Here is a 144,179-nt window from a genome sequence, read left to right on the forward strand (position 1 = left end):
TCATAAATACTCAAAAAAGTTATTATTTAAAAGTCATACCAGTGTATTAAGCTCTGCTACACAGATAGGTCTCAGCTGCTGATCATGGTGATGTTGAGTACCTTGAAAAAATTACCAGGAGCAGTAAAATTTCATCAGGGTAATTTTTCTATGATGTGAAACCTCTGGCTGAATAGACAGAGATTGACCAATTTGCTTTCATACATAAAATTCTAAGCGTTTGGTTACTTCAAAATGGTTATATAATTACATCACAATGTCTACCTGACTTCAATGTTAGCTAGAATGCAGAAGCAGTTCCAGTGCATTGGTTTGGGCGTGGCTGTCACTTCATCCGGTCATCCAGATTCTTAAACCCAGGGTTACAACCTCCTGATGTTTTGTGGTCAGTTGTGAGGTATGTCATGAAGAACCTATCATTATTGATAAGACACTCAGAGTTGAGAATTTTTTTAAAAAATTTGTTGCTTTTATGAATTAAAGCAGATTGAAGGCTATATAGGTAACAATGTCTTTCTAACTCTCTTGTATTCTGGAAGGTTTCTTGAGTGAATGCGGTACGCTGAATTGTAGTTAGTTACCCAAGATGTACAAGTATTATTTTTTAAACTTTTAAAAACCTATATTGAGGTATAACTAATACACAAAAATTGCACATATTGTGCCAGGCACGGTGGCTCACTCCTGTAATCCTAGCAATTTGGGAGACCGAGGCAGGCAGATCATTTGAGGCCAGGAGTTCAAGACTAGCCTGGCCAACATGGCTGAAACCCCATCTCTACTAAAAATAAAAAACTAGCCCAGCGTAGTGGTAGGCACCTGTAATCCCAGCTACTGAAGAGGCTGAGGCAGGAGAATCTCTTGAACCTGGGAGGCGGAGGTTGCAGTGAGCCAAGATCATGCCACTACATTCTAAGCTGGGTGACAGAGTGAGTCTATCTCAAAAAAAAATTGCACATAATTAATGTACACATTTTGATGAGTTTAGATATATACATACAGCCATGATACCATCACCACAACCAAGGTACTATATTCATTACCTACAAAAATGTCCTTGTATTCTTTTTGAGAGTATCTTTTGTGGTAAGAACACTTAATATGAGATCTGAGATCTGTCCTTTTATCAGATTTTAAAGTATGCAACATCATGTTGTGAACTATAGGTACTATGTTATGGAGGAGATCTCTAGAACTTAATCGTCCTTCATAACTGAAACTTTATACCCACTGAACAACAATCCCTCATTCCCCCCTTTCCCCAGCCCCTTTCAACCACCATTCTATTCTCTGCTTCTGTGAGTCTTGCTATTTTAGATACCTCATATAAGTGGAATCATGCAATGTTTGTCCTTTTGTGTGTGGCTTATTTCACTTGGCATAATGTTCTTTAAGTTCATCTATGTTGTTACAAATGGTAGAATTTTCTTTATAAAAGGTGAATAATATTTCATTGTATGTCTATATCACATTTTTATTCATCTGTCAATGGAAATTTTCTTTGTTTTCGTATCTTATACCATGGTCAAAAATCAGCTCAAAATGGGTTAAAGTCTTAATCGTAAGACATGAAATGGTAAAGCCCCTTGAAAAAAGCATAGAGGAAAAGCTTCTTGACATTGATCTGGGTAATGATTCCTTGGATTTGACACCAAAAGAACAGAAAACAAACCTCAATATAGACAAGTGGGGCTTTACCAACTAAACAGCTTTTGCATAGCAAAGGAAACAATCAAAAAGACAAATCAGTAACCTACAGAATAGGAAAAAGTATTTGAAAACCATCTATCTGATAAGAGGCTAATATCCAAAATATATAAGGATCTTGTATAACTCAATAGCAAAAAAGAAAAACCCAAATAACCTGATTAAAAAATGAGCAAACAACTTGACTAGACATTTCTCCAGCAAAGACATACAAATGGCCACCAGGTATATGAATAGGTGCTCAACATCACTAATCATCAGGACAGAGCTCAAAGATCTATCTGCACCCCCATTGTTTACTGCAGCAGCATTCACAATAGCCAAAACCTGTGTGTACTTTTAACACTTGGAGAGCCTGAGAATTTTTGTGGTGCTTTACTTCCTCACTAACTTTTTGGGGATATTTGAATCTGGGTATGAACATTAGATCAAATTGTATATGGTAATTATATAGTAATTATGGTAACACTTGCCATGTGTTTCCCAGTGTAGAAAAGCTTGAGAATTGCTTAGTATGATCTCCCATGTCATTTAGGAAAATTTTCTACAGTAGTGTTTTGTTGTTGTTGTTGTTTTGAGAGAGTCTCATTCTGTCACCCAGGCTGGAATGCAGTGGCATGATCTCGGCTCACTGCAACCTCTGCCTCCTGAGTTCAAGCGATTCTCCTGCCTTAGTCTCCCGAGTAGCTGGGATTACAGGTGCACGCTGCCACACCCAGCTAATGTTTGTATTTTAGTAGAGTGGGGTTTCGCCATGGGCAGACTGGTCTCGAATTCCTGACCTCAAGCGATCTGTCCGCCTCAGCCTCCCAAAGTGTTGTGATTACAGATGTGAGCCACTGTGCCCGGCCAGCAGGGGTTTTTAAACTGTGTTCCCTGGAGTCCTCTAGGATTGCCTGAGGAGCCTTGGAGGATAAAACAATGGGAGTGAACGGAGCTGCAGGTCACAGGTCTTCTGTCTTCCACTTGAACTAGAGCAGTGCTATTTTTATTTGTGTTCTATTCTGGGATTTTACATAAACTTTTGAGAAAAATACGCTAATTTAAAAATATTGTTAGTAGCATCTATAATAGGTAGTCTTTCAGCCTTTGAGTGCCTCTATCATGAAAGTTACCCTATTCATTATATTACTGAACAATTCTGCTAGAAAGTTCTCATGAAGGTTCTAAATCTGCTCTATTGTATTTTTTACCCCTTATCCTAGTATTGTCTCCTCATGCAGCAACATAGAGCAGGTTTCCTCCTGCTGCTGCTTGGCAGTATATGACTGTCAATGCTTACAGAATGAATGCTCCTGGAAAGTGTCCAAAAGGGCCATGAAGTTGTCATTTTTAGCATTGCTGGGGCATGGATTTGGGTTATACACTGTTGGAGGATGGTGATGAGAGCTAGTCATCTGCTAGAAAGTCAACCACCCACCGTCCACAACTTTCTTATTTTCCCTGCATCAGTACGCATGCAACCATTCTCCTGAAATGGTTAAGAAAGAAAATTCCCTTGTTTCCCTGTGAAAAATGGGCCAAAAAAGCCACAGTAATTCCTATCACTGTTGATGAAAGAGAAGAAAAGACAATCATGTTTTACGAAGTGTTGGTAACAAGAGTTGTGGTAGGCCTACTCAAGAAGTTTTAAACCCTGTACTTAATGCAATCATGGGAATATTTGTGTTAACCTGAAATTATAGTTACAGCCAAGCATCTTCTCTTAATGGTCAATAAGAGCAAAGAGAACTCATTATGTTAGCTTTTCTATTATTCAGAAAATGATCTAATTGTATTAATGATTTCCTGAATTTCCATATAATCATATTAACATTAGTTTTTGCTCCTTGGATTTTAAAAAAGGCAATGCTGAAATACTCAAATATTGTTTGGAATTAATGGCATCTTGGTCCAATTAGTGAGCATTATTGTTGCAATATATACTCATACAGCCCACCAGAGACAGCAGAAAACGCTCCTATGTATAAGCAAGCATGAAAAGAATGAAAAAAAAAAAAAAAAAAAAAAAAAAAACCAGAGTTCCAGAATGGTTTTGTTGTTCTACATTGACAAAACTATCATGGTGAGCTTTCCTAGTTTCTACTTGCTTGGCAGTTCTTGGAGCTAACAATGCTGCAAAGAGAAGGGCTGCGGATGGGCTTTCCTCCCCTTTGTAAACAGGATTCTGTTGTTGCTGGCCCCTGTTTGAATACTGAGCAGGCTAACTTGGCTTGCTCCTGCCACTTCTCTTCCAGGCAGAATAGGCCACCTCACCACAGAGGACAGCACTTGCTCTCCACTGCAGGTGATGGAACCTGTTTGTGAAGCACATTTTAAAGAGAGATTCTGTGTTTTAATGGTCAGTTAGTAGCTGGCTACCAACTGTCTGTGCTTTCCGCCTGGGGACAGGAATGCCAGGCTTATTAAATATTGAGAAGTTGTTCATTACTATGAGGATCTATGACAACAGGCTATCTGCATATTGAGAAAACAGCAAGTTTACATTCTTCAGAATAGCTGCTCTAGTTCTGGGGGAGGACTAATGTTTGTCTGGCTAAAGATGCATAAAAATGCAGGCTCTATTTTCGAGATCTGCTTAGTTGCTTATTTTTTCTTTCTTGAAAGGGAAAATTTCAAAAACCAAACTTGCTTATGGGAAGAGAATTAAAAACAAACAAACCTTTTGAAAAATCTAGTTATCTCATACTGGCTGTTTTGGAGAAAATATCAAATGTTTGAAATATTAACTTACATGTTGGTATGTTATAAGAAAATATATTTAATTAGATTACTTCAGATTCCAAAGAACTGAGAAATTTAGTAGAATGCAGATAGGCTGTAAGGTGTAAAATGATGGAATATGAGCTGTCTCCTTGAAGTCTTCTCAATAATTGGAAAACTATAATGAGCAAGGGTTTAGTCAATGCCCGCTGAAAATTAGGAACCCAGGAAATGCAACCCATCTCATCATCAAAGAGAGAATTTACATACACGATTGTAGTTACTAATTACCAATTAATGTCAAGATCTCATGAAGACTATTACATAGGGTTAGACCAGTGATCCATTCAGGCCCATTATTCAATTTTTGACCATGATGCTAATTATGATTACACCTGAAAATGTCTGGGATGTGTCTCAGGTGTGCACAACTTTCCTTCATGAGCAAATATGGCTATATCACTAATGAGTTTCCATGACCACTTGCTGAGTCTGCTTACATTTGTAAGCAATAATTCCATGCTTACATATGAGAGGACCAGTGCCATCTTTCTGTTGACTCTCAACCTGCACTGTGACCATAAACATCTATGTCACGGTACAGCATGGTTTTTTGGGGGTGTGTATGTATAATTATAAATGAGAATGATGAGGCTGTTGATCACAAGGATAGCATATTTGACAGTCTTTCTCTTTTAGACACATTGAATCAGACCATTTTCTGAGACTTTAACAGTGGAAATATCTCTTTCCCAATATCATTTGTAGAGGTTAGAAATGTTCTCTCATTCTTCCTAATTTCTGCTTGTTAGAACAGTCATTGAGAACAAAACTCTTCTTGGAATTTGCATTTCATGTTTCTCAGTGGATGCCCAGTGTGTTTCACATGCTTTCCCACCTAAGACATTTGCCTCATGCCCTAGCTGATAACTTTTGGTTTATTACGTTATTTTGCTGCTTTTGTATAACACAGTGACTAAGAGCTTAGGCTCTGAAGTTTGACCATCTCAGTGTGGGTTTTTTGCTCCACAGCTTATTATAATAGTTCTGGAACACTGGGCAGGTAAGTCAGTTTTCTGTGTCTCTGTTTCTCAGTTGTGCAATGGGGACAATGACAGTATGTCTTATGAGGGTGTCAAGATGAAATATATGATCAATGTCACATGCTTAGCTTTATATTTAACACATAGTAAATGCACAATATATGTTAGTCATTAAAATTATGAGTTCAACATCATGCAATGCTATTTGAGCACCAACTCTAGACTGAGGATGAATAGATAGTAAAACATTGACATTATCTCGGGATACTGCTGAGAATCCAGTGACAGAAACAGACAAGGAATTACAATGCAGTGTGATAAAATACTTTTGAAAGGGCACATTCCTTGATTCTTGTTTGGTTCTTAATACAATTCTGTGAGATATCAATACCATTTTCAAATGAGGAATCTGGGCCCCAGGGAATGGAAATGAAGAGCCTGTAGGACAGAGACAAATCTTTTTCTTAAGTCTCTTGCCTCTGAATCTCACCTCTTGCTTTGTACACCAGGCTGTCCTGCCTCATGACCATACATTCCTGTATTGTTGCTGGTAATTTTGCACAAATACTCTCGCCTCTTTTTGGCTCTTTAACTGCATCATAGTCTAGGTTGATTTCATTAGGGACCATGATGCTGTGGAAAGAGCACGGGGCAGAGGGTCAAGGTTACTGTAGGTGTATTCCAGGTCTGCTATTATGTTGCATGAGTACTTCCCCTGTGTCTTCACCTCTCTGGACCTCAGTTCCTCCAGCTGTTTAATAAAGGCTTTGATGAACACAGTGGTTTTCAGAAAACGGGTTCTGTGGCAGTGCCTCAGCCTCCTCCATCAGAAGGGTCTGCTTTTATCTGTGTCAATATATTGGTTGTATATACAAAGATTGTATTTGGGGGAAAAAAGGGATTTTGCTGCCACAAACAGTTTGAAATGCTCTGGGCAAATGATGTCTAAGATCTTAGTTTAAAATCCCATGGTTTTAGTTCCTAAAAACAATGAGAAACCTCAGAAAGAAGAAACTGTGTTTAATATATCCTCACCTTCCCTACCTCCTAAGAAATGCTAAAAAACAAACGATAAATGACTTTTCATAACTAAATGGGTAGTAATTGGGTTTCTGAAGATTCGGTCTCTTCTACATAAAAAATTAAGAGCTGCTTTAATCAATGTGGTGTGGAGTGGAATTATTATAGAATTCACGGTTGCGGGTTCAAGTTCTGGCTCTGGCTTGTGCTGTGTGTGGCTTCCCCAAATCGTTTTACTGCCCTCAGCCTTGGTGTCCCTTGCTCAGCCTGCCTCCCAGGATTGTGAAGTAGAAATAACTGAACTGAAAGTGCTTGTTAACTCTGGCAGCTGCTAAAATGTTAAATCTCCTTTTATGATTGCTTTTAACATAATGATAAAATTCTGGTTACTTGTAAGATTTTCAAATCTTCGACTTCTGGGTTTTAGACATTTTTCTCCAACATGCTGCCATGGTAGGGATGTTTTGGAGTTTGTTCCAACAGATAGGTCTTTAGTTAACAAAGAGAAGAGGGGTGTGTATGTGTGTGTGCGCACGCGAGCGCGTGTGTGTGCGTGTGCGTGTACATGTGCAGGCGTTGTTATTGTTATTGCTATCCAGGCTGACAAATGGGTTTAGGTCCAGACTTCCCCTGCATTATTAATGAAAAATTTCATATCACCTGAGGCTAGCCTAGTTCCTTTCACGAGTCTTTGGCGACTAACAATCTCGCTGCCATCTGAAAAGAAGTCTGCCAAGCAAAGAATCTCCTCCCTCCTCTATCCCTTAAGAAACGCTTTAGCATGGCTAGCACACGACTGCTACAAATTAGGTTTGAATAAAACACAGTGATAAATAAGTCAGTGTCTCCCTACACAGATTGCCACTTGTTTAGGTATTAAAGTATCGATTTCTGAATGTTGCTGAGATTTAGACATGGGTTAATTAAACATTTACATATATGTGCCGAACAATATATTGCATGGTACAATAATGTGCACTTTAATCAGAAACCGTGGGTGTTTGTGTTTGCTTTTTCCATGTTAATTGGCACCATGCTGGCTCAAGCTTAGGTATTTGGCTAGATGGAAGAAAATAGACATGATGTTTTAAATATTTTAATTAGGACCAGCAGTTCTCAGCTCCCTCATTTCTCATTGGATTGTTTTTCATGCATGAATAAATTAGCTAGCATGGAAGTACTCTGTAGAAAGTGGTTGCCCTCTGGCCATAAAAAGAGTCCTGTTCATTAATACTTTAATGAAATTAGCTGTGAGCAAAATATTATTCCTTTTAACTGTGTTCTAATTTCTTAATTTTAATTAGGCACATAATTGTAGGGTGCTGAAATTATCTTCATGTTCAGCAACTAAAGTTCCATCATCAGGAGCCCGTGGCTGAAACACCACACACTCTCAACACGTTCCAGCAGGAAATGTTCTGTCCAACTTTTTTTTCATTAGCTTCACCAAAGATCCCCTTCACCCCTCCATCTGCGACCATGATGCGATATTTCAAAGCTCCTGCTCCTGACTCAGGCCATTGTAACGAAGCTATTGGACTTTGGATCTGTTTAGGAGTGAAGCAGTGAGGTTTACGAAGAATCTGGTCTGCTGGGTTTCCTTTTTCCTTTCAGTTTTTGTGTCCTCAGGCCCCCATCTATGCATCTGCACATGGGGTTTTATTTTAGAGTTCTCTGTAAGTGCCTCTGTCTACAATTGATGATGTTATTGATTGGTTCAGATGGGATCTGCGAACTCGGCGAGGGCAGGGGATTTTTTTCCCCTCTCCCATCCCGTTTGTGGTACATGGGTTCTACTTTATGCAAATGTAGTTGTTGAATACGTGATATTTAATGGGACTCTGGATTCCATAATGCTGCAAATTCCTGTTATAAGTTGTGGCATTTTAAGAGAGTCCACAGATAAATACCAAAACAGAATTTCTGAGTTTGATAGGAGAGTAATCTGAATTTGCTGAGTTTTGATTTTAGAAGAAATAGTGTGGAATCTGAATTAAAATGTGAGTGAGAAACTAAAAGCCTATATACATTACTTCGCATTATTCCTCAAAATTCAAACTGAGATCTTTCATAACATGTATGAGATATGTATCATTCAATAACTACTGAAAAACTAACAATGGATTCAATAATTGTTTGTAGCATTCTTGACTGACCATTCCCCAACTCTTAACATTACATCATATACCTGGACTACTAGTTTTTGAGTGAATTGAGAAAGGCAACTGTCTTACTAATTAAATATTTTATAGCTATTAATTAAGTATAGGTAAGCATTGTTTAGTTTATCAAATACACTTTTCATTTCCATCAGGAGTTACATATTTGATCTGATATATAAAATGGTAATATCTCTCTCAGTCTTATTGGGATTATTAAATGAGATAAATGTAGATAAGACACATAGAAGTATACCTGACATATATTGAGCATTCAATAAATGTCAGATAATATTGACATTACTAATACTTGCATATAATGTAGATCGCCATTTTGCAAACTACCTAACATTATACACTATTTTATAATGTACAAATCTCTCTTACTATGATTTCACTTAACTGCATCTATTTTGTAAAAATAGAGGTCAGATATCCAATTTTATAGAATGAGGCAAATCTCATCCCACCTAGTCACTTAACAAAACAATTCCATGAATGAGACCATATCTCAGATTTAGCTTGATGCTTATCCACACCAGATTTCAGGGATTGCAATTACGGAGTATGTAAAATGCACTGAACACAGTGGGGGGATGCCAGTGCCCATCACTCAGACCCCTCTTTCCAGTCCTAAGGTAAACAGGATCCCAAAGTTGCTGCATGTTCTTCCCATGTGTATTTTCACCTTTTACTGTTTATAAGTTATAAGGAAATAATATACCGTGATTTGGGCAGATTTCAGTTTTACACACAGAAACTTACAAAATTTTCTCAATATTTTGAGGTGAAAAATATGAGAAATAATAAGAAAAATAAATTACAAATTTTAAAAACTCACAAATGTCACAAAAAATTAGAAAAATAATAGTATTTATGTTAATTAACTATTTGACATACCCCTGTTATATTTTTTTCTCCAGGTTTTTGGCTGCATACTTTATTTTATATGAAATGATTTAATATTTTCTGTATAGTTTTCTTAATTATTTTTTTAAATAGATATTGTTTCCTGAATGTTTAGAAAAATATCGTTACCTAAGTAACAACAATATAAATACAAAGACAATTTTTTCCCTTTAGCATTGTTGATCGAACATTCATATTCTTTTATTTTATTTTTGAAATGTGGTCTTACTATGTTGCCCAAGCTGACCTCAAACTCGTGAGCTCAAGCATTCCTCCTGCCTCAGCCTCCTGAGTAGCTGGGATTATAGGTGTACAATGCAGCATCAGGCTTTTTTGTTGTTGTTGTTCTTAATAGTAGAAATTTGTAAAGGATGAGTCTGTACACAGAAATACTCATTTGTTTTGTAGTGCCGCTATGAGTTTTTGCCCTACAAACATAGGAATAATGAGAAATTCTATTTTGGAAAGTTTTCCCCAAAACAAAATAAAAGCAGTGTGTTTATAATTGTATATGCTATATTGTGAGTCTATTCCTAACAAGAGAGCTTCATTTTCAGTTGGCATCAGTGAAAACTGAATCTCCCATTTGAAATTTTACATGTCTGATGGCTGAGTTTCTCAAAGACCAGCTTCTTCTGATTCCATCCATTTCAAATATGGCCTCTTTTGGACTGTCTCCACACTTCGGGTTCCTGGTGCTGTAGAACACATTTATGTCTTGATCATGCCTTAAGGAATGCACCTTTGATGGGTAGCAGGAATATTTCTGGGGGCAATTCTTGCATTAGATGGGTGATAAAGCACATGGATGTGTCCCACAAAACCTAAACTAAACGTGTCCGTAACTTAACTTCTCCTCAATCAGATCCAAAAAATGCCCCTGGTCACTCCAATGCTACATGATATGAACGGACAGGAAATGTTGAAGTTGGTGTGAGAAGCGACAATTGTCTTAACCAAATGTGGCTAAAATATTTTACTTATAAAAATTACAAAACATATGACTATGTGAACATGTTGCCAGAGCCCCTCCCAGGGCCTTGAAAGGGGGCCTGAAGCTTATGTTTGATTAGATTAGAGCAATTCTGGCTCCAACAGGATGTTGACAAATTCTAGATCAGTTTTACGATACTGTACTTAACTTTCTGCAACTTTCTTTTATCTCCCAGCATTGAGGTTTTCAGATTCATCTTTATTGATACAGGTTAAGTCTAGTTTATTCATTTTAATATTATACACTATTTAATTTAATGAAGATAGCACATTTCATTTTCATTTTCCTCTTGATGGCCTTAGGCCATTTCCAGTGTTTTACCACTACAAATAATTTACTGAGTAAATATCTCAGTACATGTCCCCTTTTGCACATATGTAAAAAGACGTCTAGAGAGGTCGCATATTATAAGAATTAAGAATATGAATTCTGGCATCAGTTTGCTGGGTTTCCTTGTTAGCTGTGCCATTAACTAGTTATGTGACCTTAAATCACTTAACCTCTCTGTGCTGTGAGTACCTTGCTCATGGAATTGTTGTAAGGATTAAATGAGTTAATATATAAAACATTTAGAACAGGGCTTGGAACATAATAAACCTGCGTGAGGGTTTGTTTTCTTATTTACCAAGGAATGACATCATTGGTTTATAAAATATGCACATATTAAACTTTATTAGATGTTGACAAATTACTCTCCAGAATTGTACATCTTTATGCTTCTACTCACACTGAATGAGAGTTCCTGTTATCTTGTGTCATTCTCTACATTTGTATTGTCAGGCTTTTAAAGTTTTTTGACATTCTGATGGTATGAAATGATATCTCATTGTTTTAATTTGCATTTCCCTCATTTTTACTGAAGTTGAACGTCTTTTCCTATGTTTTTGGCCATTTGAGGTTTGTCTTTTGTGAATTACTTGTTCATAGACTTGGCTTATTTTTCTTTTATATTGTTTGTCTTTTTCTTAGTGACTTGTAAAGTTCTTTATATATTCTGGGTATTAATTTCTTATTGGTTCTATGCATTGCAAGATTTTTCTTCTGGTTTGTGGTTTTCCCTTTAAATTTTGTTTGTGATTTTTTGTTAAAAGTTTTAAGTTTAATGTACTAGAATTTATTAATCTCTTCCAATATAATTAGTTCTTTTGTGTCTTTGAAAATTATTTCTATACCATTAGGTCCTAAAAATATTCTGTCTTATGTGTTTTTACTAAATGTTTTAAAATTTTGTTTTTTCACATTTAGTCTTTAATGTTCTTAAAATGAATTTTGTATATACTATTAAATTATGGTATAAATAAATACTACTTTTTCCTTGTAGACAGCTGGTTGTCCTCACGCTATTTGATGACTTCCTTTCCCTCATTGCATGGTTATGCCTCCACGCTCCCATGTACTTGGGTGGGGAGGTGGAGGGTGTACTCAATTTCTGGCTAGCTATTCTGTTTTGCTGATCTCTTTATTCCTGAGCCATAGCATGCTTTTTAATTCCTGTGGATTTATAAGTCTTTAAAGTCTTAACTTATATTAAGTCTTTAAAGCCTTAATTTATAATAAAAGTCTTTCAAGCTGGTAATCTGAGTTCCCCTTCTCCTTATTCTTTAAAACTGTTTCAGCTATTTCATGCTCTTTTACTTCCATATGGATTTTAGAGACAACTTGTCAAATTACATACCCACCCACATCCCTATTGGGAGCTTTGACATTTTATTGTATTTAGAGAGAAATTTGAGTGATAAGTGACATATTTATGATATTGACTTTTCCCTCCATAATCATTATACATCATATATATAAATTATTATACAGCTTTTTACTCATTTAGATTTTATTTTCTGTCTTTTAATAGTTTTACACTTTTATCCACAAAGTTCTTACACATTTTTTTTGTATTTTCCATCTTTGTTTGTTAATCTGTACTTTAGATTGGGTATATATTTTTAAAGACAAGTTTCTAGTTTTCTAATCTTCTTTTTAGCTATGTCTAATCTGCTCTTAATTAATTGAATTTTTCATTTCAGTTATTATATTTTGGTTTTGCAATTTCTATTTGTTATTTTTAAAATTAGCTTTCTAGTTCTCTGCTGAAATGCCCTATCATACCATCTAATTTCTTAAACATATGAGTGCCTTTAAAGGAACATGTTCTATCTCTCTCTCTCTCTCTCCCTCTCTCTCTCTGTGTGTGTGTGTGTGTGTGTGTATGTGTGTTTGTGTAGAAAAGGAGTGTGTGAACTATACAGATATTCCTGAAAGTAGTCATTTACAGATACATTCAACTTCTATTAACTCATCATTAGAGAGCAACAGGTATTTTAGGCTAATCAGAAAGATGAAGTTTAAAAAGGAGAACCCATTGGACTTATGTATTAAAATCTAAGTAAACATTCAAAATGTTAATCAAAGTATATCGTCTTTTTAAAGTTAGGATATTTTACTCAATTAGGGTTTATGAGGTACCTACTAAACTGGACAATTCATGAGGATGGGTTTATGTCTCTTTTTTGAAGTCACCAGTGCCTAGAATAGTGTCTGGCATATGTTTCATGCTCAATAAAAGTTTTAAAATTGAACTGAATTAATATTCCAACAAAGTTACCTTTTTGAAACACATCCTGACTAATTAGGGATAGACATCTGGAAGGGGATTTTGTGGTAAGTCTAGAATGTAAAGATTTTTACATATAAACAAATGTGCTGTTGAATTAATTTAAAAAACTGTATTCATCTCAATAGAAAACATTTAAAGTATTGAGTGTATTTATTTGATAAATAAAGGCAGGATGGAAGGGAGGATGAGAGGAAGAGGAGGAGGAAGAATTCAGGTGGGAAAAGCCCTGGAAGTGAACAGTTTGTCCCTCCTGGTCAATATAGTTCAGACTTGTTTAAACACTTAAATATTCTCTTCTGGTTTGGGGTTGGGGTATGATATAGCTGCCACAAATTTCTATGAGTTTCAGTACAAAATGGCCACATAGATATGACCCAAATGAAACCATGTAGACTATGCTATTAGGTATTTGTATTTTAGGACAGTCTCGACTGATTGTCAGAGGAGAGAGCTGGGCAAGGTTGAACATCTGATTAAAGTGCACATTGCTCACAGTTTTCTACTGCATGAGTTCCAAGTGGCGCCTATTCTAGGTGTTACTGCTACAGCTTGCCTAAGACAACTAGTACAGATGACTGTAGTTCTTGATTATGCCTCCCTTTTGGGAACTGGGTTCAGGTTGGTTCGCAATTAAAAATGAAACAAAACAAAACTAGTCTTGATAAAACTTGGGAGCAATTTTCTGCCTTTTCATAGATTGCCCCTAGAAACAAGAAAGCTAAGAGATTTGTCATTTCCGCTGGCAATCTAGTTTTGCTATATAAACAATTTAAAATATAATGTGCTGTATGGTCTGGGAGCATGTGACATGACCATAGGGAGTGTTTACTTTTTACCTGTGGTCAGTCTTCCATCAACCTGAATACTCTTAGGACTCAAGATGGAAAGACTGGAATCACATAACCTCTAAGTCATCATTCATCACTTGGCCAAGCAATTGTTTCTGATTGAGCAAGCACGAGTATTATTTATTGATAGAAGTAGTTGGGAAGAAACAATTTTGATAATGTCAAAAAACCAGCCTAGGATTTAAATCATCTAGTACTCAAAATGTAGAGAAAATTTTGGTCTATCTATCGCTCTATTTATTTTTTTTCTCTTTATCTTTATATCAATTTCTCTCATTCCAAAATGAACCTAAGAGACTTGTACAAATGCATACACACAAACACATACACACATTCGTTTCTATGGAAAAATTGGAAGGTGATATATAGGTATATAGATAAGCATAGAAATAAGATTGGAAGACTATACACCAAGATGTTAACGAATGCAATCTCCCCAGGGTGGGATTCTAGATTATTCTTATTTTCTTCTTGTTTCTGCAATGACTGTGTATCATATTTTAAATTCATATTTTAAATAAGAGAATAAGTTACTATATAATGAATAATTTTTAAAAATAATTTCTTATAGAATCTTATTCAGTGAGAAATAGCAATGTGTTCAAAATTACATATACCCACTCAATAAAACAAAAAAAAAGAGAAAATAAGAATAGGAAAGGTAAACTGAGAAGAAGGCTGAGTTTAGCCATAAAGAGGCAGGCTGAGAAGTGTGGTAACTTGGTGAAGGTGGGGCCTCAAATGTGTTGTTGACGGTGGGGCACAGTGACTCATGCCTGTAATCCCAGCACTTTGGTAGGCTGAGGTGGGCAGATCACTTGAGGCCAGGAGTTCAAGACCAGCCTGGTCAATATGGTGAAACCCCATCTCTACTAAAAGTACAAAAAAAGTAGCCAGGCATGGTGACACCTGCCTGTAATCCCAGCTACTTAGAAAGCTGAGGCATGAGAGTTGCTTGAACCCGGAAGATGGAGATTGAAGTGAGCCAAGATTGTGCCACTGCCCTCCAGCCTCAAGTGATCCACATACATGTCCCCACGTACACTATGGCTTCCCTCCAACTCCTTCTCCATGTGGTAGCCAACGATCTTAAAAATTACACATCAAGTCGTGTTGCCACTGGGCTTCCTACTGCTGTCCTTACCTCCTTTAATACATGTCAACATGACAGTCAGAGTGATCTGAAGACTCAGTTGGATTATGAATGTCACTATTGACATCCTTTCAAAGACTTCAAGTTTCTCTTTAGACAAAGACCCTAATCTTTACAGTGGCCTAAGAGGCTCTTGGTGACTGGGCCCTGGCCTACCTCTCAGCTGAGTTTCTGCAGTCTTCCCTTTATGTAGCAGGTGTGCTGCCCTGTGTGCCATCCTACTTTAGGTCCTTTGTGCTTGCCACTCCCTGTGCCAGGAGGGTTCCCTCCTTCCTTCCCTTTATTCCTATTCATCTCTCTTTCATTAATAATTCAGCTCAAGGGTGAGAAGGAGAGGATCAGGAAAAATAACTAATGGGTACTAGGCTTAATGCCTGGGTGATGAAACAATCTGTACAACAAACCTCCAAGATACACATTTACCTATGTAAAAAACCTGCACATGTACCCTGAACTTAAAATACTAAAAGTTTAAATAAACAAATTTTTAAACCTTGCCCATCTTTGAAAGCCTTCCTAAATAAATATGCAAAATTAGCTTGGAGAGAAAAAAATAATCAGCTTCAAAATCCAGACAAAGCGTGCTCCCTCTTTTATAATTATGAACAGGAGCCTATACTTTTCCTTCCACGAACTCACCACAATGAGTAGTTGATGTTCATTTGTGTAATTGTTTCATGCATGGTGCTTCCCATCCCAAAACAGGCTTCATGAAGAAGGGAAATCTTTTGTTCACCACCATATCGCTTGTGGCCACAATTCCTAAGTACATGATAAGAGCTCAATAAATGCATGTTGAGTAAATAAATGAATGTCTTAAAGATTTCATTGGAAGATGCTTCATTTATGCCTCTCTCCCTTCTACCTTGAATCACTAGTTTGAAAGCAAGTTCAAGAAGGAAATTAGAAGCCTGCTCATCTCTGGATCTGGAGGTCTGGAGCATCTCTCTGAACAAAGAATGGGGATTGTGGGTTGCTGAGCAACAAAATAAAAAAGTCCCAGATGAACACAGCTAGCAACATCCCCAGGTCAAATTCTTGGATTTTGGATTCAACACTGTGTTTTCTGTTTACGGCTTTAGCTGCTTTTGGAATGGGGACAATTTGCCTCTGCTGTGTCCTCTTCTTGGCACAGTTATTTCAATCTTTAGAGGATTGCTAGGCATTGCTAGCCTGTTTTGAAGGGAGAGAGGCATGAGCTCTAAAATTACATCAAAGTTATACCTGGGGTTTTTAAAGGAAAAGAAACATGGAGTCATTGGATGAAATCATGTAATGGTGAATAAAGAAGGTTGAAAATATATGTAAGAACATTTATCAGTTAATAAAAACAGTGCTCTTCAGAGTATTTAATTTTCAGCATGGGACTTCAATTTCATGATGATCCACTTTTTTTGGTTGCCTGCTCCTCCTCCCCTTCCTCCTCATCTTCCTCCTCCTCCTCCTTGTTAGTATGACTGGAAAAATGTTTATGTACAGGATCAAAATACAAATTTGAACCTCCAAATTTGTCTCTGAATATTAAGTGACAAGATGATGTGCAGTATTTTTAAGAACTACCTGGGGGAACACAACTATTCCGTTGCAGTTAATAATACTTGCAATTCTGTTCAAAACCACTTTTAAAAACCTGGTAGCTGCTTCATGGGGTGGCATTGTCTTCCAGCTTATAGTTTAGAATTCTTGGTTGAGTCCATGCTTGCAAAATAGCTATTTGGCTTATTAATTTAACCATTCGTGCTTACCAAAATCATCTTGAATCCATGGAGGTGTCCACATGATGTCTTTAAAGACATTCTTCTAAAATTTGAAATAAACCTTTCATTGCATGTATACCATATAATGACATTTTATGTTGCAATATGTAGTAGAAATAGACTAGAATGCATATAATTATCATAAGGCATACTTTTTGTTACCAGCCCTTAGTTCCTTTTTCCAAATGAGTGGAGACATGCAAACGTGTGTGGGAAGGGAAAAGGAAGGGGGAGAGATTGGAGTGGAGATTAAGTTAGAGAAGAAGAGGGAAGGCTTGGGGCAATTGTGCAAGTTTGGGAAAGGAAGCTTTAAATATTGAGGTCTGGAGCAGGGTATTTTCAGTCATTTAGTCAAGCAATAATGATTGATTCTATAAGAGGCACTATGCTGGTAAATTTAGAAGTGAAAAAAAAATCATGATGCTTAGCCTTATGAAGTTTGTAGTCTAACAAGAGAAACGGGCATTAAACAAATCCTCATACAAATATGCATTTGTAAATTATAATTTAAAAAACAACAGACATAATAAGATTACATAAGGGAGACCTGATTTAGAATAGGAGAAGCCAGGGAAATTTTTTGTTATTAAAGGCACTTGTCAGCTGAGATGTGAAAAATGTCTTAGAACTGGCCAACCACAGAGAAGGGAAAAGAGTGTTTCAGGCAAAGAAAACATACAAAGACTCTGAGGTGGGAAAGAGTTTGGCACCTTTAAGAAATGGAAAGGAGGTCAGTGTGGCAAATGCAGACAGGAAGAGGAGAGGGAACAGGGCCTCTTCAGGTAGGCTATGGTGGGAAAGGGGCTTAGACTTTCTCCTTAACACCATGGGAAGGCACCCAAGAGTTGAAAGCTGGGAGTGGCATGATCAGATTTGGTTTTCCAGAGCACTCTGGTTAAAGTATGGGGTGCAGAGAAGGAGAACAAGAGAGGTGATGGGAGTGTGCTAAAAGTAACAACACGATGTGAAATACTGAAAGGCCTCTTGCCTAAACTTTCCACATCTTCCTATTGCTGATGCTTAAAACTTACTTCCTTTGGTTTGAAATATTAAAGATTCCCTAATGTGTTATGCAAGGGAGGGGGTCAACCATTATTATGCATTACAATATGAAGAACTAGGTCCTCTTTCAAGCTGCTAACAGAGCATATGGTGCAACCACTGTAGAAAGAATCTGTTGTGACCTTATCTCTACTAGCTCTACTAGTAATATCTGATTTTCTTAAACACAAGAATTTGAGGCAAATATTGCAAAAATAATACTTCTTAGATGTGTGTTGTAGAGAACTATTATATAACTTTATATCAATGGTAAGGATGAAAATATGGAAATATTTTGTAATCAAAAAATGAAATTCTGGCTGGGCACGGTGGCGCATGCCTGTAATCGTGGCACTTTGGGAGGCTGAGGTGCGAGGATTGCTTGAAGTCAGGAGTTTGAGACCAGCCTGGGCAACATGGGGAAACCCCGTCTTTACAAAAAATAGCTGGGCATGGAAGTGTACACCTGTAGTACCAGCTACTCCAGGGGGCTGAGGTGGGAGGATTGCTTGTGCCCGCAAGGTTGAGACTGCAGTGAGCGGTAATCACGCCACTGCATTTCAGCCTGGGTGACAGAGTGAGACCTTGCCTCGAAATAAAATAAAAAGTAAAATAGAGTGAAAAAAGCAGAAAAGGAAGAGACTTTTTTTGTGGACAGTTTTACCTAGAGTCCCTCCTTTCAAAAGCTAACTTCTGGTTTTATCAAAGATTGGCCTCTGTTGAGAATATGACTTCACTTTAGGAAAGTTTAGGCATTTCTAGAATTTGTTTCCCATCTCCTTGCTTGAATGGAGATGAACCTGTGGTGGAAAAAAAAAATGAGGAAAACTAAAAAAGATGCAATCCCAGCATTGAGGCTGCTGGGGGCACAACTCTAGGGGCCAGTGTGATCTATACAACACAGCTGTCTTGACCAGAGTTGATTTTCAATTTTTCTTTTTGGCAGGGGAAATGGGCATTGAATTAGGTTGGGATGCTTGAGGGGCCTCAACTGTATCTGTAATGTCTTATTTCCTTAAGCAAAAGATCTGAAACAACTGTTAAGCTATCTGAAGCAAAATGTTAAGCTATGATAAAAATAAGTGATAAGTTACATGTGTGATTGTTAAATGATTTTTCTATCTAGATATTTCATAATAAAAATAACCTTTGAGATTTCTTAGGAACTTAAGAAATGCTCATTTTATATGATTGCAGCTATAAGGGAGGTATAGTTATGAGGTTATGAGTTTGCCTACAAATGCCATATTTCTTATGTATACTGTCTTCAGCCTAAACAAAATGTAATATATTGTTATTGGTAGAAAGTAATGTGGGTGAGCTAGAAGGTGCACATTTATCTAGTTGCCTGTAAGAGATGAGCAAGTTATCTGCTATGTTTCCCCTTCCCTATATTGGAGAAAGGGCATCTGAGTCCCTTTGCCTTTCAATGTTACTCTCTCTTAGTTGTTTAAAGTTTCAGAAATTATTCTCATATATTTTTTTGAGCACAGAACAGGTTGCACATATGATTAAAATAAAATGCCCTTAAAAAATAAGTCTTGTTTCAGGTTAGCATATTCGTATAATACTACACCAAAGAGACTTTAATCCTTGACAAGACACTTTACATTTACTCCATTTGCTCTTGAAGATCAGCAGATGATATTAAATGTTTGTTCAAATTGCCCACACTAGATGTTTGTCTCAACCTTCAGTGATATTAAAAAGAGAAATGCCAAGCATGGAGTCTTCCAGAAGAGCCTCCAAAGCGCTTCTCACTTCTGCAGCTGCCAGCCACCTCGGTCTCCTCACTTCGGGTTCCCAGTAAAGGTTCAAGCGTTAGCTTTTTTTTTTTTTTTTTTTTTTTTTTAAACAGAGTCTCGCTTTGTCGCCCAGGCTGGAGTGCAGTGGCGCAATCTCGGCTCACTGCAAGCTCCGCCTCCCGGGTTCACGCCATTCTCCTGCCTCAGCCTCTCCGAGTAGCTGGGACTACAGGCGCCCGCCACCACGCCCGGCTAATTTTTTGTATTTTTTAGTAGAGACGGGGTTTCACCGTGGTCTCGATCTCCTGACATCGTGATCCGCCCGCCTCGACCTCCCAAAGTGCTGGGATTACAAGCGTGAGCCACCGCGCCCGGCCAAGCGTTAGCTTTATACATATTGATACCAAGCTGCCTGAAGGTAGCGTCCCTTGTGCTTGGGGAGATTTTGGCATTAAATCAAACATCATCAATTTTTTAAGAACTGGAAATGAGTTACAGATGTGGACTACTGAAAGGGCTCATGTGTGTTGGGCTTCAGTCTGTCTGAAACTGAGGACATTTTAAAAGAAAATCAATTTAAAAACTCTGTTCTCCTGGGAAAAGGGAGGCTTGACTCTTTGGAAACCTGCTCCCCTTTCCAAACCTTCACTCCTCATACCCTGTTGATATAATAACAGATTCAACTTCATCAGTGACAAGATGGGTGGTGGTGGCCTGTTAAAAGGAATACCAAGTTCTTGGATAAGAATTTCATTTATCTGTTTCAACTGAACCCACATATGCTTCCCTTTTACTAGGAGAAACTTTGGATTTTTTTTCATTTGATTCATGGCAAACTGAACACTTACAATAAAGTATCTCTCTCTCCTTTTACTTCCCTCAGCAATATTTAAATCAGAGTGCTGAAAGAAATAAATAGCCATAATTTTTCTTAAATTTCCATTTGACAGTTGACAGTCTCTATTTTACAATTTTACTTTTTTTTTAAAGGAAGATTGTAAATGCCTGTACTATATATGGTATACATCATTGCAAAAAGCAACATCGGTGTTTCTTTTGTGTTTAGAATCATGAATTATAAGTGACTTAAGAACTTATCACCAATGGGCACATTGAGTCAGCCTTTCAATGTCGCTTCAAACACGTTAGTATATTAAACTAAAGTGTTTTCTATCTATTGGCATTTATTCTAACAGGAATCAAGTGGCTTATTTAAAAAGAAAGACCTAAATGTGTGTAACAAGTCCTCAGAAACAGGCAAGACTGTGTTTTGATGCCATTAATTACTTTTGATTACCAAACTGCTGTATCCATACTAATTGCTAAATCCCATGGGATCTCACTAAGATGAGATATAGCCAAGAACAGACAATAAAACCCCTAGTCAGCAGAGGTGGTGATTTTAACATCTTAAAGACCATATTCAAAGGTACGTTATGATGTTAACTTAATATCATAGCCATGATGTTAAGTTAGCAGAGGCAGACACCCTTCATTAATAAGTAGCCGATTTGGGGGTGGGGAGGGCAATCCTGTCATGACGAGGGAAGTTAACTTGTTTGTTTTCCCTTGAGGTTTCTTCTAACTCCAGAACATCACAGATTTCATGTCCAGATTGCTATGGGCAAAATAAGCTGAAAATTGAGTAATTAAGATTTTAAAATGTATTTTCTTTCTATTCACGACATAATAGAAATTATTTGTCTTTAGCCTACCCCCACCCCTCCCAGCATGTGTTGGCTCCTCTAGATGGTTTTGCTGATGGAGACAACTGTTTCCATCATGGCTGAGCTTTGAAGGTGCTGGGTTCTTCCTTCTGAGACAATAATCGTTTGGCCTTTCATCCTACTTTTCCCTGACTTTACTTTTTAAAAATTTATTTTTTTAGAGACAGGATCTTGCTCTGTCATCAGGCTGGAGTACAGAGGTGCAACCATGGTTCACTGTAATCTTGAACTCCCAGGCTCAAGCAGTCCTCCTGCCTCAGGCTTTTAAGTAGCCGGGACTACAGGCGCACACCACCACACCTAGCTAATTTTTTTTTTTTATTATTTAAGTTTTAGGGTACATGTGCACAACGTGCAGGTTTGTTACATATGTATACATGTGCCATGTTGGTGTGCTGCACCCATTAACTCGTCATTTAGCATTAGGTATGTCACCTAGCTAATTTTTAAACAATTATTTTTTGTTGAGGTGGGGTCTTGCTATCTTGTCCAGGCTGTTTCCCTGATTTTAAATCTAGGTTTTGGTTATGTTGTGGATGAAGAATATCTTCGCAGTATTTTTTTCATGGTAATACTAGTTCATGTTTTCTTTGCTTTTGGTTCTCACTATTCTTGCTAAATTTTGTTTTGCTGTGGTTTTTGGTTTTAAACATCATCTTGAGTTGAAAGCCATTGGAAAAACTCCCCCCAACGTGCTTCTCTTTTTCCTAATCAGTGTGTGGGAAGGACTCTTCTTTGTTCTTTTCAATAAAATAGTTTTCTAACAAATCAGTGAAACCTTTTCTACTACTTCCCTTAATGAGGAACTATCTATAGATTACTGAAGAGCAGAGCTCCTAGTGAACACTTCCTTCCCTGGATTAAGTCCTGGGAAGCACAAATGTTTCAGTGCCGAAAGACATAAAGACAGGCACAAAGAGGAACATGGGATGCTTGAGAACCATCCAAATCTCAACCTACACCATTATGTAGATGCCAACATAGGCAAGGGTCTGTTAAGCTCATGCTTTCTGTGAAAGAAGAAGTGGAAAGTGAGCTGAGGATTTCTACACTACAGGACACATTTCCCTGTTGGGCCTGAGAAACTCGGCTGGAGTTTATGGTCAGTAGATGGTTAGAATAAATTCCTTGAAATCACTGCAAAGGCACCAAACTGATATCCTGGTGATGCTTCCTTTAAGATGTAGCCATCATAAGAACCTTTCCAAAGCGGCATTTTAGAAAGCACATTAATGAAATTGGGTGTGATTAAATGGAGGCAATTCTCTGGTTTGGTTTTATGAAAATGAATCTATCTCTTGAAATAGATCCATCTCCCATTTCTCAATATCTTGTCAGAGGATGCCATCACAGTGGGGACCAAGTGCTCCCTTTCCAATTTAATGGGAAATCAAAAGTGCAGAGCCACCTGCACAGACAAAAACCAACAACTCTGAAGGATGACCCTTCAGTGGAAATGCATTATGGAGCAGGCCATGTGTTTTCCTGAAACTCACATTTTAACCCCAGCGTGGATCTCTGTACTAAAGTAAGATCTCAGTAAGAGCCCAGCTTGTGTTTTACCCTACCCGGTGTCAGTGGTGGGCAAACAATAATTGTCAGAGCTCAGGTTTCTCTAAGACCTCATATTCTCAAAGTGGATATCATAGGTGTAAAGACCAGTGAAGTTGATAATGAAATAGCTAGTATTCCTTTAGGATTTTGATGTCAGAGAAAAGGAACTTATCGTCTCTATTGCCAGGAAGCTGTCAAACCTGCCTTAATTATGATTAATAACATACACATACCTGAGAAGATTTTTTTCTCTCTCTCATGCTGACTTTCTTAAAAATGTCTCTGCTAAATATGATCTCAGGGGCCAATGCAGCTGTAGCTTTAGGAACAGACTAGAATGGGTTCTCTCTGTGTGGTGATGTTTATAAAACATTTGTTCTTGGCTAAATAAATCAGGTTCAAAAATCTCTCCGTGTGTATTACCTTTCTTTGCAGTTGCTAGTTTTACAGTGAAAAAAGGTGTTTTGAGTGGACAATTTTAATCTTTTCATAAATGAGCTGATTTTTTTATTATACTTTAAGTTCTAGGGTACATGTGCACAACATGCAGGTTTGTTACTTATGTATACATGTGCCATGTTGGTGTGCTGTACCCATTAATTCGTCATTTACATTAGGTATATCTCCTAATGCTATCCCTCCTCCCTCCCCCCACCCCACGACAGGCCCTAGTGTGTGATATTCCCCACCCTGTGTCCAAGTGTTCTCATTGTTCAATTCCCACCTATGAGTGAGAACATGGGATGTTTGGTTTTCTGTCTTTGCGATAGTTTGCTCAGAATAGTTTCCAGCTTCATCCATGTCCCTACAAAGGACATGAACATTGAGCTCTCTGATTTTAAAGCAAATTAGTAAGTACTTCTTACTCGCCCTCCAAGAGAATGATGATCTCCCTGTTTCTGAAGTGAGCAGTTTTATTTTCTTAAAAGAGGGAAAAATGGGGAGTAATTATGATATTGATGTAAGATTTGAGGAAGCAGCACATATGAATTGTGGCTAAACCAGTGTAATAGAGCTGTCTTGATAGTCATAACGTAGTAAACAACACTGGTCAAAGGTAATTATGAAAAACAAATAAGAATGGAGACCATTTATGGTAGAGTCCTATGTAATGATGCATATTTTACTCTGCTGTTTAGGCAAAGAGTGAATTCAGAAGTTGATGCATTTGAGGAGAGGCTATTTAAAAAGAGGTCGTATATGAATTTTGCACAGGTTTTGACTTTTTTTTTTAGTCTAGACCTGTCTTTTGTTTATTCTTACCAACACTCCCAGAGTGTTTTCTATCTGCAAAGTGCTTTACTCTGATTTTACTAGTTATTCCCAATGATAACACACACCTGACCTCATTCTATTGTTTAGGTAAAGTTAACAGGCCTCAGAATTCAGTGAGTTGATGGCTCCATCTCTGGCTTAATTAGACAGTTTAAGCTCTAATTGGCTGGTGGTAAGTCAATCAGTTAAAGAGTCGCACATTCACTCCCTGGGAATTGTGGGGAACGATTGATCTAGGGGGCACCAGACACTGCGGGAGAAATCACTCAGAGCAGAACCTCCTGTCGTCCCAAAGGGCCCTGGCAGCCGGTGTCCATCAAGGAAGGGTCAAGTGCACGGGAGGCTCAACCTTTTCTGTGTGTAGAGTTTGAGGAAAAGCAGATCACCCTGTCCCCAGTGCTATAGAAGGAAAACATGTTAAACGTGTTGCTCATCAAGATGGAGACAGAAGTGACTGTGAACTAGAACAAAGGCTACCTTGGAAAGGGAGTCAAGGGCAAGTCAGAATACCCAGGTGTGACAATGAGACTGCTGTGGGATCAAGCATCCTGGGATGTGGGCATCGGAGCCAGCATAGACCTGCAAATTCTGAATCTACGGGGCTGTGTGTTCTTTGAGGAAAGAACTGTGTGTCCTTTACTTTTGTATCCCTTATAGCAGCAGTCCCCAAACTTTTTAGCTCCAGGGACCGATTTCATGGAAGACAATTTTTCCATAGATGAGGGGCTGTGGGCGGTGGGGGATGGTTTCAGGATGATTCAAGCACATTTAATTTGCACTTTATTTCTATTATTATTACATTGTAATATATAATGAAATGATACAACTCACCATAATGTAGAATCAGTGGCGGCCCTGAGCTTATTTTCCTGTAACCAGATGGTCCCATCTGGGGATGATGAGAGACAGTGACAGATCATCAGGCATTAGATTCTCATAAGGAGTGCACAACCTAGGTCCCTCCCATGTGCAGATTACAATAGGGTCCATGTTCCTATATGAATCTAATGCCTCCACTGTTCTGACAGGTGGTGGAGCTCAGGTGGTAATGTCAGGGATGGGGAGCAGCTATAAATACAGATGAAGCTTTGCTTGCTCACCCGCCACTCACCTCTTGTTATGGGGTCCAGTTCCTAACAGGTCATAGACCAGTACCAGCCTGTAGCCTGGGGGATTAGGGACCCCTGCCTTATAGTGTCTATCCCTGGGCTTCGTACGCTGTATTTACTGAATAAATACATGAAGACGTGTATTCCAGTAGTGAATAAACCCCTGCTCAAAACCTATTTTTTTAATGTTTAATATTGGTCACATGAATGGTCATCTACTTTATCTTATTCTCTGGCCTTGATTATAAGGTTGTTCCCAAGTCAGCCCGTTCCTGCTGGAATATGCACAAGAATGTGTTGCATCATTCTATCCATGGATGGATTCTCAGGATGCCCATCTTGAAGGGAGCATGAATATTTAGTTGCATAAATTCTGATATGTGTGAAATAAGCCAGCCATGGCACAATGCTGATAAATTTCCACAATCAAAAATGACTACATGCAGTTTCATTATGTATTCTCTCCACGTCTGTGAATGTGTAAAAATGTTCCTATTAAAAACTTAAAATAATCAGTCACATATCTTCTATTTTCACCTTGAACAATTTGATTCATAGACTTGTAGGGCTGCCAAATACTGTGAAGGCCATTTAGTCCCTATTATTGTACTCTGCTGAAGAGGAAACTGAAGGTATGATAGTAAAGGACTTCCAAAAGTTAATTGTAACAGAGCTGATGCAAGAAGCCAACCATCATAAGGGACTTAATTTTTTATGGCTCTGGCTATTTCAGGGATGGCACCTTTGGTGTTATCTCAAATGTGTGAGTGAACACATAGCTGGGAAAGCACTCTAGTCAACATTGCAGCCCCTCTGGTGTATCACACAAAATGAGGCAGCTGTCATAATAAGTAAGTTTAGAAGTGAAAGTGAGCTTAAATATCCGGATAATTGAGGGAAATGGTTTTTAATGTAGTCTTGAGTTTTCTTCTAGTTGATTTTAGGATATTAGATTGAGTTAGTTTATAACACCCAAAAGTCCCTACGTGATCTGGATTTCGCCAGCCTCTCGGAGCTCTTCTGACCTTTTCCTCCTCCTCCACTACAGTGTAGCTTTTCTGACTCTTGAATATGCCATGATTATTCCCAACTCCAGGTCTTTGCACTTGCTATTTCCTCTGCCAGGAACTGTCTTTCTTCCATATCTTTACAAGACTAGGTCTTTCTCATTATTATTAATTTTTTAAATAGACTTTATTATTATTAATTTTTGTTAGAGATGGGGTCTTGCTTATGTTGAACTCCTGGTCTAAACAATTTGCTCCCTTCAGCTTCCCAAAGTGCTGAGATTATAGGCATGAGTCACTGTACGTGGCTTAGACCTGATGTTTTAGAGAAGTTTTAGGTTCACAGCAAAATTGAGGGAAAGTACGGAGAGTTCCCATCCATCTTCTGCCCCCAGACACGCAGAGCCTCCCCACTATCAACATCCTGCACAGAGTGGTACATTTGTTAAAAAGTGGTACATCTGTTAACCTGCATTGACACATCATCATCACCCAAATTCCATAGTTTACATGACAATTCACTCTTGGTTTTGTACGTTCTCTGGGTTTGACCAATGTATAATGACATGTATCCACCATAATGGTATCATACAGAACAGCTTCACTGCACTCTAGATCTTCTGTGCTCTGCCTAATCATCCCTCCCTTTCCCCAGCCCCTGCCCATTAATTTTTTAATCTCTGTTCAGATATTTCCTTCTCAGAAAAGCCTATCCTCAGCAGCATGGCTAAAATAGCAACCTCTCTTCACCCTAGTCATTTTCTACCCCGTATCCTCTTTCATTTTCTCTCTAGCATTTACTAATACCTGAACATACCATGTCAATTTGGCTATATGGGTTTTTCCTACCTCTGTCCATTATACGGTCCCTGAGTAGAATATATTGCTCACTGCTCTAGCCCCTGGCTTCTAGAATAGTGTCTGGCATATGGTGAGTCCTCAATAAATATTTGTGGAATGTATGAATCTAGTGAGTTTCTTTAATATGCCAGGGCCTACACTGGTGATATGACGTGAGTTAGGTACCACTCCTTCCCCAGAGGAACTTATTATTTAGAGGGGAAGTTACAATGTGATCAGGCAAGTGCCATGACTCAGAGTATTGCTGTGAGAATCCAGTCAAGGGCTGCCTAAGTCAGAGTGGCGGAGTCAAGGAAGCTTTCCCAGAGAAAGTCACACTGAGGTTAACTTGAAGGGGAAGGAGGACTTAGGCTGGGGAGTGAATGCTGTCGGTGCCCTACCCTCCCCGCTGTGGCATCCACCATAATGGTGCTCTCAGACTCTGCTACTTGTCTGAGGGCTCTCTCTTGCTGGCAGGCTGGCAGGGCTAGGGAGTTAAGTTATCCTATCAGAGCAGCCCGCAATCCATGACTGATGGGAGAAAGTCAATAAATACCCCAGGTCCCTTGACCTCCCATCCTCCCACTGGGAGGTCCCTCAGGGGATTGTGCCTCAGTTGCCCACAGTGACAACCTCCTCAGTATTGCTCACATTACTGGTTTCCTTATCTTCCCTGTCTCATATCCCCTCCCCCTACCTCTGCTTCTGAGATCACCTCCAAAATAAATTACTTTCCCTGAAATCCTTGTTTCAGGTTCTTCTGGGAGAAACCAACTTAGGATGTCTGACAAAGAAAAACAGAGCAAGGGCATTCTGTACAAAGACAACAGCTTTTATAAAAAGCCCAGACTTGTTTAGCAAGTAATAAGAGATTAATTGTGAACTAATTGTGAGTGGCAGGAAATGATAGGAGATGAAGCTGGAGAAATATTGGACTGGCTCATTTGCCTCTTGAATGGGTTTTTCTAGGAAGAGTCATGGCGGATTTCTAGCCATGGTTCTTGTTATGTGAATAGGAATATATATATATATATATAATATATATATCGTGGGTTTTTATAAGTGATGAGATCTACAGTTTTGGAATAGAGTAAAAACACCTAGTTTGTGCTGGGAATTACACCCATAATCTCATTCACCTTCAGATTCATCTTCTCATCAAATGTACTAATTAGACACACAGTAGTAATACAGGCAAATCACAATTTCATCTGTGAGAATAAAATGAGATTAAAAGAACAGTTGACATGAAATACTTTGTACCTTGATCTGGAGTTTGGGAATCAAGACCTGAACAGTCCGTCAGGAACAAAATGGCTTGTGCTTTGGCCTTCCCCTGCCGCCTGGCAGATCTGATGGAAAGAAACTATCTGTGGCTTCCAAAATGTTTTTGGTCCCCATGTCCCTGAACTCCTGCCTTTTTTGAAGGGGAATCTTCAGAGAAACACATGCTACATTGAACTTTGGGAGCTCTCCTGTGGGCTTGTGTCTAAGCAGACACTGCCGATCTGAATATTTCCTGCATGCTAAGCAGACCATTGTCAGCCGCTTCCTCTAGGCTAGATTGTTATAAATGCTGTTTATGATCCTGCTATGACAACTGTGAAGGACATGGCAAAGAATTTATCACAGGATTATTCATCCACCAGCAGAATACCTAATAAGATTCTAAATGACCCAAGATGATAATAAGATCTAGCTTGTAGCAATAAGGTATTAATAAACTGCTTTTTTCAATAAGGGAGAGTCCTGGCATCATTACCCTGACATATTTGTTTTGCTTATATTTTGCGAACGAAGTAGGGCTGCTGGATTGAATAGTAAATTTATAAAAACTCCTGATGTATGAAAAATACAACCCACATGAAGTGGAACCCATAGGTTAAAGTCAAGAGCACGGCATTTGCCTATGACATCTGAGTGCCAGACTCCCAAGCCATCGATTCTAATTGTTCCGTGCCATTTGCCTTTGTATTTAAAAATTATATAAGAATAATATATTGCCCGCTGTTGACCACAAGGCCATAATTCAAATGAAGAAATTTAGTAAAATCATAAACCAGGAAAGTGCAGTGTGGATGAATAATGGATGAAGCGGGAACACTGAATTCAAAATGAAAGCTGAGATTCTGCCGGATGTTCCTGTTTTGAAAATAAAACTATGTGGTAGTAAGTTAATAAAAAATGAATTCCGTTCATTGTCACTCAACTATTCCTAGAGAGGGCAAGTGGCAGAGATTCGAGAACCTGTTGTTAGTCATTTTGTGAATAGAGGAACCAGAAAAGTTAGCTGCTCTCTCAGAGATGTAACTCCGTGCCACCTTGATTTTTACTTTTCTGCCTTGTAGCTTCTCTCTGCAACAAAAGTGCACAAGGACAAGGCCCCAAAAGCTGAAAATACTTTCACTAGGAAAGTGGCCCTGTGCCTTGGAAGGTGTTTTCTAGTGGATTAAATTTAGCAGAGCAAATATCAGCGTTGAAATCAGCAGTTTTCTTGTTTTTTACTGAGGTATAATTTGCATACAATGAAATGTGCAATTCCTAAGTATAGATAGTAGGAAATTTTTTGACCAGTGAATTTCTGTGTAACTGTCAAAATGTCTGTGGAACCACTCAAAACAAGTTTTGGGGCTGGGCATGGTGGCTCACGCTTGTAATCCCAGCACTTTGGGAGGCCGAGGCAGGTGGATCACCTGAGGTCAGGAGTTCAAGACCAGCCTGGCCAACATGCTGAAACCCTGTCTCTACTAAAAATACAAAAATTAGCTGGGTGTGGTGACAGGCAGCTGTAATCCCTGCTACTTGGGAGGCTGAGGCAGGAGAATCGCTTGAACCCCGGAGGCAGAGGTTGCAGTGAGCCAAGATCACACCACTGCACTCCAGCCTGGATGACAGACTCTGTCTCAAACAAACAAACCCCACAAATTTTGGAACATTGCCATCTCCCTAGAAAGTCTCCTGGTGCTTCATTCCTGTTATTATCACCTTCTTCTCCAGCCCCAGCAACCACTCTTCTGACTGCTATCACCATGGATTAGATTTGCTTGTTGTTGAACTTCAAATAAATGGAAACATACAGAATACTCTTGTGTGTCTACATTTTTTTGCTGAACATAATATTTTTGAGATTCATGTCATTGTGTGTATCAGCTCTTGTTTCAATGTGTATCACTCCTTGTTGTTGCTGTCTGGATATACCACTTTGTATTTATCCATATTCTCTTGTCGATGCACATTTTGTTGTCTTCAGTTTGAGGCCATTATGAATAAAGCTCCCATGAACTTTTGGGTACCAGTCTGTTTTTATTAACTCAGAATGGATTATAGACTAGATATAAATGCTAAAACTACAAAAGTTCTAGAAGAAAAGTCTTCATAACTCCGGGGATGAACAAAATTTCTTAGATAAGACACCAAAAGCGTGAACTGTAATAAACAATTTTTAAATTGTACTTCAAAAAAATTAAGTCTGCCCTTTGTGTACAAGTGCTTTTGTGGACCTGTGTTTTCACTTATTTTATGTAAGTACCTAGAAGTGGGATTACTGGGTCATGCGGTAGATGTATAAGAAGCTGCCAAATGGTTCTTCAGCGTGTTACTCCATTTTATACTCCCACCAGCAGTGTGTGAGCGTTCCAGTTATTTCATGCCCTTGCCAACACTTAGTATTGTACAGTTCTTTTATCTTGGCCATTCTCGTGGGTTTAACCTGGCAGCCCATTGTGGTTTTAATTATCAGCAATGTTTTAAAACTTAAAAATAACCAAACAGGTTAGACTGGCAACTGACTGGATTTGTGTTTAGATTGGAATCACAATTTCCACATGCGCTTTTGTGTGAAGTCCACACATCAATCATTGAGAGCTGCATAGTTTGCTCATTGCACTTAAGACTACCAGGTCATCTTCAAATCGCCTTTGACCACATTCCTTCAGTGTTTACCTCTAACTGCACCTCCTTTGCCCACTGTTTAGTCGTAACTCTTGAAAAAAATGATTTAACATAGTTAAATGTTCCACCTGACTGGTCTAAAAGCCACATAACAAAAATAACACAAACCTTATGGGAAATGACTCAAATTATAAAGAGTATTATTTTGTGCGTAGGACAAGCTATGCAGGGATTCTAAAACTGCCTTTCTGTTGAAGAAGTAGATTGTTCAAAGCCTGCACTGCGGCACTGGTTTAGATGAATGCCTAATGGACATCTCAAGAAATTCTGTACATTCTCAAGAAATTCCATTCTGGACCCACATTTTTCCAACTATTGCTGTCTGCTACCTATAGGTTATGGCACTCACTGTCAGTGAATCTCTTGACAAATACAATAAGAATTTTACCTTTGTCTTTTCTTTTTGACCATCAATTTTTAAAAACAGAAACTTCTAATTTTGGAATAATTTTAGACTTACAGAAAAGTTGCAGAGATAGTACAGAGAGTTCCTATGTATCCTTCACTGTTTCCCCTAATATCGACATCTTATATAATAACCATTTTACCTTTTTAACACAAATTTATATACTTCTAATCCACCTTGTGGGACGTATTTACACATGGATGGATCCTAGTGAGTTGTAACTGGAATACTTACATTCCTTCTTTCTTTTCCTTGTGGACCATAAGAAAATGGCATTGTTTTCCAGTAGGGATACCTTCAATGTTTTTTTTTTTTTTTTTTTTGAGACGGTGTCTTGCTCTGTCACCCAGGCTGGAGTGCAGTGGCGTGATCTCGGCTCACTGCAAGCTCCGCCTCCCAGGTTCACGCCATTCTCCTGCCTCAGCCTCCCGAGTAGCTGGGACTACAGGCGCCCGCCAACACGCCCGGCTAATTTTTTGTATTTTTAGTAGAGACGGGGACCTTCAATGTTCTTTAGGACAGACTTCATATTACTGATCTTCAAAAAGCTGCCATTGCATGATGTACTGAGAAGGCCCGGAAGCCTCCTAGTGTCTGATGGTTACACTGCCCCTCTCTGAAAAAAAAAAAAAGTGGCTGAAGAGTGTTCCCTTAATATAAATTGCCCTCTCTATGTGGTGGGACCTTGTAGCCCTGGCCACAGCTGATGTCCTGGATATTGATACCTGTCACAAAGGCACTTAGCTATAGGCTGAGCGTAACAAAAATGCTGATGACACTGTAGTGATGACAGTGACAACAGCAGACATTGATTGAACATTTACTACAATCAACTTTATGATCTCCAGGAGAATACTTTCTACAGCTTAATACTTTTGTTAGGAAAATGATCCACGGGATATATAACACATACCTTCACTGTCCTGTTGGGGTTGCTGTGCTCTGCCACTAGGGGGTAGTATCATTGCTACTGTCTTGTATCCACCAAATGCAAATTCTGTTTACAGTTTTAAAATTCTTTCTAGGTCCATTTTTTTCCCATTTAAAATGAATATACATGGTCTTCCAATTAGTTTATACAGTAGTTTGAATAATTTAAGAAATGAACCTGGTGTCTCATAAATGCTTCAAAAGAAGTATAGGGACAGTTTTCTTTTTTCTCTTTTGACTCCATTATTTTATGTCTTCATTAATTATTCTACTTGTAATAGTTTTACTTGTTACAAAAAGTGTCTACTATCAGTAATAAATTATTAGTACATACTTTCTGTGCTTTGCACTTGCCTATAGAGCACTGTCTTTTATCCATTTATGTGAACAGGGACATTTATATGTTCAGATACTTTTGGAGGGAGGGGAAATGCATCTCATATATTGGGGGACATGGCATAAGACACCCATTCTGACCTCAAGAACCTTACAGTTTGATTGTGGGGATGAAATGTAGACCTATCAGATTTAAAGCAGCAATGTTAAAATCTCCCAGCACGGTGGAGAATTGATCAATTTCTCCCTGTAATTCAGCTAAATTTTTTGCTTCATATAGTTTGAGGCAATGTTCTTTGGTTCATTCAATCTCATGATTGTTTTATCTTCTTGGTGAATTGGTCCTTTTTTTTTCTCATATACTAATGACGCTTCTTTTAATAAGAATTTTTCCCCTTTTTTTTTTTTTCTAATCTTAGTCTTTAAAAACTTTCTTTGGATTAGATTTGACTCATGTATCTTTTTCCAGTCACTTCCTTTCAACTTATTTGTGTAATTGTATTTCATACTTGTCTCTTACAAACAGCATATAACTAAATTATTATAAATTTAAGAGGCCATATGTGGCTCACACCTGTAATCCTAGCACTTTGGGAGCTCAAGGCAGGGGGATTGGTTGAAGCCAGGAAATAGGAAGGCCTGAGGAGTGGGGAGACAGATGGAGGAAAGCTAGCATGGCCAGCCTGGGCAATATAGTAAGATCTCATTTCTACCAAAAAATAATTATTTAAAAAATTAACCAGGCACTGGCGCTTGTGACTGTGGTCCCAACTACTTGTGAAGCTGAGGTGGGAGGATCACTTGAGCCCAAGAGTTGAAGGCTGCAGCAAGCTATGATTGTACCACTGCACTGCAGCCGAGGTGACAGAGCAAGACCCTGCCTTTAAAAGAAAAAGTTAAGAATATCTGTTCTTAATTGACCAGCTTGGTCCATTCATGATTTAAGCCATAATTTCTTTGGACTTTTTTTTCAACAACTTGTCTTGGCTTTTTTTTTTTTTCCTTCACTGGCTTCCCTTAGATAGACTGAATTTTCTTTATGCCCCACCCCTCTCATACTGGTTTGAAAGTTATATATCTACTTCTTACTTTTTAGTGGCCGTTCAATTTTTAACACATATACTTAAAGTTGAAATTCAATACTTCTTCCCTTCTCTCAAATAATACAAGAAACTTTGTACCCAAAGATCCCTCTACCATCTTGGATACTTTTTCCCTAGGATTTTTATTCTTCCTTGGTTAAAACTTTGTCATCTTTACTATTTTTCAGTGAGTATTTTTTTTAGATTTGCCTCACAATTTCTCGCCTCACTATTGCTCCTTGTAATGCTATTCCTTCATTCTGGGTTCAATTGTCTTCCTCCTACAATACATCCTTTAGTGGTTCTTTCAGCAAAGGTGGTGAACAGTAATGTCTCACAATCTCTATTTGATTGTAATATGTTTACCTTGTCATTCTACCTGAATGATAATTTTGCTGACTTGTTTTCTCCTCAGCACTTTGAAGGCATTATTCCTTTGTCTTCTGGTCTCTTTTAAAAAAACTTCATTGGATTATGGCATTCATATAGAAAAAGCACACCTATGCTGGATACACGTAATGAGCACATGTAATCAATAAGCACATGTAATCAGAACTAGGTCAAGAAACTAAACATGGCCAGCACCCTAGAAGCCCCCTCATGGTCCCTGCCAGCCGCTAGTCCCCCAGCAGTTAAACACTATCCAGACTTCTACCAGCACCGATTACTCTTGTTTTAGTTTCTAATTTTGGTGATGAAAATCTGCCAGCCAGGCACGGTGGCTCGCACCTGTAATCCCAGCATTTTGGGAGGCCAAGGCAGGCGGATTACCTGAGGTCAGGAGTTCAAGACCAGCCTGACCAACATGGTGAAAGCCCCTCTCCACTAAAAATACAAAATTAGCTGGGTGTGGTGGCGGGCACCTGTAATCCCAGCTACTTGGGAGGCTGAGGCAGGAGAATCGCTTGAACCTGGGAGGCAGAGGTGGCAGTGAGCCGAGATTGCGCCATTGCACTCTAACGTGGGCAACAAAGTGAGACTCTGTCTCAAAAAAAAAAAAGAAAAAAAGAAAAATCTGCCACCAACCTAATCTTTATAGTTAATCTTTGTTTAAGATTTTATTTGTGGAGATCTGCAGTTTCATTAGGATGTATATAGCTGTGGATTTTTCTTTGCCCTGCTTTACTTTCTGTGTTTCCTAAATGTAAGGATCTGTTTTCACAAATTCTGGAAAATCTCACCCATGATCTCACTGAATATTGCTTCTCTTTCATCCTTTTTACTCCTTCCTTTTGGAACTGCTAAGAAATGTATATTGAATCTTTTTATTCTATCCTGCATAATTTTTAGCTTTTATATTTCCTATCAATTTTTCTGTGCTGCATTCTGGTTAATTCCCTGATTTATCTTTCCTTTCATCGATTCTCTTCTGTTGTATCTGTTATGTTATGGATTGAATTGTGTCCTCCAAAAAAGTTACATTTAAGTCCAAATGTTAGTACCTCAGAATGTGGCCTTATTTGGAAATAGGGTTGTTGCAGAGGTAATCAAGTTAAAATGAGGTCGTTAAGGTGGCCCTAATCTACTAAGACTTGTGTCCTTATAAAAAGGGGTAATTTGGACACAGAAGCATGCCCAGAGGGAGGACTATGTGAAGAGGCATAGGGAGAATGCCATGTGAAGATTGGAGCTTTGCTGCAACAAACCAAGGAACACCTGGGGCTAGAAGAAGCTGCAAGAGACAAGGAAGGAACTTCCCCTTTCAGGTTTCAGAGGGAGGGAGCATGGCCCTGCTAACAGCTTGATTTTGGGTTTCAAAAAGCATCTAAAAGTACATTTCTGGCAATACATTTCTTTTGTTCTAAGTCACCCAGTTTGTGGCACTTTGTCGTGGCAGCCCTAAGAAACTGATACATTATTTAGTTTTAAATTCACTGTGTTTTATTAATTTCCGAAAGTATGACATGATTTGTTTCCAAATATATTTTTTATTATAGGGTGTCTTATTCTTGTATCGTGGCTTCAAATGTTTTTTTAATATCTTTAGTTACTTTATTTCTAATTTTTTGGAGATAGGACCTTGGTCTTTCACCCGGGCTGGAGTGTAGTGGTTCAGTCACAGCCCACTGCAGCCTCAACCTCCCAGGCTCAAGTGATCCTCCCACCTCATCCTCCCAAGTAGCTGGGACTACAGGCATGTGTCACCACACCAGACTAATTTTTAAAATTTTTTTCTAGAGACAGGGTCTCACTATGTTGACTACGCTGGTCTCAAACTCCTAGACTCAAGCGATCCTCACACCTTGGCCTCCCAGAATGCTGGGATTATGGGTGTGAGCCACCATGCCTGGCCTAGTTATTTTAAATATACTTATTTTTATTGCTGGTTTCAGATTGTTCTATTATCTTATTAGTGTATTACCTTCCTGTTTGTTATATCTGCTTACTCTCTCTTACAAGGAATTATTTTCTTTTGTGATTTGTAATTTTTTTCTTTTAAGTATTAGCAGGAGTTTTCTCCATCTTGGGGATGTTCCATGCTCCTGGGGTTGTGAAGATGTTTCTACAGAGTGGTTTTACATTTCTCATGATGGGCATATCAGTGGTCTTATTGGTATGCAGCCAGTTTTTACTTTAATTTCTTCGCTGAGATTTCCTTACAGGTGGATAATGTGAGTTTAGACCCTACACCTGTATAGTCGAACAGACTATACAGGGTTTGATTTCCCATAACTGACTTTGTTTACCACTTGGATCTGGGAAAAGACAAAGTTCCTTTCTCTTCCCTTTTTGCTGTGCCTTCTAGGATCTTGATTTCATGGCCGGTTGTCAGCTCTAACTCCCCACCTTGCGTAGGCCTTCTCCACCTCTCCTGTTGCTGAATGGGTGTTTCGACCCCAGCCCCTGGTCTTTATGGCCCAAATCTAGACCCACACCTTGCTGAGTCCCCAGAGCATGAGTTCACAAATGATACCACGGCAGCTCTGGCTATCGTTCTTCTTCATTTCTTGTACCTGGGAATTTCTATTTTATTCTCTCTTTCTCATTTTTTCTTACAGGTTTGGTTCTGTTTCAAAAACTTTTTCTTACATTTCCCCCTGTATTTCTCTGCACTTTCAGAAGTAGATTGAAGCTGTGTTTGTGCAGTCTGCCATTTCACTGGAGCAGAAAGCCAGGACCGAATGGCTGACATTGAATGTTTGTGCAGAATGGGCAGTACACGCTGATAGAGGTTTTCAGGAGGGAGAAATTCACTGAGGAATGGGAACAGCTGAGCGCTGAAGAATACTAGGTAGAGTTCAGGTAAGGAAAGGGTTAAATGTTTTAAAAATATTTTTACATTTCAACTAGATTTGGGGTTCTATATAAAGACAAGGCTATGCATCTAATGTCCAGCATGATCATGTGCACATTAAACATTTTTATATTCTGCAGATTGACAACTTTCTCCTTTTTCTGTTCTTCTCTATGCCTTTGCCTTTGCAGAAACAAAACTGTGCTCTGTGAACCACAGGAAGCCAGGTTTTTGTAGGAATCACCACATGGCTTCAAAACCTTACCGTGCTGACTTAGTCCTCAAGGCAGTGGGTGGCTGTGAATAAAGGAATTAGATGGTGTTCCTAGAGTGTTTCAACCTGTAGTGAATGGAGAAAGAAGGCTCAAGTCAGAATTTTGGTTTTTAATTTTTAATTTCATCAACTGTGACTTCGTTGTCTGAAAGACTGTGGGTAGCAAATCTCTCGCTCTACTTGGGAAACGTCCTCAACACCTATTAAACTGGAGATATCTACTCAATCTAACTCCTAGAGTTAGCTTAGGTAGATTAGATTATAATCTAATCTTTGTAACTAGAGGGTAGTTACAAAGATTAAATGAGAAAGCAGAAGTGAACATGCTTTAGAATAAAAACATGTTTTATAGGACAGGCAGCAGACTCTAGAGAGTCAGAGCACAGACTCCAGAGGCACACTGAGTTTGAAGCTCCAGCTCTGCCTCTGACAAGCTGTTATAATTTAAATCTTTGCCTAGTTTCCTCATACGTAAAATGTGGATAATAACAGATGTACCTCTTGGGGTTGTTGTGGGAGTGCAATGAGATAATATTGCCTGATATGTAGTAAGTTCTCAATGAGTAGTAGTTTTAATTACATTCCTTGATATTATCATCTGTATAAGAGGATTAATCTTAGCTCCAGGAACCCCAAGCAAGTCTAGAAATAAGATTGGAGTGTTTGAGAACTCTCTGAAACCGTCCCCCAAATTTTGAGTGTATGTGCATTTGTAGTGGAGTGTTGCATTTTTCTTGAGCAAAAGTCCATTTTTATCATCACATTCTGAAAAAGATATGCCACCCCAAAAGTGTTCAGAAGCACTGTTGTTTGAATCTAGGACTTTGTTTCAATCTAAGGACTATAGAGCTGCATAATCTTATGCATTCCAAATAGGCTCTATGGGCCCTGGTTAGTTCAATAAATATTTTTATTTTTATTTTTTATTATACTTTAAGTTCTAGGGTACACGTGCACAATGTGCAGGTTTGTTACATATGTATACATGTGCCCTGTTGGTGTGCTGCGCCCATTAACTCATTTACATTAGGTATTTCTCCTATTGCTATCCCTCCCCCTTCCCCCCACTCCACAACAGGCCCCAGTGTGTGATGTTCCCCTTCCTGTGTCCAAGTGTTCTCGTTGTTCAATTCCCACCTATGAGTGAGAACATGCAGTGTTTGGTTTTTTGTCCTTGCGATAGTTTGCTGAGAATGATGGTTTCCAGCTTCATCCATGTCCCTACAAAGGACATGAACTCATCATTTTTTATGGCTTCATAGTATTCCATGGTATATATGTGCCACATTTTCTTAATCCAGTCTATCATTGATGGACATTTGGGTTGGCTCCAAGTCTTTGCTATTGTGAATAGTGCCGCAGTAAACATACGTGTGCATGTGTCTTTATAGCAGCATGATTTATAATCCTTTGGGTATATACCCAGTAATGGGATAGCTGGGTCAAATGGTATTTCTAGTTCTAGATCCCTGAGGAATCACCACGCTGTCTTCCACAATGGTTGAACTAGTTTACAGTCCCACCAACAGTGTAAAAGTGTTCCTATTTCTCCACATCCTCTCCAGCACCTGTTGTTTCCTGACCTTTTAATGATCGCCATTCTAACTGGTGTGAGGTGGTATCTCGTTGTGGTTTTGATTTGCATTTCTCTGATGGCCAGTGATGATGAGCATTTTTTCATGTGTCTGTTGGCTGCATAAATGTCTTCTTTTGAGAAGTATCTGTTCATATCCTTCGCCCACTTTTTGATGGGGTTGTTTTTTTCTTGCAAATTTGTTTGAGTTCATTGTAGATTCTGGATATTAGCCCTTTGTCAGATAAGTATATTGCAAAAGTTCAATAAATATTGATGAAGAGCTGGGCCCTGGTCCGTGGTGGTCACTCAGCCATGCAGGAGCAACACCTTTGCCCGGGTAACTCTGTACCTAGAAGGGAAATGGTAACCTCTTGAGGGACTCAAATGAGAATTCAGAAAATCACTGTGATGGTTTTACCATCCCTGTCATATCTTCCTTTATGGGCAATTTTAGTGCCAGCCAAGTCAACTTTATCACTAAGGTGGTCCATGGAAGTATGGAAGATTTACTTCAAGCTTTTCTTTGGGGGAAGTCTAAAAATTTCTCCTTTCCCATGAAGTGACATGAGAGCTTTTTGTTATTTCCAGTGAAAACGTAAGGTCAGGAGATTGGGAGAACTTGGTGAAGTATCCTAACGTACATGATGGAGATCTCCTCAAACTTCATGAATTTTAAGAACCATTGGACTGTTTTCTTCTATTCTTTGAACTTGCGTTTGCGTTGACTCAGATCAGGCATTTAAACAGATTTAGAAAGACTAGCAAACATGTAAATGTCAAATTTTATTTCTTTTTAATGATGTGTGTCATCTAAATAGTGATGCCATCAATAGGGAATGTTGTATTTTTGTTATTTTCTTACCTTTTGCTCTCAGATGCCTTTTAACATATGTAAAAATATTTATATAGTGTTTCAAGTCTGCAGCATTCAGTACAGAAATGCTCTTTTGAGTTCTCCCTTTTGGTAATATCGTATTTAACTCAAAAGAAGTCATAGGCATATTGGGGGCAGATAGTTGGTACAAATCTGACAAAAAAGCTAATGAGCTCTCCTGTGATTATCAGGGAGGACGGTGACTCATTAAATCTCATTTCCTGGGCAAGTCCACATAGGGAGAAGAAATTAACTGAAATAAAGGCCTGAGAACCTAATGCAGTCAGATTTATGGGCATCTGTATAAGCAGCCACATGATAATCAGTGCAAATAGTAAAATGTTTTAATGAGGTTCTGTGAAATATTTAATGGGTTACTCCATGATTTTTTTTTAAAGTTTTGTTGTTTTCTATTGGAAATTGGCTCCTTAGAAGGGATGGTCCTGAAACCAAGTGTGGGGGTGTCTTTTGGTTGAATTCCATCCAAACTCTCGTTTCCCTACATAGACCTTCTTTATGTATCTGTATTAACCACTGCCATTGATATTCACAGCTATGTTGAAAAGAGGGTCAGGACGGTTAGAATCCATAAATACTTCTCCTTTTGGTTCAAAAGTATGTAAGTATCTGCTTAGAATTAATCCTCTTTCAGGTTCCTTAGAGTGCATCATTTTTCATTCTGAGGGTTTTCCGCTGCTTGGAAGAAAATTTTCCAAAAGAGGGCAAACCATAAGCAAAATAAAGAAGAGACTGCAATTTGGTTTTGACTCCTTAACTTCCCTTTAAATGTCCATTTTCACCTACTTGGTATTTCCTTTATATTCCTCAACCTTGGGTACCGGTAGCTTTCAAAGCATGCTTTAGTTAAATGACAATAGCTTAAGTTACTGCTTTTCCTAGTGACTCAAGGGGGACTCGTAAATGCAAATAAATTAATTTATAGTGGGAGAATTTTAGATGTCATAATGGAGGGGGTGGGTTCCTGATATCTGGAAGGTCTCAAATTGTACTCATTCATCAGACCTGCCTTGTTGTTTGACCATCTCATATAGATCGGCCCTTACAACTCTGTTGGAGGAATTGTCAGTTGACTGGTGAAGAGATATTAAGAAGTGGTCTGTGTGATGCCTGTTGCTATATGAGCAGTTATCTCATCACATAACCTCATTTGGGAACCTCATCCTGAAACAAGAGATCACTCTCAGTTTTATGTTCTTTCCCCAACCTTGGTATTTCTAGATTCTATCCATGTCATCAAACTCTAGACTTGCAACTAAGACCCATGCTTTCTGCCATAACCTTGAAAAGAAGGATCCTCTACAGGTATGATTTATTTTTAAAGGGCCATGGGCAGGATTCCTAATGGCAAAATCATCCCAGACAACCTTTTCTTAGCAAAGGTGGGTGTGCCAGTGCAAAATGTCAAGATGATTTAGACTAATTCATGTCCCAACTCATGTTCACATTAGACATCCGGTATTTGAGGCTATTTATCTTTTAACATCACAGTTATCTAAGATAACATATTAGGGCAGACGATGTCAAAAGAAGGGGGAGAGGCATGTAGGGATCTCCGTTCACAATGTAAAAAGCGAATGAGTGAAAGTATCATATCTTCTTGACTCAAAAGTGTACATTAAGAAAATGATGTTAATGTTTAATAGTTCATAACATCATGTTACAGTTCATAAATATGCTTAATATAGTGTTTTGTTATTTTCTTCCATACTCTCCATGATTAAATATTGTAATCAATATTTTCTTAGAGTTTAGGAAATTCCATTCATTCCTTCTAGGCTAGAATGTCTTATTCACAACTCCTTGATTGTATTTTAGCTTATAAAAACACCACCACCAAATCTCTTCTATAGCTGATGAGAGGAAGGCCAGGTAGCTCTTTAAAAAATGAAAGTGTTTAAATTGGGGAAAACGTAGCTTAAACATGGCAAGTGGCTGAACTGAAGCTGTCAAGGCCAAGCTGTTGTGAATGGGAACCTAACTCAAGGTCCTGTGGCAGATATCAAGTTAAGGGTGTATCCGAAGTTAGAGGCCAGGTCAGTAAAAGACAATGGACAAATTCAGAGTAACACAGGTTTCAGAAGCAGAATTTGTAAAGAATGCTGGGAGCAAAAGTATTAACTGTGAAGGAATGGGATGATTGGGGAAAGAAACTTAGACATTCTTACTTTTAGGCTAGGCATGGTGGCTCATGCTATAATCCCAGCACTTTGGGAGGCTGAGGCCAGAGGATTGCTTAAGCCCAGTTCAAGACCAACCTGGACAACATAGGGAGACCCTGTCTCTCCAAAAGATAAATAAAAATAGCCAGGCATGGCACATACCTGTAGTCTCAGCTATGCAGGAGACTGAGGTGGGAGAGTTGCTTGAGCCTGGGAGGTCAAGGCTGCAGTGAGCTGTGAATGTGCCACTGCACACTCCATCTTGGGTGAAAGAGTGAGACCCTGCCTCAAAAATCAAAAAAATTCTTTTAATTTGTGTGCTTCAGTTGCTATTTTATAATGAGCTTATAACTTTTTAGTTTAAGAAACTATAAAAATAATTTAAAAGAAAAAATATACCCCAGAAGTAAAAGTGGCTTGCAACTGCTGAGGTACAGGCCTGGCAAATCCAGAGTAACTTATTAAGACAATTATTGGCACCTGCCCTACTTCTATATGCCCATCATACAACTCTCTGTCTCTTGGGCCTGCCCCTGACAACATGGGACCCAGACAGTCTCTCATCCCAACAAGACTCCTCCTCCAGTGATTTCTCAAGCAGTGATTGAAGGAAGCGGTCTACCTGTAGGCCATATAGACTACTGGATCAAAAAGCACCCAGGAGGAGTCAGTGGTTGAGGTTTGCCTTCTGTAAACCTGGAAGGTTACATGGCTTGTTGCGTGCTAATGGCAGAGAGGAGAATCAAATGCCCTGTTTTATGAAAACAAATATTAATTTTCCCATTGCTGTGTTCTGAGTGTGACCCCAAAATTCATATGTTGAAATTTACTTGCCAATGTGAAGTATTAAGAGGTGGACCTTTAGGGGGTGATTAAGTCATGAGGTCAGAGCCCACATAAATGGGATTAGTGACCTTATAAAAGAGGTGCCAGGGAGCTGTTCATGCTTTCTGCCATGTGAGGATGCAGCGATATGGTGCTATCTATGGAGCAAAGGAGAAGGACTCATCAGACATTGAATCTGCCAGCATGCTGATCTTGGACTTGCCAGGCTCCAGAACTTGACAATTAATTTCTATTATTTGGAAATTACCCGGTTTAAGGTATTTTGTCACAGCAGCCAAAACAAACTGAGACACTCATGCTTTAAGGCCTTTGGTCAGTGTCTACCTGGGAAGGAGCCTTGTTTGCCCTCAAAGGCCAAGAGCTGAGAAAGCTAGACATCACTGATGCTCCTGTTTCCTCGTGCCATGTCAAGGCAAACCAAAGGGGAAAAAAATCTTTCTTTCCCTTCTCTTTCATGTGCATAGCACCAGAAAATGGAGGTATGTGGAGGCCCATTTGTGGTCGAAAGTGGATAAATCGTCTGTAAATCTAGATTCATGATTTAAGTGAAAGTGGGGAGGGGATGCAATTGAAACTACCAATGCTGTTTATTTCTATTCCAGGAGGATGTTGGCCCACAGGCTGTACCTTCAATTCATTTGAATTCCTGGTTTTCAGTCACCTCCATCCATATTGCATCTTCTTTTCTTTTATTGTCAGCTACTGCTTATTCCTAAGCATCCTTTTTACTTGAAATACTTCTGTAGCTTTGAAATCTAAGTCCCGGAAGCAAGTGTGGCTCTTTGGGTGTGTGTACATTTTTTAAAGTAGGCACTGTCTCTGAGTTGAAACTGACCTATACATGAGTAAAGAATGCAGTGATTTAAACAAGGGCCAGTAATTTTGCCTGGGCCTCAGGTGGCAAAAAATTTTGAAAAATAATATCCTCATAGGAATAGCCAGCAGTGACTTGACGGTGGTATTTTTCTCCTGGCTCACATCCCTGCTTTACTGAGAGTTGGAGCCAAATGGGCATGAGGTGGTGGGTGAACATTGATGAAACATTACGAGTCCCTGGCAGCAACCAGCAGAATCACAGAGTTGCTTTACTGTCTGCTGCTGTTCACCTTACATGTCTATTTTTTCCCTTCAAACTTCAATGGTTTTTCCAGTGCTCCCCTTTTGAAAAAGATTGATGTGGCTGGCAATGGCGAGGGGATTAACATGAATAACAAATTATTCTTACATGTTTGAAGTTATAGGCCTATTATACTTGCCCTTTAGGGAAACACTGGGCTTTACCAAGCTATTGTTATTCTCAACAAATTGCAATAATTATTAGTGCTAGGAGTTGGGTTCCTCGGTTTAAGCTTAACGTATACAAATCATCTGTGCCTTTTGGGAAGCTCCTCTCACTACCTGATTCACAGAGAAATGAGCTGCATGGGATAGGGGAGTATTTCCCAACCCTAAAATGTCCAACTAAGCTTTTTTTTTTTTTTTTTTTTTTCTTTTTTTGAGAAGGAGTCTCGGTCTTGTTGCCCAGGCTAGAGTACAATAACGTGATCTTGGCTCACTGCAACCTTCACCTCCCGAGTTCAAGCAATTCTCCTGCCTCAGCCCCCCAAGTAGCTGGGATTACAGGTGTCCAGCACCGTGCCCAGCACCATGCCCAGCTAATTTTTTTGTGTTTTTAGTAGAGATGGGGTTTCACCATGCTGGCCAGGCTGGTCTCCTGACCTCAAGTGATCCGCCCACCTCAGCCTCCCAAAGTGCTGGGATTACAGGCGTGAACCACCGTGCCGTGCCGCAACTAAGCTTTAAACTGTCTAAATATTTTGCATGTTAGACCTCAGGCGTTACAAAGAAGAGATGGGTAAAGAAAACCTACAGAAACTGTGTTTATTCCTGAGGGGGTGGAATAGAGAGTGTGTGCACCAGGTGGAAATAGATTGCCCTGACAACGCACAAGAATGGTGGGTAGGAAACAGAGACTTAGAAATAGCACCAATATTGCTTTGTAAGTGGTGGGTTAAGATCTCCAATCAAGTCCAAATCAATTGTGTGACTATAACAACTATATAATCTCTCAGAGCGATCCTTTGCTCATCTTTAATATAGGTATAATAAAATACTGCAGTTAGAGAAGTAAATAAAATAGCAAAATGTTCTTACTGTGTACATGCTTTTTATAACTATTTTTTTTAATACTACTAATACTGGCTTGCCTGTCTGTTATATTTCAACTTCTGATGATAGTCTTGAAAAAGAGAGCCCTCCAATGGGCTGAATAAAGCCTCTACATGGAAGAATATGGGTCAAATCAACATAATACATTGTATTCAACACTTATTTGTACAGCCGTATTGAAACCACAGCAGCACCAATAACTAGCTGTGTGACTCCAAGAAAGTTACTTACCAGTACAACGCGTCAGTTTCTCTGTCAACCAACAGTACCTATTTCAGGGTTGTTGTGAGAATCAGGTAAGGTAGTTACCTGCAAAGCTCTTAGAAGAGCACTGTGAAGTTATTATCTCAGCATAACAGGTCTCCAAGCCTCCTGGGAAGCTCCACAGGTTCCATGGTGATAGGATGAGAACACACGTGTTTCTGTCTTCCTAGGAGGTGCCACTGTTCTTCCCAGGGGCAGGGTCCATTCCTTTCTTAAGGGCGCCACATTGGCATTATCAAAATGGTTGTGTTGGTCCATTTCTGGGAGGATGCTCATGTGCTCTGTCTTCTTTATGAGCAGGCTGTTCTTCTCTCAGGACAGTGAATATCGTGGACTAGCTGCCTGAGTTACAACACTGTTCAAGATTTTGCCATTAACAAGAAATTCTAAACCTCTATATCTCAGGGGTCATGTCTCCTTCAGTGGGAAAAGAGCAAGATTCATTTCCTTTCCCCATTACCAAATGGGGAAATTTCTGATGGAAAGTAAGTGAACGAATGAGAACGTGGCAGAATTAAGATCAGGTATTAAGATTTTCTGTGTTTTGTTTTTTTTTGTTTGTTTGTTTTTTGAGATGGAGTCTCGCTCTGTCACCCAGGCTAGAGTGCAGTGGCGCCATCTTGGCTCATTGGAAGCTCTGCCTCCCAGGTTCAAGCCATTCTCCTGCCTCAGCCTCCCGAGTAGCTGGGACTACAGGCACCTGCCACCACGCCCGGCTAATTTTTTGTATTTTCAGTAGAGTCAGGGTTTCACCGTATTAGCCAGGATGGTCTCGATCTCCTGACCTCGTGATCCGCCCACCTCAGCCTCCGAAAGTGCTGGGATTATAGGCTTGAGCCACTGCGCCCAGCCAGATATTAAGATTTGCTAGGCAGGGGACTGAATTAAATAATACCCCAAAACTCTTTTCCTTAGGCCCTTGAAGTGATTACTTTTCATATTAGGACAATTACCAGCCTACAATCTCCCGACTGAGATGTACATGGAAGACAGCGCGTGGCCTAAGATGGTTACTATAACGCTATACCAAGACATAGAGGTGCATCTTTCACAAACCTTGGTGTGAAAGCTTGGATTAACAAAAGAGAATACTACTAACAACCGCTGGTTTAAAAAAATCACTGTAAGGTTTTCAGAGTCTTTTACAGGTTATTATAGGTTATTACTCTCCTTTTACAGACAAGGAAATAGAATTCACCATGAAGTCTGGTTTTTTTTTTTTCAATCTAATACAGTGTGTCTCCTGGGATGTCTAAAATATGATTGTGCTTACCAAAATCCTACTTTTCCCTACATGTTCAGGAATATACTTATGATATAAAGAAAGGTACAGAAAGAAAATGCAAAATTGTGATATATGTTATTTTTACATTCAATACATAATTTTTGATGCAAAATTTTGTAATGTAGCCATTATATGAATTATAAGACAAATGAAGGATTCAATTAAAAAATATTAGTTGATAGAGTACAATAGGGAGTGTGGACAGTTCATGGGTCACAGTTTTACATTCGTTGTTGAACATGTACTTTTGATCCTGTGAGTCTGCCTCAGTGCTCCTATGTATCACCTCAAAAGTCTAAAATTTGAGGCTTTCATGGATAGAGGCTCTGACACCACGACCCCCAGCTCTGCCTGTGATAGGCAGATGCTTGGCACAAAAGCACAACCTCAAGTTGGTTGAAAAGGCACAAATCCTAATTTACTCAGTTCCCATCCTCACCTTCTTTGTTCTTCTCACTGACATTTTGGCAAAGTGGCATTTTTCTTCCTGTTCCCCCTTCCTTGCTTCCACTACTGCAAAAGCCAACTGCAGCCCCTTTGGCCAGGGCAGTGTGCTAGCATGTGGGCCAGGACCCCGGCTGGTCTGTGGGCTGTTACCTGTCTGATATGAGGTAAAAACAGACGTCGAGAATAAGCCCTGAGAACATTTTATAAAAAATTGACATGGCTGCAACTGTCAAGTGCAATTATTGGAATATAATTTTATGTCTGTTGAATTGATTTTTTAAAATTGGGCTTGCCTTTTTTGTACTTTTTTTGCATTTCATTTTTCTGGGAATTTATTATTATTTGTTTTACAAAGATATTGGTCTGTGCTTGATAGGAAATAAAGAAAATGGGATCTCATCACAAATAATTAGACAATTTGGGGAACACACACATGGAGTGTAAGTGTGCAGATTTTAGAGCCACGGTACTCAGATATGTGGCCTGGTTATCTTTAGGACTGAATGGCTTTGGGGAGCTTTATCCTCTTCTGCCTTCATTTATCTGTAAAGTTGGGGTGGTGGTAATTGTACCTACTGCACTGGGTTGTGAGGAGTCAAGAGGTTATACCTGCAGGACTTATAGAAAAGTACCTCTTATGGAGTGAGGCTCCATATGTTTTCAGTATTGTCACTTGCATTTCCAGACACTCACTTGTATCTTTGCATACACTGGGGCTGCACTACGATTTTTTAAAATATAAATGTTTAATTGTAGGAGGAAAATGGACTTTTATCCATGACAGCAAAAGACATCTAAGATATGTTTTTTCAACTTATATTGGGAATTACATGTTTTACTTTATTTTTGTTTTTTATTTTTGTGTGTACATAGTAGGCGTATGTATTTATGGGGTATGTGAGATATTTTGTTACAGGCATACAATGCATAATCAACATCAGGGTAAGTGGGGTATCCGTCACCTCAAGCATTTATCATTTATTGTGTTATAAACATTCTAATTATATTTTTGGTTATTTTAACATGTACGATAAATTATTGTTGACTGCTATCACCCTGTTGTGCTATCAAATGCTAGATCTTATTCCTTCTATCTAACTATGTTTTTATATTCATTAACCATCCTCACCTTCTCCCTTCCCCCAACTATCCTTCCCAGCCTCTGGTAATCATCATTCTACTATTTCCATGAGTTTAATTGCTTTAATTTTTAGTTCCCACAAATGAGTGAGAACATGTAAAGTTTATCTTTCTGTGTCTGGCTTATTTCACTTAACATAATGTCCTCCAGTTCTATCCATGTTGTTGCAAATGACAGGATCTCATTCTTTTTTATGGCTGAATAGTACTCCATTGTGTATGTGTACCACATTTTCTTTATTCAGTCACCTGTTGATGGACACTTAGGTCGCTCTCCAAATCTTGGCTGTTGTGAATAGTGCTGCAGTAAGCATGGGAATGCAGATGCATTAGGATCGTTGAGGGCCCTAGGCACTTTTGCCTTCATGGATCTCTTCATCTATTAAAAAAGGACTATCCCATACATTTTATTTTATGACTGTGTTGGTTTAAAGATGAGTCTAGATTCATTATTATATATTCTCTTTTTTCTGACTTTAAATCAGAACTACAATATTTCTGTGGTCTCCTAAGAGAATCATGGCCCCTGGGCATGGCACTTATTGGTGGAGGCTCAGGCAAGTTGGAGCCTGTTGGGTAAGTTGGCCCCAGGTGTAAGCCTGTACTTCCCTTGACGAAATGCTCTTCTCCCAAGCATCTTGGCTCAGCATCATTCCTCTGCCTCTTGAGTGTCTCCTCTTCTTTGAGACTCCACCCAATCTGTTCTGTGGGTCTGGGGGTATTATAATTGCCTATTTACTGTTTCCCAGGCTGGACTCTGAGTTCTTCAAACTCAAGAAACACCCCATGTCTCCTCAGTGCTAAGTGCATTATAGTTAAATTACATTTGCCTAGCCAAAGTGAGTAACTAGTATCATGGTGCGGGGAGCAGTGTGGATGGGGCCTCAGGGCATATTGAAAGAAAGTTTATTCAGAATGTGAGAGAAGTTTAAAGGCAGTCTTTTTATTCACATTCTTGCTGGCATCTGAACACTGGTGGACTTCAAAACAGAAAGAATAGACTAAGATGAGTTGAGGGTCAAGTAGTAACAGCTTTACAAGACAGTTGCCTGAGCAGTGAGAACTCCCAACTGATTAACATTACCGGGAGCTTAACTCATACATCACAGTGAGAACAGACCCCTAAAAGCTGATCTGCTGCCTCATTAGAAGCCAATCAAATGCCTTCAGTGTTGAGTAATATGTTTGGCTGGGCTGGCTCCAGGGAGCAAAACAGCAAGGAGGTCTTATGTTAATTTCAGATTTTGTGGCAAGGCTGGTACTGAGAGTTGCCCTGGCAATAAGGATGTTGTGGGTCAACCCCAGGGTAAAAATCTCTTCAAGAAGATGGTCAGATCTCATGAGATTTCCTGCTACAGCATCTTCTCTATCAGGCGAAACATGCTTTATTTCACAGCATTGCCCAGTTTCACCAGCCGTTGACTTGTAAAGGTTCTCTAATTTCAGGTGCATAAGAAGCACCCAGTAATCCTGATGAGCATGTAGACCCTGGGCCCAATCCCAGAGCTTCTGAGTCGTTTGTCTGAGAGAGAGCCCAGAACCCATAGGTTTAAAAAGCAGCAAGATAAATAATGCTGCAGATGGATTGGATCAGACTTTAAGAACCTAGCTGCTACTGAATAAGCTTTGAACAATAAGAATCATTTCTTCTGTGTTCTGGCATCCATGGTCTATGTTCATAGATCTTAGCTCTCACTTCTTGGATGCCCAGAACATGGCATAATTCTTAAGCATGGAAGGAAGCCAGAAATATTCCCTCTATGCCCCAAGCCATCTCCCTTACAGATCCTGAAGTCCCCAGTTTTTCTGGCTTTTCTGGTTTTAGGGTTGGCATGTGAACATCTGCAATACAGACTATTTTTCTCAGCTCAGAACTGAGCTGTGAAACCAGCTTGCTGGCACTGTGCACTGGGGTTCCATTTGCTATTAAGGGCTCTAATGAGGAGGGACAGGCAATTATTATTATTTATTTCACTAATTAGCCAGATAATCATTCATTCTGAAACTATTCAGGGTTGGAAATCTGTTCATTTGTGCCCTTTGTCTAATGCAGATTCATTTTGTTTTTCCCCTTTTCTTTGCAAAAACAGCTGCTTTGTTAAATGAGGGGCAGAGGTAGTGGGTGAGAAGGAGGAATTAAAAAAAGAGCAAGAGATCATTTCTGAGCTGTGAAGATAATGCAACAAGGAGCCAGAGTCTATAAAAACATCACCTTTCAGTCTCTGAAGACATGATGCTTGATGATAACCATAAAACATGTTAGTGAAAAATAAATTGCCGTTCTATTCAAATCCTGAAACGTACTACTGTGGATGTCACTGGAGATATGCAACTCTTTTTTGCAATCCTGAGGTATATTTTATCATAATTTGTGGGGTGGGTGACAGCCTTGTACACACGATTGCCTTTTCCTGCTCAGTTAGCTTGTCAAGGGCAGAGTCCTTTGGCCTTTTATGAATATAGGACTATTAAGAAATGAACAGGATAACTGAACAGCATGGAGAGGAAAGTTTATTTTTCTTTACTAATAAATACATTAAGTTTTCATGGTGTTTGTTTATAGGAAGCTACTGTTTTCCTCTTCAGGTTATTTTGGGGAGTGGAAGGGGATTGTTGTTGTTGTCATTTTGATGCTCCACATCATATTTTTTGTTGTGGGAAGGAAAGAACTTCTGGGAGGTTGGGATTTATCTTCAATGTCACAAAGTAAAATGTTCAGGAGCACTTCTGCCTTTAGGCAGAATTCTTTTTAAGGTATATAATTACAATGAGAAGTTGGTGCTTAATTAACAATAGTCACTTCTATAAAGTGGGCATGCAGTATGTAGCACTATTTTTGTAAGCCAAATCTCTCAGACAAAACCAGCGTGATCAGGCCGAGAAGCTTTTCCTTTTTTTAAAGACTTTCGTTTTGAGGGTTATAACCAGATCCAAGGGTGATAGAAGCTGTAGCCAGGGATCTTCATCCAAGGAGATAAGAGAGGGTGGCCATTTGTCATGGAAATGGAAATCCTTGGTCAGCACGTGGGGTAGGGATCTTAGCAAATGGTTTCACCTTCCTAAAGGATGACTTAGCTAGTTACCATAACTTACAGTACATTCTTTGCCTTATAATACATACTTCTTAATAGGTTAAAGGATTCAATGTAGTGAACTTCTAGCCTGAATGGCTTTCTCCCCCTCATAGGCTCCTGTGTTGTCAGTAACACTGGAAATTGCTCACACATTTTGATAAACGTCAAAAAGGCCAGGCTGGACAATATGGCGAAACCTCATCCCTACAAAAAATACGAAAAATTAGCCGGTCATGCTGGTGTGCGCCTGTAGTCCCAGTTACTCAGGAGGCTGAGGTGGGAGGATCACCTGAGCCTGGGATGTTGAGGCTGCAGTGAGCTGTGATTACTCCACTGCACTACACCCAGCCTGGACATCAAGTGAGATTTTTGTCTCCAAAAAAAAAAAAAAAAAAAAAAGTTAAAAAGGGATAAACATGTCCTGTGCAGAAAGTTCAAGGAACCATTGTTCCGAGGTCTTCAACTGCACCTACCAAATTTTCAGAAGCTCTATCAGAGGCAATTTTTTATGCCTCAGTATCCTCGACCTAGCAGAGTTCATTCTGGTAGGAGCAGCAGCAGGAACAATGTCCTAGTATCTATTCTACCCACCACCACAGTGTTAACGTATTTACTGAGAGGAATAAAAAGAGCTTTACAAATAAGATGTTCTATACAATGTTGAATGTATAGATCCTAACACATTAATTTACTGGGTATCTTTATATTTTATATAGAAGGAAAGTAGAAGAAAGAAATGTAAATTAAAGAAATGTTTATTCTACTTAAGAGTGAGAGACAATTACTAAATCCAAGAACCTCTTTAATATAGGACTGGCATGTTAAAAGGAATTTGATTATTTTAAATAATTCTGGCCTATTCTTGAAAGCACTTTCAAGAGCTCTAAAGATAGGACAGTTTGAAGGTACTAAAAAACTAGTCAAGCTGCATCTTTCAAAGATTTTAAATAATCTAATCTTCTCCTGAAGGTGATCTCACCAACTTACATGCCCTGCATGATGACTAGGACAAAAGAGGTGCCAGAGGTCGGCTTCTATACTGGCCACTTGAAGGGACAGCATTTTGTGGTGATTATTCAATATAACAAGGCTTAGAAAGCTAAGAAAAGAAAAATAGCTGAATAGAAAGCAAAAATGGAAGTGGGTGTGATGAGCTGGAAGCTGTCTTCCCATTGCAAGGTTCTACGTGTAGTACCACTTCCAGGTGGCTGTGGGAACATTGCCTACTGTATAGATAGTGGCAGCAGCTGGGACAGTGTTTGCTCCCCCTAAGCGTAGGCTTCAAAAGTGTGGCACTTTTTCAGACACATACCAAGGATTCATCAAGCTTTGCAAGCAGGGGTTGCAAATGGGCTGAAGATGAGAGCCTGAGGTCTATATAAGACTAGTCTTTCCAGGTAAACTGGCTTGTTGAGATGGATTTCCTAATCCGTCTCATCAATAATGATTTCCCTCCAGCATATCAACACTTACCTGTATTAGGGCCTTTGCCCTTGCTGTTGCCTCCTTGGATGTTCCTCTCCCAGATATCTGTGTGGTTTGCTGTCTACCTTCATTGAGGATTCTGCTCAAATGTCATTCATCGGTGCTGCCTTTCTTCTCCAACCACCCTACTGAGAATAACTCCCTGTCACTCTCTGTCCCCACCTTCCCTTTTTTCCTTCCATAGCATTAACATCATCTGATATAAAACGTTTTTATTTGTCTCTGCCATTAGAAAGTAAGTTCTATGACAGTAGGGTCTGTGCCATGTGGAACTTCATGACAATGGAAGTTGTTCACTGTGCCTCAAATAGTATCCATGATATAGAAGGAACTCAGTCAATGTTTGTGGAATGGATGAGTGAATAATAACAATTATTTTGCTATTTTGTGCACTTGCCTTGAGCCAAGCTCCACACTGAGTTTCCACGCACTTGAGCACATGCCATCCATGATGCCCTACAGGTAGATCACTGTTGTTACTTTGCATCCTGTTTCATAGATAAAGTTGTATTCCTGGTGGCCCCACATGCACAGAACTCTGCTCTAAGGCATACAGGCTGCCCTGAAGATATTAGCACTATGCACGTTTCTCCTTAATAAAGAATTTGTTATCACACACAATTTTTTTTTTTTCTTTTTTCTTTTCTTTTTTTTTTTTTCCTTTGAGACAGAGTCTCACTCCATCACCTAGGCTGGAGTGCAGTGATGTGATCCTGGCGCACCGCAACCTCTGCCTCCTGCGTTCAAGCGGTTCTCATGTCTCAGCTTCCGCAGTAGCTGGGATTGCAGGTGCACACCACCACACCTGGCTAATTTTTGTATTTATTTATTTATTTTTTTTTGTAGTAGAGTATTTCACCATGTTGGCCAGGCTGGTCTCAAACTATTGGCCTCAAGTGATCCACCTACCTCGGCCTCCCAAAGTGCTGGGATTACAGGCGTGAGCCACTGCACCTGGCCATGCATAATTTGTTTTAAAAGATAAAACATCAAAGTTGTGGAGAAATTAGCAGGGAAGGAGAACTTGACTCAGAAGGATCATAATTTCAACAGATTTCCTGGAGGGGACTTTCTCCCTTAGGGTTGCCATATTTCAGGGAGGGGAGAGGATACAGAATGCCTGGTTAAATTTGAATTTCAGATAAATAACAAATGATTTTTTTTTTTTAGTTTAAGTATGTTCCACATATTGTATGAGACATATGTATGCTAAGAAATTATTCATTGTTTTTCTGAAATTTAAATTTAACTGGGCATCCTGTGTTTTATCTGGCACCCCTAATTTTGTTGGTTTTCATTTCTAACAAAATGGAGGAAAAATAATATTGAAAATATGAGTAATAAAAACAATTTCAGTTACCACGTCTGCTCCTCAGGAACTGTGTGCCCTTGCATAAGTTATCTGTACTTACAAGAGCCTTGAAGCTCAGAGAGGATAATTAATTTGCCCAAAGCCACACAGCCAAAAGCCCATTTTCCTCCCATAACACCCGTCATCGTCTGATGTAAAATATTTTAATTCTTAATCTCCCCCAATAGAAAATAAGCTCTATGAGGGTAGGTCTGTGCCCCTAAATAACTTCCTGATGCCTGGGTCCCTCTGACTTCAAAACCAAAGTTTCCCATGACCCCACTATGTTCTTTCAGGTACAATGTAAGAGCCAATCTAAAAGAGCCACTTCTAGCTGAACCCCCAAATGAGCTGCCAGGGTCTGAGTACCCATCTCTACCTCCTTTGGCCTCCCATTGTTTTTTTTGTTGTTGTTGTTTTCTTTTGTTTTTGAGATGGAGTCTTGCTCTGTTGCCAGGCTGGAGTGCAGTGGTGCGATCTTGGCTCACTGCAATCTCTGCCTCCTGGGTTCAAACGATTCCCTGCCTCAGCCTCCTGAGTAGCTGCGACTACAGGTGCACACCACCATGCCCGGCTAATTTTTTGTATTTTAGTAGAGACAGGGTTTCACCATGTTGGCCAGGATGGTCTCGATCTTCTGACCTGTGATCTGCCCACCTCGGCCTCCCAAATTGCTGAGATTACAGGTGTGAGCCACCGCGCCTGGCGGGGCCTCCCATTCTAAGCAAAGTCTGGTTAATTGTTTGTGGTGTCATTGAACCACAGGACTTTCTTGTTATTACTTTTTCTAAAAATTCACTTGAAAATAACTAAGTATAAAAAGTAAACAGCAACAGCCAGTGTGATTTCTGTTCTACAGTCACATGCGTTTTATTCTAAATGACAATATTTAACAACAAAATTGCTTCATTTCAACTTCATTGCATTCCTTCAAGTGGGTAGTGCTATAATTTAGAAATAATAAATGCAACAGTGAATATATTGCCTTCATTAATCCCCAATACTGCTTATTTTCAGCACTTTTAAATTATTTGGGTGTGCTCAACAGATTTAGTTGAAGTGGAAGAGAAATTATTCAAATTTCAGACCATTTGCAATTATCAATTTATCTGCTGTTTTCCAGCCAAGTAACTGAACTTCATAGTAGCATTTAGTTTGAATGATTTCTTCTTCATCCCCTACTTGGTATGAAACAGTGAATCAGTCAAGTAAAAATGTCTGTGGAACTGAAGGTGCCATAAACAAGGGTATCATAGCCTCTGAATTATCAGCCAACACAGCTGATGTTGATTGCACGTCACGGTGTCCCAAGGACATCCAGAGTGACAGTGGAAACTTTCTGCCTCTGTGCGTAAAGTGAAGAATTAGGGCAATCATCTAAATATTTTACTTCTAACCTTCTCTTTGCTTGATTCCCAAATAATTGAAGAAAAGCATGAAATTTTAAGGTCTGTAAATACCAGAACTTAAGCGCAGAGTTGCCAGATAAGGTATAGAATGCCTTGTTGAATTATCCTACATACTTTACATTTGTGATCATCCAGTCTTCACAACAATCCAGTCAATTAAGCATATTGTTATCCCACTGTAGAAATACTGGAAAATGAGGCTTGGAGAGGTTATGGTGTTTGCCTAAGATCACACAAACGTGGTGGTGGCTGGGGTCTGTACAAAAACCATTCTGATTTCACCCCTACACTATTATGCTTTTCTTTTTTATTTATTTTTATTATTATACTTTAAGTTCTAGGGTACATGTGCACAATGTGCAGGTTTGTTATATATGTATACATGTGCCGTGTTGGTGTGCTGAACCTGTTAACTCGTCATTTACATTAGGTATCACCATTATGCTTTTCTAATTACATGGAAATGACCAGTTGCGGGTAGGATCGTGGGTCTCTCTACTTTTTTTAAAGGATACAATACAGTCTTAAATTCATACGGGTAGGTTCAAGGTTGAGTTTTGCAGCTATAGTATAGATTAAGGCAAACATGTAGGACTCATCTTATTGGCAAATGGGCTGGTGCATCCTCTTACTATTCAAAAGAACCCCCTAACTCTGGGAAAAATATAAATTCAAGGAGTGAAATGCAATGGCAATAATTGGACAAAACTTCAAATGAGTGAAAGCAGCTCCCGAACAATTAGTTGTTTTAAACATCATAAAACTGCTATTTCATTTCATTGTAAACTCATTATGGATTGCCCTAAGGTTTTAAAATCTAACTTTGGAGTTTTTGAATGATGGATTTGCTTAAACTCAGGCTCCATCTCCTTCCTAGATAATGAGCAAGTGTATCTGCAAATGGGCCACAATGAGGGTCTCATCATAAACATTTCTTACCTGATATCTATTGCATCTAATTATTGAAAAGATGATGAAGCAACATTTTGAGAAAATTCAAAAGAAGAAAACAGCGCCCACGACACAGCACAACTGTTTTCATTTTTGCACATTCCTTTCCTGTTACTGATTTCTGAAGTGGCCGAACTGACAGAGATTCCACAGTGCTTGTTAGAAATGAATTCATGGTTTCTGTCAAGAAGAAACTGCCTACATAGAAGAAAAGGCAGATGAGGAAAGAAAATCCATCTTGCAGTTTGAAGCAATTCTATTTTTGTTCTTTAACAAAAATTCCATAAATGGGGCATGCAGAGAAGTGTTAAGTAGCCTTTTCTGCTTTTACCTTAATTATTCTTTCACTTCAAAGGCACTGAGGACCTGAAAACTGATTCCTGGATTCTGAGATTCAAGAGAGACTCCTCAGTCCATCCAGAACTCATTTACTAGCATTGCCAGGCTCCTGGTACTGGGTTAAATCCTAGAAATGAGCAAACCCGTACTGAACTCGAACTTGTGCTGCGACAGAAGTCTGAATTATGTGGATACATAGCGTTGTACTACCAGACTAAAGTGACTCATGTGACAAGAAAGATCAAAGTGTCAGATTCTTTGAAAAGAGATTGTCTCAACCTAGGATAGTTGTCACATGTGTTAGGAAGAACTGTGGCTATTTGGTGACAGCTTTTGCCCTCCATCAGTTAATAGTAATCCCCGAAATAAGAATACTACTAAAACACATAAAGAAAACAATGATTTGCCAGACAATTAAGGGAATCCAACTTCAGCCCCAGTAGAGCTGCCTTGTTATGTAATACTACATACAAATTATTCAACCGTAGGATCAATGCAGGGGCCACGGAGGACTGTCATACACTAGCAAAAGTGAAATGATTTACATTTGGAAGCCACAGCTGGTATGAAAATAAACATTGAATCAGTTCCTTCCTCTAAGTCCATGTTCCATTAGACTAACTATGGTAGGTGACATTTTTCACATTTTAATTGGTGTTTTGCTGATTTTATCAGAATTTCTGCTGATCAAAGCAAATTGGCTATTTATTTATTTTGCAATGAAGCTAACTGTTCACTGCAAGTTTAATGTACTGTAATGAATTTTAAATATCCTCCTAGTCAGATTACAGTGTTTGAATCAAGACATCCTTGTTAACTTAAATTATTAATTACTTGAATGGACAAAAGGTAACTTGCAGATATAATGTCAAGTTTTAAATGGATCTGAATTGGATAAAGTGTTGGGCCTGCATTAGAAGATGTTGGGAAAATAAAGACGTTTTCCCCTTGCAGTCAGCTTAACCCACTCGTACCTGCATAGTTTTTAGACATATGATAAATACTTTCATTATTAGTTTATTTTCTGTAGCTTACAGAACAATACGTTTTTATGTTACTTACACTCCGGTGACTTTGGTTTAATTGGCTTCCTTTATGTTATTTATATAAATATAAATCATACTGGGTTTTAAAGTATTAATGATGCATTTTATGTTATAATGCTGTTTTCATCCAGACTAGCACTCTATAAATTCACACCATCCATGGGTGACAGCTAAGGAACTTTACAAAATCTACTTCAAAAGTTGAAGCAAATGCACTCTGAACCTCAGCAGAACTCATGCATGAGATGAAAAGATCCACTGAATTACATTTCATTTGCAATTGAGTTAGCAAATTAATTTATTCAAATATATCTGGAGGGCAATTCTCAGGTCTGTATGCTTGGGAGACTACATAGATTTTTTTTTTTCAAGGCATTGTAACAATGCTAGGCTTAAAACCCCACTTAAAAACCTAAGTTTTGAGCCCTGCTTCCACTAGTTGCAGAAGCATGGGTGAGTCTACTGAAGCTGTCAGCCATCACATCTCAAGTAAAGAGGTTGATTGAAAGGTCTGGCTCTATTTAAATTTCTGCAGTCCTAGGTTTTTATATACCTATTTGGTGATCTTTGAACATTTTTATCTCAAATCCTAATATAATATGGGTAAACAGAATCCTGTTATGTAGCTCACATTTTTAAATGAACTTTAGATTTTATAGATATTTGGGCTTTTCCAAGCGACTCTGTACATATTGGCCTCTTTGATGAAAAGTATATAAAACATAAAGTCAATAAAAGATATTGTCGCATGTCATTTTGATTATTGGCTAAAAAACGATGTACCCTAGGAGGAGGCAAACAGGTAAACCTTACATGGTAAGTTTAATAATTGTAAAATGTGATTCGAGCAGTAATTTGATTTTGGCTTACTTAGGGAATGTTAGGTGCCCGTCCAAAGCACAGCCTTGATCTTCGTGGTGACAAAAGGTAGTGCCTGGAGAAGGATGAAATGCTTATTGAGCATTCATTTCTGAAATGCCACCTGAACTCTACCCAAATGCAGGTTTTCTTATTGAGAGGCCTGTGATAAGAGCTGGTTCATTTGTCTTTGTTCCCACCTTAGCATGCTGAATTTTCTTTCTTTTTTTTTTAAGCTTTAAAAAATTTTATTTTTAATTATGGGTACATAACAGGCATAAAATTTTATTTTATTTTATTATTATTATACTTTAAGTTTTAGAGTACATGTGCACAATGTGCAGGTTTGTTACATATGTATACATGTGCCATGTTGGTGTGCTGCACCCATTAACTCGTCATTTAGCATTAGGTATATCGTCTAATGCTGTCCCTCCCCCTTCTCCCCATCCCACAACAGTCACCAGAGTGTGATGTTCCCCTTCCTGTGTCCATGTGTTCTCATTGTTCAATTCCCACCTATGAGTGAGAACATGTGGTGTTTGGTTTTTTTGTCCTTGGAATAGTTTACTGAGAATGATGGTTTCCAGTTTCATCCATGTCCCTACAAAAGACATGAACTCATCAGTTTTTATGGCTGCATAGTATTCCATGGTGTATATGTGCCACACTTTCTTAATCCAGTCTATCGTTGTTGGACATTTGGGTTGGTTCCAAGTCTTTGCTATTGTGAATAGTGCATGCTGAATTTTCAAAGTGCCAAAAGCATTCCAGAAAAAGATGATTTTATTCTACAGGGTGTATTCATTTAAAGAACTCTTGGAATCGAAGAGATCTTCCTAGCTGGAAAACATTGGTCAAGTTACTTAACCTCTCAGCCTTGGTTTTCTTATTTGTAAAACAGAAATATTTGGAGTTCTTGCTTTCTTGGTTGTTCTGATAACTAAGTGAAATGAGGTATGTGGAGCCTTGGTACAGTACCTTGTTCCTAATAGTTATTCAATCATTAGGATATATTAGTAATGCATCGTCACCATAGTTGTTCTGTAGCGATATCAACAAATAAGTCATTCTGCTACATATGGCATATTTTCTTTCTTTCTTTTTTTTTTTTTTTGAGATGGAGTCTTACTCTATTTGTAGGCTGGAGTACAGTGGCATGATCTCAGCTCACTGCAACCGCCGCCTCCTGGATTCAAGCAATTCTTCTGCCTCAGGCTCCCGAGTAGCTGGGACTACAGGTGTGTGCCACTACACCCAGCTAAATTTTGCATTTTTAGTAGAGACAGGGTTTCACCGTGTTGGCCAGGATGGTCTCGATCTCTTGACGTCGTGATCCACCCGCCTCGGTCTCCCAAAGTGCTGAGATTACAGGTGTGAGCCACCGTGCCCGGCCTACCTATGGCATATTTTCAACTCAGATGGAGTTAATAATGTCACTGAAAAGGGGGCAGAATGTCTGATATCTAAAGAAACACAACACGAGACAGTAGAAAAAGAACTTGCAGACTGTGGCAGCTGTTCTCAATATGAATTGCCCTAAAAAGAGAGTAGGGTGATCAGCTGGTGGAAAGAAACTGAGAAAGATAGGTCACTGGATTCACACTGTAGCTGTTGAGGGGGAAGGTCATGTAGCCAAGTTGGTGGGTGTGGCATATATTTACTTTGCCTCGAATAGCTCTTTCGGTTTACAAGGCACTGCCGCATTTTCTCACTTTGTCTTCATGCCAGCTCAGTGATACAAGTAGCTCAGATGTAATCCTCCCATTTTACAGATGGAGTTGTTGAGGCTCAGAGGGGTAAAGGTGTTTGCACAAGGCAGAACTCGGATCAGGTCTTCCTTCCCTTAGGAGAAGTCACCTCAACGAGTAGTTTAACCCAATAAAAATAGCTAACAAAAATTAAAACAATCCATTTAATCCTCACAACCATCCAATGGGTAGGTACACTACCTTTAACTTCATTTACAGATAAGTAAACTGAGGCACAGAAGGGTGAAGTAACTTGTGGAACATCACCCAGTTAGTGGGAAACCTAGGGTGAGAAGTTAGAAAGCCTGGCTGCAGGATCCACACTCTACGTGGTTCTCTACCACCTCTGGAAGGACCAGAATTGAGAATAATCTATACTTTTCAAACCTTAGCAAGCATCACAATCACCTGGTAGGCTAGATAGACCACAGATAGCTGGACATAGCCCCAGAGCTTTTGATTTAGTAGGCCTGGAGTGAAGCTGAGAATTTGCACTCCTAACGGGTTCTCAGGCTGATGCTGATAACCTGGAGGCCACAGTTTGAAAACTGATGGTCTAGACCAGAGGCACATGATTTTGATGGTGCAGACACACCGTTCACCTCAGGATTCTTTCCCTATGAAAGAGGGTTCGTAGTTATCTGACTTGGTAAACAAAGAAACCCTAGGGCTCCTGAGTAGGCTCCTTCCTCAAGACTCCTCTAGGATCCACAATGTGCCCAAGTGAAGCCACTTGTTTGAATGCTTATAAAAGACTTCTCTAGAAAAACCAGTTTATTCAGTGAAGGCCATTCTCGGGGATTGTGGGTGAGAATAAGGAGACAGGAAAATCCCCATGGACAGTATTCCCCGCTCCATTAATATACATGTGCCACCAGCTAAAGTGATTATATCTGGAAATGAATTGGGAGGAGAAGATGGTTGGGGGGAAGCATCAACCCTTTGCCTTCTTGTGAGATGGGAGTATGGCCTCTGGGAGCATTGTATGCGTTCAGATCTCCAGAAGTATAGCTGCTTTCCTGGAATTTTTAGCAACATTAGTATATTTTAATGACCAAGGCAGCAGTTTGGTCACATCTGCTTAAAAATGCCCAGACTGCCGAGCGCAGTGGCTCACGCCTGTAATCCCAGCACTTTGGGAGGCCGACGTGGGCAGCTCACTTGAGGCCAGGAGTTTGAGACCAGCCTGGGCAACATGGTGAAACTTTGTCTCTACAAAAAAATATAAAAACTAGCCGAGTGTAATGGCTTACGCCTGTAGTCCCAGCTACTCGGGAGGCTGAGGTGGGAGAATCACCTGAGCCTGGGGAGGTCCAGGCTGCAGTGAGTCATGATCATGCCTCTATACTCCAGCTTGGGCAACAGAGACTCTGTCTCCAAAAAAAAAGAAAAAACCCCAAAACCCAGACTGTGGTGAACTCGTTTACTCACTTGCTGATGGGCTGCGATGAAAAAACCCAGCAATAAAGAATACAGTAGGACTTTGCTCTATTATGTTCTGGTGTTTAATATTTAATATAGTTGCCCAAACTGCTCCCTTATTTTATGCATTTATTAAACTTCATACACAAAATACTAATCAAACAATTATGTTTGAATGAATTGTTCATTTGAAATAAAAATGAAAGAGTAGCGATCTGACTCTGCATTGAAATCTGGTGCTTTGCCACATACCTGCCTGGAGTTCAGGCAAGATCTGCCCACTGGGACCCTCAGTGTTGCTTGCTGGGGGTGCCTTATATTCAGGCACTTGTATTTGTCAAGTTCCACATCCCTTGAGGGCATCTGTTCTAAGTCTGCTTGGTTGAATATTCAAGCTACTGAACTTAACAGAAGACGTAAGTACCTGTCAGGGAATAGAACTTTGAACCCAGGGCTTCTGCTTATCAAATGCCAACTGGAGAGACACATATCTGTGGAGGGTTTCCTGAAGCAAAGGATCTTCATCCCCTCATTCAACATGGTCCAATCCACTCCAGGAGCTGGACAGACCACAGGAGAGCCAGCTACCCCTTTGGTGTCATTTTGACAACCTCCCTGTCTTGCTGAATTGCTTACAGTGAATTGCGTTTCTTTCAGCCAGAATTCACCATTGGCTTTCATTGAGCAGTGCTTAAATGAAAGAGGGCTGAAAGACCTCGTATTTACTTTAAGGATGTTGAAATCCATTGCTCATTATATTCAATATGTAAATGTTTAAATATTTTTCTCTATGAAAAATTTCAAACTTACAGAAAATAATAAACCATGACTGGGTGCAGTGGCTCACACCTTATAATCCCAGCATTTTGGAAGGCTGAGGCAGGCAGATCATTTGAGCTCAGGAGTTCAAGACCACCCTGGGCAACATGTTGAAACTCCATCTCTACAAAAAATACAAAAATTAGCTGGGTGTTGTGGCACATGCCTGTAGTCGTAGCTACTGGGGAGGCTGAGGCACGAGAATTGCTTGAAGCCACTAGGTAGACATTGCAGTGAGCTGAGATTGCACCACTACATTCTAGCCTGGGTGACAGAGCGAGAATCCATCGAAGAAAAAAAAAAGAAAAAATAACAGATCCCAAGTAGTTGTGAAAAGTTTACTTTTTGCTGTATCTGACTTATTTTGAAAAGGAAAGAAGATGTTATGTAGTTTAATGCCCCTCCCCAATCAATTCCCACTCCCTAGAGGCAACCACTATTCTAGAGTTGATATGTTATCTTTCCTGTCCACATTTTGTATAATATTAGTGCATGCCCAAGTGTTTACAAACAACATGTAATATTGCTTTGAAGGTTGTTAAAGGTTTACATGAGAATCACACAGTGCATCTCCTTTCACACACAGTGGGCTCTTTATGAAGATATGAGAAACTTTTATTGGATCTTATATTGAGCATCTAATTCATTTTTCTCATGGACACTATGGAACATACAAATGGTGTACTTCTCTGTGCAGTGGTGGTTGGGAATGTGGACTCCAATTTGTCACCTACCTTCATTAATTGTAGAACCTTGCAAGGACTTTTTATTTTATTTCATTAGAATAGTCCCTTAGCTTATTTTCACTTTGCATGCATTTCTTCATTTAATTTCTTGAAGCTTGTTACCTTTACATTCTTGTAACAAGATCCTTTTTTGCTATTTTTTTGAGCTCCATCTTTATCTCCCCCATTCAATGCCTCTTCCAGATGTTTACTAGTTACCAGCAGGTGCCACCTGCCACAGCCTTTTTCCCCTCCCTCCCCATCCCCACCCCCACAAGCATTGAATGCAGGACAATTGGCAGAATTTACTGTATGTTAAGTATGACATTGTGTTTAGCAAAATAAGTTTTATACAGCCAAAATCTGGATGCATTATCTGTCAATATCCAAGAAAATGGATACAAAATGTGCAATGGATTCCCACGTTAAAATACTTCCTTCCCAGAAGTGGACCCCTGTCATTTACTCCCCAGTCTAAAAGTTGTTTACAAGGATAGGAAGAGCCTAGGATTGCAGGCTGATGAGCACATATCACAATATTTTTATATTTTGGAGCCAAAGCAATTGCATGGCAAGAGAGCGGAAACCTGGGGAAGCTATTAACAATTTAAGAACTTATCATTTACCATTTCCACTAGTATAAGAATGTTAATTTCAGATCCAAAGAGAAGCATAGAAATGATGTGTTTTATGAATAAGGTCTTACAGCTACAACTAAGATACTTAGAGACACATTTTATGTAGTATAATACTAAAATGTCTGAGTTTGGTGTTTTACCCTTGAGCCTTTGCTCAGTTTCCCTCCAATTTACAGTTAAGCACAACTCGGGACAATTCCTAAAAGCAGTCATTCTAAACATACCTGAACTCATCTTCCTGGGATATAATGGCCACCTTGACTGACTGTGTTACCTCAAAGATAACCAAGCAATCCCCCAACTTCAGGCAGGAGACAAAAGGAATTATGTACGAATTTTAGTATAAAACAACATTTTCAAATGTTATTGGAAATAATGAAAATAGTTGAATGGGGCAAATGTGTCTATAAGACGTGCAGAAAAGTGAGTATCTAAAATGTGTTATTTAAAGGTTAATCTTAATACCTTATTGATGTTCATTTATGTGTTCAATTAAGACTTTTTTCATACTTATAACTAATATCCATACAAATTATTATGTTAATAATATAGCTTTATTCTCTAATCTTAATGTATGCCTTACCTCTTTCATTCATATATGTATACATTTATGTATCAAAAAATATTCAGTGAGTTTATATTGTATTCTTGGGTACTGGAAATACAAAGATGAATAAGAGCTGTATCATGTTCTCAAGAAAGTTACAACTTGATGGAGAGAATGCTAAATAACTATAGCAAAGTGTGATAACTGATACGGTTGATGAATTTTGATGAACATATAAAGTGAAAACACGGATAAAATAGTAATTAATCCATTCTGAAAGCATCAAGGAAAGTAAGAAACAGGAAGTTACATTTGAATAAGACTGGCTTAAGTAAGTATTTCCTAACTCCCGCAGGGTGGAGTTAATCTTCCTTCATCTCTTTCCCTAGAATAATATATACTCATCTTCATCATGTATTTATTACATTTTGTTATAGTTAGTGTTCTCATATCCTTCTACTTTACTAGATAGAACTCCTTGGGGACAAAAGTATGTCTTATTTAACATTGTATGCTGAGTACTTAGCACAGAGTAGGAGCTCAATGAAACGTTTGTTGAATGAATAAACACTAAACGATTTGGATTGTCCTTTTTCAGATTTGAGGAAGTATTGCATTTTAAGTATGGCAAATTCACATGTAGATTTTGTCAACTATGATTTGAGTTTATCTCATTCTTTTGGAATTGTCCCATTTCACACAAAATAATACCCAATTTGAGAATCTGGAATAGATACTCTCTTAGACAGTTGGTATTCTGCTCTTTACACAAAGTTATAGGAAGAGAGTCAGTGAAGGAAAAAGAAAAAGCTATAAAATATTAGAATGTATCTGGAACACCAAGGCTGGAAACGTCTTTCAAATTCTAAACAAAGCTGTTTGCTATTTCAACCACGGTCACTGGAAGGTCAAGGAAGCATTCAAGACCTGAACTAAAGTCTTGGTCTTGAAGCATAATGTCAGTTCTTGGCACTAAGTCTCTAGCCTCTACTTTCACCTGAACTTAAAACGGAGTAGCAGCTCACCTGCAGCACAGCTAGTCTCAGCAGGAATGGAGAGATCTCTTGATTCTCTTTACTCAATTTTCTTCTCTTACTACTTTTAAATAAGGAATCAGTCCCACAATAGCTACAGAGGACCACCAGGAAACTTTTAGAGAAATACTAACTTATAAAACTTAGTTCACACATCCCAGTCCCTCTCTCTTTACACATGCTTGTAAAAAGAAAATGTGTATATACACAGATAGACATATATATGTTTAATGGAAAAGAATCATTTGTCCACAGTCATAAATTTGTTTACACTTCTGAAATAATATTGTTTTAGGTAGGAACAAATTAGAACTGGCTTCTGATTCTGCAGAGTCAACTAAATATATTACAGGAAGCCAAATTCTTTTGCATCCTTAAGTCATATAAAAATGACAAAATAAAAATCCAGAAGCCACAAAAGCACTGAAGAATCATGGGGCCTGTAATTTGGGGCCTGCTTTCCTTTAAAAGGCTTTGGTCCTGCCTAGAAGAGACAAGTGACAAGGGGGAAACTGAGCAAAGTCTTGAGAGGTTTAAGGGTCCACAGGACAAGAACTAGATTTTAGGATTTGAGAAAGAGAGACCAGACTTTTAAAACTTCCAAGCATGTAGTTAGGATCATAATGGACTATAACGTAAAAATAGACCAGACAAGAATGGAAGCCCTGCTTTGAAGCATCTCAATCCCCAACTAACTTGATCTACAAATGCAAGTGCCCTTAGCCTAAATGCCTGCAAGAAGCAAATGAAAATTCTCTCTGGAGGAAGATAATGTCTCCACATGTCTCAAGTTACCGTTATAATTTTTAACATCCAATATCTGACACTTGATTAAAAAGTAACCAGACACATAAGGAGGCAAGATAACAAGACTGAAACCAAGAGAAATAACAGAAAATAGAAACAGAGGCTCTCGACAACAGAATATAAAACAAGGACTTTAAAATAACTGTGCTCAGAATATTCAAGGAAATTAAAAAGCAAGATTAAAAAATTTGGAAAGGGCCGGGGATGGTGGGTCATGCCTGTAATCCCACCATTTTGGGAGGTCAAGGCAGGTGGATCACCTGAGGGTCAGGAATTTGAGACCAGTCTGGCCAACATGGCAAAACCCTGCCTCTACTAAAAAGACAAAAATTAGGGCTTGGTGCACACCTGTAATCCCAGCACTTTGGGAGGCCAAGGTCGGTGGATCACTTGAGGTCAGGAGTTCAAGAACAGCCTGGCCAACATGGTGAAACCCCATCTCTACTAAAAATACAAAAATTAGCCAGGCACTGTGATGAGCACCTGTAGTCCCAGCTACTAGAGAGGCTGAGGCAGGAGAATCGCTTAAACCTGGGAGGTAGAGGTTGCAGTGAGTCGAGATTGTGCCATTGCACTCCAGCCTGGGTGACAGAGTGAGACTCCATAAAATAAATAAATAAATAAATAAATAAATAAATAAATAAATAAAATCAAAGACAAAGACTTAAGAGCAAAAGAAAAGATAATCTTCAAAAACACTGACAGACTCTCAACAGAACAAAATCAGGCCAGGTGCGGTGGCTTATGCCTGTAATCCCAACATTTTAGGAGGCCGAGGTGGGCAGATCACCTAAGGTCAGGAGTTCGAAACCAGCCTGGCCAACATGGCAAAACCCTGTCTCTACGAAAAATGTAAAAATTAGCAGGGCGTGGTGTCATGCACCTGTAGTCCCAACTACACGGAGGCTGAAGCACGAGAATGGCTTGAACCCACAAGGCGGAGTTGCAGTGAGCCAAAATTGTACCACTGCATTGCAGCCTGGGCAATAGAGCAAGACTCTGTCTCAAAAAAAGAAAAAAAAATTGGAACCTGGAAGATAAATTAATATTCTTATGAAAGTGCCTAGACATTTATACCCAGGAAAAAGACCCTCCTAAAAGAAGGCGAAACAAAAATATTTTCAGCCGGGAAATAAACTGGAAATTTAGGCCTATACTAAAGGAAATAATAGAAGATCTTCTTCATGCAGGAAGCAATGACACCAAATAGGAGACTGCAAATGGACAAAGAATGAAGAACAGAAATGGTAAACATGTAACTAAATCTAAATAGATATTGATAGTATAAAACAATTATAACAATAGTACTATTCGATGAAATTTATGTATAGAGAGAAGTAAAATACATAATAGCCATACCATACAAGTTATAAAGCCTTGCCTAGTCAAGGAAGTGGTAAAAATACTGATTTATATTCGACTTTGATAAATTAAGAATACATTTTATAATCTCAGGGGAACCACTGAGAGAACAGTAAAAGAATTTATAAAAATAATTTATAACTACAAAGAATAGTAATAGAATGTATAACTTTCCCAAGCTAAAGGAGGAGAAAATGGAATAATAATAACCAAGTCAATCCAATAGAAGGCAAGAAGAAAGGGAAAAAGAGAGATGAATAGGTTCAAATAGAAAAAAAATAGAAAGGTGGTGTATTTAATCCCAAATATATCAGAAATTGCATTATAGAAAAATGAAACAAATATCCCAATTAAAATACAAAAATTTTCAGACTCAATACAAAGACCAAACCCAACTGCATGCTGCTGAAACAAGGCATATCTCAAATATAAGGATATGGAAAAGTTAAAAGTGAAAAGTCTGAGAAAAAAATATAGCATGCCAACCTAAACTGGAGAGGAGCATTTTATGATGATAAAAGCTTCAACTCGCCTGGAAAACATAACAATATGAACTCTGTCAGAACATTGGCAGGTCTAAGAAACCAATAAATCCACCATCATGGTGGCTGACCTCAACACACCTCTCTCCATAACGGAAAGAACAAGCAGACCAAAAATCATTAAGAACGTAGATGTTTAGAGTAACATGATTAACAAACTTGACTGAATTGAGAGATATTATACAAAACTCAATGCTGAAGACTAGACATTCTTTTTAATTGCAAGTGAGAATTTCCCAAAATTGACGACTTTTGGCCATAAAGCAAAGATGAATACATTTCAATGTATTAAAATGATATAAAGTATGTTCTCTGACCCTAGTGGTACTAAGCTAGGAAGAAATAACCACAAAGAAAATGAGCTAATCATCATATGTTTGGAAATTAAGCAATACATATCCAAATATGATAGGAATTAAAGAAGAAATCACACAGGAAATTAGAGAATATTCTGAACTGAATGATAATGAAAACACTACATATCAAAACTTGTGAGAGGCAGCTACAGCCTTCTTAGAGGGAAAGTATAGTCCTAAAAACAGATGTTAAAAAGGAAGGAAGGATGAAAGCCAATAATCTAAGCACCTATCTCCAGAAGTAAGAAAGAGTCGGAAACTAAAACTAGATAGCATAAAAGGAAGGAAGTTATTCATAAGAGCAAAAATTAATAAGAACAAAATGCATGAGGAAATCAACACAGCCCGAAGTTTCTTTTAGAAAACCTATGAAAATGGATAAATCCATGGTGAGTCTGGTCAAGGAAAAAATAAAGATTGCTTAAATAAACAATATGAAGAATACAAATAAATAAGTTACAAAAAATCCTTTGACCATTAAAAAGATTATAGTGGAATATTACCACCAACTTTATGCTAAGAAGTTAGAAAATTTAGATGAAGTAGAAAAATTCCTAGAAAAACACAACTTTCCAAAATGTATACAAGAAGAAATAGAAAAACCTGTATAATACCAAACATTTAAATACATTTATAATGAAAAACTTTCTACCTACAAAACTCCAGGCCCAGCTGTCTTCAATAGTGGGGTTTACTTAATATTTAGGGAAGAAGTAAAACCAATCTTACACAAAATATTTCAAAGAATAAGAAAAAGGAACATTCCAACTATTTTTATAAAGTCAGAATGATCCGATACCAAAACCTGGCATGATAAAAACATAAGAAAGGAAAATGACAGACAAATATTTCCCATAAGTAAAGATTTAAAAATCCTCATGAAAATATTAGCAAGCCAAATCCAAGGATAAATAACAAGTATAATATGACCAAGTGCAGCAATTACAAAGTGTTGGCTAATTGAAAAACATGAGATTCCAAAGGTATATACACGACACGTAAAGCTTTAATGAAGGTGAAGGATACGATACAACAGGAAAAAGAATGCATGGGCAAAACATGAGAGAAGTCTCAGATTTCTAGACATAGCTTCCAATATCCTTTTTCAGTCTTACAGAATCTGGAACCTCTTTGATTTATCAACAACCAATACATGTGGGATGCTTTGGTCTCAGGAATTCCAAGATGCAAATTAACTTGAGGGACTTTTATATCCTACAAGTCACATAGTTAAAATCAGCCTGAGTAACGAGGTAAACCAGTTGTAAAGCATCAATATGTACATTTTCAATAAACAATATAGACAAGCTGGTAGAGGGTGCCTCTGGGAAATTTTGGACTTTAAGCAACACATTACAAGCTAGTGCATTTCATCTACTTCTTGGTTAAGGGTTGTGCCAGATTTCTTGTCTTCCCTAGGGCTAAGACTAGAACCTAGAACTTACTAGCTACCATTGACTATTTGCAACTTAACCCCATCCTTACACACCAACTTTGGTTATTCCAAGAATGTAAGGTTGGTTTAGCATTCAAAAATTAATATAATTCATTGTATTCCCTTAAGGAGAAAAATCTCATGATCATCTTAACAGATGCAGCAAAAACGCTTGATAAAATTAAACATTCATTCATTTATTAAAAACCCTTAGCAAAGTAGAAATGGAAGGAGATGTCCTTAATTTGATAAAGATTATTTATGAAACACCTGCAGCAAACATTACCACAAAATATTAAAAGCTTTCACTCAGCAGAAATAAGCCACAGAATACCTCTATCACCACTTCTATCCAACATTATACTGGGTGTTGCAGCCAGGGCAATAAAACAAAGAAATATAGAGCTGGAAAAGAAGAAATAAAAAATGTCATTATTTGTAAATGACGTGATTATGTATGTAGAAAATACAAAACATACATATATTTGCAAAAAAACACTGAAAAATAACCATTTTTATTAGTTTTTGACTAATCTATGGGGAAGGGACATTAACAGGTAAAGGAAATAGGAATAGAAGCAAGAAAATTTCTCTGAATATGCCTTATTATAAATAACTTTCAATTATAGCTTCATATAATGTTTTAAATATTAAAAAATCAAATACAAAAGAAAAAATCAATGCTTAAGAAACTAAAAAACCAGTGGACATTAATGAAACTAACGCATCAATTTGGTGATATGATCACATGGAGAACATAGTTATTTCAAGTGTTACATGTTTTGACTGTACATTCTTAGTGGAATATAGTCTGAAGACAAAAAGTGCTGTAAAATTGTAAATTTTACTCTGTTAGATTGCTAGTGGTAATATGTGTATTTTTATTTCAATACATATATGTACATATATAGGGAATAGAATAATGTACTTAAGTATATCAACATTGTTAAGAACCAAGATTTTGAGTGTAGGAGATAAGAAATCATTATCGAGCCTCAAAAATTACATTAAAATCTTGTGATGTTAGATTTGAATTAGAAATATCAGCATAAACTCATTATTTTTCTTTTTAAAAACTACACGTTTTCCTAGTTTTGTCCACTGAAAGTATGAAAAGTCCAGGAAGTCCAATGACAACAAGCCTATCTAGCACCGCAGTTGTGCTTTCTAAATATCAAAAGAAATCAAGACTCCTTGGAGAAATAACGTATTCCAGGTCGGGGACAAGAAATCTACAATTCTGGGCTGTTTTGTGCTTGAAAACAAGGGAGCTATGAAAAACTAATGAGTCACGATCAAAGGGACACAAGAGCCAACATGAAGGAAACTCCTTGGCTAGAGATGGGAAAGTTTTAGCACCAAAAATACCAGTGAATTCTGTTTATTGAAGTACATTAAATATATAAAAACCCATGACTCTGTGATACACAAAAAATGAAAAAACCCTCAAAAGCCAACAAACAAAAACACGTCATTAGACACCATTGGAATGAAGTAGGACAATAGCTCTTTAACAGCTGTCGATTATAAGGAAAGATTAACGATGTACTTGTATTTCCTGTATGAAGTATACATTGGGGTTATCAAATAGCTTAGGTGATGTATGAAAGTTTTTCATTATGTAAAAATTTCATATAATAAGTGTGTAAGGAATAATGCAATTAGAAAGTCACCATTTTCAACCTCTAATAAGATTAGGTAATCATTAATGGATAATACCATTAGATGAAATTTCAATGGGAAACTTTACAAAGGAGGCATCAGACTATTATCTCTCAAACCACTGAGCAGTCTTAGAATCAGACTGTGTGCCTCCTGACATGATACAAAGTACTGGCTAAAATCTATAAAGTATTATTGTCAAATAGTTAAACCAGAATCTAAACCTTAAAACTAACTTCGACGTGGAGGAAATATGAGGGATGAATGAACAGGCAATTGACACTACAAGAAAGTAAACAGACATATCCCCAATATTGGATCTTTCACAGGACAATAGATGAAAAAGAAAGAGGGAGAGAAAGAGAAGGAGTAGAAGGACAAAATAGGACAAGGTAGAGGGAGAAAAGGAGAGAGAGAGACAGGGAAATAATCAAAGCTATAGTAAAAGAAAATTTTTCCTAAACTGAAGAAAAGCTCAAGTGCACACATCCCTCAGGAGTCAACACATCAAGTAAACCAAGCAAAAAAAGTGAATTTTTTGGTGTGTGTGTGAACTCAGCAAGCCTGGTTATAGATATATATAGCTCATTTATTAGCCAACAAAGAGGGAATCCACATTTCTTTCAGATAGCCCTTAAAAGTTTACTATTACATAACTGACCATTGGTCACAAAGAATATGTTGACTTGACTGATTGATTTTCTTAGTGGTAATGTTTTTTGATTTGCAAATTTATCTTACATTGAATTTTGATCTCTCTCTCCCTATGTCCTCCCCCACAGCCCCCTGCCAATCCCAGGTGTCCATTCCAAAAACATGGCTTATACTGGTGACTCTGGGCTCCTAACTTGTGTTGATATTGGAGATAAATCAAATCCACTCACCAAAACTGATGGTATCTTGGCTGTGTTTTCTTTCTCCTCCCCAAATTTACTTGGCTATTCCTCACACTACTCTAGAAGAATTCTATACTGATTTTCAAATTGCATAAACTATCCCACTGGCAATTCTCTGGAATTGCTTTGATTTTTATAAAGATAATTGAGATAACTAATATGCTTACAATATTAAATAGTCTCATCTAGGAGCAAGGGATATATCTAAATAATTTGGTCTTCTTTCCTGTCAATCAATAAAGTTAGATTTTTTTCCCCATACTCTTCTTTCACATTTCTTCTTTTGTTACTGTGAATGAGCTTTTTGAAAATGACATCTTCTATATAAATTAATTATTGACAATGTATGGGGAACCTCATGGTTTTCATATATCACTCTTATATCTGGCCATCTTGGAACTCTAATTCCTTAAAAATAGACTGGACATAATCTAAATAGGCATCAACAGAGAATGATTAAGTCAATCAGGGTTAATCTATTATATAGAATATTATGCAGCTATTTTAAAATTACATAGATTAAGTGGGAAAATGGAAGTAAAATTAAAAAAATAAGTTGCAGAATAATATAGTATAATTCAAGTATACAAAACTACCACAGGTTGATGTGCGCATATACAATGTAAATTCAAAGGATAAAACCTGAAGAAATGCAATCCAATGTTAACAGTGATTACCTTTGGATACGAGAGTAAAGGGGAAGTTTCACGTCTTTTTTTTTGAGACATGGTTTTGCCCTGTCACCCAGGCTGCTGGAATACAGTGGCGATCACAGCTCACTGCAGCCTTGAACCCCTGGGCTCAAGTGATCTTCCTACCTCAGCCTCTTGAGTAGCTAGGACTATGAGCATGTGACACCACACCCAGCTGATTTATTTATTTTTATTTTGTAGAGACAGGATCTCACTATATTGAACTCCTGGTCTCAAGTGATCCTCCCACCTCAGTCTCCCAAATTGCTGAGATTACAGGCATGAGCCACCCTGCCCAGTCAATTTTTCACTTTTTAAACTCTATATGTTTTTGTATTGTTTGGTGAATTTTTTCTAAGACACAAATTTATTCATTGCTTTTGTAATTTAATTCTCTTAACATAGAAATAAGGTGCTGGGAAACAGACAAGTTGATAAAGATTGACCTGGAGGAAGCTCCAGAGAGAGTAGGTATACGTCCCTAGAAAATCCTCCCAGGTCATTAATTTCTACAATGTCTTTAAAGTCACTTCCATTTGGCTTTGGAAAATCTGTGGCTCCACACAACCTGTCAAGGAATATTACCAGCATCTATTAGAGCAGAAAATGAAGATAAAATATAACACAACTGTCCGATGAAATCAGTGGACACATCCCCAGTGTTTATCTATCTCTCATGACTTCTCCTATGCAAGGGCCATGGACTAGTGAAGGACCTAAATAAATTAGCTAGCTAAATGAATCGGATAATTTTCCTTCTATTCTTCTCTCATTGCCAGCTGGATACCAGAAGAGACCAGCCTGTATTTCCTAGGTTTCTCTAGCGTCTAGAGTTGTTGCATAGGAAGCCCTTCCGACCTGAATTTAGAAATAGAGTAGCTGAGGACGGGCGCGGTGGCTCACGCTTGTAATCCCAGCACTTTGGGAGGCCGAGGCGGGCGGATCACGAGGTCAGGAGATCGAGACCATCCTGGCTAACCTGGTGGAACCCCGTCTCTACTAAAAATACAAAAAAAATTAGCCGGGCGTGGTGGCGGGCGCCTGTAGTCCCAGCTACTCGGAGAGGCTGAGGCAGGAGAATGGCGTGAACCCGGCAGGGTGGAGCTTGCAGTGAGCCGAGATTGCGCCACTGCACTCCAGCCTGGGCGACAGAGCGAGACTCTGTCTCAAAAAAAAAAAAAAAAAAAAAAAAGAAATAGAGTAGCTGTTGGTTTAATTGCATCAGGTAGATCAAGCATGCTTGTCTGCCTTGAAGCCAGGCTCTTCCTTGGCTTGGTGTACAAGGTCTCTATGGAAATGGCTCCTGATGACCTCATGTCACTGTGCATGCCTAGGCCATGTCCTTTGCAATGAGTTAGAGTTATATCTTAAGTTAAATCATAAATAACTTTTGGTAAATATGTGTCCTGGATTTTTATTTTTGTAACTCATGGTGAGCACCTAACAGTGTTTAGCAGCTCTTCTCAAACTTCAATGGAAGTGTCACCTCCAGATGCTATTCAGTAGGTCAGGGGTAGACCCTTGAAGTTGCATTTCTAAGAAGCTCCCAGGTTATGTGGATGTGGCTGGGTCAGGAATCACACCAAGTGGCAAGAGCGTACAGCACATGCTGTGTACTTAATAAATATCTGTTGAATGAGTCCTCTTCTGTCCTAACCCCCAGAAATTGGAAAACTCCTGTGAAGTCACATCCTTCCTCTTTGTTCTTCTCTAGGTGAGACTGTCAGGAACTTTTACTTTCTTGGAAATTAAAAAACAAAACAAAACAAAAACCACAAAAAAAAAAAAAAACTTTCTAGCTTTCTGAAAAGCAAACTCTAGCAAGCGATTGTATTTTGCATATTTCCATCCCTCCTGATATTCTGCTACATGGAGGCAGAACTCATGGCTGTTTTTCCATGTAGAAAACATCAGTCTGTGCACCCTGCTCTGCTTACTCTTTCCCAGCACAGTCTGGCAGATTTAACAGCTTCTGCTCACAGAGATGTCCCACTGGGGCTGCAAACCAGCACCACAGGCCAAGCCATGGGGGGAAATGGTGGCCTCTCCTGCAAGACCACATTCTCCTCAGAGCCATCAGCTCCTTTCCCACTCTGGGTTAGTGACTTGCTTGAGCACTAAATTGGTTCACAAAATTTAACGACAACAACAAAAAAAAATTCAAGCAGCTCTTGCACTCTAACATAGAAGTGTCCTAAACTGAACAAGGATTAAAAGTTAACTGAACTCGCGTCTTGAAAGTGCATTGCCTAATTCATTTTCCCTTTCACTGGAGAAAAAAAAAACAAAAACAAAACACAGTGTTTGCCTTTTGAGCTATGGTGAAAATACCTCGTAAATTAAAGATAGTAAGCCTGGTTCTGGATATTTCCCTTAGAGTAGGATCAAAAGCCAAGTCAGAAAATGATGGAAATATGTTGAAATATTCTTTTTTTTTTTTTTTCTTTTTTTTTTTTTTTTCTTTTTTTTTTTTTTTATTATACTTTAAGGTTTTAGGGTACATGTGCACAATGTGCAGGTTTGTTACATATGTATCCATGTGCCATGTTGATTTCTTGCACCCATTAACTCGTCATTTAGCATTAGGTGTATCTCCTAATGCTGTCCCTCCCCCCTCCCCCCACCCCACAACAGTCCCCGGAGCGTGATGTTCCCCTTCCTGTGTCCATGAGTTCTCATTGTTCAATTCCCACCTATGAGTGAGAACATGCGGTGTTTGGTTTTTTGTCCTTGCGATAGCTTACTGAGAATGATGGTTTCCGGTTTCATCCATGTCCCTACAAAGGACACGAACTCATCATTTTTTATGGCTGCATAGTATTCCATGGTGTATATGTGCCACATTTTCTTAATCCAGTCTATCGTTGTTGGACATTTGGGTTGGTTCCAACTCTTTGCTATTGTGAATAGTGCCGCAATAAACATACGTGTGCATGTGTCTTTATAGCAGCATGATTTATAGTCCTTTGGGTATATACCCAGTAATGGGATGGCTGGGTCAAATGGTATTTCTAGTTCTAGATCCCTGAGGAATCGCCACACTGACTTCCACAATGGTTGAACTAGTTTACAAAGGCTACAGTAACCAAAACAGCATGGTACTGGTACCACAACAGAGACATAGATCAATGGAACAGAACAGAGCCCTCAGAAATGATGCCGCATAGCTACAACTATCTGATCTTTGACAAACCTGACAAAAACAAGCAATGGGGAAAGGATTCCCTATTTAATAAATGGTGCTGGGAAAACTGGCTAGCCATATGTAGAAAGCTGCAACTGGATCCCTTCCTTACACCTTATACAAAAATTAATTCAAGATGGATTAAAGACTTATATGTTAGACCTAAAACCATTAAAATCCTACAAGAAAACCTAGGCAATACCATTCAGGACATAGGCGTGGGCAAGGACTTCATGTCTAAAACACCAAAAGCAATGGCAACAAAAGCCAAAATCGACAAATGGGATCTCATTAAACTAAAGAGCTTCTGCACAGCAAAAGAAACTATCATCAGAGTGAACAGGCAACCTACACAATGGGAGAAAATTTTTGCAACCTACTCATCTGACAAAGGGCTAATATCCAGAATCTACAATGAACTCAAACAAATTTACAAGAAAAAAACAAACAACCCCATCAAAAAGTGGGCAGAGGACATGAACAGACACTTCTCAAAAGAAGACATTTATGCAGCCAAAAAACACATGAAGAAATGCTCCTCATCACTGGCCATCAGAGAAATGCAAATCAAAACCACAGTGAGATACCATCTCACACCAGTTAGAATGGCCATCATTAAAAAATCAGGAAACAACAGGTGCTGGAGAGGATGTGGAGAAATAGGAACACTTTTACACTGTTGGTGGGACTGAAATATTCTTTTGTAATGAACAGGCCATGTTGTAGATGGATGGAGATGTTAGTTTTATCTTATAAAACTATGTTTAAAATTTTAAGAGTCGTCTTGTTCAAGATTATTGGATTGTGTAGACAGAAAAATACTATTGTGATCAATTTAACAGTTATTCTCACTTACTGGCTGCTCAGCCAGAGGTTCTGGTCGGTACAATGTTAACAGAACTCACTTGGGGGTTATAGCATGTGCACATTAGCAGAATAGATTGGGCTGTGATTTGTAGCATGGGGCTAGTTTTGCAGAGAGCATTTTCTACCCACCCGCAGCTTCGTGGTGATGTTGGGATCTGTCTAGTCAGTGGAGGATCAGTAGCTTAAGAAGCTAATGAATATTCATTTCTTTTCCCTGGGCACAAAGTAAAATAACCAGTAATTAGTATAATATTTAATACTTCTATTCAAAATAAATAAATCTTTTGTAAAAAAAAAACCCTAATTACTATAATGCAGCAAATTCCACATATGTAACTGAAATTGGATGCAGTGTTTTGAAAATGCTCCTATGCCCTCATTTACATGTTTTGAGATTTGTTAATTATTCCCCTTTTATGCATTAAACAAAACTCTAAATTTCCACCTGCATTTATTATTCATTTTTCTATCTCCCAAGTTTAGCTGATTCTAATATTTAAATTTTATATTTTTTAGATACTGAAGATGTTTGTATTTCAAAGAAATCTTCTGGATTTGGACATCTTCTTGTTCTTTTCTTCTCTTGTTCCAGAGATCTATAGGATGCAGACGGCTTACGAAATTCCCAGGTGGAGTTTCTTATTTGACCCTAGGTTTATGTGGCAGGGTTTAGCTATTCCAATTTTTTTAAATATACATTTTTGAGCACTTAATACATGATAAGCGCCGTACAAAGTGCTTTCATATATGACATCACATTTTTATTCTACAACAATCCCGTGAGATTTGTTTTCTCTACCACCATCAGTAGATAAGGAAACTGAGCTCAAACAGGTTTACTCCCTTGATGCAAAGTGTGGGATTCTAAATTATTCATCCATCTAAGTCGAAATCCAGTTTATGTCACAACTGCAAGCTTCTGAAGCCCACTCTTCCCCATTGCTGAGGGCGAAAGGTTTGGAGGAGGTGAGGAAATGCTTGTATATAAATCAGAACTCACAGGGTGTTGTCATGGGCTTGGGTACTTGTGGGTGCCAACCTCTACCGAGTGGAGGGGACAGCCTGGGGTCAGGGGCCTTCTGTGCAAAACCATCTGAGCCTGTGATAAACAAGGAACCTTCTGGACTTTGGCCCAGTGGTTTCTCAGTGATGATGGCTAGTGCCTTCCAGGGAGAATTCACATTCTTGCTCAAATGGAAATGGGTAGACACACAGTATGGCAAATAGAGTCACTATCTTGAAGACCTAGGTAATTTGTAGTGCTGCAATTCCTTAATTCTACTGAAAAAAACGCAAATGTCAACATGCAGGGAGCTTGTGTGAATCATCTGGTGTGGATAGCACAGGCAAGAGTCTCCATTTAGATTCTTTTGAGACATTCCCATGAAAACTACAATAAAATTCAGACCTTTTTTTTTTGAGACGAAGTCTCACTCTGTCACCCAGACTGGAGTGCAGTGGCGCAATCTTGGCTCACTGCAACCTTTGCCTCCGAGTTCAAGCAATTCTCCTGCTTCAGCCTCTTGAGTAGCTGGAATTACAGGTGTAGGCCACCATACCTGGCTGATTTTTGTATTTTTAGTAGACATGGGGTTTCACCATGTTGGCCAGGCTGCTCCTGAACTCCTGATCTACCCACTTCAGCCTCCCAAAGTGTTGGGATTACAGGTGTGAGCTACCACATCCAGCCAAAATTCAGACTTCTTACCAAGGCCTGCAGGCCCCATGTGGTCCAGTTACTGCCTGCCTCTCCCAGCTCCTCATATGCCTCCTCCTCCCCTGTGCTCCACATCTTCTGGCTGCACTAGCTTCCTTTCTGTTCCTCCTCACAAGTTTACAAAGCAGCACCTCCTCCTCTTCTATGGAGTGGCAGTGTGGGACTGTGCCAATCAAATGAAACTCTCCTTAATTCAAATCCACATCTGTGGCGAACTGGCTATGGACCTTGGCTGGGTCAGTTAATCTTGCTGTGTTCTGTTTCCTCATCTGAAAAGGGGGTGACAATATCCATCTGGACAAACTGTTGTGACAAATAAATGAAGCGATGTGTACAAAGTGTCATGCATATTTATATACACAGGATATAGATGTTAATTAAATGTGAATTTTCTTCTTCCCATTCTGTTCTCCGTGTCAGTCCATCCTGTTCTGTGCATCTCATACACATTCACACTTAATCCTACACATGGGGTAGGTATCAGCCTCAATCCTATTTTACAGATGAGGAAACTTAGGACATTGCTGCTAAGTGATTTGCTCAAAATTCCCCTCCTAGAAAATGGTCCAGCCAATGGATGATAAAATGGTCTTTCCATCCCATCAAAGCTACCTCTTTCCTCTGCCTGCAACACCAAACAGCAGGTAGATGAAATGGAAAGAAATGAATCTACTGGCCAATTGAGCTCTCGGGATGGCAGAGAGCATCTGCTTCAATCCCAGGGGCAGTGCCACCTGCTGGAGCTAAAGGGCCTGTGCTGAGGAGAGGAGCAACTGTGGGCAGAAAAGGATGTGCCAACCTTATGTTAGGGCCCCAGCCCCTGCCTTCAGAGCACCATGGTTTCTCTACCTGTTAATTCAGGCTTTGGCTCTGAAATGAATAAAATAGCATGCAAGTTATTATATTTACATGGCACCATTATTGCATGCCAAGGAGCTCTCGAAAATTGCCACTGGGCACTGTGATACTTGGGCTGTGGTTGCTGGATGTCAGGTGAGTTAATTAGCATATACAGCAAGTGTTCATTTGGGCAGCAGCAGAGCAGTAAAGAACATGGATTTAGAGTCAGACTACAGTTCAAACTCCTAGTCCATTATGTATCAGCTGTGACTTTGGGCAAGTTATTTTCTGGATTTTCTTTTCCCTCTCCCCTCCCCTCCCCTCCCCTCTTTTCTCCTCTCCTCTTCTCTTTTGATGGAGTTTCACTCTTGTTGCCCAGGCTGGAGTGGAATGGCACAATCTCAGCTCACCACAACCTCTACCTCCCGGGTTCAAGCGACTCTCCTGCCTCAGGCTTCCAGTAGCTGGGATTACAGGCATGCACCACCATGCCTGACTAATTTTGTATTTTTAGCAGAGATGGGGTTTCTCCATGTTGGTCAGGTTGGTCTCGAACTCCTGACTCAGGTGATCCACCCGCTTTGGCCTCCCAAAGTGCTGGTATTATAGGCATGAGCCACTGCGCCTGGCATTTTCTGGATTTTCTATTTGTTCCTTCTATGTAATAAAATTAATTCCATCTACCTCACAAGGTTTATTTGGAGAATTAAATATGCCTGCACGTGACAGCTTGCAATGCATGATAGCTACTATCACCATCCTCTTTTCCTATAGGTAGCATTATCCTCTAAGTAGAAAATCTACAGAAATAGTTGGAAATATCTAAGTGTTCCCCATGACCCCACTGTAACAGAGCCAAAGTATGGAGGCACTCTTCGCTTCCAACTTGTGTTTTGTTCTCCAAGTATGATAAGTGAATTCTGGGGGAATTAGACACTTTGCTTCTGAACACTTCTTCGATAGGGTGGAAGTAATATGAGTAATAAATTACCCTTGCATCCTCAAGATCTTTCTGGTCATTATTCTCTAATGTAATTAGAATGCCAGATGCAGATCCATCCATCTTCATCCAGAAGCAATGGTAAACTGGGGAAAATGCTTACTGCAAAGGAATGTTGGTATAAGGGAGGATGGATTTTCTATGGAGTGGCAGAGATTCAAACGTAAAAACTTGAGCTGACATCCATAATCAGAAGTGAGGGCTTTTTGGGGGCTTTCTTCTCAAATATGCATGTCTAGGTACTTGTTTTCCTCTTAATAGACAATCAAAAGTCTATGTTAGAAACCTTCCTAAGGGGCTGGGCGATGTGGCTTACACCTGTAATTCCAGCACTTCGGGAGGCTGTGGTGGGTGGATCACCTGAGGTTAGGAGTTTGAGACCAGCCTGGCCAACATGGTGAAACCTTGTCTTTACTAAAAGTACAAAAATTAGCCAGGTGTGGTGGTGCATGTCTGTGTCCCAGCTACTAGGGAGGCTGAGACAGGAGAATTGCTTGAACCCAGGAGGCAGAGGTTGCAGTGAGCCAAGATTGCACCACTGCACTCCAGCCTGGGCAGTGTAGCAAGATTCTGTCTCAAAAATAAATAAATAAATAAGAAACCCTCCTAAGGCTTCTGGAGCATATTCTTGCTTATGTGGATTTCCTCCCTTTGGAGCGGCGGGAAAGCATCCAAGCTTCCTTGGGTCCCCTCTTGCCACATCCCTCAAAGTTTCTAGGGCCTAGAATCTAGATAAGTGTCATTCATGGTCATTCTGTGGCACCTGTGGCTTTCTGGGACGTTCGTGTATCTAAGGCATCCAGATAACATGACAGTCAAAATGTCTAACAAGTGAACCCTGATATTGCTAGAAGAAAACACACCAGTGGAGAAAGATGTCTGTGGAATCTCCAGAGGACAGTGAGCAAAATCAATCGTTCTGTATGCTGCTTTCCACGGAAAGCATAAGCAGGTAATTTGAGGACACATTAGAGAATACCTGGCTCTAAACTTAGTTCTCCTTGCTCTTATACATTCATTACAATTCCTGTATTTGGATGTTCCTTTTCTTTCTTCCTTCCTTCCTTTCCTTCCTTCCTTCCTTCCTTCCTTTCTCCCTCCCTCCCTCCCTCGCTTCTCTTCCCTTCCCCACCTTTTCCTTCCCTTCTCTTCCCTCTCTTCTTCCCTCCCTCCTTTCCTTCTCCCTCCCTCCCTTTCTTCCTCTCTCTATTCCTTCTTTCCTCTATTCCTTTCTTCTTTTCTCCTCTGTCCCTCTTTCCCTCCCTTCCTCCCTTCCTTCTCCCCCTCTTCCTCCCTTCCTTCTCCCCCTCTTCCTCCCTTCCTTCTCCCCCTCTTCCTCCCTTCCTTCTCCCCCTCTTCCTCCCTTCCTTCTCCCCCTCTTCCTCCCTTCCTTCTCCCTCTCTTCCTCCCTTCCTTCTCCCTCTCTTCTTTTCTTCCTCTCTCTTTTCCTTCTTTCTTCCCTCCCTCTTTCCTTCCCTCCCTCCCTCCCTTCCTTCCATTCTTCCTCATAATTCATTTATTAATTTTTCTGTTCCTTCATGTGAATGGCTGTAGCTTGGTTAGGGCAAGGATTCTATCTAGCTGTCTTGGTCACCATTGTTTCTCTAGCTCCTAGTAAATATAGTAGGAGCTCAACATATTTTTTGTAATAAATGGATAAATAGACACTTACTGAGTACTTACTATGTTCCTAGTTTTTCGATCCTTAGGGTTAAAACTGTGTTTCCCAAACTTCAGTTCTTTACGTACTACCTTTCCAATATTCGCCAGATCTATGAACTACTTTTTCTTCTATTTTTTACATTTTTTAAAAAAATTGACTTTTCTTTATACTTAGCCTCATCCAAAGCAATAACATCTGTGAAATTACACATTAGGTGTCTATGTGCATTTTTCAATAATTCACATCAAAGTAAATTTATAACTATATTTTAAAAGACTATTGTATCACCTAAAATTACCTCAAGGGCCCACAGCCCAAGTATCACAGTGCCCAGTGGCAATTTTCTAGAGCTCCTTGGCATGCAATAATGGTGCCATGTAAATACAATAACTTGCATGCTATTTTATTCATTTCAGAGCCAAAGCCTGAATTAACAGGTAGAGAAACTATGGTGCTCAAGGGCCTCTATGAAAATACAAATCTTATCTGGAACGCAATTAAAACATTATTGATTATACCGATTTGAACCTCTACAATAAAGAAGGCCCAGAAACAGAAGTTCTGCAAAGAAGGACTTTGGGGTGGGGACTGCTGCTCATGGAAGCAGATGAGCCTTGTCCCTCAACTCTGGTATGGATGTAACAACAACACCACCTCATCACCTCCATGTTGAAAAGCACATGAAAAGTGTGAAGAACCATTTATATCCAATAATAACTGTATAGCAGTTGCACAATAAATATTTATATTATCGTGAGGTCGCTAGGCAATTAATGTGAAGCCAAATACCAAAAGGCAGAAAGAGGTTACAGCAAAGGGCTGGAGAAGTATTTCTTTCATTCTTTCTTTCGTTTATTCAATAAATAGTTAACTATATATATTCTAGTCTCAGAACTAGATGTTGAAAATATTACAGCAAAAAGACCATAGTCTGGTGGGAGAAACAGGCAATTACACAAACAATTACACACATAATTACATTATTATAGCAGTGATAGATGCCAACATAAAAATACAAAGCGCAGACCAGGCTTGGTGGCTCACACCTGTAATCCCAGCACTTTGAGAGGCTGAGGTGGGCGGATCACTTGAGGTCAGGAGTTTGAGACCAGCCTGGGAAACATGATGAAACTCCATCTCTACTGAAAATACAAAAATTAGCCAAGTGTGGTGGCCTGTAATCCCAGCTACTCGGGAGCCTGAGGCAGGAGAATTGCTTGAACTTGGGAGGCGGAGACTGCAGTGTGCCGTGATTGTGCCACTGCATTCCAACCTGGACGACAGAGCAAGACTCTGTCTCAAAAAAAAAAAAATAATAAAAACCTAAAAAACAAAGTGCAAAGATAAAGTATAATAGGAGGACCAGCTAATATGAGGAGTCAAGGAGGGCATTCTTGCAGAAGTGACATTTAAGCCAAGGTCTAAAACATCATTAAAAATTAAGTATGTATATAAAGGGGGAACTAAAACCCAGTTTCCAAGTTTTTATGAAACCAGGTGCTTATCTCTTCCCTACTGCTTAGTCTGTTTCTGAACAACCAGCTGGAGTGTGCAGTTCTGGTAGGTTTCTCTTCTTACTCCCTCACTAGTTGATGGAGCGCATTGGCTGATACTGTCTTAAAAAAGAAAGTGTGGCTTGAGAAAAGATCACAGAACCCAGAGAATTACATACTGCAAAGCACTACTGAAACCATGTCTCCATTCCTAATTATGAAAAAGTCACTGTTAAATAGTGAGTGTTTCCACTTCCTGTGGGAGTTTTCTTTGCCAAAGAAAAGAACAAATGTGGTAGGCATGGATTCATAATTTGTAAATGTAGGAAGGTTAGATTTTGAAATCTATTATAGCAGGCATGTTTAGTGTAACATATAAAGATCACTACCCAGCTCATTAGGCCTCCAAGTGCTAATGGAGTTTTTCTTGCTAGGGCAGCTAAGAGAAGGGGCCATTGGCAGGCAGCAATGAAAACAAGGCATTCTGCCCGGAGTCGCACAGCCTGCCCCATACTTTATGATCCTCAGTAGGCTTTCCATCTGTTTATTTTTATTTAGTTGAGTTTTTCAACAAGAAATATTTATTACAGACAAAAGTAGTAAATACAGATTGATAAAAGTTAAATGAAAATTAGCCATTATGTCACTATGCAGAAAATATTAACAGCCATAAGCATTTTATGGTATAGCTGTATAGAGATATGGATTAAAAAATTAACTCATGACTGGACATGGTGGCTCACCCCTGTAATCCCAGCACTTTGGGAGGCTGAGACGGGCAGATCATGAGGTCAGGAGTTTGAGACCAGCCTGGCCAACATGGTGAAACTTCATCTCTACTAAAAATACAAAAATTAGCCGGGCGTAGTGGCACACACCTGTAATCCCAGCTACTTGGGAGGCTGAGGCAGGAGAATCACTTGAACCCAGGAGGTGGAGGTTGCAGTAAGCCAAGATTGCGCCATTGCCTTCCAGCCTGGGTGACAAAAACAAAACTCCATCTCAAAAAATAGATTAATTAATTAAAAATTAACTTGTGATTTTATTGACCTCACCTTGTTGGTAATTAGTCTTTTACGATTGCTGCTTCTTTTAACTTTCAATGATGATTTACTTTTTAGAGTAAGCCTTAAGCCTTCTAAGAAACCAAGACTCCTCCTGAAAACTCATTTGAGAAGTTACTTATGCTAATAATCCGCAATTCACAACCTTTTCCAGCAGTTTGTTCACCTCAGGGCTTCACAATAGATCCTTGTTGCAATGCCATGCAAGTAGCTGCTCATGTGGAGGCTTGCGGATGGCTGGGGTTGGGCGGCAGTTTTGCAAATTTGTGCAGAAAAGTGACATTCAGGCTTCCCTTCCTTTCTCTTCGGTTTTTAGAACCAGAAAACTAGCAATACCCTCAGGCAGAAAAATGACTTCAACTGTAGGTGGTAGAAGCGCAGTATTTTGGAGGAAGGCAAGAAAAAAAAATCATTTTACCAAAAAAATACATTTGTAGTTTAATGAAGATGAATCCCAACTCTTAGTGACAGAGGTAACGATATGCTGGAATTAAGCATAGGGCTTACCTCTGTGAGCTGCAGGTGTTTCTCTTGTTCATATTTCTAAGGTGGTTTGCAATGCTACTGTGCTATAAACATGCTTAAATTAGGTGGTTGTACTTCCTGGTTCTACCACCAAAGGCTTCCAAAGTCATCCGGTCCTCCCTTATCCTGGGAACCCCCTCGATATTATGGGACCATTAGGCTTTAACCTTCCAGACAAAGACCCCTCAGAGAGGACAGCTGGCTATGGAAGGGACTATCCACAAATTCCAAGGACTCACGCTGGTGAAGGATGAGTTTGTTATGGAAATGATGCAATTAGTATACCTGTTGGGGACAGAGGTGATTGCTACACTGTTCACACAGTGCCCCACGTTGGCTGATTAAAGCAGAAAAAGAATGCAACATTGATAAGCACATCCAAGATGACATGCTACAGGGAGAGCAGAGTAACGGCCCCTCGGAGGTGACTAACTAGGATTGAACTTTACTTGAAGCTGTAAGATTTTTAAAAAGAGAAAAAAAAGATTTGTGTTGGGAAATTTTCTGCTTAATAATCTTTGTCCGAAATTTCTGTTAGGACTTCAATATCTAAATGACTTGTGAAAGGTAATTATGATTGTCTGGTCTTTCCAAAACAGAAATAACTAAGAGCAGTCCAAGTGAATAATGCATTTGTTTACCTAGTTATAACTATAGTAACTGATTTCTTTTTGGTACTTACCTTGGGCATTTTCTTATTTATCATGTCATTTAATTTCAACAACAACAGTATGAAATAGGTACTATAGTTTATTTGGTGTTAAAGAGGAGGAAACTGGCCAAAGAAAAGCTTTTCCCAACTCCAGTTTGGTTCCAAGTTCATGTTCGTAACATTGAACTCTACTGATCATCCCGAGTTCCTTTGTTTTGTACTTGTGACATTCCTGCAGGAGCAGTCACTCTCTTGTGACATGAGAAAGATGAGTTTGGGGCTCTGAAGTGCTTCTTAGCAAACCAGAGAAGCTTTGCAGAGCATGCTGCCAATGAGCCAACTCTTGGGGGCTCACTTTTCTGGGCTTCTCATGCCAGGACAGAATGAAAGATTTCACTTAGATAATTAACTAGCAGGGGAAACCGTGTAAAAAGTCGTGGTGCTCAAAGATGATTAAAAAGCATGATTTAATAGAAGTTGCAGTTTCACTTTCACTCGAGGTTGAGGCATCTTAAAGGAGAGGGAAGAAAACAGGGCAGAGTCAGGAGAGCGAGTTGGGCCTGTTTCGGTTCAGCTGTCTGGCTTAGGGCAAGCTCTGGGCTTCTCTGAGGCTTGATTTCTTCATGTATTAAATAAGGAGTGAGCCAGATAATCCCCAGCCTGTCTCAGTGCTTACAGTGTGAGATTTGTCTGTCTCTGCTGCAGCTGGGAAGTTACAGAAAGGGGGCACCCTCTCCTCGTCTTCCTCTATTCCCTTCCCCCAACCCTTCATATTAGGAAACAACTTTCCAAAGGACCTTTCTGAGAGGCCAGGTACAGACAAACTTATCTTTTAGTCTAGAGTGAAGTGCCACAAACCCAACATCTGTTGTGGTCAGATGGGGTATACAAAAACAAACACACGCACATGCACACACGCACACACACACAAACACAAAAAACAAAAAAGGGTAGAGCCCACTGCATAGTCAATACAATTTTTCTGAAAAGATCTCTTGTTCTTAATCCTATTCTGATTTTCCCACTTTTGATAAAGTCGGTGGTCTAGAGAAATCTCTATTAGGAGAAAAACAGCTGTGTGGGTACACCATGCAAGCCTAACTGAGCACAGCTGTGGGCTGGCCTGGCCAGGGCCACCAGTTCACTTTTTCTGCCCTGGAAGCTGTCCATCCTCCAACAACAAGTTGTCACGATGTCAGTTTTAAAATCCTGGGAGAATGACTATGTTGTTTTTGTGCTGATCATTTGTATTTACCCAGAAGTTTCCTTTAGCTTTAGCTGAAAGCCACCCTTCTCAAAAGTGCCTATAGTCACAATGACTTGTGCAAAAAAAGAAAAAAAAAAAAGGGTAAAGGGGAAGTGGAGCCTGACAAAGATAATCCAGGAGTAATGTACACTGCTTTAGGAAATCTGTCATTTTCTGGAGGCAGACATGCCTGCCTACTGCCTAGTGTAGTACCTGGCACATACTGGGCACTCAAACTATTCATGGAATGAGGATGGATGGATGGATGGACAGATGGATGGATGGATGAAAAAACAGAATAGACGGACAGATGGATAGATAGATATATAGATAGATAGATATTCAATAGATGAGGTCACACAGCCCTAGAAGGCTAGGTCCTGTGTTAATGATGGGTAGCCAGCTGGAGGCAAACCTGGGACTGACAGGTCTGCCAATTTCACACACAGGGCTCATTCTACAATCTACTCCCTGCTTTCGTTTTTGTTTTTTTCATGTACAACTTAGTTCCTTAAGCACATGCAACTGTAAACCAATGATCTCCTTAATGCTTTCTCATGTTCAAATGTGTGATCACATCTCACAATTTAGGGAGTACCCCGCACTAAGCAGCTGGGGTGCGATGGCTGCAACCACACAGCAGATGCTTCCCCTTCTGTGAGCAAACTTGGAGGTGTGCACAGGGTAGACTAGGCAGGAAGGCAAGAAGAGGTGTCTCTCTCCATCTCTGGAGTAGTCTAATAGCTGGATTCTTCAGCGCCGTGTTAAGCAGAAGCCAAGCTGCTAGCCCTCTCTGTGGCATCTTAGAATTACTACTCAAATGCGCTGCAAAATGCTGTAACTGAGGGCCACCAGCTTCTCCTAGATTGTTTGGAATGTGTTGTTTTTTCTTTTATTGATACAGAATATTTTACATATGTGTGGGGTACACGTGTTTGTTACATGCATAGACTGTGTAATGATCAAGCCAGGATATCTGGGGTATCCATCACCCTCAGTGTTTATCATTATTTTTGTGTTGGTATCATTTCAAGTCTTCTCATCTAGTTACTTTGAAATGTACGTAATATTGTTGCTAAGTATAGTCACCCTAGTCTGCTATCAAACATTAAAGCTTATTTCTTCTAACTATTTTGTACCTATAACCAACCTCTCTCTGTCTCTTTTTTTTTTTTTTTTTTTTTTTGAGACAGAGTGTCACTCTGTCACCCAGGCTGGCGGGCAGTGGAGTGATCTCAGCTCACTGAATCCTCCACCTCCTGTGTTCAAGCAATTCTCCTACCTCAGCTCCCTGAGTAGCTGGGACTACAGGCACACGCCAGCATGCCTGGCTAATTTTTGCATTTTTTAGTAGAGACAAGGTTTCACCATGTTGGTCAGGCTGGTCTCGAACTCCTGACCTCAAATGATCCACGCACCTCGGCCTCCCATAGATGAACCTCTCTTCATCTCCCTCCCCCGCATCCACCCTTCCCCATTTCTGTCTTCTCAGATTTTTCATCAGCACAGAGCTAAAGACTGCTCTAGCAGGGGATTTACTAAACTCACTTGGCCTTGGCACCCTCTCCCCCTAGTTTATCTTAATGAAACATTGTGAGGAATAGCATTTCCTGCACGCTGTTTGAGAAACACATTCTCAAACACTTTGGTGGTTTCTAAGCTCTTTATTCGATACAACACGTGCTGTGTAAATGCATGTGATTTGAAGGTGTTCAAGAATAAAGTTGTTTCTCTTAATAAGAATTAAGTCAATGTCAAAGTTAACATTCCTAGAAAATAGCTGTTTCAGAAAAATTTTTAATATCATTCCTATGCTACTTAGGCAAAATTGACCATTTCATTGAGACATGAAGGAATTCCAGAATTTTTCTGGCTGGGTAGCTGGGTGTCTATCTATCCACCTACCTGCCTACCCACCCATCTCATTATGTACATTTCACATAGAACAAAGAGAAACCTAATCAGTGCTCATGTCTCCATTTCCTAGATTTAATAGTTACTAACATGTTACTGGAAATGGTTCACCAAGTTCTTTATGTTGCAATGTTTTAAAGAAAATTGCCAATATCATGACTTTTCCCTCTAAAAATTTTAGTATGTTTCCAGAAAACAATAACTGACTGTTTCCTGTGTAACCACAGTACCCATGTCTCACCTGGCAGCATTCTCAGAGATGTGTTAATGTCATCTTATAGCCAGTTCCTGTTCAGTTTCTCAGCTGGGTTTATTCAAACCAGGATCCAACTAGGAACCACCCATTACATCTGGTTGTTATGTCTCTTAAGGCTTTTAAAATCTAGAACTAAATTATATATGAAAAAGCAAAAATAAACAGTTAACTACGGAACAAGCACCAGGTTAGGGATTGATAGATCAAGCGTCAGTCCAATCTCTGCCACCAACCTGCTGCCCCCATTGAGCACAGCACATAGCGCTCTGAGCTTCTTTGTCTCATCAATACATTTCATTCACTTACTTTTCCATTCTTACTTTTAACAGATATGTATTGAGAGGCTGGATATGTATTGAGCGTTCAATATGGCCTCGTTCTTGCTTTGGGCTCTGTTCTAGGAAGAAATTCGGCTTCCAGAAGATGATAGAATTTCATAATTCCAATTCTTGTGGATTATTCACGCAAGAATTCATCTTTCTTTCCTCTCCATTTCCATGACCTTCATTTATTGAGGATACAAGTCAGTTGTCCCGTAGAACTGAATAATTCTTCAGTCATCTGAGTTTTTCTTCTTGTGATATCATTTCTCCTGTTCCTTTACCTCCTGTATCTCCTATAACCTGGAAGTAATATCTGAAAATTTGACTAGATTTGGGTAGATTTTGTTTTTGTTTGAGACGGAGTCTCACTCTGTCACCCAGGCTGGAGTGCAGTGGCACAATCTCGGCTTACTGCAACCTCTGCCTCCTGGGTTCAAGCGATTCTCTTGCCTCAGCCTCCTGAATAGCTGGGACTACAGGTGTGCACAACCACATCTGGCTAATTTTTGTATTTTTAGTAGAGATGAGCTTTCACTGTGTTGGCCAGGCTGGTCTCAAACTCCTGACCTTGGGTGATCCACCTGCCTTGGGTTCCCAGAGTGCTAGAATTACAGGCATGAGCCACTGTGCCTGGCCTAGAATATTTTTTATGAGAATATTTTATACGTGGTACTGTGTACTTTGTATTGTATCTCATCAAGAAGTACAGAATGTCTGGCTATCACATTTTGGAAGTGCTAAGACCAATCATGGGTTTAGATCATTACAGCCAGATGCCCCACTATAGAAACAGTGACTTGTGACTAGCAAGAAATCTGTTTGGGAAGGGAGACATGCAGCGGAGTTAGCACATTTATACCATGTGAATCTAATCTAATCTAATCTAATTTATTTATTTATTATTTTTTGAGACAGGGTCTTACTCTGTTGCCCAGGCTGGAATGCAGTGGTGCAATAACAGCTCACTGCAGCGTCGACCTTCTGGGCTCAAGCCATCCTCCTGCCTCAGCCTCCTGAGTAGCTGGGACCACAGGCACATGCCACTATGCCCAGCTAATTTTTAATTTTTTTTTATAGATACGAGGTCTCAGTTTATTGCCCAAGTTAGTCTTGAACTTCTGGGCTCAAATGATCTTCCTGCCTCAGCCTCCCAAAGTGCTAGGATTACAGGCATGAGCCACTGCGCCTGGCCTGAATCTAATTATTTATCAACCTTTTTCCTGTTGTCCATGGATATTTGCTTGAATCTCTTGGTTCTTCAGGGATTGCAAAATGGTAATTTTCTAATTTCATCATTCTGTAGGGGAGAAAAGGTAATATCTTTTCCTTACCGTTTGCAAAGTTCATGGCTGACACCCCTATAACAAAAGACAGATTAACAAGGGAAAAGCATAACAAATTTATTTAACTGAAGTTTTATGTGACATGGGAACCTTCAGAAATGAAGACCTCAAAGACCCAGAGAAATCTGTATATTTTTATGTTTAGGTTGAGGAAGAATGGGCAGTCATGTAGAAGTATGGTTGGACATAGTACCATTATGACCTAATGGTAATGAACTGGGGGGAACTTAGCACGACCTGTTTGTTAGGATTCTTCGTGGCTTCTCTGTATCTTCATTTCTTTCCTCCTGGCATAAGTAAGGACACCTGTCACATGAGGATCTTGTGACCTACTTTCAGGGGAGGTAGGTCAGAGAATTATTTTATGGCCAGCTCTTACACAGAAAGACAAGAGAAAGTCAGAGAATGACCTTTCTGCTTCTGCAGTTTTCTCAGTTTTCAAGGTGTCATATTTTGGGGTAGCATGTTCTGACCCCTGACAATTCCTTCTACATTTAGTAACCAGTATTCAACCATAAAAAAGGCCTTGCCTCATCAACAGGGGCTTAATGGTCAACCTAAAATAGAGTTCTAACTGGAAAGAACATAATTCTTACCTTTTATTTACCAATTTCCAGAGTAAGGAGTTGGTGTAATGGCCTTCTCCAAGATAACAAATGAGGATTTGTTTGCTGGCTTGCTTTCTCTTCACTGATCCTCATTTCAACACAGGGATTTTTACACGTTCAATGTGCCGCAATCCACTACCATCAATTATTCATTCTGATGCTGAAATTGTCCCAACTTTGTGGGAGTCCCTTCAAGCTGGGTCAATATTTTCAGGTGAAAAATGATGGAAAGATATCCTTAGCCAAAAACACGTCTAAGAACCTGGCTGTGTCTGGTACTGGGCTAGATGCTGGGTGCAGAGGGCTACATTCACAGGCTTGGGTTCTTCCGTTAACCCTGAAGAAATAAGTCCTGAAAGTCTTAGTGAATAATCAAGCGCAAGCTGCTGACTGTGCCAGTTCACCTTTGAATGTGCCCTTCTTCACCAGGCAAATGTGGCAAATTGAGTCAGCTGTGGCCTCCCAAGGATGCAGCCAGGTAGCTAGTTCAGCAGATGGTAGCCAGTGACTCAAATCGACAAAAGGTAAATCAGAACCGAGAGGTTAGGAGGGTTTCAGTTTTTCTGTGTTTGTTCTGTTTCAGCTGTCTCCTAACTGCAGTTACAAAAGCCAAATCAAAATGATCTGAGTATTTGAGGCACAGTAGTTGGGGGGCAGGGGGTGGAGGTGAAGGGCTCTTGAGAAAAACAGGTGTTGGGGAAAGAATGTTGTGATCCTCCCTCAGTCCTTATTAGCTGTGTAGCCAAGGCAAGGCAGCTAGCTATCTTCAGTGGGCAAAACACCAACTCCTTATCCACACAGTGGGCCTGAGGCCTGCCCTGCGGAGGCTTGTGGTGATGGCCAGTGGTGACATAGGATATGTGGAAATATAAAACTAATTGGAAGATTCACTATTACTGGATAATAATTGGTAGGAATATATTGGCTAGTTGTCCTGTAGAATGTATGACAATTCTGGAATTGTCTGATGTTTGTCCTGCGCAGTATCATTTATCTTGTTCTTCTACCCCTTGTATGTTCTGACATCTGGAAGTAAGAGCAAAGGCTTGATTAAATTCTGGTGAAATATTTTTGACAATATTTTGGATACCTAATTACCTTTCAACTTAAAATGATAAGAATAGGTAATACTTATTCAGTGCTTAACTTATTCAGGGATTTTTACACACTCAACGTGCTGCCATCCATAATGCTTTCAACTATCTCTGAGTTAGGTACTAGTGGTGTTATTCCCATTTTACAGAAGCAGCTGAGGTGCAGAAAAGATAAATAACTTGCTCAAAATTGCACAGCTAATAAATGACAGACATGGGATTTGAACCTGAGTTATCTCCAAGACTGTGGTCCTTAACCATTCTGCCGAGAATGAATACTTCCTGGAGAAATCTATAATAGATGTCTACATCATTTGATTTCCATAGCACACATTTGAGTTTTTAATTTGGACTTCTAGAAAGCAGAAAAACACTGGAAGTGATATTTTAGGCAACAAGATGACTACGACAAATGTTTCCATCCAAGAAAGAGGCTATTCCTATCTGTGTGTGTGTGTGTGTGTGTGTGTGCTATAGTCACCATCTCTAGTGAGGAGTACCTGGAGAGATGGGACTACCTGCCTAGAAAAGCAGAGCTGATGCTTTCTGTCATATGCTGTGACTTGGAAGACCCAAATGTGGCCTACCCATCACAGGGAAGAACTCTCACTTGGGGCAGTATAGCCCAGTGTTACACACACACACGCTCTCTACTGAAGGCATGGAGTTGAATGGGGCTCTGCAGATTGACTTGAATTTTATGTTAAGAGAATTTTTCTAGGGTAGTGTTAAGTGTGTGAACTTGAGAGCAAGGCTGCCTGTATTTGTGACACACACAAAGCTTGGTGCATGGCAATCACTCAATAAAGGCCAGCTATTGTTATTGGGATGAATAGCTTTCTTAGCTCAAAAGTGGGTTACGAAGAGAATCTTTGGGCTCTTCTCTGGAGATTAATAAAACCAAGAAACACTGGGCCAGAGTTCTCAATGAGTGTTCTAACACCACCTGCTGGGTGCAACCTAGTCTAGGTGGGATGAGGGGTATTCATAACAATGACTAGAAATTCCCCTCCCTCAGCTCCCCCACACGTGTTACACCTGTGTCTTGGGACAAGCTGGTGTTAATCCCCACTCTCCCTGCCAAACAACAAGGGTCTTTGAAGTACCACTTCCTGTGGATCCTTCCTGCTGTGCAGCTCAGTGTCTTGAAAAGAGCTTTGAAGTCCCACTGACCCAGCTTGAATCCCAATCTCCCCATAGAGGAGCTGTGTTACTTTGGGCAAATTACCCAGCTTTTCTGAGCTTCATTTTACCATCTGTAAAAGAAAGAGACAATACCTATCTCATGGGTCATTGTGAGCTCTTAGAACCAATAATATATGAAACACAGTGCCTAGACCACCGGACGCTCGCCCCTGTGGCCACCCTGCCAAGACCACTGAGAGCATCTGGGAGTTACCTGGGGGCAAGGAAGTCATCTTTAGCGCTGTCTTTATCAGGTGGAATTGGGACCTCAAAACAGTGAATTTTAAAATCTACTTTCTTCAATCTGCTAAATGCCCCCCGCCAACCCCAAATAGAAATAAGCAAAATAACGGGAGCATTGTGAATTACTGAACTAGATGATTCCAGTAAAGGCATAATTTATTCTTAGAGTAAAATGTTTATCCTTTTAACCCTAAAACATGTAAGATTGATCTTTTCAAAAAACAATCCATCTAGAGTAGTCAAATTTATAGAGACATAAAGTAGAATGGTGGTTGCCAGGGTCTGACTGGAGAGGGGAATGGGGAGTTATGGCTTAATGGTTATGGAGTTTCAGTTTTGCAAAATGAAAAGAGATGTATGGATGGACAGTGGTGATGGCAGCACAGCTGTCTGAATGCGCTTAATGCCATTGAACTGTACACTTAAAGCTGTTTAAAATGGTAAGTTTTAGGTTGTGTGTATTTTACTGCAATTAAAAAAAAATCTTAAATGTTCAAAATGTGAATGCATGCAATCTTAGTTTCCTCAAGCCTCTGAGTCCTGACAAGGAGGCTAGAATGAAGGCACATCTGGCACCGTGTTCTAGATTCTAAAAGCGAGAGTCCTTTTCAGAGGCAGCATCCCTGTGTGTGGTCCTCAGCCGCCCACTGTGGCCAGTGATGGGGCATTCCCAGGATCTGGACACTTTTGTTTCATTTCTAAACCTGAGCCCCCTGAAAGGAAGGAACCTGTGTTTGTTGAGGACTCTGTTAAAATCAGGTTGGGGAGCGTTTTCCAGGAAATAGCTTCATAAATTGTGTGTAGATACAAAACTAACAGGCACATGAAAGATTTGTATTTTGAAAACAAAACCCCAGTGGGATTCTCTCAGCAGAAAATGAAAAGGTCTTCTTAACATTCAATTGAACTATTAGAGCCATTTTTGCTGTTGCAAGCACTAATGCAGGTATGGCCACTGCCACAGCCCCAGACTGCAGCACAGCAAATTAGCAAGGTTTTAACTTGGCTGCAAACATCAAGCTGGCTGCTTGTCATTATGCAAAAAGGAATGGGGCTGGGAGGGGGACCGGCACCTAGTGGCAAAGCACATTATAATTGTTTAAGCAGGCCCCACAAGTCATGCATTTCAATTATTTGTTCAAAGCAGCCTGCAATTAGGAGTTGCAAACAAGGCTTTTGAATGCAAAGTCAGACAATTAAAATGTTTCATGAGTGCATTAGAGAAAGAAGTTCTGAATTAGCACTTTGAATACACAAGACCTCTTTTTCTAATCTCTAGTCCCTTTCACTCTTTGAAAAAAAGAGAGAGTGAGAGAAAGACATTTTGGGCTGTGGTGGAGGTGATTTGGGTGTTTACTTATTTATATCAAATGCCTGACTAATCCAGGGAAGATTGAACCATCCTAATCGGCCCCTCGTACATTTCAATGTCTCTTGTTACTTGCCAGATAGTCCTTGTCGAAGCATAATGGCCCAGGTGCCGAACCCATCACCCAAGGGGGTCGTAAATCACTTTAAGCATCTCTCCTCCTTCTTCCCTCACCACTCCCCATTCTTTCCTTTGAAGAAGCGGGTCTATTTGAACCAGTGATTTGTGACTTTCCAGTATTTAGGGCACAACCCCGAGCTGGTTGCACTAACACACAGGCTGGGGGAAACGAGTACACTGGCCAGTGTTGGGATCAGGGAGGAGAGATTCTGTGTGTTCTGGGGTGCCGATGAGCAGAAGCTGGCTGCTCTGGGTAAGCATGAAAAAGACACTAACCTGCCTTATTTCTTTGAAGGAAGATCTGCTGTTAAACTCCTTCCCCTCCCCCACCTACCTCCCCACCCACACATTCCCTTCCCCAATCCACAAATGCCCTACTGATATTAAATTTTATTTTATGATGTATTCTATTTTAGGAACCCTTTAAAATTTTGATCAGAGGAGACACTTTGAGGAGAGGGGGGTGTATCAAACATAGGGGGAAAAGTAAACATTCCTCCTTCAACCTTTTTTCCCTGTTAAACTGTGAGGCTTCCTAAAAAAGCATTATTTGTACGAGGCATCAACCATTATTACAAAATTAGTGACTGCAACCCAAAGCACTTTATGTTATTCAATGTGTGAGATTAACCAGGACAATCCTTACAATTTAAGGTGAAAATTGCTAACTTATCAGTTAATGTGTGCCTGTGTGCATGCATGCCTAATTTGAGAGCCTGGTGGCTAGTAGCCTTAATTTATCATTTCCTGACTGTAGCTAATTTATGAAAGATGATTTAAGTAATCCTATTTATCCTCTTTTATAAAGAAAACACATTTTAAAAATTATCTAGTTCAGGTAGGGAAAAGTTCTTTGAAAAACCCTCTAATATGGAAAATAAATATTCAAAATATGGATATTATGAATCATATGCAATTCTTTTCTAATTACTTTGCCTCCAAGCAATCATTCAGGGTTCAGAACACTGTTAAAATACCAAGTGTCTGATAGGATTGATGAGTCTTTATGTGATCAGTACATTTTATCAGTTGGAAATTTTAATGTTTTTCTGTGGGAAACATTTCTATAGGCCTACCTAAAAATAAGTTGTTTTTCAAATTAGCCCATGCATAACTAAGGATGCTGTCATTATAAGCATTAAAATCATATCATTTTAATGCTTGAGATATATAAGTACAACAAAATATTTTTTTTTACTTGGCACAGTTTTTAATATCTTGCTTTTTTTTTTTTTTTTTTTTTTTACAACTCTGACATTTTAAATCTTTTGAAAGGCCCGAAGTGATAAACTGAATCATTCTAGATTGATTAGGTTTTTGTAACCTACTACATTAGTTTTGCCGATCTGTTTTTGAAAGTGGTAAGTGCCATATAAAAAAAGACTTTATTTAAAAATCAAAATAGCTGTACATTCTTTACCATAGGCTTGTCCAAGGTAATTTACAATAGAAAGGGGAGGGGAAGGAAGGCAGCTGTGAGGGAAGCTCTGCATAAAATCCCACTTAGGTGCAACCTGAGTCTCCTCCCCAGAACAACCTTTAAAAACATCTGTCCTGATTGGGGAGCTGTAATCTGCAGGAGAGACTCAATAAAATAAATGATAACCAAGCCTCAGGTCAAACCACTGGAAACTGACAAATAATAAATTGTATTTGATTTGGTGATTTCTGGATTGCTTCACAACTTTTGGGTCTGCTCATTTATTTACTTATTAGTTTTATGAGTGTTAGTTCTACAGCTGGCTTCTTTTTCTCTAAAGAGGTAATTTAATCAGAGGGTGTGCCTACAAGTTGTACCAACATACCAGGTGTTAAACCCTAAACAGCCTGAAAACTAGCTCTCAGATCTTCTCAAGTTGACTCAGGGAAAGGAAAAAAGAAACAAGAAAAAGAAAAATACCACGAAAATGTTTCTCTCCCAGGCTACTGTCACAAGTAGGTATTCCTCCCGAGGGTGACTAAAAGCAGTTGCTCCTGTAGTAAGAAAGAGAGAGAGAAAAGACTGTCCAAGCTCTGCTCTTCGAGAACTGGGAGACTTAGGGTCTCCAATGTCTGACAGGTAACCTGGAAGATGCAGCCAACCTTTTCAGGAGGCAGCCAAGGAGAATCGAAGCTGCTTATCCCCATGTTACTCCCGTTCACATTGCACATTTTATTCCAATCCATTTCACAATCAAGAGGTAGTGGGAATCTTGCCACTGAAATGCCACCATTTCTGGAACCCAGGGCTGGAAGCCAACCAGCCCTTTGGATATCTCAGTAGGAGGCAGAGAGAAGTTTCTGCTGAAGGACACCAGTACAAATGCCTTTTATGCGAGGGGACATGGTAATACTTCAAATTATCTACCTTCAAAAGCTGAGTGTTTGAGTCGCTACCCAAGAACGGATTCCTGAGTCTGTGAAATGGAAAAACAAAGGTGTTCAGGGCTGGGTAACAGGACGGAGGCTTTTCCCAGCTGTAGAATTCAAGGATGATGAAAGGGAGATGCAATAGAATGTAAAACAAATTGTTCACTGGAGAGTGGAAAATCCAGATTTGAAAGTTAAGTGTCTGGAACAAGAGAGATATGAGTCACTGGAATTTACAAGTTACTATAGGAAACAAAGATAAAGAGATCATGAGAGAAGCAGTAACACCAGTAGCAAAATGGCATTTCGTTAACTGCAAAACTAGATGATGGCAGAAGCCATTCATCAACTGGGGAAAGAGGTAGTAATTATGGAAGACAACAGCAGATAATAGCATTGACATAGGGACCTACAGGAACAAAATTGGGTGTTTGGCAATTACGTCAAATGGGAGCACAGATTTTTCTTCCCCTTCAACATGGTAAATCAGAGAAAATTAGGTCTGGAGGACACTCAGTTTCCAGTAGGGAAGAGAGGAAAGCTTGGTTTTCCAAGGGGCAGTGGTATTCCAGCTAGAGGGAAATTGCTTTTCTCTGTGCCAGATAGCAGGGCTTCTTATGTGAAGGTCAAAAACACATTTGGCATTTTGAATTTGTGCGTGTGGATGCAAAATATGTGTGAGGAAAAGTGCATAAACACCCCAACAGCTGCCACCATCAGGCCAAGAACTAGGAGACTGCCAGCCCTCCTGTGTATCCTTCCCAACCACAAATCCTGCATCCCCTAGAGATACTATCCCAACTTTAATTCTAACAATTCCCTTGCTTTTCCCTATTCTTTTGTGATCTCTGTATACTTCTCTAAACAATATAGCTTAGTTTTGTCTGTTTTTGAGTTGTATATGTTTATGTACATGTAGATAGAAATGTAGCCACAGTCTTCTTTCAGGTCTGGCTTCTTCTCAACATTATTTTTGTTACATTGATCCTTGTCGGTGTAGGTGTAGTTTGTTCACTTCCATTGCCAAATCACATCCCGTTGTATGCGTGTATCACAACATATCCATTCTTTTGTTTCTGGGCATTTTGGCTTGTGCCAGAGATTAATAGTGAATCACCATCCCTGTGTTCTGCCAGGCACCTTTTTCCTGGGCACATCTGGATGGCTTTGCCAGCCTTCTTTCAGTAAGGTATGACCATGGGGTCTGGCCTGCCCACACACACCTCCCACGTATGATTTTCCATTATCTTCCCTACCCCCCTCCCCAGTGTGTGGACTAGAGGTGACCTCTAGGTGACCTTGGAAACCATGTATAGAAGACTGGAAAGCCACAAGATAGAAGAAACCTGGGTTCCTGAATCACCAGTAGGATGAGAGCTGCCCAGGAGAACACCCTGATTGGGAACATCCACATTGGCCTAATATGGGAGTAGGAAATAAATGATTTTATCGTGTCAGATGAATCAGCCAGCTTCACCTTAACTAATATGGAGTTGTTCTAGTGTGGGCTATTAAGAACGATGCTGCTATGAAGTCTTGAATATGTATCTTCCTGCACATAAGTCCGTGACTCTAAACGGTATAAACTCAGGAGTGGAGCTGCTGGATCAAAGACTCTGGGTATCTTCAACTTGATGAGATGATGGTGGTCTGCTTCCAAAATGTACTGCTTCCAGTTTATACTCTCACAGCAGGGATAAGAGTTCTGTGCTCATTAATACTTGGTATTGTCTGAATTGTTTACTTGTGCCAATAGGAAGGGAGTGGTTTGTCACAGTGGCATACCGTTTGCATTTCCTTGACAACTGAGATTGCTTACACTTTCATGTGTTTATTAATCATTTGGATTTCCCCTTATATGAGGCCCCCGCCCAAGTCTTTTGCCAAGTTTTTTCTTGAGTTATCTTTCTCCTGGTGTGTAAGATTTTAAAAAATATATTCTGAACACTATGCCCTCATTAATTATATGTGTTGGCTATTCACCCATTCTATGGCAAAAATTGTCTTTTTGCTTTTCAAATGCTGTCTTTGGCAAATATAGTTTATATGTAAAATTTATCAATTTTTAATATAAGATTAGTATTTTTTTACTGTCTCGATTAAGAAATTCTCATAAATATTTTCTTATATTCTAAAATCTTTATAGCTCTGTTTTTTACATTTAGTTTTAAAATCCATTCACAACTATTATTTGCATATTATATGACATAGGGGTTTAATTTCAGTTTCTTCCAAGTAATTCCTAATTTTTCCAGCATCATTAGTTGAAAAATATGTCCTTTTCCCACTACTCTGCTTTGCTACCTTTGTCAAATATCACGTGTTTATATATATAAGAGTCTGTTTTAGGGCTTTCTGTTTTGTTCCAGTGGTCTATTTGTTTATCTCTGCACCAATCCCACAATATCTTGATTGTCATAGCTTTATAATGTCTTAGAATCTGATATAGCAAGACCTCCCAAGATTTCTTGTTCAAAAATGTCTCAGGCCTCGTAAGCTTTTTGCATTTCCACATGAATTTTATGATCATCTTGAATTATTCCAAAACAAACTATTGAGATTTGAACTGTGATTTCATTAAATCTATAAGTAAATTTGGGAGAAATTTATTGAATTGGCATATTCCTCCAAACGTGTAAATTTTTATTAATATCAGTTGATTTTTATTCATTGATTTTGGATCTAGAAACACCCTAAATTCATGTTAATTCTAATAATTTATCTGTAGATTTTTTTAAATTTCTGTTTATACAACCATGTTATACGTGAATAATGACAGATTCATTTCTTCCTTTTCAATTCTTATAACGTTTATTTTTTTTTTTTTGTGCTATGTCGTCTAAGACCTCCAGAACAAAGTTGAATGAAAATAGTCATGGTAAGCATCCTCATCTAGTTCTTATCTTAAAAGGAATGCTTTTAATATTTTACCATTAAGTATGTTATTTGCTGTAGGGTTTTAATATATATTCCTTTTCAGATTAAGGAATTTCACTTCTAATTCTGGTTTACTAAAAATTACTTTAATTATTAAATGCTAAGCTTATATACTGGTATAATCCCCAATTGATCATAATATATTATTACCCTCTTCAATTATTACTGGATTTTGCTCTCAAATAGTTTTTTAAGGATTTTTTGCATTGATATCATGTGTGAAATTGGCGTATGACTTACCTTTCTTATCTATGGTCCTCGTGAAGTTTTAGAATCTAAGTTATACTAGTTCCTTATGAGCTGGGGATGTCCTCTCTTTTCCTATTCTCTGGAGGCTTGTGTAAAAAATAAAAATGACTGTATCTTATGTTTATCAGATACTAGTGTTTTCTTTATTGAATTTTTTTTTTTTTTTTTTTTTTTTTTTTTTTTTTTTTTTGGTGGAGCCTCACTGTCGCCCAGGCTGGAGTGCAGTGGGGCGCTCTCTGCTCACTGCAACCTCCACCTCCTGGGTTCAGGCAATTCTCTTGCCTCAGCCTCCCAATACTGGATGATTTTTTAAACAATTTAATTTATGATTTTATGACCATTCAAGTTTTCTATTTCGTTTTGAGTCACACTTTTCCAAGAATGTCTCCATTTAATGTAAATCATTAAAATATATAGACAGAAAGTAGTTTATAATATCCTCATTCTCTGTTAATCTTTTTTTCTTTTTTAAAGTCTTGCTCTTTCTCCCAGGCTGGAGGGCAGTAGCACAATCTTGGCTCACTGCAACCTCTGCCTCCTGGGTTCAAGCGATTCTCCTGCATCAGCCTCTTGAATATCTGGGCTTACAGGTGACCGTCACCATACCTGGCTAATTTTTATACTTTTAGTAGAGACGAGGTTTTGCCATTTTGGCCAGGTTGGTCTCAAACTCCTGACTTCAAGCGATCCACCCACCTCAGCCTCCCAAAGTGCTGGGATTACAGGTGTAAGCCACCGCACCCGGCTATATGTCCCATTTTTTCATTCCTCATTTTACTTATTTGTGCCTTTCTTTTTCTTGATCAGTCTCAGCTGTGGCTTGTCAATTTTTTTTTTTTTTTTTGAGATGAAGTTTTGCTCTTGCTGCCTAGGCTGAAGTGCAATGGCACTATCTGAGCTCACTGCAACCTCCGCCTCCCGGGTTCAAGCGATTCTCCTGCCTCCGCCTCCAGAGTAGCTGGGACTACAGGCGCCTGCCAACATGCCTGTCTAATCTTTGTATATTTAGTAGAGACGGGGTTTCACCATGTTGACCAGGCTGGTCTTGAACTTCTGACCTCAGGTGATCCACCCGCCCCGGCCTCCCAAAGTGCTGGGATTACAGGCGTGAGGCACCGCTCCCGGCCCTGTCAATTTTTTTAACCTTCTCAAACAAACAACTCTTGTTTTTTGTTAATCTTCTAGATTGTATATGTATTTTCTATTTCATAAATTGTCACTTATCTTTATTAATTCCTTCCTGTTGCTTTCTTTGAATTTGATTTGCTATTGTTTTACATTTTTAGGGCTATTAGAAGGAAATAATAGTGGCATAATCTGTTCTCTTGTGGGTTGAGAAGAGATGAAGTCTTGCCCAGCATGAACTCTCATTAGAAGTTGTACTAATGGAAGAATCATAAGTGCCAGCATTGGATAATTCAGATGACATTTATTTTTAGGCTTAGAACAGAATACAGTTCTCCCACTACAGTTTAGGAGTCTGGTTGTTGATAACTGCTAATGTAAGAAAATTTTGAAATTAAGAATTAAGAAACTTGGGACTTAAGGGGGAAATATGACTAGAGAGCCACGAGAGAAAGCACCTCTATAAAAGCCCACTAAATAGTCACGTATTCACTAAACTAAAACAACAGATACGACATCTTCGACAATGGCAATCTCAATGACGTCTTACATTTTTCAACTAGTAATAGTGAAATTGTATCACTGGTTTCCAGTGATCATTTCTTGTTCTATAGAAACCTTTTCAGTTTCAGTAGAAGACTTGTAAATTCATTGTGTGTGTGTGTGTGTGTGTGTGTGTGTGTATTCATAGGTATGCATACTAAGCAGTCTTTTTGTTTGAGTCTCATACTTCTCTTAATGCCCTAAGATTTTCTGAATTTAATGTTCAGGAATTGTTGAGTTCACCTTTGGACAATTGTTCTTATATTTATCACTCCAGAGATATTATTGGAATACATTTATAAGCTCCTCCTGCCTGCCTGCCCGCCTCTTCTCCCTTTCTTCTTTCCTCGCTTTCTTCCTTCTTTCCTCCCACAAAGACCTATTCAATGCCTGCTGCTTACTCTTCAGGCATTGTTCAAGGAATACAGCAATGAACAAAACAGAAAAAAATTCCAGCTCTTAGGTGGCTTATAAATCTGGTGGGAGTAAACAAACAGTAACCAAGATAAATAAATAAAATATAAATGTCAGATGGTAGTAAGTGCTATGGAGAAACATAAATCAGGTAAAGGGGGCAGAAAGTGCCAGGGATTGGAAAATGGAATTTAGGGAAGTTTGCAATTTAGATAGTGTAACCAAGGAAGATCTCACTGAGAAGGTCACATTTGAATAAAGACTTGAAGGAGAATGAGGAACGAGCCATGAGGCTCTGGAGAAGCCAAGGTGAAGAACATTCCAGGCAAAGAGAACAAAAAGTACCAATGCCAGGCCCTAAGTCCTTGTAGGCCGTGGTAAAGTTTTTAGTTTAAGGAAAATGGGAAGCCAAGGGAAGATTATAAGCAGCCAAGTGACGTGATATGGCTTATCCTCCAAAAGTTTTACTCTGACTGTTGTGTTGATAATTTTTGTATTTTAGTAGATGGGGTTTTACCGTATTGGCCAGGCTGGTTCCAAACTCCTGCCCTCAACTGATCTGCTAGCCTTGACCTCCCAAAGTGCTGGGATTACAGGTATGAGCCACCGTACCTAGCCTTTTTTATTTTTTTGAGACAAGGTCTCTCTCTGTCACCCAGGCTGGAATGCAATGGCACAATCACAGCTCACTGAAGCCCCGACCTCCCAGGGCCAAATCGATCCTCCCACCTCAGCCTCCCAAGTATCTGGAACTACAGCTGTGTGCCACCACACCTGGCTAATTTTCATATTTTTTGTAGTGATGGGGTTTTGACATATTGCCCAAGCTGGTTTTGGACTCCTGGGCTCAAGCCCTGCACCCACCTTGGCCCCCCAAAGTGCTGGGATTACAGGTGTGAGTCACTGTGCCCCGCTGAGATACATGTTTTGAAAAGAGAAGGGACAAGATTCGATGGATCAGATGAGAAACAATGGAGCAAAGTATGAGGTCCAGGATTGCTCCATAATTTTTGGCCTGAAAAACTACGAGTGAAGTGCTATTTATAGAAAGGGGGGAAGATGCAGAAAGAGCAGGTTTGGAAGAGCAGATCGGGAGTTCAATATTGGATATACTAAATTTGAGAAATGTGTAAGGCAACCAAATGAGGAAACTGGATATTTAAGTCCAAATTGAGGTGCAAGGTAGGCTGTTGTTGTTAATTTGGGTATTATAAGCATATAGATATTTTGTAAGACTTTATCGTGAAAAATATTCTTTCCTTATTCATCACTGACTTTATCTCACAATTTTCTCTCTTTTTCAAATTATCCTAAAAAAGAATGACTTTGCTCTCCCGAAAATAAAATTCTTCCACTTTGACTAATAAGAAATAGTTCAAACATTCACACTGAACTAGGATTTATTATTTATTTATTTATTTATTTATTTATTTATTTATTTATTTATGTTTTTTGAGACGGAGTCTCGCTCTGTCGCCCAGGCTGGAGTGCGGTGGCGTGATCTCGGCTCACGGCAAGCTCCGCCTCCTGTGTTCATGCTATTCTCCTGCCTCAGCCTCCCCAGCAGCTGGGACTACAGGCACCCGCTACCACACCTGGCTAATTTTTTGTATTTTTAGTAGATACAGGGTTTCACCATGTTAGCCAGGATGGTCTCGATCTCCTGACCTCGTGATCCACCAGCCTCGGCCTCCCAGAGTGCTGGGATCACAGGCGTGAGCCACCACTCCCAGTGGATTTTTTTTTTTTAAATAAAATTCCCAATAAAAATAGAAATATAAATTTAAAGAGTAAAACATAGCAAGACAGACATGTAATTGTTAATCATCTACAGAGTCATTACAAACTTAAGTCAATAACATCTGGAACAAGAAGGTAGAAACACTAAACCCTTAGGCTCATTTGGTGCCATCTCTCTAATTTCAGCTTAATGTCAAGTCCTGCTAAAACTAAATGATGCTTTTCTTTTGTTTCTTTCTTTCTTTTCTTTCTTTTTTTTTTTTTTTTTTTTTGAGACGGAGTCTCGCTCTGTTGCCCAGGCTGGAGTGCAGTGGCGTGATCTCGGCTCACTGCAGCCTCTGCCTCCTGGGTTCAAGCAATTCTCCTGCCTCAGCCTCCCAAGTAGCTGAGACTACAGGCACGCACTGCCACACCTGGCTAATTTTTTGCATTTTCAGTAAATATGGGGTTTCACCATGTTGGCCAGGATGGTCTTGATCTCCTGATGTTGTGATCCACCCGCCTCACCCTCCCAAAGTGCTGGGATTACAGGTGTGAGCCACTGCTCCCGGTCAATGATGCTTTTCTATTTTACTTCAAGAGAAGCCTTTACAGTCTCTCATGGAAGTTACTCACAGCTTTTGTGCCAATTCCCTTTCTATGGTCTGTAATGGCCAAGGCTACCTGATTCAACTGTGGGGTTTAAAAAGCCTTTGGTTCTTCTCCCTCACTATTTGCACTGTAACTCCTGCTTTTAGCTTCCTCTAAATAAACACTTTCAGACAAAACTCCCCTTGCCATTCTCTAATACTCTTTCCTGATATTGGCCAAATTAGAAAGTCAGAGAAAAGACTGAAGTACTTCCCACTTTCCTCACCTACTTAATGATATAGCACTGATCGCCGGGCGTGGTGGCTCACGCCTGTAATCCCAGCACTTTGGGAGGCCGAGGCAGGCGGATCACGAGGTTAGGAGATCGAGACCATCCTGGCTAACGTGGTGAAACCCAGTCTCTACTAAAAATACAAAACATTAGCCAGGTGTGGTGGTGGGCGCCTGTAGTCCCAGCTACTCGGGAGGCTGAGGCAGGAGAATGGTGTGAACCCGGGAGGCGGCGCTTGCAGTGAGCCGAGATCGCACCACTGCACTCCAGCCTGGGTGACAAAGCGAGACTCTGTCTCAAAAAAAAAAAAAAAATGATATAGCACTGATAGTCTTTCATCAGGAGTCAAATTTGAAAAATGTCAATAAAATATGTTTTTATTCTTCTCTATCTCAGTATTGTATTTGCCTTTCTACCCATCTCTCTACCTTTCCATTTATCCATCTATTCATGCATCCCTCTATCTACTCACTCATCTATTTCATAACAACCCAAGGTTCTGTATAGTTTTCAAACTGCTTTTATTGTGGTCATCTCACAGCAATGCAATGGATAAAGGAAGAAAAATTCCATATTTATGTAGCCTAGGCCCAATGGACATAAACAGAAAACTTACATATTTCTACCCATTCTCCCTCTAATGTACCCCTCTGTCCTTTCAAATGCCCCTGATTCTTAGCATAGCCAATCCGGTTTTTATTCTGTGTAACATAGAATGTTTTTGCATTCTAGTCATGGCCACTGGCAGTTTCATAGAATTTACTACTTTCTCTCTTCACCCAAAATTGTAACCCCAAACCCACTTCTTAGGACTTATGACTTTGCAGTTACTAAAGTCTTTCAGGCAATCTTTAGTAAAGAAATTGAGAAAAACTGGAATCCTTTTTTAATGTTGGGGATTCCAATTTCCTCTATCTCAAAACCTTTCCATGATAAGTCTCCCCTTTCTTCCTTTTGTCCCATTTATGAGTAAGTGTGTCATTCATCATGCCAAGGTTAGTTCCTCCCCTTGTGTTTTTGAGATCTCTCCTGAGATCTTACCTCCTACCTCTCCTGAGACTTGCCTTTCTTGTATCTTGTATGTCTCCTTCTCTGCTAGCTCCTTTCCTCTGGTCTTCAACACATTCAGGCATCTGAAACTGTAAAATAGTTTAGCTTCTCTGTGGTTTCCTGCCAGGATGCCCATTGCTGCCACACACATTCCCTGTTTCTTCAACTTGCCCACCATCTTCTCACTCCTTAGCATTTTGCAGTTTGACTCATATCCTCACCACTGTCCTGACTGCTCTTTTACAGATTATCTGGGACCAAGTGCAATGGCCTTTTCTTGAGCTATATTATTTTCAACTGTTCTCTGTAGCATTTTAACACAAAGCAAAGTTTGACAAAGGAGCTGTTGACGATTGAAGTGGGTTTTTGGTAAAGAATAGCTACTACTTGGAGAAGACTTGGTTTACTTACCTTGATCTTGTCCTAGTCTTATAGGTCAAGAAACTGGAGTTTTCCCATACATCCAGAGATGAAAATACCCTTGTGATATGGCTTGGCTCTGTGTCTCCACCCAAATCTCATCTCAAATTGTAACCCCCATGTGTCAAGTGAGGGATTTAGAGGGAAGTGATTGGATCATGGGGGTGGTCTCCTCCTATGCTGTTCTCGTGATAGTGAGTTCTCACAAGATCTGATGGTTTTATAAGTGGTGGTTTCCACTCCTCTCTCTTGCCTGCCACCATGTAAGATGTGCCTGTTTCCCATTCCACCATGACTGTAAGTTTCCTGAGACCTCCCAAGCCATGCAGAACTGCAAGTCAATTAAACCTCTTTCCTTTATAAATTACCCAGTCTCGAATATTTCTTTATAGCAGCGTGAGAATGGACTCATATATCTTCAGTATATGATGACACTCATTGAACTCCCAAGTGGCATGGAAAGCCAAATTTTTAACACAATGGTAGGCAAAATTTCTTTCTTTCCTGGTCTTAAGCAGGAAAAGCATCCAGCAAAGCTTGATTATTATCACTATGTGCCATGTGAGTGTTAGCTGCAATGTGCTGCAGTGGAATCGAAAGGCTATGAAATTAACCAGATCCAGACTTGAATTTGACTCCATATCAATTGGCTAGTTGTTTAATTTTGGAAACTTGTTTAGCCTCTCTAGCCCTCAGTTTCTGTATCTGTAAAAAGTAAGTATATTACCTATTTGTGGGTATTGTTGTAAAATTTATCAATATGTCATAGTAATATCACATAAAATGTGCCTAGTGTCATCACCATCATCACCAACAGACATCTGAACACTCAGATGTGCCACACATAGTAGCTGATTAGGTTACAAACTGTGACCAGTGCACTGTCCCTGTGCATATGAAGTCTTCAGTGTTGTGGGGGTGGCAGAGATAAACAGCCAAATGCACCATAGGAATTTGCATGAAGGTATGTCAAAGGTATTGTGCATGCACAGAAGAAGTACTGCTCATCTACTTACAGTTTCCGTCTCATCTTTGTTGGATTGGACCAACTCATGGCATTCTCCACATCTCAGGTTCAATGCTACAGTTTCCCTGACACATTTTGCCATGTGCCCTTGCACTTACCATTTTGTGGCATTCATCACAGAGGTAATTACTTACTAATGTGTGTTTCAGACTCATAACCTCATGGAGCTAAGGACTATCTCTGCCATGTTCCTTGCTGTATCCTCACGCCTAGTGCAGTGCCTGGCACATTGCAGGGGTTTGGTGGGGTTGCATGAGGGAGTAGTTGAGAAAGTGAAAAGACTCTAGGGGTGAGATAATGAAGAGCCTTTTTTGATAAAAAGAGTTTGGACTTCAAATAGCAGAGAATGGTGAACCATTGAAAGATTTTATTTTATTTTTATTTTTTTGAGACAGGCTCTGGCTCTGTCATCCAGCTCACCATAGCCTCAACCTACTTGGCTCAAGCAATCCTCCCACATCAGCCTCTGGAGTAGCTGGGGCTATAGGCTGGTACCACCACACCCAGCTAATTTTTTTAAAAGTTTTTGTAGAAATAAGGTCTCACTTTGTTGCCCAGGCTGGTCTTGAACTCCTGGGCTCAAGCGATTCTCCCTTGGCCTCCCAAAGTGTTGGGATTACAAGCACAAGCCACTCCCTCAGCCTATTGAGAGATGTTAAACAAGGGATATAATCAGGTTGGAGCTTAGAAAGTTCATTCTGGCAGCAGTGTAGTATATTATGGGGTACATGTGATGGGGTTGGGGGATGAGAGACGTTCAAGAGTTTAGTGAGGAGGCTCTTGCTCAAGACCAGGTGAGAAATCACAAGGACTCAAATGAAAGCAATAGCAGTGGGGATGGAGCAAGCTGTTTGAGGGTCAGAATGATGTGACGTAGTGAACAAGTAGATGTCAGAAGTAAGGACGAAGAATAATTCTAGATTGATTTCCAAGTTTCTACCTTGTGTGATGGATGTTGGAACACATTGTACTTGAAAGATGAGCTTTGGCATCAGACAGCTAGGATGTGACATCAGGCATCATTTGCCTTAGTTTTTCCATCTGTAATGAAAATTTCAATAGCTTCTTTGGGGGTTGGTGTGGTATGAATTGTCTGTCACTGAGCAGAGACAGCACTTCAGTTTGTCCATGTGTTCCCACCCCTGTAATTGAGCCTTGGCTGAAAGAATAAAAATAGATTCAATGGGGAAGACAGAGAACTTGGATTTGCAAACTTTAAGTTTTAGACATCTTTGTGGTACTCACCTTTTGAATACACAATAAAAGATCTTAAAACTAAAACAGAGGCTAACAACATTGTAAACTACATTTCTGGTAAGAGATTTTTCATATAAGAAGCCATGCATTCCCCCCCAACCCCCCAACCCCATAGACTTTTGGAACCTATTATAGACCGAACAAGTTGAAACATGTTTGCCCTGTGGACCATTAGAAAGAGCACAGACTTTGGAATCAAATCTGACAGAGGGGGAATGTCTACTTCTGACCCAGATTTCTCATTAAAGAGGGGAATTGATGGTTAGTGTCACTCAGGATGGTGTGTGATTAAGATACCTCCCAGTGGAAAACCTACCAGTGTGCTTGAATCATATAGTCACTCAGTAAATATACATTTCTTTCCCTCAAAGTTCCAAATCACAACAAAAATATTATTTAAGGGCCGGGCGCGGTGGCTCACGCTTGTAATCCCAGCACTTTGGGAGGCTGAGGCGGGCGGATCACGAAGTCACGAGGTCGAGACCACGGTGAAACCCCGTCTCTACTAAAAATACAAAAAAAAATTAGCCAGGCATGGTGGCGGGCGCCTGTAGTCCCAGCTATTCGGAGAGGCTGAGGCAGGACAATGGCGTGAACCCAGGAGGCGGAGCTTGCAGTGAGCCGAGATTGCGCCACTGCACTCCAGCCTGGGCGACAGAGCGAGACTCCGTCTCAAAAAAAAAAAAAAAAATTATTTAAGAAAAATTTTTAAGAGCCACTTAAACTCCAATGGACTGACCTGCAGTCAGTACACCTGCTTTCAGCCAAAGCTCCACTTCCTACAACTATGCTACTTGACAAAAAGTGTTTATAATTATTATACATGTTGGCCAAAGATAATATAAGATATGGAATCAATGGCCAACTCAGTAACATTTGGGACAAATTAGAATACTAAAATAAAAATGCGTGTTATACTTTAAAGTCAATATGAAGAGTTAAGATAAAAAATGTAATTCAGTTATTTTTCAGTTATCTGGAAAATAATTTGTCATGGTTCCTCACAGTTCCCCAGCACTTTGCCTAGTTAAGATTAGAGAGAAAAATCTGTATTAATTTGCTTTGGTACTAGTTTTGTTTGGTGACATTATCTCTAATGTCATCCTTATCACAAGGGTGGACAACTTTGCAGGAGACACTGCTTTTCTAGCAGGGCAAGAGGAGAATAAGTGTCTTTTAAGAGCCTCCAACCTTTTAATTTATAAAGTTGAGAACTATTACCAATATTTAATCTTTAGCAATCAGTTCCTGTTTTAATCCACAGTAAAAAAGGGGTTGGCTGTTTGTTCATGAACTTTTTACAAGCTTAAATTCCTGTGATAAAAGTCAAATTAAACAATAGATGCTACTCAAAGATACAGTTTTTTAAAAAGAGACAAAAACGTAAACATTTTTATAATGAGAACTCTAGTATTTTCACTGACGTCCACTATAAGGAAACATTTTGGAGCATATCACAAATAATTTAGGTTATGGTGAGAATTACAATTCTTTTCTTTAGAAGAGGAATTCCAGGCAGAATTTGGCATTTCCTCTGTCAAATTAGTCTGACTCCAAAGCCCATGCTCTTTCTATCACAGGTTAAATCTGCTTAAACAAGTTCTCTTCAAAAAAGGTTTCAAAACTCTGCACAAATGTGTGTGTGTCTGTGTAATGGGATGGAAGCCCACGAAATCAAAATAGATCTTTTTATGAACAGATGAAATTCAGTAACCTTGCGGAAAAGAAAGTGTTTTTCAAAAGTTTAAACTAAGCTTTAAAAATAGATGTAGATTATGATTTCTGTGAAAAGGCATTCTTGGTTTGCAATGGGATAAATGGCCTAATTTTCTTGCTCTTGTTAGTAACGTGATATTTTTGTTGCCACTCCATGAACTGACATGATCCTGACATAAGAGAACAGATGTGAGTTAATGAAAGATTCTCTAAAACTAAAGTTGGCAATTTTATTACAAGTGATTGATTTAGAGGGAGTGTCAGAAATGGATGATATAATTTGACTTTATTTGTGATATTAACAATTATAGTTGAACAACTTTTGTGTAATCAGAAAAGCCAATATATTATTACATCACTATGATCTCACTCCTTCTACATCACTAGAGTTTACTTTATAACCAGATGACTACTTTTGGTTGGCCTGAGACTATCCTGGTTTTAACACTACAGGTTTCCCTCAGTCTCAGCCAAATAGGGATGACTTGTCACCCTATACATAACTCTAGATATAAAGTAATCAATGGCTGGACATGGTGGCTCATGCTTGTAATCCCAGCACTATGGGAGGCTGAAGAGGGAGGATCGCTTGAGCCCACAGTGTGAGACCAGCCTAGGCAACATAGAGAGACTCTGTCTCTACAAAAAATGAAAAATTAGCCAAGCATGGTGATGTGCACCTGTTATCCCAGCTACTCAGGAGGCTGAAGTGGGAGAATTGTTTGAACCCAGAAGCCTGAGGATGCAGTGAGCGATGATAGTGCTACTGAACTCTAGCCTGGGTGACAGAGGGAGACCTGTCTCTAAATAAATAAATAAATAAATAAATAAATAAATAAATAAAGTAGTCAGTGCCTCCTTAAAAGCATTTAGAATATTACCCCAAAACCTTTTTTTGTAAAGAATGACGTGCAGTTTCTTTTTTTTAGTGAGGGAGAGGTATTAAAATATTTGTCATTTGAATTTAGTGGTGTATATCAAAATAGATGACATAACATTTTCTTTACAAATCTAAATATTCCTGATTTTGAATCGGGCAACACTGTATTTATCTGCCTCCATGAGTCTCCCTCCCCCAACCATTGTTTTTATGACCTCAGTTTCTCGTGAGGCATAGCCCCAGGATGTAGACTGAACAAAGCAACCAATATGGGCAGGTCCTTGAACTGCTTTGTTCACAGAAGAAGAAAACCAACATCATAGGCAGTTGGTCTTTAATTCTCTGCAAGGCTTGCTGCACCTCATTAAAGCTGAGACCCCGTAAGCAACAAGCTTAGACTAGGCACTAAAGGGATCTCAATTTGGCAAGAAAGTGGCCAAATCACTCTTGCTGGTGAATTCCAACTTCTCAAATTAAGACCCTTGCTCTCCTACATGTTTACTCTGAGTTCCAGTAGCAATTCCCTCTCCAACTGTGGGTTACTTTGCTACGGAGCAAGTCCTTGGTAGGCATTCTATTCAATGCAGTAGCCACTGGAAGTCACAGTGAGGTTTATGGTTCAGTACTGCTGGTTTGCCCTGTTCTTCCCAGCTGTTGGAGCAGCCGCAAGGGGCAAAAGGTGACCAGGTCACTTCTACTCCACCTGCTTCTGTTGTTGTTTCTTTTAAATCCTCTTAAGTGGACTTTTAAGTGTGAACTTTGCAACCATGTCCTGGCTAAAGAACAACCTCAGAGGCAGCTGCAGCTTGTTCAAAGAGATGGGCTGGTGGGAATCCCAGACTCTCCTGATTTCTGTTCACAAACTCTCACTAATCTGGCAACCAGGTGGTTAATGCCAGTGTTGACTGCATGGACACGCAAGTGTCTTTCTTTGCCCAAAGTCTGCAGGAGGTCAGCAGCTGGAAACACTGAAGTCTGAATTTCTCACATCCAGGTATAAATGAGGAAGTCAGAAATTTCTCCTTGTTTTCCACTTAAAATGCTGAAGAAGAGATAAACTTCAGAAATCAGCGAGCCAGAATTGCAGTAGTTGCCTGTGAGCCTAAAGAGTTTGCATGAATTGTCTGTTGGTGTGTCACAAATGACCCTTTTGCAGTGAAAACTGGAATCATGTGGTAGCAATAAGCAAGGACAGTGGAGCCAGTCCGCCTGGGTTCAGTCCCTAGCTCCCTTCACTTAATGTGGCCTTAGATGAGGTATTGATCTCTCTCTGTACTTCAGTTTTTCCATCGATAAAACGGAACAACAAGAGTACATACCTCAGAGGGTTATTTTGAAGACTAAATGAATTAATATTTGTAAAGTAAATAGAACAGCACCTGACACAAAATAGGAGCTGTGTATTTTTTAGTTAGTATTACAGTGACCAACCTAGCAGTTTATCAAATAACTTGATATGGGTCTCAGTTCTTGAGATAACATCTGTAAGGTTGACCATTATTATTATTATTTGAGACATAGTCTCACTCTGTTACCCAAGCTGGAGTGCAGTGGTGCAATCACGGCTCACTGCAGCCTCAACCTCCTGGAATCAGTTGATCCTCCAAGCTCGGTCTCCTGGGTAGCTGGGACTACAGGCCCATGCTGCTACACCCAGATAATTTTTTTTTTTTTTGAGACAGAGTTTCGCTCTTGTTGCTCAGGCTGGAGTGCAATGGTGCGATCTTGGCTCACCGCAACCTCAGCCTCCGCCTCCTGGGTTGAAGTGATTCTCCTGCCTCAGCCTCCCGACTAGCTGGGATTACAGGCATGTGCCACCACGCCCAGCTAATTTTTTGTATTTTTTGTAGAGACAGGGTTTCTCCATGTTGGTCAGGCTGATCTTGAACTCCTGACCTCAGGTGATCCGCCTGCCTCTGCCTTCCAGAGTGCTGGGATTACAGGCGTGAGCCATCGCACCCGGCTACACCCAGATAATTTTTTGTATTTTTTATAGAGATGAGGTCTTGCTGTGTTGTCCAGGCTGGTCTTCAACTCCTGGGCTCAAATGATCCTCCTGTCTCTGCCTCCCAAAGTGCTGAAATTACAGGCATGAGCCATGCTGCCAGTCTTGATCATCACTGCTAATATTTTTGGTCTGCCTACTATGGGCCCAGTGCTAAATAAGCATTTTACACATATTGTCTCATTTAAATTTTATAAAAAATTTTATAGGCCAGGCACAGTGGCTCACGCTTGTAATCCCAGCACTTTGGGAGGCCGAGGCGGGCGGATCACATGGTCAGGAGATTGAGACCACGGTGAAACCCCGTCTCTACTAAAAATACAAAAAAATTAGCCAGGCGTAGTGGCGGGCGCCTGTAGTCCCAGCTACTCGGAGAGGCTGAGGCAGGAGAATGGCGTAAACCCGGGAGGCGGAGCTTGCAGTGAGCCGAGATTGTGCCACTGCACTCCAGCCTGGGCGACAGAGCGAGACTCCGTCTCAAAAAAAAAAAAAAAAAAAAAAATTTTATAAAAACCAGTGGAGTTGATGTTATCATTATCCCTATTCTACAGAGAAGAAAACTGAGGCTCAGCCAGGCTGAATATGATGTCCAGCATCACAAGCTGGTAAACAACAGGGCTTGGACTCACACCTAGGAGTTTCTTACTCCAGAGCCCATAGATTTGAGCCCTCTGCTTTCTGTTATTTGTTTGTTTTTTTTTTTGAGATGGAGTCTCGCTTTGTTGCCCAGGCCTGAGTGCAGTGGCGTGATCTCACCTCACTGCAAACTCTGCCTCCCGGGGTCATGCCATTCTCCTGCCTCAGCCTCCCGAGTAGCTGGGATACAGGCGCCCGCCACCATGCCCGGCTAATTTTTTTTTTTTTTTTGTATTTTTAGTAGAGACAGGGTTTCACTGTGTTAGCCAGGATGGTCTCGATCTGCTGACCTCGTGATCCACCTGCCTCGGCCTCCCAAAGTGCTGGGATTACAGATGTGAGCCACCGCACCCGGCCACCCTCTGCTTTCTGACTCATGTAAGCCAGCTTTCTCTCATGTAGGTGACTGGTTCTTGCATCAAAGTTACGCCTGAAGACCAGTTACCTGATTGTGAGCACCAGTAGGTTGGGTCATGTTGTTCAAGGACTCCCAAGTTGTGCAAGCTCTGCATTTGTACTTGGGACATTTTTTCATGACTAGCACACACTTCTTTGGGAAGGGATGGCCGGAGCTGCTTCTGCTACAGAAAGAACCCAGCATGGACCAGCTTCTTCTCACTCAAGCCCTGCAGGTCTGAAACGGGCATCCAGTCTACCTCCAAGAGAACCAGAGAGGCCAGCAAGATAAGCCCTAAGGAGCCCTTGTCCTTCAGAGGCAGTGGGGCACAGTGGAAAGAGTATAGGTTGAGAGCCTGAGAGAGCCTAGCTCTTAGTAGTTGTGGGGCCTTCTGTTATCAGTCCACCTTCTGTAAGCCCCAGGTTCCTCCCTTGTAAAATGGAGGTCATGGTGTCCATTTTAAGGGGTTGTGTGAGCATTACATAAGTAAATGGAGCTGCACTTTCAGGGTCCGAATTTTGGCTCCCCTACTTATTATATGTGTGACCTTGGGCAAGCTACATCAGCTGTTTGAGCCTATTACCTCATTGGCAAATAGGGTTAAAGAACTCCAACTCCATCAGTTCTTCTGGGCACTCCGTTTTTGTTCTCTTCTTTTAACTCGGTTACATGTGGGCTATGATGGGGAACTCAGGTATTTTTGGCTTTAATATAGAAGAAGGAAGTTCTTCAGGAGTAACGTCTTTGTGGTGTGGTGAAAGCATATTTTGCTCTGGGACATGGGAGCAGAGATTGTACCTGAATTATTCATTTTTGGATCCTAGGATCCAGCAGAGTATCCCACACAGATATCAACAAACATTTTAGGAGTGAGTGAATACTAGGATATGTAACCATTTTCATTTTTCATCTATCTTAAATTATGACCTTCCTTCAGTTTTTTTTTTCCAAAAAGGTAAATATGTGGGCCCAAGATTTTAGTGGTTTTTAAAAAGGAAAGAAAATTAATTTTCCCTAGTAGGTAGTTCGTAATCTAAGCCAATATCACGCATGCCACAAACTTGCTATGTGATTATGTGTAAATAACATAATGTCCCTGGTCATCACATGATCTGGAATCACTCACAGAAACTGAAGCTAACTTTTGTGTACAGTGACACTCAAATGTCTGCTGCAGGAATAAATGATGTTTTTGCTAACAACCAGAACTTGATTTAGTCATGGGTAGAACAATATTTCATAGACAGAATAATTTAATATTATTATAAATAATAATTATGAGGATATGTAGGGCTGAAGAATGCCCCCCGCCAAAGATATCCATGTTCTAATGCAAAATTTGGTAACTGGAAGTTAGTTGCTCATGTAATAAATACTTAAAAATGTAGAAGTGATTTTGGAGTTGGATCATGGCTACAGGATGGAAGAATTTTGAGGCACATGACAGAAAAAAACAGGTTGCTTTAGACAGGCTGTGGATAGAAACATGGACAGTTAAGGAACTGCTAGTGAGGTCTCAGAAGGAAATGAGGAGCGAGTTAGGGAAAGCCTGTGTTGTCTTAGAGGATACACATATCATCTTAAACAGAATATTGGTAGAAATATAAAGGTTAAATGCATTGCTAGTACTGGGTGCAATGGCTTATGCCTTTAATCCCAGTGCTTGGGGGGTTGATCAGCCCCAGGAATTTAAGAGCAGCCTGGGCAACATGGCAAAACCCTGTCTCTACAAAAAAATAGGAAAATTAGCCTAGTGTGGTGGTGTATGCCTATAGTCCCAGCTACTTGGGCGGCTGAGGCAGGAGGATCACTTGAGCCCAGGAGGTCAAGGCTGCAATGAGCTCTAATTGTGCCACTGCACTCTAGCCTGGGGAAGAGAGTGAGACTCTGTCTCAAAAAAGAAAAGTGTTACTGGTGAAGGCTAAGAAGAAAACAGAAACATGTTATTGGAAACTGGAGGAAAGGAGTCCTTGTTAGTGGCAGAACTTATAAAAGATGAAATTAGACATTTAGTTGAGGAGACTTCTAAGAAAAGTGTTGAAAGTACAGCCTGGTCTTTTCTCACTGTATATAGTAAAATAAGAAAGGGAGGAGATAAATTGAGGGTAGAACTGTTAAGCAAAAACTAACCAGAATTAGATGGCTTAGGAAATTCTCAGCCTATCCAGATTGCAAAAGATGCTAAAATTTGGAGATCCACTGTTCAGGAAATTGTGTTCTGGAGAGAAAGCCAAGGTTGTAGCTGGACAACCTTTTGCTAGTGCTTTAGAACTTACCAAAATATCAAAATATTTATTTATAGAGAGGACCCTTTAAAGAGATTAAGGTGTGACTTATGGATCCATGGATCCCCACAACCATCTTAGGAGAAGCTGGGCCTAGAGATGGAATTATCTGGAAAAGACTTGTGGAGAATCATCTTATCTAATGGCGTGAATACTCATGATATACATGGGAGACCCACAACGTTTTTGAGACTGTTGTATCAGCAGGAACACTGCCAGGTTTGACTGAAAAACATAGGAGGAAATGAGGGAAGCCTGTCTGACTTGCAAAATTCTACAAGCAGGAAACAGGCTGATAAAACTACTCAGCAGAAAACATGTGCTGCCCTTCAAGAAAAAGAAAGAATGACCTTGAAGGTGAAGACTTGGGCCACCTTTCATTTTTTCTTTTTTGAGGTGGAACATCTGTAACTGTTATCCTATGCCTATCTCACCACTGTATTTTAGAATCAGGCAACTTAATGGAGGGAAATTTTGCCCCAGGATGAATGATACCCAGAGTTCCAACCATGCTTAACTTAGATGACCTAGATGATGAGTTTTGGGACTTTTGAGCTGATAATGTTTGGATGAGGTTTTGAACATGAGTTGGTGCTTTAATGGGTTAAGACTCGGGAGATGTTAAGATGGGGATAAATTTATTTTGCATGTGAGATGAACATGAACTTTCAGGAATGTCTATGGTAGACTGAAAAGAGTTGCTCAAAGATATCAGGTCTTAATCCCTGGAACCTGTGAAGGTTACTTTTTGTGGCAAAAGAAAAGGAAAGGAAAGGACGTTGCAGATACACTTCAACTAAAGATCTTGATACGGTGAGATTTTCCTGAGCCCTCAAGGTGGGCCCTAAATGCAATTGTATATAATATTATAAGACAAAGGCAGAGGGGGATTTGCACACAGATAAAGAGGGGACAGTAACATGATCACAGAAGCAGAGATTGGAAAGATGTGATGACAAGGAAGCCAAAGAATGCTGGCAGCCACCAGAAGCTGGAAGGGGCAAGGAACTGATTCACCTCTAAAGCCTCCAGAAGGAGCATGGCCCTGCTGACACTGTAATTTCAGTCCAGTTATACTGATTCCATTCTGGCCTTCGGAACTGTGAGAAAATAAATTTCTGTTGTTTTAAGCCATCAAGTTTGTAATAATCTGTTATAGCAATCATGGGAAACAAATACTAATTACTAATAATGGCAATTAACTTGTGGATTGCTGCCTTTTTCATGTAATTCCAGTAGTGTGGATATTAAGTAAAGCTTCCTACATCTGCACAGTTGTATCTACATAGGAAACTTGACTCAATATGAGAGACAAATCTTTTATTGTATACTAAGAACAGTGGTTCCCAGACTTAGCTGAATTCTGCAATCACTGGGGGAGATTAAAAATGCCAGTGCCCAGCCACAATCCAAACCAATTACATCAGAATCTCTGGAGGTAGAACCCAGGCATCTGTACATTTTAAAACTCCCAGGTAATCCCAAAGCGCAGCCATGTGTGGGAACCACTGACTGAAGAGAAAGCATGAATATCTCTATTTGTGCTTGGACCTCTGCCTATAATCCTGGGTGTGAATTTTCAACAGCCTGCTAAGTGTCCATACCTGGTTGCCTCTATGGCACCTAAACTGAATGCATCAGAAACTCAACTCATTCCTTTCTCCCTGCAAACTTGCTCCTCCTCCTGTGCATCAGCACACACAGTGGCACCTTCAGCTTCTCCGTCACATTGGGGGTCATCTTGTGACCACCTTACTCCCTGTTTCCCACTCTGCCCCATCCCCAGACACAGACACTTCTTTTGTCCATTCTGTGGACCATGGTGCCCCACAGAGGGACCTTTGCTGAAAGCTTTGGGGAGGCTTCAGAGGGGTAGTGTGGAGGGGAATAAGTGGATTCAAAGTTGGAGCCTCCCCCACCTTTACATACAACTGCTGTTTTGTTTGTTTGTTTGTTTGTTTTTAAGTATCTAGGCCAGGTGTGGTAGCTCATGCCTATAATCCCAGCACTTTGGGAGGCCAAAGTGGTAGAATCACTTGAGCCCAGGGGTTCAAGACCAGCCTGGGCAATGTAGTGAGGCCCCATCTCTACTAAAAATTTGAAAATTAGCCAGGTGTTGTGGCACATGCCTGTAGTCCCAATTACTCCAGAGGCTGAGGTAGGAGGATCACCTGAGCCTGGGAGGTTGAGGCTGCAGTGAGCTGTGATCGTGCCACTGCATTCCAGCCTGGGCAACAGAGCGAGACTGTCTCCCCACAAAGAAACAAAAACTAATTAATATATTAAGGATCTAAGAAAGATTTCGTTTGAAAAATGATTTCAGCTGTTTAAAAAACAGAAAAAACAATATAGCAGTACAGCTACACTAAACACCCTGAGTTTCAAACAGAAGACAGAGATATTTTCATGGGGGCAGGAACACAGGGAGCTGCTAAGAGAAAGCAGCTTTATTGCTTGCTGTGTCTGCTCAAAATGGCAGCATGGAAGCTGTGGGTGGAGGCCCAAGCACAGAAACAATTGCTGCGAGAACTCTGAAGAGGGAGGCAGGTCAATTTTCAGAACCAGAAGCTACTCCTCGCTGCAAAAATAGGAGGTATTTCTTTTCACGCATGGGTAAACCAAGATTCTGAGAGTTTAAGACAATTGTCCAAGGCACACAGCTAGTAAATGGGGGCTTCTAGATTTCATTCAGGATCTTGCTCATCCCCAAAGCCCTCAGGCTTCAAGTCCTGGTTTTGCTTTTCTATTTTCATCCTATCCAGTGTTCTTTCAAACTTTGGTGTGTGTAAGAATCACCTGGATTGTCTGTTAAAGATTCTAATTCTTAGGTCTAGCTTCTGGGAGTTAATAGAGCAGGTCTGGACGGGGGTGTGTTTTTATAACAAGCATCCCAGGTGATTCTTAGGCAAGCAGGCTACAGACCACACTCTGGAAAACCTGGTCTAGGATTTATGTGGGATTCATATGTGTGGAGGAAGATGCCCTTGCCTCCAAGAATTTGGTGAAATAGTTGGAGACACCAAAGCGCTTATTCCCACTCCCCAACCTCCTACTTTCCAGAGAGAGACTTTTGGGCTTACGGTGGTTACAGGGTTGGGGGAGTGGGCTTCTCTGGGGGAATGGGCTTCTGTGGCACCTGAGCAAGACTCTATCAGGAACAGGAGCAACTGACCTTCCCATGGGGAACACCTGGTTCCTTGCCAACCCTTCCAAAATTCCACCGATGCCAATTTCTGTAGAGAGTGAGTGAAAAGGACTGACTTCCAGGGTTGAATTTTGCAACCAGAATGGCCAAATGTTGCAGTGGCTGTTGGCTTTGCCCCCTTTTTGGCCTGCCTGAAAGAGATCGTTAAAAACTCACTTATCTGTTGATCTGGCTCTCAGCTGCAGGATGCCTTCTGCTACCAGGCTCATAATGGCAGCTTTGAAGTCCAGCACAAGTGTGAATTTATTGTTTTGTAAAGACCAGATTCCTGAACAGGTCATAAATTACCTTGTTAGACAAAGGCTTCTGGGGAAATGTAATGTGTTGAAATCCTTCAGTGGGTGATTATCCTAACACATTGCTGGCAGAGCAAATAACTGGCACACAGACACCAAAATCCAACAGCTGCCAAACTCCAGAGCAGTGCAGCCAGGCTAGGCTTTGAAATCTTAGTTAAACATTTCTCCTAGGTGAGAAAGACAGCGAGAATAGCATTAAAAAAAAAAATTGACTTCCCATTCCTGAACTTGTTTAGGAGAATTCTGTTTTTAGATTCCATTGAAATATAGCTAATTACCATTATATGGATTTTGGTGGCATAATTCTCTTTGGTTGCAAGAAGATTCCTTCTCACTGCAGATTCACCATCTTTCCTGGGCTCACACCTTTCCTACCTGTCTAGGTGACCTTCTCAGAGTTACAACTGGCACAATTAGCTCTTTGACACTAATCACTGATTGGTCGTTAGCTGATGATACTTGGAGCCCCTCTCTTCTCTCCAGACCTGGTATGAAATATCAGCCTCTGTTATGAATTGTCTTCCTCTTCTCTATCCTTTAATAAGTTTATGCTACCTACAGCTAAATGAAAGGACTTGAATAGAATCAAAATGCCAACTGAAAATAAAATTATGTCAAAACCTGAATGATAATATTTCTTATATAACAATATTTTAAAATGTGGTTAGAAAAGTAATATGCGCTCATTGTACAGAATTTAGAAAGCACAGAAAATGCAAAAAAGGAAAGTAAAACCTATCCAAGAGTTCATCAACCAAAAAGAGCTACTGTTTACATTTTGGCTAAAAAAATGTGCTTATACTAGAACACAGTATTTTGTAAACCGCGTTTCCACATAGCTAAATACCACAGACATTTGTTTGTGTCATTAAGAATTCATCTACAATATCTTTTTCAACATTTGCAAAGTAGACATACTCTTAAGTTTGTTGGTCAGAAGAAAGTGTCAGGTATTTCTACAGCACTTACTTGGTTAAAGGTTGGTCCCTCTCTGTGGGTAAAGGGCATAATCAATTCGTTCAACAAATGTTTATTGAGCACCTACCCCTGCCAGACTCTGTTCAAGGTGCTAGAAATACAGCCCAATGAGACAAATGTCTCTGTCCTCATAGAACTTTGTGAGAGTGTAAGAGCATACTTCTAAAAAAATGGTGAACTACCTTTTAAAACTGATAACATTAGTTGTCTACACATATTCCAATGAAATTAAGGCCACTGATGTCATATAAAATCCTCTGGAATGAAGGTTAATTACCATATAATACTGGGCCTGATTTTTCTTTTTCTTTTTCTTTTTTATACTCCATCTACCACAGGACCTGGACCACAGTAAGTGCTTAGCAAATATTGGTTGGATGAATGGTTGGTGAATAGGTATGTCAAATGTAACTGAAGTTGGTTTGCTTATCAAAAATTAGGTCTTCTTTCTGGAATTCAGGAAGGGAAGTGAAACCTAAATGCCGTGGTAGCTCTTCTCTTCTTGGATAATTGTTCAGACGGGAGAGCATGAACTGAGTCAGATAGCACTGTGAGGAGTCCCTTCCAAGCCCGAGTTTTCTCCTTGTAGGTAGAGAGTGCTGTGCTGAAGTTCAAGACACATTCATGTCATGACATCACAATATACCCTCTGGAAAGGAAGGGGCCAGGTCAGCTCCATACTGTTCAGACAAGTGCATTGGCTTATTAATCTCTGCAGCAAAAGAAACAGTTCTTTGCAGAGAGTTGTGGGCTTTGAGGAATACATTAAAGTCTGTGCTGTCCCAGAGCAAGACATAAGCTTGATGTATGTGGTATTCAGAGACTCTGAAACTGGAAAAAGCTGAGATTAGATCAATTTTTTTTTCACCTGTTTGATTTGTGTCTGATGCCTACATCTTGACAGATAATTAGCAGGTCACATAGAGTACCTGGAAGGCACTGAAATATTACAACTTATGGGTACCTGGCTCTGGACGGTATATGTTAAGAATCATTCTGAAGTTGGCTTGCTAGATCTCTGACACTTGCGAAAAAATGATCATAGAAAATGTTTGAATTTGCTTTAAGGCAGGACCTGATAAACACGTGTGCATTATGGGAACTGAAACGGCAAATCTGTTATTTTTGCTAAGGACTGGAAAACTCTTTGAGAACAGAATGGGGTGAGAGGGAGGGTTTGCTGAATTAGAGAGGGTGAGGTAAAATATGTAAATGTCATTAAAGAAAGGTTAATAAAATAGAGCGGGTTTTTGCAAGGGAGGGGATTTTGACCTCCAGAAGAAATGCAAAAGAACTGGCTTGATGGTCAAGTTTTCCTTCACAGAAGAGAGAGACCCAGTGAGGCTTCATTTCTGGTCAGTTCTATGTCAGCTCTCTTCCTGACTCTTGTGCAGTGTTGGGCAATAACCATCAGCTTCTCTGGAGAAATGAGAGCATTACAGCCAGTGAGTCACAGGACTGGAATTCAGGCTCCAAACCGTTTATTCTTTAGTCAGCTGTCAGAGAGCAGACCCTGGCAGCACAAGCCCAGGTTTCAGCCTGGGGCTCTGCCACTTCATAGCGCTGTTACTTGGGCAACTTACTTACCTTTCAGTTAGATAGAAAAAAACTTCAAAGGAAAAGTTCGCTTCTGAGTAGAAACTCACACAAAATGATTAGGAAAGCAGATTTTCTTCAGATCAAATCAGCTTTAGAACCTCTATTTTTATATTTAAACTTGTGGGACTGCATATGACTCTAGGCTCCTTGTACCTTTCCATTTGGCTATTTCACAGACATCTCAATCTCACCATGTGAGCTTGCGAAAACGTTTCCATGCACTTCATAAATCCAGCTGGGACTGTCAGTACCATCCACTGTCATCCCTATGTTCCATTAGACTGCAAGTTCCAAGAGGGTAGTAACTGTGTTGGCTTCACTCATCAGCACAGGCTCAGTGCCTGGCAGAATGCAAAACACATTGCAGACGCTCAATGTTTGCCTTGTCTGTCCTTCTAGCTCTAGTTTATCCCCTTTCCAGGACCTTCACACAGTATCAGCAGATTAGAATACCAATCTGATGTTTTACCTACTTAAATATCTTAAATATTCCCCACTGCAGGAAGAAAAATGCATAGAGGCCCTCCTGATGTGAACTCTGCCAAGCTTTCTGCCCATGTCTTTTCTGCTCCCTAGGCCCTGCTCTGAGCCCCAGCTGGATAGAAATACCCCACCCAGTGTTTCCAGGCATGCAAACACTGAGCATCTGCAATGTGTTTCAGGCTGGAGACAGACCCATGAGAAGCACAAGACCCCCAGCCCACCCCCTACAACCACCATCTGCAAAAAATCTGTGGGTTTCCCAGTGCTGGTTAAGCATCAAAATCATGCTACTGAAGATCAGGTTATAACCTCCCCAAATATGCCACTTCAGTGTAAGGATTGTTTTGAGCTGAAAGCAGTGAGCTCTCTGCTCTCCTTCTTTCTGTCTAAAAGCTGGATATGAATCTCCCTTTGTAAAGGTGACATAAATTTCATTTGTAAAGATGTTCCCATGTCCTGTGCCAGGAAGTGGAGTACAACTCTTAGCTGCATAACAAACCTTATTAAACAATGCTTGTTTGCCATACATTTCATAGTAGCCTTCCCAGAACCCCCAGGCCATTTTTATTTATCTAGTCCCTTCTTCACACTTTATTGCCTTTTGTAAAGATGGTATATAAGACCCTGATTCTAACTACTCCTTTGAGAATCATCTCCCACATCATTGAGTTCTTCCACATGTATGAACATTGCATATATAAACAAACTCTGGGATTTTTTTATTCTATTAATCTGTCTTCTGTCAGTTAAATTTACAGGCCCCAATTACTAAACATAAGACTGTAGAGAAAAGATAGGGTTTTCCCCCTGTATGTTTTTCAGAGGAGGCGTTATACAGATTAGTCCTTGCATTCCATTAAAAAGTTGTTGCTGGGAAATGTATTTTCAAGAGGGAAATAATTCCTTTTTTGAGTACATCTGTCAAGATCACTTTAAAGATAAGTAAAGTTTTTGCTTCTAGGAAATACACCCCACATACCACTGACCAGCCACAGTCACCGTGCTGGAACATCCTTCCTTCACATCTGTGGGAAGCTCATATTCTGCTGCCTTCACTTATGTCTCATCTGGGGACAGAAACAGATGAAGCTGGAACCAGATGAAGCTCTGTCCCCCCAAAAGGGGCACAGGCTGAGGTGACTTGAGGGTGGAACTAGTATGGTTAAGAGAATGCCTGGGAGAGATTCTTCAGGAAGTTTCTGGAAGAGAGTTGGAGAACACCAGAAGGAAGAGTGAGTGGGGACAAGGGGAAGAGTGACCTCTGCTCAAACCTTAGTCTTCTGCCCTGTGATCCACCTCAGAACATGAGTTCAAGTCCATGCACATTCTTTGGGAATACCCAGGGCTGCAGAATTTGTTTCCTCTGACACTGGAACATCTACTTTCCAATTTCTGGTTGGCCCTTATCCCCAACGGAAGAAAAAAACTAACAACCCTTTCTCTTCCCGTCCCAACCTGCTCCCTTCCTTCTCCTCTCCTCCCTGCTCCATTCAGGAACTTTTTGCTAGTTCACTAAATGCATTGCTGAGCTTTCAGGTGAACAGACTTGTGTTCTATTTCTCCTACAGATAGGTTGTCTCTGGTCACTGCATTTATACCCATTGTTATGCCAGTACCATGAGACCATTATGTTATCCCTGTTTCAAATGAGGGATCCTTTTCCTAAACTCTAGGAAGTGGACTTTTGTGGGTGTGCAATTACAGGGAAAAGCTGAGTCCCCCAAAGAGGCTAACTACTATTAACCAGTTGATGGTCAGTGGCTACATTCTTGAGGGATTTTAGACTTATCCATCATCACGAAGAATATATTTTTTACAGGTTCTGAGTGAATTAGTCCTGTCTATATGTTCCTGCCCTTGAAAGTTAATTTTGAATCTTCTAGCTCCTCAGTGTTGTTCATAACCCTTCCTGTGATTGGCCTTTATCTCTCTTGTTCTCCCTTGGGCCACTGGATGTCAGTGAGAAAAGTCTAACGATGACTCCTCCTTTGACGATGTGAGTCCCTGTGGGTATCCAGCAGGTAAAGAGAGTAGCAGCGGCACCACTGTTCAGTCAATATTTCCTTTTGAAGGTGTGGAAGCCCTGGATCGTCAGCCTGCTTTTGCTTGACAAATGCTGAAGATAATGAAAGTGAAGATGTGGAGTGGAACAACCAAGACAGTCCAGGCACGTCTCTCATCACCACCTGTTTGGCGAGCTCATGTTTATTCCTCTCCTTTGAAGGGGTGGCAGGCTGTGTGAACCAGGCTTCAGCCGCCGAATGCCCAAATCCTGGAGCAAGGCGAGGCTGGAAGACAGATAAAGGGAATGCTTTGAAACAATATTGCTTTCTCTAATTAGTGCAGACAGAGAGCCCCCTGAGGAGCTTCAGGTGACCTCAGCCTCGCAAGGCTCAGGTATTCTCAGAAGTGGCAGGGGCTGGAAACCTATTGCCTTTGTGCTGACTGGTCTGAGAATCTTGAAAGAATCTGTTTTCTTTCCATCCATGATGCTTCTGGGTGTGCATGTGGTGAGCTGGGGATGGAGTGGAAGATTCTCTGAGATAGTCATTCTCATTGTTCTTTTGGTTCTGATCTATTATATGCACAGAAAATACAATGGTTCTTTTAAACCACAGGACTGACAGCTTGGCAGGGCAATACTAGACTAAAAGTCGGATGAATCAGATCCTAGTTGGACTCTACTACCCCCTGACCACAAGAGCTCAAAAAAATCTCCTGAACTTTCTGAGCTGATTTCCTCATTTGGATAATGGAGCAAATAATACCTGCCCTTTCCACTTTACAAGATGGTTTTGAATGAGTTTTATGGACTGAAAAGTACTTTGGGAATGTAAGGACTTCCTAGACAAGACATTTTCACAAAAGAGCTATGATTATAGAAGTACTTTCAGCATATTTTATTTTCTTAGGATAGATCAAGGATGGGTCTTTAGATATTTTAAATCTTTACAGATTCTTACCTTTGAAAATATAGGACTGTAAGATCCTAAGCTGCTTTATGTCTGCATCATAACAAAATAAGAAACACTGGCCCTCTGTATTGGTTAGAAATGCAACTTCCTTGAAAGCCTGTTCTTCCTGGGTATTCTTAGCTCAGATGCTTCCCAGTCTGGTTAGATAAAAAATTTAGTATGACCTTCTTTTGTGTTGTTTATTGGCCAATATGTTTCATGCCTCATTTGCCCTCAAATTCACATTTTTACTCATCAGAGTATTTGCTCTGCCTCTGTATGTGTGTGTGTGTGTGCATGTGTGCACTTGCTGCACAGCCAAAGAAAAACCTTTGCATGTTAAACACTGGCCACGTGATAGAGTTTTTATTTTTTATTTTGCCACACTACGTGATTTCTATACATTGTTGTAAAACCAAGAGCAAAGGAAAAACAATTATGAACTGTGCTTCAAACGAGCAGCCTCTGACATGCCTAAGATGGTGAGGGTCAGTTTCTATTCCATGTAAACCTTTTAATTACATGCAGTCTGAATCCGGGCAGCTGTCTCTGACCTGGAGTCTCATACCGGCTATCATGCACGCTGATGGGTGCCGTCCGCCAGTCCCCATCCTTCATGTGAGTCAGTAATTCTGTCATGCCCTCCCAGCAGGCAAGAGGGCCGGAGCGAGGCTGGTTTCCTTGCAATTAATGAACAGCAATAGCACATAATTATGAAATTCCTAAGGAGGTCTCCACTTTTAGCAAAAGGAGAGTTCATCTTCTCTCCCTTCTCTTGCCAATTCTCTTACCTAAGTCACAACTTGTCGGGCTAAGGGATTCTATAATTTTTATTGAGTCATCTTCATTGACTATTTTTATTTATTTATTTTTATTTTTAAGGCAGAGTCTTGCTCTGTCACCCAGACTGAAGTGGGATGATCACGGCTTACTGCAACCTCCACCTCTCAGGTTCAAGTGAGCCTCCCACCTCAGCCTCCCGAGTAGTTGAGACTACAGGTATGCACTACCATGCCCAGCTAATTTTTGTATTTTATTTTATTTTTGTAGAGATGGGGTTTTGTTATGTTGCACAGGCTGGTCTTGAACTCTAGAGCTCAAGTGATCCTCCTACCTTAGCCTCCCAAAGTGTTGGGATTACAGGCATGAGCTACCATGCCTGGCTGACTACTTATTTGTAAACTGTCACAGACTTAGCTTAAAATTTTTAACCCCAGGAGCAGACGGTTAAGTTAATGACACTTGTCATCTTATTTGTTCCTTTGTTCCTCACTCCTCTTCCCTTGCATGCCCTCACAGGTAACCATTTCAATGTGTTTACTGTAGACCGTGTGTGTGTGTGTGTGTGTGTGTGTGTGTAAGAAAGAGAGAGAGAGAGAGAGACTGCATTCTTGTAAATGGCCATGAGCTTTCATCATTGATTTTTCCTCTGCACCAACTCTCTCTCAGGAGGTTTCAGTTCACTTTTGATGTGTTTTTGTTTCACGGCAAATGAATCACATGTATACACTCGAGTCTACCATTTTCACCTGGAAATGTGGATGGAGTTATTAGAAATTCTGTCTCAGTGAGTCTTTTTATTCATCTCTTCTGAGACCGCACCCACCTGATAGAGATATGAATCTTAAGCTTTGGAAAGTGTTTCCTGAGACTCTCCAGTCATTGAGAAAGAGAAAACTGATGGGAAGATGCAATGAAACTGGGGTGTGGGGAAACTGAGTAACAGCAGATGTGACTGGAAATATAGACACCTGGATCAGTCACTAGGCATGAGTCCTTGAGCAATTTATATAAGCCACTCAAAGCCTTAGTTTTCTTACCTATAAAAGGGACTTAGTACCTGCACCATAGGTTTGAGTTGCAGTTCAATGAAATAATATATTGTCTGGCAACAAGCTCAGTGCCCAGCATATACATGGTGCTCAATAGGTGTTGACTGAATCAGGGCATCTTTGCGGAGTGGTTTGAAATTTCCTGCTATGTTTAGGTACAGGGGAAGAGCCCTTTACATGGAAGGACAGAAAAAGACAGGTGTGAGTTGCTGCTAAGGGCTCATTATATTTGCATCAAGAAGAAGGCAGAGATGTAGGAACAAAAATGGACCTTCTTAGAGCTACAACAATAGACCTACTTAGAGCTACCACTTCTTAGGCAGTTGTGCAGGAGAACAGGGGCAACACTGAGATATCTATATTTGTCTATTTTTTTAAAATGTTGCTTCTCTAATTGTTCAACTACAGAAACGTGACTATCTATGAACTGAGAGTTGGCAGCTTGAATCTAAGACTCAACTATGGGCCTTGGTTTCCTCACCAGGGGTTGACATTTCTCAGTGGGGCCATGCAATTCTTCACTGCATGGGACAGATCCAGGACTGCAAAACAACAGCGCCTCAGTCATTGTCACAACCAGCCTGTCGCCCCATTCCACATGTCCCTTGGGGTGAGTGCCTGGATCTCTAAGGCTTCTTCCAGTGCTTGTTTTCAAGGAGTAAACAGTGGGTGAGAAAGCACTGTCATACTGGTAGTGGTAAGTGATCATTTCATGTTACTTCCAGATTATCTTCGAGAGAGAGGGCAGATTCATTTAAAGAAAATACAGTCTGGTGTAACAGTGACCAGGGAAGACTGAATTCTCCTTGGGAGCCCAACTTCATTCTCTGCATTTAAGACAAAACCACCTCACCTCACACAATTCTTGTAGGACTGAACCATGATGACATTCACTAAGGGAGAAACATAGACCTTCACTTTGGCTGTGTGTTCAATATATTTTTTAAAAGACAATTGTTTCTGTGGTCACCAGGAACAAAATATGACAACTTTTTGGATAACAGACAGCACAGTCCAGGGGCGGTGGCTCACGCCTGTAATCCCAGTAGTTTGGGAGGCCGAGGCGGATGAATCACCTGAGGTCAGGAGTTCGAGACCAACCTGGCCAACATGGTAAAACCCTGTCTCTACTAAAAATACAAAATTAGCTGGGCATGGTGGTGCATACCTGTAATCCCAGCTACTTGGGAGGTTGAGGCAGGAGAATTGCTTAAACCCGGGAGGCGGAGGTTGCAGTGAGCCAAGATCGCACCATTGCACTCCAGCCTGGGCAACAAGAGCGAAACTCCATCTCAAAAACAAACAAACAAAACACCAGACAGCACAGATATCTATGGGTCAAGAACTCAAATGTATATATGACATATATACATCATATCTGTTATATCATGTTTCCTACATATCATATAGAGAATGTTGACTTCTCTGTATGACATGAAAAGTAGGCATAATCTCATCTCTCTGCCTCCAACTCTGTCTTAGCACACCTCGACGATGAAGGTTTTTCAGGCTCAATGATCTCCTCTGACTTCTCAGAGTGGGCGAGAGGTTCCTTGCATATACTCTGCAGCAAGAAAAGGGAATGGAATCAGGTTGGAGGATCCCTGAGGGAAGCTATTTGGAGCTTTAGTTTACCATCTTCTGGAAACCTTTTCCTCATTCCTTTCCTAGATCAAATGCAAAATAAAGTTGTTAAATGAAAGAGGAAAAAGTCCTCATGATTGTTGAAGGCTGTAATACGTATCTTCAGATTTGGACAAAAGGAAGGCCATGTCTTCAGCTGCTAATTGGGGTAGTGCTAGAGGGACAGTGAGTAGACACCTTTGACATTTAGAGAACTAGACCAGATGCTTTTAGCAAGTTAAAATCACATTTTGGATTTATATTTATATAGGTAAATACTCTTTTTTCCTTCTAGCGTTGTTCTCTGTATTTATATAGCTGCATTGTGCTTTGGACATAATCACTGTGATTACCAATGTTTATTTAAAATTAGGAAATATTTATTTTGCTGTGAATTCATTTCCCCCCTATTTTCAGATGTGGTAAAGTCAAATGTCTTCATGATGAAGAAGGCCCAGGAAGGGGGTTTAACCAAATAGCTCTTACTCATTTGAGTCAGACTATGTTTTCTGTCACTGCTTCAAAAGAGAAACTTCCTATTTGCTAGGATTTGTTTCTTCAGATTTAGAGTGACCCTTTCTCCCTGCTCCATCTTTCACGTAGAGCAAGGAGGACAGTGATCAATTGAACCTCAAAATCTCAGAAACTCCATCATGGGAGATGTGGGGCTTCTCCTTCTGGTCCACTCATTTTGATGAAAGAATTTCAAGAAAGGTCTTTCCCTTGCAATGGGAACATCTTGGCTTCCTGCTGCCTTTCCAGGATCAGATCACCACTTTAGGTCTCATCTACAGGAGTGACACGTTAGGATGAAATATTCACTGGGCAGCTTTTGGATGACTTTTTAATCACTTCTGGCTCTACACCTTGAAAAATGGAAAAATGAGAAATTTCTTTTCGAGTAGGCTGTTTATATTCCTGCCAAATTATTATGTTTCTGCTTCTAGCTTTCACTAATAGTAGGTCTTGATGTAAAATGTCCACGGACAACCTGGGGCATGAGAATGGCCTCTCCCGACTCTGACGGAGCTTCCCCAAGGCCCTCTGTGTCCTCTCTGGGACCCAGGTACAGGGCTCCTTTCACGCTTCTTTCCTCTGGGGGAATGGTTAGGTATGTAATTTAATCAATTTGGGCTGCTAGCCTAGGGTTGTTAAGCAGCAGGTGTTGATCATAGGAGTAATTACTAAGGGCTGCATACCCCAAAATGATTTATAATCTGCTATCTAAAGCAAAAAAAAAAAAAAAAAACTCACTTGTCAGATCTCCTTCTTCCCTCACCCTGCTCCAAATGCGCTGACGATAATTAATCCACTTCTGAGCACCTCATCTGCCATGAGGTGTCTCCTCTTGCCAGTTCTGGAAGATACCTCTATAGATCTACACAGGGCAGGCTCCATGTACTAAATCCGCACAAAGGGCCATCCCGCCCTTCTCAGCTCACATTTTATAACGCTCAGTCTGAAATGACCTTTAAAAAGCCAGATAATATTTTATTTACCTTTTTTCTCCCATTTACTGTTAAATGTTAATGAAGGTAAGAGATTCAAATTCCTGCTAATAAAACATTTTAATTGACTCAAGTGTAACCATAACTGTAAATTGGTTACTTTGTACGAACGACCTTAGAGCTTCCCTGCCCCCAACTCTATGGCCTGTGCAATTTTGGAAGTTGGCAGCAAACATCTTTGTTCTTCCTGGGCTTCATGTACAGCCCGCTGGCCTTCAACTCCAGGACAGGCAACCAGAGGTGACTTTGGATCCCTCACTTCAACAGAATTGACTGCCCCTTCATCCCTCCCACAGCCTCTCTCTATTGAAACTCTTCCACTTCAAGGACTATTCTAAGCCCTCCTCCAGGAAGCCCCCCCACCACTTATCTCCACTTCTCTCTCATACTTCTCCAAATGACCACTGCATTTTGATATTTTCCTTGGGATACCTCCCTCTTTGCCTTCTGTTAGAATAACTTCTGTTGCTGTGTTGTCCCTTTTCTCAGATTAGAAACCCCAGGCATACCCAGTGGTCAATAAATATCTGTTAAATTGAATTAGCTGATTTGAGTGAGAGGAAGAAAAAAAGCGATTTTATTGGTTTATGCCATATCAATTCTCTAGGGCATTCTAAGAAACGTGTATTAAATGCCCTTTGTCTGGCTTCCTTAGGCCAGGCCACTCAGGATTCACAACTTATAGTAACTTGCTGCTTTAGAGAGAAAGTTTTAAAAAAGAATGGTGTAATCTACACCTCTATAATAATTTTTAAAAAGCAGGGGGACCACTCTACAGTTTTTATGTAAGATGAGATTAGGTGGCTAGAGAAAGTGACTGAGCTGGTGGTACTTTTCTCTTGCTGAAGATGTGGTGGACCGTGGGCCATGGTTGGGTCTAGGCTCCTGAGAACTGCTGGGTTTAGATGGTAGTTGGGCCAGCTTCTAGAAAATAGCATCTATCACCAGTGAGCTGTGGGCTGCTGGTGGAAGAGGTGGCTTCTGCTGAAGACCATACCTGAAAAGAGGCAGAAGAGAGGTTAAGACACTAACCATTTAGTTGCTGTGTGATCTTGAGCAAGTTATTTTACCCACCTGTGACTCAGTTTCCTCCACTGTAAAATGGGGGTAATTGTAGTATCTACCTCATAAAGATATTTTGACAATTAGGTGTTTTAGGTGCAAAGGATTTAAGTGAAAAGTTCTTGGGGCCAGGTGCAGTGGCACACGCCTGTAATCCTAGCACTTTGGGAGGCCGAGGCAGGCAGATTGCTGGAGGTCAGGAGTTTGAGACACCAGTCTGGCCAACATAGTGAAACCTCGTCTCTTCTAAAAACACAAAAAATTAGCCAGGCATGGTGGCGTGCACCTGTTGTAATCCCAGCTACTAAGAAGGCTGAAGTAGGAGAATCCCTTGAACCCAGGAGGTGGAGGTTGCAGTGAGCCGAGATCGCACAACTATACTCCAGCCTGGGCAACAAGAGCGAAACTCTGTCTAAAACAAACAAACAAACCTGATTTTAAAAAAAAGTTCTTGGAATAATGTCTGGCACACAGTGAATACTCAGTAAATATTAGCTTTTATTACCTTTCTATTCTGGAAGCAGAAAAAGCATGGTAAAAAGGTGAAATACTTTTTCTCCCTTTCATTAGAAAGTCCTTGAACTTTAGAAAAGGGATTCCCTAATTATATCTAACTAGCTCCCTTCACCTCACCCACAATTACTCTCTGGGAATCTTTTCACTCCAAGCCCATTTCAAGAAGCACCTCTTCCAGGAAGTCTTCCCTGATGCCTAACCTCTCCTCTTCCTCCTCCACATTTCTACAGCATTTTGATACCTGCCATGGAATACTTCTGAATATGGCCAATACCTGCTTTCCAGTTTCTGGGAGTCTCTTTCCAATCACTTAAGTCGATGGATCTCAACTACCTTCCTGTGGAATATATTGACCCTAGAGCTAAACAAAGATGTTTTGCTGCTGAGATTAAATAATGGCATTTAGTTCTCCATTTACAGAAAAATAGAATTTAATGGATGTTTTTCTCCATTATGGATTTTCCTCCTATAAATTCTGCCTCTTCTGTCAGGTCCTACCTCCACTTCATTATCTACAAGTCCAGCCTTCAACCATGGCTCACGTGGGGAGCATTAACAAATACCATTGCTTGGGCTCTACCCCTAGCCAATTAAAACAGAAATTCTGGATGTGGGGCCTGGGCATCTAGATTTTTAAAGTTCCTCTGAGTGATTCTTTTTTTTTTTTTTTTTTTTTTTGAGGCGGAGTCTTGCTCTGTTGCCGAGGCTGGAGTGCAGTGGCGCGATCTCGGCTCACTGCAAGCTCCGCCTCCCGAGTTCATGCCATTCTCCTGCCTCAGCCTCCCGAGTAGCTGGGATTACAGGTGCCTGCCACCCCCACCAGCTAATTTTTGTATTTTTAGTAGAGATGGGGTTTCACTGTGTTAGCCAGGATGGTCTCGATCTCCTGACCTCGTGATCCGCCCGCCTCGGCCTCCCAAAGTGCTGGGATTACAGGCGTGAGCCACCGCACCCGGCCTCTTCTGAGTGATTCTAATGTTCAGCTCAGCAATGAGAGCCCCCAGCTCAGCAATGATCTTGTCTAAGAGAAAGCAGATGAACAGCAATCAAATGTATGTTAAATATATTAGTGGGAAATTTTAGAAATAGACAATCAGGCTTAGCTTCATAGTTTAATTAAAATGTACTCGTGACTATACATCTACGTAGAAAACATCTAGCAGTGCTGTTTTGGGTTATGTTGACCTGTGGTTATTTTATTTTGAGCTATGTTGTTTCATGGCATGTTCTAATGTTTTACCTCCTGAAATTGCCTGGCCTAAGCAAACATGTCTTCTGGTCAACACTCAAGCCAGCAAAGATTTGGAAATCATAGGCTGCTGTTAGTGTGGCCTAGTTACTTTTGTTCTCTTTCTATAGCTGCAGTCATCTTCACTTACACAGCCTGAGTTTATCAGTGTAGCCTGTTGGCCACAAGAGGGACAAAGAGAAACAGTGTGAATGGCTTTGCACAAACACTAGAAAAAAGTAGAAAGCACACCCTCCCCCCAGGATGGGAGAGCGCCATCATCTTTGTACAGCATAAACAAAGGTGTAATCTTTGTCTCAAGTGATTGTACAGAAAATACTTTTACATACAAAGAAATGGAGAAGTCAGGGATATGCCCCGAGTTGGAGCATCATCCAAACCCTAATATTCCTGCTAAAATAGCCTGCAGTTCTCATCAGTTACACTGGAACTACACACAATGAAAGCATCTTCATGAATTTCCATGTGATGATTCGGGTGAGTTCAGAAGACATACGCAAAGCAATTTGCTTATTGCAGTAACTATGAAGAGTAAACTGTAAATAATTTTATTTGGAATTTAAGGAAAATGTTATGCCTTTTTCATACCTATAGAAAAATTGTGCTAATTTAGGCTGGGCACGGTGGCTCATGCCTGTAATCCCTGCAGTTTGGGAGGCTGAGGTGGGTGGATCACGAGGTCAGGAGATCGATACCATCCTGCCTAACACAGTGATACCCTGTTTCTACTAAAAATACAAAAAATTAGCCAGGCGTGGTAGTGGGCCCCTGTAGACCCAGCTACTCGGGAGGCTGAGGCAGGAGAATGGTGTGAACCCGGGAGGCGGAGCTTGCAATGAGCCGAGATCACGCCACTGCACTCCACGCTGGGCGATAGAGCAAGACTCTGTCTCAAAAAAAAAAAAAGAAAAAAGAAAAATTGTACTAATTTTCATTTAACAGTTCAATTGATATTTTGCACCTTTTGATAGACAAATATATCTTTATGGCCCCACAGCTATTTCTGACAAGGGAAATTTCTTTCGCCTACCATCCAGCATTCAGTTGTTCTTGCTCCGAGGATGACAAAGAGGCTCAATCAAGACCCAGGCCTGAATGTTAATCCAAAAATATAGAAGGCCTCTGCTTAGCCTTCTTATAATGTGCCCATTCACTTTGCTGACACAGGCTCATAAACCTATTTTTCCATCTTGGAAAATGATGAAAAAGTTTGCATGGATTTGACTGTGGATCCTGGTCCACGAGAGATGCAGACAGCAGGGGGATGGTGGCAGGTGGCCTCAGTGCAAGCCTTGTCATAACTTGCTGGCTTGTTTCTCTGTGCTGCTTCTTCATTGCCCCCACAATGCTTTCATGCCTCTGTGAGAGAAAACCACCCTCCGTGAATCAAGGAAACAAGGCCTGGGAATGCTTTTGTGTGGTCTTATCTGCTTCAGTCTCCCCCTTACTACCTGTAGCTTAAACATGACAGGAACAACCCAATAAATTAGCTTCGTGGGATGAGACAGGAAGAAAAATGTCAAGAAGTCAGTCTCTCTCCCCACTCTCTTCTCAATCGGTGTGAACACACCCCGGCTTCAGGAGTTTTTAGCCCACTAGACAAAATGCTCTTGGGCTCTTACTGGTTTAATGAACAAACCAAACTCCTGGGGACAAGAAAGGACAAAGCTGCCCACTGAAAATTATGTGACTCAGGCTTTTTTAAGGCTCGTGTTCGGCTTCCTGGATTGACTACACTGAGCGTGTTCCTCATCACCTCCTGCCTACACGACTCTCAGAGCCTGTGTGACCAAGTGTTTATTGTCAGCAGCAACCCAGGGATGCAGGATCAGCTAGTGCCTTGTTAGGAAAACATTTTACAGGTTTGGTAAGACGACTCTGGGAAATGGCTTTGAGGAGCAGTATATCTGACGTTAATGCTTTCTGGACTTTAGAGATATGGGGTTTTTTCAAAAGGATTTTTGCCTTCAAATATGGAAAACAGACTCTTTGTGGTGAGTGTGCTTTTCCTAGTACAAAGACTGAATTTGTAAACATCTGTTTATGAAAAAGTTGCATTTCTCAACATCATGGCATGATCTTCTAAACCAATACATAAATGGATCTTCAGTGCACATGGAAATCTTTTGCATTTGAATATAAAAATCTATTGAGGGATACAGAAGGGAGAGAAAGAAATGGGTAAATAAATACAAAAACTCTTAAGAGCTTCTGGGCTGGTTTCAAGAATGCCCCACAAAACAGGTTTTCATGGTTGTATGGGGTGATGTGATCCTATTCAAGTTTCTTCCCTTTCTTTAGACTTTCTGAAGAAGCTGTTGAAAATGGCTTCAGGGGCTGTTCCTAAAATAGATTTTAGAAATGAAAAAATGAGAGAATGCACATACAATCTGAGACAAATGAGCAGCTCTGATACTGAAGCAGAGATTGTAAGATGACTGCTGTGCTTTGCAAGAAATGAATATTCAGGATGCCCCTGCTGGGTGCCTTTTCCTATTTGAACCAAATACTGTTTGGGCCACGATTCACTTGTTACCAAATTAAACACTCTTTGCACACAGCAGAGCAACTTTACGAAGTCGGATTTTGAAGTGCAAACATCTTTTCTGCTCTGGCCACGGAACATGTCACAATCTTCATCGGGAACTGAATTAAGTTTAAAATATCATCAGAGGGTGTTGATCTCTCCTGGGCCTGGAGCTGTCCTCTGTACATCCGGCATTTTTCTGTTGACACTGCGTATCACTTAGCAACGGGCCTGAAAGGCTCTATATGCATTGATTGCACGCCATTGTCTTTAAGGGGTGGAAGTGTTAACTGAATAAACCTCCCGGGTGACCAGACGGTCATTCCTCTCATGTTGATCATCTGTTTACATCAAAATATTGTTTATTCCATTCTCTGATCTCGTGATTTTTACATCTCTGACTGAAGGAATAAAGTTAATTTCCTACATGGTGGAGAACCCCAATTTACTTTCCTGACGTGGCGAGATGAGAACAGTTTCGTCCCTAGTTCTCCTGATAAAGCATTAAATGCATTTGACAGTTAACTGCGGATGATAATGCCAACTTTCTTCTATGGTTTTCAGAGGATGGAGAAGTTACAAGCCTGCAATGGCCCCATAGAGAGAAAATATTCCCTTCGGTCTGTGAATTGTTTTCGAAATAAACAGCAGAATGTGTTATATGGTTGTGAAGAGGTTAAGGCTTTAAAGTGGCTGGCAGGCTCTGACATCAACTGAATGAAAAGGAAATATAGCCTAACCAAGGGGTGTTTTCAGAATGAATGAAATTTCAAAGTGGAAATTCTTGCCTGAGAGGCAGCAGTAGAGCTCATTTCTGCATCAATAGCCATGGCTGAAGCAATAGACTGGACTGGTGGGTCAAACAGGCATTTTACCTCACACCTCTCCCTTATAAAATGATCTGTTTGAGAGGGCTTCCACGGATGCAGCTTTTTCACAAACACCTCAGACAATGAGAATATTTCAGCTAAGGGATTTTACATGTAGGCAAAGACCAGATCAGTGGGTTACATGCCCACCTTCATCAAACCATGCACTGGAGACAAAATAGAAATTCTGGGCTTGCTGCCTTACAATGTCTAGTTTTGAGAAATCTGTTTTTCTCCTTGGTGATTTTATAACCTACTACACCCAGTTTTAAAGAGAAGAACTACTTATTAATGTCTTGAGAAATATGCCCTATTCAACAAGATAAGCAATTCCAAAATCAACCTACTAATGATCTCGCTATGGTGTTGCTTTTGTCTGGTATAAGGGAACTGGAATAAAAAATGATAGTGCCAAAAGATTTACTGGCGAATTTTAAAGTTTTATCTCTCCACAGTCCTCTTCATCAAATAGGAATGCTGTTTAAGAGAACCATATTCTACGAATGTTTCCCCTTTGACGAAAGCCTTGGGCCTTTACTCTGTGTTTTGTAAGAGGAAAATTGCAATTACAAAGTTTTGAACATAGTTACCTATGAGTGGGGATATGAGAACAACAGCAGGAAAAAATGGAGATCATCATTCTATGCAGTGAGTCCAAAGGGGTATTCATGTTTAACCATGAGGAGATGCGAGGATATCTTCATTTTCAGAAGTAAAACTGTTTTAAACTAGTCAACAGTTTTTTAAGCGACACTCATCTCTTGCTGTGCCCCTTCCTCCAAAAACCTCTCCGTAGTCTCTCTGCACATGAATCCTGTGGTGTCATCTTGGCCTGGCTTAACTGCTAAGTGAATGCTCCTTCTATAAACATTTCACTGCTACAAGTTGGATTTTTCACAGCATTAACTTTAACTACATGGGTGTTTGTAATGGAATAAAACTTCAAATTGATGTTTTGCCATATTGCTGGTTAAAGAAGTGGGCCTCAAATAGAGAAAGATGTGCACTTCATTTCATGGGAAAATCGTCATCTCGCAGGTCAAGTTTAAGTTGTAGGCAGCTGTAGCTTCACCAAGAAAGTCTTAAAGAAAAAGTACACACTGACCAAACCCCTACTTTTTACACGAAGTCCCTCAGCAAATTTTAACGGCATATTAATTTAAAATTTATTTTAAACAGGCACAAGCTTAAATCAATTGACTAGAAAATAACAGGTTTCAACAAAAACATCTGAACAGACCTCACTCTGGAGAAATTAGTTTGTGTGAAACCCAGGAAATTAGTTGGAATAATTTGTTCACTGTCTCTTTCAAGGTATCGGCCACTTCCTTTACTGAAATGCATTTAAGGACACAGTTACTAGCTTCTGCTTAGGAATCAAAGGCTTTCTTTATAAGAAGCAGATTATTTAATTGCGGTTTGTTTATCCCACAAATGACACAGTCGTCTACTTTGAACTCAGTTGCGTGGGTGGTGGTTGTTTGTAAAAATCATCGTTGCCATTACCCGACTGCTAGATTTCAACAAGAGGGTTAGGTGCAAACATCTCTTGAATTGCAATGCGTTCTGACCTAAAGGACCCATGCCTCCACATAAAACATTTTCCTTTGTCTCAAAATTTTATCCCATCTAGGTCTAACAATGTTGATCTTAAAATAATAAAAGAGAGAAGGCTGAAAGACTGGGCCCCTTTTTATAGTTAAATGTTATCTGCTTAGACTAATATTGCAGTTGCCACCCACTGACATAATTTGTTTCACAGTCACAGCTTGGCAGCATGAATCAAATGTTGACATTCTAATTTCATGCACACATGGGCGTTTGGCTGAGCAGGCCCGCAGCCTCCAGACCATTCTCTCTGTACCTGTGTAAATCAGGCAGACAAGGCTTGCTCTCAACAGCCTGCCAGCAAAGTTGCTCACTTCTGTTAAGAGAACTTCCTGGCTTCTTCCCCTTCATGTGTTTGTGTGTTTAAGCCCCCAACCTTGCAGAGTGTAACACAAATACTCTTTCATTCTTTCTGGAAAGGTGATTTCTTTTTTATGTTTTCTCCCTTATAATTGCAGTTTTAACAGCTTTACTTAAGAACTCAACTAGCAGATGATTTCTTTCCATTGCTTTCTAAATCAATCACAAATGTCTCCTTGAGAAAATACCAGTGAAAATTAAGTAGTAGTAAGAAGAGACACACCAGTGATTGCAAAGTGGAGAGGCTGATTTTCCTTTGTTATGGACTGGATTCTGTACCCCCAAATTCATAGGTAAGCCCTGACTCTCAATGTGATGGTATTTAGAGATAGGACCTTGAAGGAGATAATTGAGGCGAAAGGAAATCATAAAGGTGGAGCTCTAAACCAGTATGACTAGTGTGCTCATGAAAAGAGGAAGAGACACCAGGGATGTGCACACCCAGAAAAAAGGCCATGGGAGGACACAGCAAAAAGGCGGCCATCTGCAAGCCAAGGAGAGAGGCCTCAGGAGAAACCAAACCTGCCGACCCCTTGATCTTGGACTTCCAGCCACCAGAACTGTGAGAAAATAAATGTCTGTAGTTTAAAACCACGCAGTCTGTGCTATTTTGGTATGACAGCCCTAGCAGACTAATACAGCCTCCAAGTTAAGAGCCAAACTTCCTGTGAGTGCCCTGCCATTGACCAAGTGGCTTCTAGAACCACTTCAGCCCATGACTCCTCCACCAGACATTGTTAGTGCGAAGAAAGTTTTAGGACCACAGCCATGAAGAGCTTGAATGAAACCAGCAGAGCGTTGCAGGGCAGCCTCTGTTTGACCTTCCACTTGGGAAGGATTAATGGCCAGCCCTTTGTGTTAGGAGAGGATGCTCTGGCCACATGCAGCCAGACATGGGGGAGTGTTGTTTCCCAGTTCCAGTGATAGGTTGGCCTACGCCGGTCTCATGCTCACACTTGGTTCTTCTAGGTCACAAGTTAGGAGGGAGTAAGCAGGGAGTCAGGGTAGGGCTATTATTGTTGGCTGAAGGATAGACTAGAGCAATTGATTTGTACAGTATTGGACCCACCTCTAACTCTGGGGCCCCAATTGTTTTGGCTTTTTCCAGCTTTGATTTCACTGTCTCTCTGAGAGTCAGTTTTTCCTGCTTAATGGAATGTTTTCAAAGTGAGCTCAAGCCCATGCTCAGTGGGAAATTCTTCCCTGAAATCATTTGTCACAGAATCATTTCGCCATCTAAGATGTTTATTATCCTACTTACTGGCAGTAAGTTTCATAGAGGAGCACAAGATATTCTGTAGATTATTGTTCCCCTTAAAAAGCTGATATTCTAGAATCTGTCCGACATGGAAATAGTGAAAAAATACAATACTTTCTACCAAAGAGCAAATCACGTAATCTGGAAAGGAGGGTCTGGAACCCAGCTTGAGTGCTGTCTTTGGGATTCACCTTTTTACCTTCCTTGGGCTTTGTCATCTTCACTTGTAGAGCAAGGGTTAATCTCTATGGTCCTTTCCAGTTCAATGATCTGATAATTCTTTTATTTTAAAAAATGAAGTATGTCACCAAAGCCCCTGAGAGCAAGGGAATGAAAATCAGTGATTCAAATTCAGGTCAACTCAACAAAAACGTATTGCATACCTGTTATGTGCCAGACATGATGCTAAGGGCTGATGTACAGGAATGAATAAGATGCAATCCTCAACCTCTAAATATTAATAAAAAGGGAAAATGGAGATCAAACATCAGGAGAGGAAGAAAGTTTGTGACAACAGAGTTATGGTGCAGTGCTCCATATGTCTGTTTAAGGGCCAATGTTATTTACTAAACTGAACTCAGATTATGGAACAATACTGAGCAATTGTTACCCTGGCCCGGGGAATAAAATGTAGTGGCTACTAATTGTGTGATCTTGGAGGAGCACAAAACCTTTCTGGGTTAAGGTTGTCTTCTTTTCTTTTCTTTTTTTTTTTTTTTTGAGACGGAGTCTTGCTCTGTCGCCCAGGCTGGAGTGCAGTGGCGCAATCTCGGCTCACTGCAAGCTCCGCCTCCCGGGTTCACGCCATTCTCCTGCCTCAGCCTCTCCGAGTAGCTGGGACTACAGGGGCCCGCCACCACGCCCGGCTAATTTTTTGTATTTTTAGTAGAGATGGGGTTTCACCGTGGTCTCGATCTCCTGACCTTGTGATCCGCCCGCCTTGGCCTCCCAAAGTGCTGGGATTACAAGCGTGAGCCACCGCTCCCCGCCAAGGTTGTCTTATTTTCTAAATATGGGGATTGGACGGATGGTTTCTGAGATCTCTTCTATTTCTAACATTCTATAATTATGAGAATATGAACTAGCTATGCATGTAATACTCCCAAGAACTGCAAAAGGCAGAGGAAATGGACTGAATTGCTTGGAAAGCTGTTTTCCCTTATGTTTCTGACACAACAAGGTTTGATACTGTCTTCATGTTACCAAAACATTTGTAAGTCAATATAAAATATCTAAAAGATGCTGGGGGTGGTGGCTCACATCTGTTATCCTAGCAATTTGGGAGGCAGAGGTGGGCGGATTGCTTGAGCCCAGGAGTTTGTGACCAGCCTGGACAATGTGGCAAAACTCCGCATCTACAAAAAATACAAAAGTTACCAGGGATGGTGGCACATGCCTGTAGTCCCAGCTACTCGGGAGGCTGAGGTATGAGGATCACCTGAACCCAAGAGGTTGAGGCTGCAGTGAGCCATAGCAGCTGAATTGTGCCACTGCACAATTCATAATAGCTGAATTGCACCACTGCACTCCAGCCTGGGTGACAGGGTGAGACCCTGTCTCAAAAAAAAAAAAAATACACACACACACACACACACACACACACACACACATATATAAATATGCATATATGAAAGACCAAGCTATATGAGTGGCAGTCACCAAAGTTCTCTGAAGAAATTTGTCATGGATCAATTTTCCCTTTGCTGTCATCCCAAACTTTGTGTTTTCTTGCCTCTACCATTTTCCGTATTTCTATTTGGCGTGATACTGCCACAGCCATCTTCTGCAACTATGCCTGCAAGCTCCTTTGACAATATACGAGAACTTGTCAGGTTGATCCCAACTACCTCAAGCTGCTTCAAGGCCCCCAGCAACAAACCTTGGGTTCTCCCTTTCTGATTTAGAATTGTTGCCCTGAAGTAAGAATCTGACCTCAGCAGACCAGAGCTTCCCCCTCCCCCTCACCCACCATCACTCAAACACTTTTCCAGCTGCGGTGCCCTCTCTCCTTCCCACCCTTCCCAAGAGGTCCAGGTTCAAGACTCCACTTGTTCCATACTTAGCCCCACAAAAGTTTCTTTCTCTCTGTTATTTAACTCAACATTCCTTTATGTAGTTTGGCCGCCTTACACGTGCTTGCACATTTCCTTTAAGTGCTTCTCTGACTCATCTATAAATCATCAGGAATTTTTTCATCAGCTAGTATGGAAAGTCTTCTAACGCGAACACTATGCCTTCCACATTTTGTGTGCC

At 40.1% G+C, this 144,179-nt stretch overlaps 1 long non-coding RNA gene across 1 annotated transcript; it reads left to right on the forward strand.

Annotated features, from left to right (window-relative positions):
- The first annotated feature begins 310 nt into the window (after window positions 1-310).
- On the forward strand, window positions 311-50,440 carry LOC129482449 (uncharacterized). The gene is made up of 3 exons (XR_008657708.2): window positions 311-397; window positions 48,683-48,773; window positions 50,288-50,440. It is a non-coding gene; the product is annotated as an uncharacterized lncRNA (long non-coding RNA).
- The last annotated feature ends 93,739 nt before the right edge of the window (window positions 50,441-144,179 follow it).

Source organism: Symphalangus syndactylus, chromosome 5, assembly GCF_028878055.3.
Source record: "Symphalangus syndactylus isolate Jambi chromosome 5, NHGRI_mSymSyn1-v2.1_pri, whole genome shotgun sequence".
NCBI classification, from domain to species: Eukaryota; Metazoa; Chordata; class Mammalia; order Primates; family Hylobatidae; genus Symphalangus; species Symphalangus syndactylus.